This window comes from Primulina huaijiensis, chromosome 10, assembly GCF_012295235.1.
Source record: "Primulina huaijiensis isolate GDHJ02 chromosome 10, ASM1229523v2, whole genome shotgun sequence".
In the NCBI taxonomy this organism is placed as follows: Eukaryota; Viridiplantae; Streptophyta; class Magnoliopsida; order Lamiales; family Gesneriaceae; genus Primulina; species Primulina huaijiensis.
In genome coordinates, this window is record NC_133315.1 from 782,226 (window position 1) to 923,733 (window position 141,508).

The following is a 141,508-nucleotide window of genomic DNA, read 5'->3' on the forward strand; positions in this document are numbered from 1 at the left end:
GTTCTTTGATTTGGTTATATATAATTTCTATGAGGTATTCTCAGATGCAGCAAAGGAGATTGAGGCAGAGACATGTAAATCCATGTTTGGAGAATTTATGAACTTTAAAAGTTTTAATGAAATGATCGTGTGCCCTCAGCTAACACTCATGGACGACTCTTTCAAATCACTGCCTGTACCTATGCTCTCAGATTGTAAAAATACTTACTCATTGCCTTCATACATTGAAGAAATACTTCTGACGCAGTTAGATTGGCAGTCTTCATCAACATCTGATGATCTGTATCTAGACTGGGATTTTCTTGGAGAATATGATTGCAATATTGTTGAACATTCTTCTTGCTGGAAAATGTTGTGGGAAATAGATACTTACAGCATTGACTCATCTATCAATTCTAGTGACAACGGAAAGCTGATATTTAATTATATTCTCTCTGAAAATCAATCCAATGAACAAAGCGCAGAAAACCACAATGACATGCTGAATCTACCTTTTAGTGACGTCTCTATATTCCATAATTCACCTTCTTCTTCTGGTAAATTAGATTCTAATGGCTTGATGAATCCTGCAGATCAAAGAATGACAAATGGTGTTGAGAAAGTTCCATTGTTTGGGGCATCCATGTCTAATGATCTTGAATTTTTTTTGAATCCTCTCAACTTCAATATGCGAAGGGTGAGCTTGCCTGAAGACAAGTCCACTAATACCAATACTATGTGTCAAGTGCTTGCATCCAATGATGATTCATTAGCTGCTAAAGCTGCCACTTTCGTTCCGGAGCAGTGGAATGTCAAATTGCATCATGTATGGTTGTTAGATAGAGTTCTAATACACATCGATTGATAGCGTCGTCGAACAAGTTATATCTAGTTGTTACAGATATCATGTTTCTGGATATGACATGCTTTTCTGTATTTTCTGATGCCAAGCATCCAAAATGATTGATAATTTAGTTTTGAAAAAATCATTTGAACATTGCATGTATGAAATCATATGATGGAACAATTTCGAGGTTGTGGTTATTTGAATAGACCATGATATAATAGGGCTAAGGCATGAGATAACTGATAACTGTCATGTCAGGAAGTGTAGGCATTGAATTTGCTGAACTCTTTCAGTTCAGATATTAAGCTGTGTTTTTTCTTCTTCTCTTCTCCTAACTGAGTAGCAATCCAAAGCAATCGATCTTCGTTTAAAATTTTCCGTTTTACTGTGGGAAAATCCTTCAGTTACTTTTTGCTAATTGGGTATTTAATCTTTGTTTACTCTTGCTAATACACCATCATAAAGTAGATTTTCAACTTTTTCAAGAAATGCAGTTGTATTAAATGATTAATTTTTCAAGGATCACATTCCATGCTTCATAGTTTGGTCAAGCTTTGCTCATCGGTCCATGCAAAAGTTCTGAATCATTCAACTTTTACCAATGAACTTATGGTTGCCGTAGTTCCTGTATGTCTGTCTCAAGGATCATCTTGTGGCAATTGATTATAGTTTAATTGTTTCATGTCATCATAATCCACCTCTGAAAATTTTCTTTTATCTGTTTAAATGTATTCAGAAAGGAGATTTAGACTCCACATCAGCCGAAGAAGAGAGAAAAACTAAATTGGAAGAGATGTTAAATACTGTACAAGTGATGACGATGGATGAAAATCAACCTGTGAAAGCTGTATATGAAGATAAATCGTGCACTGTGATGCTAGTTCCATCCATGCAACCAGGATTGGAGTCAAAACAAAATGACTCGTGCAAGCCTTTTTGCCCTGACACTGTCATAATTGTGAATACCCGAAACTTCAATGATGAAATGGTAATTTCAAGGAGAAGCACATATCAAAAAATTCTTGAAATGGAGAAAGAAGGGGCACAAATTGTAGAACGTGACGTAAGTCTTCCAATAGATATTATTGCAAGTGCTAAAGTTTGCCTCACTTGGTACGACTGCAAAAATATTGGAAAGAAAGCTTCAGCTCCAAATGAGGCCTTTTCATGCTTGCCTCTATGTGTTGAAAGCATTGCAGCAAGTACTTTGACATCATTGAGTTTTGCTTTTGGTTGCTGCATCCTGGTAAGTCTTACTTGAAAGTTTTAAGATTTGGTCCATTACTCCTTTCTGCTTTAACTTCAAAGCAGTGATTCTTCTGTTTTATAAATGAAGAGTAATGGAATGTTGAGTCTTTGCACATCTCTTTGGTGGTGAGATACTGATTCAGAATGTGACGAAATGTACTTCCAGTCTGTAGTCTAGTTGCTATGGCGGTTCAAAAAGGTTTTTCTTGATAAAATAGGATATGAAGAAATAGATCATTGAGTTTATTGCACCATAATTACTAGGGAAAAATTTAGCAATGTATTAGCTTGCCAAGTTGGCTAATCAATGGAGTAATTTAAAAATCTGAACTCTATTATCTGGGGATTATACTTTTTAATCAAAACCTTTTTAATCTGATAGTGTGGTTTATTTTTGTGAAAAAAATTATTGTTAGATGTTGATTTTTGCCTTCCAGATCTTTGAGGGAGAAGGCAATTTCCTTGGTGGAATAATGGAATCATCAGATGAGCTCTACGCTGCCGCTGCAAGCTTAGGAATTGATGTGCAGATCTTCTGCTCATATTCTTCTGAGATGACTGAAGAAATTATATTATCCTGCATCAACAAAATATCAAAGTTGAACAGGGGCCTCTTTCCGAAAATGTCTGAATCGGAAAGTCTAGCAGAATCATTCCTCACAACATTTCCTTCCATAAATCCTCTTTCAGCTCATGCAATATTATCTTCAGATACCGTACTTGGCAAGTTTATGGGATTTTCAAACGAAAGTAAACTTTGTAGTCTTCGAAAATATCAGGTTTCTGAAGAAAGCGTCTCTTTGTTAAGTGCAGTAAGCAGATTTGGGGAGAGGGAGGATTCTAAATCTGGATTGACTGACTGCTCCTCGGTATCTTCAGTTCTTGACTCAGAAAATGTACAGTTCAAAAGTGCATCCGAGAGGAAGAAACCAAAATATTCTCCCAACCTTTATCATGCTGAAGAGCCTTCAAATTGCTCTTTTCATTTGGAATCTCTAAAGCTACTCCCAGATGAACTTAATCATCCCAAATTTTCTGTTTCTTGTAATTCTTGGATGCCTGGAACTGCTGCGATATTTGATGAACCCGGGAACTTCAATATATCTTTTGACGACAAATTAAGGAGTTACAGTGAAAGATTTGATGTGGATACAAATAAGATGCCCACTAATATGCCAAAACCTTATGATTTTCCATTGTCAAAAAGTCTTTCTACAATTGACACAGATTGTGATCCAGATTGGAGATCAGCAACAACTAGATTCAGCGTTCAAAGTATCAAGGCATTTGGGAATTCGCAGGAAAATTTAAAGGGTGAAGTCATTGATGTACAGGGTACTCCAGAATTTGGTGATGATTTACCGTTTGAAAATTTAGGTAGCTTTTCACCTTTTCTACTTGATGTGGAGAAAGATTATGCAGGAAGAAATTCTAGGAGTAAATTGTCTTTAAGTGCAAATAATATTGACGTGGTCACAAATCCCTTTCATACTGATTCTGCCTTTGATGCCTGGATTCCTAAAAAAGATGGACAAAGTATTGGGGAAGAAACAAAACCACATTTTGAAACCATTAACAGCGACAATATTTCCATGGAGTGCCAAAAAGGGCTTCTCAAAGTGAATATGATAGAAGAAACTCCCAAAAATTTCTGCACGCGACCTTCTCAAGAAAATCATACAAACAGTTATGGTGGCACACCACTATCCAATGCCCTTCACTCGACCCAACTGCAGCAGAGATCACCCTGGACTATTGAATTTCTCAACAGGATAAGGGAAAAAAGTAGACTGCGCAAACAGTCTCTTTCATATAACCCATCCTCCCCTTGCTTTGTTTCCTCAGGAAACACATCAAATAATGCTAAACGAAAGAGTCCCTCTATTTTTGAATCATACAAGTATGAAGTAGGTAGTACCTCAAAGAAAATAGGTGAACAAAAGAAACAAAAGAGAGCATCCCAACCACCCGATTCGATGAAGAATGAGAATACATCAACCTCACGCCCTCCGTTGTGGACACCACTAGATAAGAGGGCTAGACGAGTAAGCAACTGAGAGTCTTACTAGATGTTCTCGTAATTTTTGACATTGAATCTAATTTATTTTTCCCCAACTGCAGGTGCTATCTTTTGCAACAAAAGGAAGTGGCGGGCAAAGTAAGTTGGTCTGGAAGGATAATAATTCTCATACTGCAAAAAGAAGATTTTAGCCCCAAGTTTTTGTTGCATGAAGTTTGCAAAAGTTATATATGGCTTTGGACTTGTGTAAGCGAAGGTCAGGTGTCGTGTTATTTTGGCCCAGGTGGTGGTGTGCAAAGAGATTGCATTTGGCATACTAGCTACCCTTTTGCTTCCAGCTAATATCCACAACTATCTACTCAATTGGTTTGGTTTAGAATGCTTATGGATATAATAGTTTTGTTGTGTGCTGGAGATGGTGGGTGGAGGTTCATATTGAGTTTTTTATGGTAAGGGAAGCACAAGTGTGATAGACTGCAATTAAAATGTTTGTGTTATGTACATAGAAGGTGTTAAAGGAAATGTCAAATTTCAATGCTTCTCCCAAATAAGTATTTCTTAAGATGTAATGCGAGCCTGGTGAACCGACTCAATTTGAGTTTGATTGAGCCAGAGATTTCTTGAGCTCGAGTTCAAAAGTTCAAAATTAGTTTTATTTTATATATTTTATTAATAAAATTAAAATTTATATTTATATTATTATGTGTGTAATAATATTTTATTATATAGAATGTATATAGAGCCCATGAAAGCATGTAGGAGCTCATGGTTGTGATCTAAACTCATGATTTGAGCTCACGGACAAGTTTATGAATTTGGCAGATGTTTCTTACAACCGGCCAAAGCTTTAATCTGCTCGAAATGATGCTCCTCTTTTTTTCATATCGTGTTATCTTTCTTTTGTATGAAATTGGTTTCCTCTAGTTATTATATTCTAAATTTTCTGGGCGATTAGTTCAGTCATTTTTGTACTCTTGAGATTCTACATTTCACTTGAATTAGTTCTTTTTGCATTTGTCCTTTTCTGTGGTAGTATTATATGTTATAAAGAGATCCATATGCTAAAAAGTGAGGTGCAAGTGGCTAATGTTTAATGCAAAATTTCACAAAACGGAATAACTGTATTTTATCGCATCAGCCATAGAACAAAAAGTTGAACAAATAACGGAGAAAGATGCTGTTGAAAATGTACTATTAAAATACACGCCATGTCTGCTGGACAAAAATGCTCAACAGTTGGTCTGCACCATTACTCCAAGTATCTAGTTTTTCTTTCCGTTTTTCAGGTTACGAAGGGTCATGACAAGTTGTTGCCGTTCACCTTCTACCTCTGCAAATCTGAGACTTATTTCTGAATATCTCTCATGCATTTCTTTCAACCTTTCTTCCATGCTTTTGTTTTTTTCCCTCAGTGATATGACTTCACTCAACAAGCTGGAAGTATCACAACTACCACTGAAGTGGTCACTTTTCTGTTCCAGCATTGTTTGGTAAGTTGCTCTGGAAAAATAAACAGATTCACTTCCTTATTTTATCAAGTTAAATATTATGATATTAATGGCTCAAGTCGGTGCCAGATATTACCTTTTCATATGTTCTGTGTCCAATTCCCCTGTCGTTGGAAGGTTGTCTATACCCTTGCTTCTTTCTTCAACCGGTCTATCATTTATGTCCTTGGCACTCACCTGTGGTCAGTTTATTGTTGCTTATCATTACAATTTGGTAAATGATAACTTAATTTATACATATCACTCATGATGTGAGTTTATTGTTTCTTAAACTTATATAAGCTATCACTGATATGTCATCAAGCACAATGTTTTACATCATATGGGATTTAGTATATATCCAGGCTGGAGTATTTCAGTAACATAAAGAAAAAGGCCATGTTAGTTCACTTGATATTTTTTTAGAGCATAGTTGCTCCATGCACAAAGATATTTCAGGTTTGAGAGGTTTTGTTAAATGTTGGTTATTTTATGCTACGTATTCATAAATGTCCCAACCTGCTCTAAGTGATCTTTAAGGTTTCTCTGTGTGTTGCTCTCTTCTTCTTCTGCAGTATTATACACAAGATTCTTTGCCTTCACTGGAGACCTGATAGAATTTTGTAGTGCTGCTCTCTCGTCCTGTAAAGTTAACCATAGTTAGTCGAGTCACTGATAAGCAAGACTAACAAATGCACTAGACGTCTGTTCTTCATGTCTGACATAGTTTTATCATTCTGGAAATTTTGTGGGTTTCCTATAAATTGGTGATTACCTTCTCATTATATAAGTCACTCTGTAATTTAGAGACCTCTATCTTCAGGTTTTCTTTCTCCGATTCTGCCTGTAATAAATTATTCTTCACCTCATTATTCTTCTGTCTCAGCCTTTTCATTTCTAAATGCAAGTTCTCTTCTTTTGTTTTTGCCTGATCTATTTGAGACTTCAAAGAAATGTTTTCTTGTATAAGTTCTGCTTCCTTTCTCCCTGATGCTGCTTCTTCCTCCAAGTGTTCCTTTTCCTTGACCCAAATTCCTTTCTTTTGTTCTTGAAGGTCATGGAGTATTCTTTCATACTCGTCTCTTTTTATTTGATGTTCTTCATCAGCTTTCTGAAACAGGTTTTCAAGAATTTCATTCCTGCGTCTCAAATCATTAGCTTCTGCAATCGACATGTGCGCCAACTTTTCATTCTCCTCAATTTTTAACGACATATCAGCCGAAAGCCTTTTGAATTCCTCCTGAAGTCGCTCTGCTGCATTTGCGTTATTCCACCTTGTCTTCCTAAAGGCTTCCTCGGCTCTTATGGCTCTCTGTTCCTGCATTATTTTTGCATTAGTTACTGCATCCAAATCTTCTTCAAATGCTTGTGCCTGATTTTCCAGTTCCTTTTGCAGGTTCTCAACCTGAATCTCAAGCTCATTAACTGCATTCGAAGATCCAGAGTAATGAAGTTCCTGACTTTTGACTTCTTCCTCCAAGCTTGCTACCTGGAGCTTCAACTGCTTCACCATAGCCAAAGATTCAGTGTAATGATGTTGCATTTCCATTTTTTCTTTTTGGTTTTCCTGTAATGTGGAGTATATTTCCTTGCTTTCCGTCTCTAAACATTCATAATCCAGCTTAAGCCTCTGTAAGTCTATTCGAATCTCTGCTTTTTCATTCTTCTGGATTTCTAATTCGAAAATGAGGTTTTCAACATCCTGCTTCAACCTTTGTATTTCAGCATCATTTCCAAGATTGTTAACCAGGTATTCCAATGCTTTCATATCTTCATTTTGATCCATCTTTTTTTTTGGAACTGTTGTAAGGACTCCTGGTGCACTTTGAAGGGCTTTAATTTCACTTGAAAGTTGAGCTATTTTCATGTTCTTCTGCTCCAAATCTTTATTAAGGTCTCTTAAGGTAAGAACAAATTCAGAATTTGAATCTTCTGTTTCCTGCAACCGGAGCTTCATTTTTTTATTCAAGCACTTCTCATTTTCAAGCTCTTGCTTGACATTGTCTAGTGACCTTCTCATATTTGCAGTCTCCTTTTGTACATAAATCGATTCATCTTCCACATTCTTACAATTTGACGAGGACTTGAGTTGTTCACATTCTGCTTTAAGTGCATCTCTATCTTGTTTAAGGTAAACCATCTGCTCAGATAATTTTTGTCCTTTCTTGCTTTCCTTAATGATTTGTTGCCTAAGGGACTGTGCTTCCATTTCTGCAACCTCTGCCTTCCTTTCTAACATTTTCATTTGATTTTTCAAGTGCCCCAACCCGTTTGCTGTTTTATAATCATTATTATCCGATTCGGTATCTCCAAAGCTTCTATTTAGTTCACGACTTGTTGCTTCACTCGAGCCCTCACTCTATCGAACAAATGAAGTCAGTTCTAATTTATACAGCCGATAAGTATGTATCATATGTAATTCGTTTAATCAGTATTTGTTGATAATTAGAGACCTTACTTCAGAAGAATTTATGTTTATCTTCCCTCGACTATAGCAGTCATTGAATTCCGTATCTAAGCACTCGTCAGATTCATTCATTGGTGATAAATCATCTTCTATAAATCTGAAGTTCCGAGTGAAAAAAGAGCTTTATCATTTCAAGTTTTATTATATCACCCAGCATTGTTATGCAAAGAAAAGGAAGATGAATATTACTGCTGTTGGTCGACATTGTTACCTTGAATCAGGATTTCCTTGAATCCTCTGAACTGTAACCTGGTTTTCAATAGTAGCTTCAGGAAATATTTTACCAAGCACAAATTTTCAAATTTACCACCTCATAATTCTAAAAAAAAAAAAATTAAAGAAAGAAAAAAAATACTGGTGCAGGCTACTTTCTCTGCATCTTTGCCTCTAAATACGTGTCCATAAGTTGTGTGCAGGGACAGAACCAGGATTTTATCGCGCAAGAGATGAAGGGAAAGAACTAACGTGCAAAATTGCTCCAGATTTTGAAGTCTGTAGCGGCAAAGTTAACTTCAACGGTTTGTTTGCTTCCGCTAGATCAGCAAAATCAACCGAGACTTCTCCCAGAAAACCTGATTTCGACGATCCCTTAGAGGAATAAAATAAAATAAAACTGTTAATCTTATTTTTTTCTCATTTGTGAATCTTGGGAAGAAGAAAACGGAAAATGTGTCGCTTACAGTTGACACAATCAAGTAGTAAAATTTCTCTCTAATTCTTCCTGTTTTGATCTCTTTGACTAATTTCACCGCTTCATAGACAGGATTTTCCCATGTACAGGTTCCTTCAGCGATTGGAGCTTTCGGCAAGCTCACCGTTGGCTTTCCGACATCCACCGGAACCAGAGAAATCATGAGGCCTTTTGCTTTCATCTGTGGGACCTGGAACAACATTATATTACTGGTGAGAACTGCATTCCAAAATCTTGCATTTCTTGATCAACATATCAATTTTTCTTACAACCCATGAATAAAATGGTTTGGTTTTCGCACTGTCGCTTTAGTATTATCATCCCTGCGTTTTATGCTAAGAAGAGAACTCGTTTCTGATCCATATAATTTGGTTTAACATCCAATGTACCTGTGTTACTTGAAATTGCATCTTGAAGACAGCTTTGATCTTTTTCTCGCTTCGTTTGAACATCTTTTCTTGGATATTAAGGATTCAAATTCAAGGAATCCTTCAGTTCTTGCTGTGTGAGAACTAGGAGAAATTGAAGACTTTGTGTTGCCTAATTTGCTGCATCAAGTGGAAGGATATAATTTACTGTGGAAAATTTGGTTTTTGAAAGGAGGAGGAGAAGAATTAAATGAATAGAATAAAAATTGTTTTCATTGTGCATTAAATATTTCAGAAATTTAGCGAGGGTACTTGCATAGGTAGTAAATCTTGGTTTTGACGTTTGAGTTTCAATGTTTAGGATTTGTCCTGCATTGCATCTGCGTGCTACTTTGTATGATGCGAATTTCAATATTATATTTAAGAAAGTTTGGTATTAATTATCTAGTTTTTTTATTAAAAAAATTGTATCATTATTCTAGAAAATAACAAATAGATACCTTTCACTTCGAAAATTCTATATCACCCTGGTTATGAAATATCTAATTCATCATGGTTACGTAACCATTTGTATGTATATGTGCGTGTGTTTATATATATTATCGTTGGGTATATAATGTATTTTTTTTTGGCTTGACAAGATGCTAAATCCTCTTATTTCCGTACAAAGGTTTTAATCTCTACATTATATGCATTAACATCGATTACATACAATAATAATATTTTATATTAAAAGTTGTTTAATGTTTCAATCTAACTAATGAAGATATCGATACATCATTATTAGTAAGAAAATGACGTTCCCTATGTAAAAAAAAATGATGGGATCGTGAGTGAATAAGGTAAAATACAGTGAGGTTGTGTTGATCCCTTTATAAATGTTTTCCCCGTGACATTTCTGACACCAATGTATCCGTTGAGTCCATATTTATGTGTGTGTATTTATTGAATCAAATAACAATTTAGACTTCAAGTCAGCTGCTTGTAATTTACATTATCAAAGTCTTATTAAAGTTTGTGATGAGGTATTGAGTTCGAGATCAAATTGTAATATTCATCCAACTAAAAAAATGATAATTCAAAAATGACCGAAAAAAAGATGATTCGAAACTTTAGAATTTCTAGGTTTTTCTTCAATAAGTGGCGACAATCATGTTTGATCCTGATGTTACTATACTGTACACGTTTGTTCTTATAGTGAAAAGAAAATGTAAGTGATAAATTGAAAATCGAGAAATAGATTCGATGTTATAGTAACTAAAAAAATTAAGGAAACACCAAATACATAAAACCAAAAAATTTGGTTCCATTTCAAAGAGAACCCGAGAAAGCTGGGTTGGGTTTTGGGACTTTAATGTTTAATTCCTACATATTGAAAGGAAATTGAACCATGTATCTTCTTTGCGATTTGAAGTTGAAAATCAAAATGACATCTATCAATACCTAAACTCTCATATATAAAAATAAACGTGAATTATTAGATACACACTTCAAACAATATCTTAAAAAGTTCGATTGAACTCAACCCAATATGCATCATTGCTTGAAGTTTGAACCTTACACGTCGATGTACTTGCAAGGGGCTGAATTTGGACACGTTTTTAAATTTCATTTATTGTTGGAGGTTAAATGTTACTGTCCTGATTTAATCATCCACTTGTCAAGATTCCGTCTTAAATTGTTGGGTGACATGGATTTTTCTGCTTCAGTTCTTGCTATTCAATGTAGGTAGCTTAGATGTTATATATGGGGTATTGTTTATATCATTTGGATGGACAAGATTAACATATATGTGATTTTAAAAAAAATTAATGGACCTCATGTATGTATGGTTAAATTTGGGCCCTTGATTCTATCATGGGGTAGTGTCCCTATATTTAAGATGGAATCAACCTTCAATATACTCATTAATTCATTTTCTCTTAATCTTTTCGTTCAATGATATTGATTGAATTTGCCCTCTCATCTTTTTTCTGTGACTCGTATTACGCTTGTACTAGTCAATCTTGTCCTATATATGTTGAAATCAATACCTGAACATATTCACAACATGTCAATATTGTAAATAGGGTATTATATCATTCTGCCAGCATCATCCCTAATGTTCTGAATGATTATTCTAATTGCATTTGGGTCCCTATCAAAACATTAAAAAATTTCAAAGATTCCAAATACAATTTCAACTTCTTACGTCTAAATATTGAAGCCTTGTCTTGAATGTTGGAGTGTTGTTTTTTCACATTCGATGGATAGTGGAAATTTAAAATTTTCATTTTTACATTTAAAATATTCATCGAACATCGTATGATTTAAAATAGGATGTTAAGTTTATTTATCTTTGCATTATAAATTATGGCACCAACTAATAATTTATTTACATTTGTATTCTAGTACGTAGAATCTCTATGTTGTCTCGAGTGATGTACAACTATAATCACAGAATATTTTACTCGATAAATTTTAATCATTTGGAAAGTCCGATGGATGGTTGTTCAATGATCCATCTTATGATCACTCATCTGCATAAATAGATATCTCCATGCTCTTACCCATTAAACGTGGTGTTTACATTACAGATGCTAGTATCGAGCTCGAACGACATTTATATTTGTTTTAGGTGGTTGAATCGACTACAAAAAAATTTAGAATATACATTATGCGTCCAATGAATTTCATGATCCACTGGACTCGTGGACCTCATAATGCTATGGTATATTTAAAGACTTTATCTTTGCAGCTTGAATGAATATACAGATAAAATTAATGTCATAATTGGATAAAAACTTAAAATATTATTAAAATAAAGATTGATTTACATAAGAATTAATAAAGTTCAAGTTATAAATTAATTTACTTGGACATCTACTCTAATATTGAATGTACATAACCTAAACTTGAGTGTATTAGATTACATTAATTAAGCTATATTACTTTTAAAGTCAATAATAGGATATTAGCAGTGGGGAAAAACTTTTAAAAAGTTGGGATTAGTATTTCAGGTTATAAATACGGGTCTGTCAACCATTTCCTCTCTTTCATGAATCGGCATCACTAATTATCATCTACATGAATCTTTGCAATGGTTTTATATGATACATGTTTATTTCTTTTATTACGTGTCATTATTCTTTGGTGTGCAGTGTGCATTATTTAAATTTCCGAACTAACGCAATAGTATACAAATCATGTTAGTCAGGTAAACCACACTGGAAAACTCATGTGTGACAAGCTCGTCCGAAAAAATGTTTATAAGAGGAATCGAACTCATGACAGTTGATCAATAATACATGCTTATTTTGAAACTCTTTCATTGGTAGCAACAAATATGATAACTTGGTTTTTCTTGCGTGTCTTATGATCATGCTTTTGACTTGCATTCTGAATTCGGTAGCAATTATTTCTTATCCATATCCTTGCACAATATTGTAAAATCACAAAAGTGTAAGTTGAAAAAAATAAAATAAAAAATAAAAAATCACACAAATGTACCGCATCGTTCGCTAAATGTCTGCCAAAATGGATCTGGAAATTAGGGTTTCCACGTGAGTCCATGTTCTCCTCTCATTTCATTACGCTGTTGGCTGACATTTTTCATTTCCATTTGCATCTCTTTTCATTATTTCTCAATTTTTTATTTCACAAACAATTAATTAACTTCTTCATGCTATTATTTCATGCATGAATCAATATCTTACTGTTCATGTACGTCAAGATTTTGAAAAAACATTAAATTTGAAAAGAGTTTGTTAAAATGGGTCTGAAATACAAACCAAATTTGTATTTTTTTAACTTAAATTGGTTGGTTTTAGTACGAAAAACATGATTTTTAAGATCCGGTTCTGATCGATCACGCGAAGGAATGGTTTTTTATTCGCTCCTAAATTTTATGCAACCTGATTTGAATCGGCTAATGACACCCGACAAGTGGATATGATATGCCACAGGTAGGTCATATGTGTATATCATTATAAAGGAGACACAATTTGGAGAGGAGATGATTCTTGAAATTTAGGTTCTCTTCTTGTCATAAAACGACTCTCGATAACAGATAGCTCGGCTCAGAATGTGGGCCTGTAACCCAGATCATAGTTGTGCCTAGTTCTAAAGAGTTTCCTGGGCCTCAAAGTCCATTAGATGACTTCCTTTTCTGTGGACCTTTTAATTCCAAATAATTAATTTTTAAGTGGCTTTTTGTGGAAAAAAAAGAATTATTGGTTTCTAAATTGGTTGGCTAACTAGGTGATATGGAACCCCACAACCCAACGAAAAGATTAGGGACGAATTTAATTTTTTTAAAAAAAATTCAGTGTATTTTTAGATTGAAAATAATATTTTGACATAAATTTTAATTAAAAATAAGACATATTTTATTTAAATAACATGTTGGTTTTTATGAATAATGATTGAGATCGGAGAGAATTCCATTAGTGTGGCGTAAAATTATATTAACATTATAATATATGGCAAAAACTTGTGTGAGACGGTTTCACGGGTCGTATTTGTGATACGGATCTCTTATTTGGGTCATCCATGAAAAATTATTACTTTTTATGCTAAGAGTTGCTTTATATTGTGAATATGGGTAGGATTGACCCGTCTCACATATTAAGATCCGTGAGACGGTCTCACATAAGACACACTCATAATATAGTAGGGCAAGGTGAGAGACGGAGCTGAGACGATCACCCGCCCTTCTCAACTTTTTAATTTTGTTGATTAGGGATATAAAATTAATTATATTTTTTTCACTTTCCTTCCTAACGATTGTTCTTCGGATAAAAAATGTTTTAAAATTTTTTTTGTCTCTCAACCTCCATTTTCTGGCTCTGTCTAGTTATATTAAATTGCAATGAAAAATAATCGTATCGTCCTCTATTTTATCTTAAATTCAATTTTTTAAAAATTGTAATATTGTTAATAATGTCATGAAATTATAGAAAATGGATATGGTGAACTAAATACCAAGGTTCTAAAAAGCGTGAAGCGTCCCGAAGCGCGAATGTCGAGCTCCAAGCTTTTCCAGCTTAAGCGAGATTAGCACATGTTTAAGCGTGAAAAAGCGTTTTTTATCTTTAGTGTAATTGTAATTATCTCAAACCAATAAATAGATAAAATAATACATAAATATGATAAATTTAAGTCTAATGCATTAATTCTTATATTTATAAAATCATAAAAATATCAAAATTGCAATCTTTATTTGTTTTTGCAACTAGATCACATTAAAAATGTTAAATATTTATCAAATCATTATCAGACACGTTTAATCATAACTAAAATTAAAACATAAACATCTAAATTATAAACCTAATTTATTATTTTAAAATAAAAAGACATACCTTAAAAATAAAAAAATTAAAAAATAAATAGATGTGATTAATTGTGCTTAAACACGCTTAATTAAACACTTTGATTATGCTTAATTCGGTCAAACTACATATTGACCGCTTTTTCCGCAGCGGAGCATTTTTGCCGAGCTTCAAGCTTAAACGCGTTTAAGCGAGGTTTAAACGGGCTTTTTAGCTCGCTTAAACGCGCTTTTTAAAACACTGGTAAATACTTTTAATTTCGCTGACCAAAAAAGGCGAAGTGGCAGAAAAGAATTTTACCTAAAATACACTGTAACAGTTAAATTTGGCTTTCAAAAAGAGAAAAGGAAGGGAAAAGCAACACTAAAAAGTGCTATTCCACGTAAAAAGTCGCATTTGTGCGTGGACCACTTTTCATAGGAACACATTTAAAGACAAAAGGTCACACCCCCTAACGGCTCTCTACCATAGTTTGGACTCAACTCCACACATGCAAACATCAATTCTTGCAACTCAAGCTTTCAAGTCCAATTTTTCATTGAATTTTAAAAATTAAATTTAAATATTTTTAAAAAAACTAATAAATAAAAATGGGTTTTTTCTTTTCTCTTTTTTTTTATCTATTGGTTTTGTCATATTAGTCAATTTCAAATTTTTATTAAATAAAATCATTTTAAATCATCTAACTAAAGTGACTAACTTGCATTCATTTTCTTTAAGGTTATGTTTTGGATGACTAAATTTAATTTGGACAGAGGGATTTGATCATCTTATAAGTATTCTAAATACACTTACATTAATATTGAAATTGCGTGATTTGAAATTTACGTCAATTTTGTTCATGAAAAACAAGTTAATGAAATTTAAAATCTATTAATCCAAGTACAATCGAATTTGTGCTCCTTACTCAAATATAGCCAAATTACTTTGTATACTTTACAATCTCAAAAAAAAAAGGAAAGAATTAATCAAAATTCACAAAATTAATTTTGTTAATGAAAAAATAATAGAATTGGGAAACACTATAATAAACACTAGTGCACCTATAATTCATTTGATTTATATTTAAATGAGGATCAAAATATAATTATAAGAAATAGTGAGGAACTACACTGTAATTTTGATATATAAATTAAAAAATAAAAGAATATAAAAATGATGTCAATAAAAATTGAACCTATAACCTAAACTCAAAAAAACAATGACTCTATCCGCTGAACTATATATAACTTGCATTAAAATTTTAATATTTTATTAACATATATAATTATTAAAACAGACCATGACATCAAGTTAGTTACTCTACGTGTCTCAAGCTTAATAGAATAGTATAGAAATGGGATTGTGAGCCAACACACGACAAGCCAAACGTGTCCTATCTGTATCATTCAACTAACTCTCCGCTGTCTGTTCAAGTCCAAGCGACAATTACCTTCCCTCCCCTCAACCACCGCCGCAACTCAGTTTACTCTCATTTCCTGCTATATAATCTCCTTCTACCCTCGCAGCCCTTTTCTTCTTTCAGTTTTCTTCTCTAAAGATAGCTAAATTAGGCCAAAATAGCTAAGTTTTCTGAAGTTATGGCTGAGGAAGCCGAGAAAGTAGAGCCCAAGGCATGCGCAGAGCAGAAGCCGCCGCCGGTGGAGACGGTGGAAGCTACGAAAGACGTGGCTGAGGAGAAATCTGTTCTTCCGGCGCCTCCGCCTCACGCTGAAGAGAGAGCTGATGAATTCAAGGCTCTAGCTGTTGTTGAAAGTAATGTGTCTGTGTGTTTATGGGTTATGTTTGTGTGTTTTGATGGTATATTTTTGCTTTCTCAAAAAAAAAATTAAAAAAGTGGGTTCTTTCTGTTTGTGTGAAAAATTGTTTCTTGATTTCGGAATTTGTACTGCAACTTACTCAAGTTCACTGGAATTTTTTTCTGAATTTTGGTTGGGTTCAGGACTTGAAAATTTACTGTTTCTGCTCTCTGTGTGAGAAAGGTATCTAATTTTGATTATTAAATTGAAAGATATCTAATTTTGATTATTAAATTAACTGAGATCTATAATTTTTTCTTTCTTTTGCTGTCATGTATTTGTTGTTTTGAGCTGGAATGGCAGAGTGACAGGATCGAGAATTCTTATATTTCCAAGTTTTTGAAGGAAAAAATATAGGCTTGGGTGTTTATTTGAGCTTTTACTGAGAAAAATTTGCTTCTGTAAGAAATCAAGTTTTTAGGATAACGGTATACGGCCTTTCCTTGTTTCAAAATTGTGGTTTAATTTTTTTTTAAAAAAAATTCTTGAACTCATATGTAAAATTACAGTAATTTCAAATTTCACTCTTTACTGCCCATGATTAGCAGTACTTTAGTAGAAAATCTCCAAAAAAAAAATTCTTGAACTCATATGTAAAATTACAGTAATTTCAAAATTCACTCTTTACTGCCCATGATTAGCAGTACTTTAGTAGAAAATCTCCAAACTTCTGAAGTGTTTTTGTGTGTTTTCCAAAGAACCAGAAGCTGTTGAGGAGAAGAAACCTGAGAACTCTATAGACAGAGGTGATCAATACTACATTGAAGTATTTCTTTCGTTATCTCTTTATTTTGATGAAGGAGTAATTTGGTGGAAAACATTAGAAGTTTACAAGAAATACTAATTTTCTTGTATCTTCAGATGCTGTGCTGGCCAGGGTTGCAACAGAGAAGAGAATGTCTTTAATAAAAGCATGGGAAGAAAGTGAGAAATCTAAATCTGAGAACAAGTGAGTTCTCTCTGTTCTTTGCTCAATTTGTGAAGAGGATTGAGAGTAGTCGGAACCGAAGATCGAGAAATGTCTCACTGCTTTGATAACCAAAAACGAGTCTCGGTGGAAGAGTGCCGGAGACTAGACTTTGCTATTGGAACAGAAAATTGGTGTCGACAACTCCTGAACTCGCTCGTGATTTTTCCATACTGTCACTTGAATTGGATATCCTAATTGCGATGAATTATCCTAGCCAGCATCGAATTTTCTGGCTATGTATCTGAAAAATCATTGAAAATTTCGAAAAATTTTAGGCCTTTCTGTTTTCAGTCCTCTTCCCATTAACCATTCATTTTTTATGAGATAATTCTTCTATATTGTATAGTAATACTAGCCATATATTTGGGCCTTCCTTCCTTTGCTTTAAACCTGTGAAGGCATAAACCCAGCTTGAGATCTTTTCTTGTTTAATATCTTTAATGAATAACAATGGAAATGTGAAATGAGAGATGTAATTATTTGATTAGAAGGTTTTAATGATGTTTATGCTCCATTTACAGGGCTCAAAAGAAACTATCTGCCATCGGAGCCTGGGAAAACAGCAAGAAAGCGAGCCTAGAAGCCGAACTCAAAAAGATCGAGGTAACTAAACTTCTTTCCTTATTCATAATCTCTATCAGAAATTTTAGCCCTGACTCTGGCTTTCCATAGGAGCAATTAGAGAAAAAGAAAGCGGAGTACATTGAGAAAACGAAAAACAAGATTGCTCTCTTACACAAGGCTGCAGAAGAAAAGAGAGCGATTATCGAAGCCAAACGGGGAGAAGATCTTCTCAAGGCAGAGGAGACAGCGGCCAAGTACCGAGCAACTGGAACCAGTCCTAAGAAACTACTTGGTTTTTTTTAAGTATGAAAAATGTCGTCTCTGTGATATGTTACAGAAGTTGTATTTGTCTGTAAATTGTTGTTATTATTCCATATTGACGTCTGACTCTAATTCTTGCAATGTTTTGATTGTTTTGTGTGGTAAATTTGGTATAGAATTGTTTGTTTATTCATTTGTTTTGTGCAAGTTTCTGAAAATAGTGCTCCATTTGTCCAGAAAAGAAATGCAAGTTTGTACCAATGTTTATTGATTTGATTTTTCATGCTTTGAGAAGAGTAAGCTCAATATTCTATAGCAAACACAACGAAAATTATGTTTTTTTCAAGAAATAAAATTGTCTATTTGAGTATAAATATAATCAATTATAAAAACACTATACAAGAATGTCTCTACTGTCCCTAATATTAAATATGTCTTTGTCTGACTTTCAGACGTTGGAACGTTATGCTTTGTTTTTCTAACCGAGAGAATATCTCTGAGATGCACGTCAACAGATTAATCATTCCAATGTACGTTGAAAATAAGAGAAAATTAATGTAAACAATAAAACAAATAATGCCGAGTGTGTTTCTCTGTCTTATTATTCTTTGTGTTGTAGTAATTTTCTGTACATTATTTCTCGATCTTCCTCACTATGCATCATCATTTACATGTAAATATCATCACAAAACAAGCCAAATTCGCCAGTAAAAGTATTGATCAAACCACTTTCTGAGATATGATCCTCGAAACCGAATGTCAATTGTGATTGAATCATGTGATCATCAGCCGAAATGCTGTTGGATTGCATTTCAAATTGCCCTTCATTCAGAAGAAAACTATGAACCAAACCGTCGTCGAAATTCGGATTATCATATTGATCAATGTTATTCTTGAAATCCACTTCGCTGCACGAGTTCACCGGGTGATCCTGGCCATGAAACTGGTCTAAAGCTAGCCACTCGGTGAAAAGAACTTTTGGTAAATTGCTTTTTTGGACTCCCCACGAGTGATCTGTTTCTACTATCTGCCCTTCCTTGTTTTCAAACGATTCAGCGATAGAGTTTTGGGAGATTGGCTCAAAGGAAGGCAATGTTTCTAGTTTTAAAGGTTGGTTATTCGCGCATTCGTCTTTGATCCGAGCTTCGGTTTCAGCCGTTTTCGCCACCCTTTTCTTCAGATAAGAATGCCAGTGGTTCTTTATTTCGTTATCAGTTCTTCCAGGCAAATGACGAGCTATCTGTGACCACCTGAATTATATCAATAGTATTAAAAATCCACCAGGAGAACGTGTATCCATTGCTTCATATTAATGCTGTATGTATAGATATACATACACATAGATATATAATTTAATCTTCTGTACAATTGATCAAAAGGACTCGGTTTCTTACTTGTTGCCTAGTATTTGATGAAGGGCCATTATTGTCTCCTCTTCCTGCATGCTAAACATTCCTCTCTTTAGTCCCGGCCTTAAATAATTAATCCATCTTAACCTGCAGCTCTTCCCATTCCTCTGCAAACCTGCGATCATGTAAAACGATGATGTTACAGAATATTCGCCATAAGCCTCGGCCTGCTGGCTTAACCTAGTCAATTGAGCAAGGGACGGTGTCGATTAACGGCTAAAAAGTCAACCATAATGCTGATTTCTATCCTATAAATTAAGATGTTTAGATGGTTATACTGTCAACCTTCATCCTTATAACACAGTATTATGAAATCATATTCAACTTGAAACATATATTTATAATGTTGTTGACTTCTGGTAGCAAACTTACTGGTTCAAATATTATTCTATATATATATATATGTATATATATATATTTATTTACTGCCTTAAAGAATTAACAAATTCTGATGAAGTGTGTTAGGACCTTCAGCATGTTGGTTTGTACTAGTTTTATTACATCATCTTCCACAGACCAACATCAGAGCCTTACATATGATGTCATGATGAACAATAAGACGCCTCAATTCACGTTTATCTTCGCATTCTTTACATACAGCTTAAATGGAATGTCGACGAAAAACAACGAGGATCTAAAGATTCGAGGTGCACGCGAGCATGATCTTATATATATATTCATGATTATGTTTACATACAAGTATGGTAATAGCATGAAATTAATAATTTACCGGCATTTATAGGAACCGAGCTCCAACAACCATGGCCATATATCATGATGTAGTTTTTTAGCTTCTGATCTTCGTCCGGCGACCATAATCCCTTTCTGTGCTTCTTCTTTGTCTTATGATCTAATGGCTTGCAACCCATTCTTCAACAAGCTAAGTAGGATTCAAATTATGGAACTATTTCTTCTGTTTTTTTTGAGTTGTTTAGTGTAATATATTTGTACAAGGAATGGAGGTTTGTGAAGAATGAGGTTTTGTTGTGAAGTTGGGAATCTTGGTACTTGGAAATTTAAAGGAGGGAATTAGTAAGGAAAGTTGTTTTTTTTTCCTAAAAAAAAAAAAAAGACTGGGAAAATATGGCATTACCTACTTCTTTGTTTGATTAAAAATTATATTTAAAAAAAAGTATAATCCACTTTTTTAATATATTGTCGGTATACTCATTGTTGATTTTGTAATAAATGTATTTCACATTATCGAAGTCTAAACACAATCAAATTAATTGAATTAGGACATATTTTGAAATTGAAATTGAATTTTTCAGAGTGTTGTGTACCCAAGATTTTCCTATTTCATGTATCAAAATGAGGGGTGGTAATTTAGTGAAATAAAAAAAATATTTCAGCTTGTGTTCAAGTCTTGAAATTCTGTGTGTGTAGTCAAAAATTATGACGAGTAAAAAAAAAAAGTAAAAAGAAAAAAAAGAAGTTAATTAGAACACATTAGTTTAGACAGAGAATCTCATTATTGTCAAATGAGGAGGACTTTCGCTTAATTAAAAAAACTTGGTGCAAAAAGTATTTAAAGTGGCTAAAAAGCATGGACAATAAAAAAAAAAATTTAACTTTAGAGCACATTTCTTAAGATATAGTCAAAGATGTATACAAATATTTTTTTATCAAACAATCACCATAATAATTTTCACGAAACAAATCGATTTACATGACTTCTCCAATCATTGTAAAGCAATCCCCTCATCACCATCCCCGGTCGACCTTGAGAGGACCTTCATCGTTGGGACGTGTAGGGATGGGTGGTCAGGTCAGCTTGTTCGACGATAAGTAAAATATGTTTTTCTATCTATAGAATAGTTGGTCATGTCATCCATATATATTGTTATTCAATTCAGTAAGTGATCATACCTCATATATTTAATAACGAAAGCTTATAATGATTCATAAAAGGTTACAATTGACTCATATAACAATTTAGGTTAATCGTTTTCGTACAACAAATATAGATAAGAATAATTGATATAGAAACTTGTTATGTAGTCGCGTTTTCATATATTTAATAACGAAAGCTTATGATGATTCATAAAAGGTTACAATTGACTCATATAACAATTTAGGTTAATCGTTTTCGTACAAAAAATATAGATAAAAATAATTGATATAGAAACTTGTTATGTAGTCGCGTTTGTGTCAGCCAGAGCCTGAGGTGACATGACAATATTCTTCCTTAGTTTGGTCGGTTTTTAAGGTTATATATCCTGTGTGTAATTTACTTTTGTTTAACGTTTTAAGGGGAAAAAAAGCTATTCCGTTAAATGATATTTAAACAAAAAAAAAAAAACCATTTCCCTAATTCCCCACCAATATTAATTTCAAAGCCAAACCAAATAGAATTGAAGGATTTAACAAAGTGACATAATTAATTAAGATTTTGAGTTTATATCGACGAATGATTTACGTGTGATGTCTTTGAAGGGAAATATATTTTCTTTATTTAATTGATATGATTTCTTATCTTAAAAAATTTCTCTAATATATTCTTCCTTGTTGATATGATATTTAATATTTAATTATAGTTTTGCCTTTCTAGATAATTATGTTAAGATTTTATTGTGATATAATTTCTTCATTAAATTTAATTTTCTATTGATGAGATTATGTGGAATATTGGGTTTTACTTTTCTAGATATTATAAAGATTTCTAGATATGGTATTTATGATAATAATTTGTATGATATGATAGCTTATTCTTAATAGAATTCTTGTTTACCATATCTTGTAGGTTTCCTTGTGGAGATAAACTCTAGGAGAGATGAAGTCTATAATTAAGATAAACAAGGACATTGTTGTGTGTGCTTGGGAGTTTTCGTGGGAGAAGAGAAGAGAGAAAAGAGAAAAGTTATTTTTCGTGGAAGAGTTTTTTCGTGGAGGAGAGATTTTCGTATGAGCTTTTTCGATCTATTGACCGTGCGTTTTTCACTCTTCACTTGAAAGTTTTCGTTGCTGCATATTGTATGCACTTTTACACATTGAAGATTTCAGTGAAAATATTCTGCAAGGACGTTGCTGTTTCGAAGTGTGCTGTTTCGAGTGTTACCTTGAATGTTGCCAACATCTTCAGACAACATTCGTAACGAAGTTGACTGAAGATCGTGTTTCGTTAATTTTACTTTTGGGCTTACGTTTTTGCTTTCTTGTTTAAGTTTTTATTCTGGTTATTTGTTTTAGAAAGCATTTGTTTTCTCAACTTATTGAGGAAATTGATTTTAGTCTTAATCACTAGTGATAGGTTTTTGTGTAAACGATTTGGATTTCTAGTTATTAATTTTTGCCATAAGGCACCGCACAAGTATTTATACTTATGCATATTCAATCTTGTCCATCTAGTTATTTAAAGTCGATTTTTGTTATAAAATTTAATATTCCGCTGCATGTTGTCCGAGATGTTGTAACATCTGGCACAACACCTAAATCTGATAAAACACAAATTTGCGATTTTACATCCTAGTTTGATATTTTTATTACTTCTAGTATCTGTCGAACACAATAATTCCTAACAGTCTTCGTCTTTAAAGTTCGGTTTGGTCATTAGCAATAAAGTTTTCTTAGCGTGTCGAATCTTCATATATTGTCAATTTTTGACAAAATCCAATAATTAGCAATCATTTTTATTTAAAAAAATCAAGAATTTTGGTTATTTTATAATTAACCAAAAAATTAATAATTAACATGTCGATAGTGCAATTATATTTGGGCAAATTATGCTTATAACTTAATCATTTATTCATTACCCCAAGTCTTCGAAATATGGAGACACAAGTAACCTCATGGAAAACACTTTTAGTCTTTATTCAAAAAACACTAAACATGTTTATTAGGTTGGGTATGAACATTAACTTGTTTTACATGCAATCTTCTTACTATTATATTGAAATTCATAGTCGATTATGTTGTCAAATTTCATTCTCATTTCGTTATCTTTGTTTTTTTATATATATAAAGTTTTGGCCCTTTTCATATGTAACACAGACGTGGAGCTCATGTAATATCAATATGGTGCTGAACTGTGTAGTGTCACATCAATATTTCTGATGAAAATGAACTGAAATTGCCGAAAAGTGAAAGATACAAGAATAAGACTGAGAGTAGGTCTCTTGTGAGACGATCTCACGAATTTTTATCTGTGAGACGGGTCAACCCTATCGATATTCACAATAAAAAGTAATACTCTTAACATAAAAAGTAATATTTTTTCATGGATGACCCAAATAAGATACATGTCTCACAAAATACGACCCGTGAGACCGTCTCACACAAATTTTTGCCTAAAGACTGAAATTTAGAACATAAACTATCAATATCGAAAGAGATAAACATACTGAGATCTTTAAATACAATTTTCTCATATTTTATACAAGTTTGTTCGGATTTCCAACCGGCCAAGAGGCTATGTTATATATGACTTATAATCCTTTTTGGGTTTAGAGAGAACAAAACCAAATAAGCCGAATTGATTTTATTTTTAAATAGGTTAACTAATTAATATCATAATAATTTACTCAATTAATTATTCTAATTTAATATAAAACTTGAAGCGTGGATAGTAAATGATATTTTCTATGTTCTAATTAGTAATTAATATTTTTCGAGGCATTTCCTTGGACTCAGCTCCCTGCCGAAGGTCATATAAAATATATATTATAGTCGACTAAAAAAATCTTTGCACCAAAAAAATTCTGAATAATGATTAATAAATAATGATTTGGTATGTATTTAAAAGTCAAGTGGAATCTTCGTGTACTGTAGATGTCTTCAATTATTAAAATTCGGAAAGTCAATGACGCATAAAATATGTTAATTAATTATATTAAAAAAAAATTAGATTTGTTTGGTTTGATAATCGATTAAAGAAATAACATTTAAATCACTAATAGCATGCCGGGTTTTTTCTAGATGCAATAATTGTTCTTGCTGAATAAAGCGATCAAATCATCGGCGTTTAGGCTGCTGTACGTTTCAAAATATTTGAATCCCACCATTACAGCAAACGCTTGTTCCTACAATTGGTATCAGAGCTAAGCTCATGAGTTCGATTCTCATTGATTGCAAGAAGTGTAATTATTGGGAAAGAAATTATTGAGGTGCAATAATTGTCCCTGCTGGATAGATCGATCGAATCATGTCGCTTGAGTTGCTGTACGGTTTCAATGATTTGAATTGCACCATTACCATTAGCTATAGCATTTGGTAAAACGGCAATCACTCGATGCTACATTCTTTTTTCCATATAATTAATATGAAGTCAAGTTGATGTAATTTTTTTCCAAATCCTTGTGTTTAATAATAACAACCTGTGTTTGTTATACTTGTAATAGTAATGAAGTCAGATATTTGAGTTAGGTAAAGAAAATTAAGATTTAATCGCCATTAATTCAAAAATTTTAGTTTCGTTCATAACCTTAATTTCAAGAATTATTTAGCTTTAAATCATGTTTTACTTTGCAATTCATTACATTAATTTCCAATTTTTTATATCATTACACGAGTAGAACAAGTTTACTTAATTCTGTAGCTAAACTTGTCTTCTTTTTTTATGATTTAAACCTTAACCAAATCAAAAATTAACTTATTCAAACCAATCTGAAAGGATTACTGAAAAAGTCTCACGTGTCCTTTTGGAAAACAAAAATGTGTCGATTGTAAGTATTAAACGATTTACCAATGTTTAATACTATTTTATGTGCAACTTTATTAAATGTCATGGTTTATTTTATATTTTTTTTTTAACTTTTCTTCGGGGGCGGTTTAGGGTGGACTTTAGCCATTAACCTTAATTTATATATATATGGATATATTTTAAATAATCTAGCAATTTTTAGCATATAAAATACATATGTGGTTATTTTAATTTATATATTTATCCAATATAGTTTTATACTTTGTACGTATGATGTAAATGAGCCGAGTCGAGCTGAACTTTTGAATGTTGGGAGCTCGATTTTTATTTAACGAATTATTAATGACTCACGATTTTATTCAAACTTTTATAGAGTCTAAACGAGCGTAATAAATATATATTATAAATTTACATTTTCATTAAATTCATTAAAAATATATTATATATTTAAAGAAAAATATTACATTCTTATTAAAAAAAATTGAATATTCTAATAAATAAATTTAATGGATTTTTTTATATATTTCATAAGTAATGTGCAAAATCAATCAATCAAATATCGAAACTATTATTTTTCATCTAAGAGATGTTTCGTGAATTTACTAACGAACACGAGCTAATGAGCCGAATATTATATAGCTTAAGCTTTATTTGTTTATCTTAACGACCTTCATTAAACGAGCACAAATGAGCTTTTATCGAATCGATCTTCAAATAACTCATAAACGGTTTGGTTTATTTATATTATATCCTTAATAAAATAAAAAAATACAAATATTAAATAATAAAATCAAGCGAAACTATATTAAAATAAAAAAATTTTATAACTAAATTATTTGATTAAATAATGTATTATATAATTTCTGTTTTTTTACTTATTTTTCAGAGCGTTCATTAAAACAGTTTATTATTATCTATTATATTTATTTTGCATCTTGATATATTAAATTTTAAGATTTTTTTTTCAGATTGAAGTGTTATTGAATTTTAAAACTTATCTTGTTTATATTATAAAAATTATAATATAATTTTTTTAAAAAAAATGCGTTGAAGAACATTTAAATTTTCACAAAAACTTCTATGAAACAATTTCATGTGTCAATTTCATGAGACGGATTTTCGATCTAACTGGCCCATGAAAAATACTACTTTTTATGTTAAAATTGTTAATTTTTCGCTATAGATATGGTCTGGTTCGACCCGTCTCATAAGATATCTAGTCTTAAAATTTAATTTTTCAACCTCTCTATTTAGAAATCCTGGCTACACCGTTGTTTGTATTGGCTTGTTCTAATTTTTCTTTTTGTTTTTTGAGAGAGCTTGTCTAATTATTATTTTTAATAATGTAAGAAGTCATAGCCGTTACTATTCGATATGCATTGAGTAAACTTATGGAGTAATGCAGTAGCATGTAAATCACAATTATCCTAGTTTTAGTTATATTCGGTGGTTGTTTTCTCACCTTGTGACGGAGAAAAAAAAGATTTGTAAAAATATATCCGTGATTTCAAATATTATGTTTGTATACCATCTTAATTATATCAATGTTTTCAAAACCAAAGTTACGAAGTCTTCGATTTGAAATCTAATTGTAACAATCTCTCTCACAAATCAAAAAAAAAATTGTTAAAGAGAAAACTGATCATTGTAGTTCTTACTGTGTTAGTTCGTTGTGCTTTCTCTTTCCTCCAATCATAATCACTCATAGTAATTAAGACGACGGTTTTAGTCCTAACAATTCTCATTAATGAGATTAATTAAAAATTATGACATCGCATAATGCACGAGATTTGAGATTTTATTTGCTTTTTCAGGGATTATTCCATCCTACCCGGCAGGCAGGCAAGGAGTGCCTGCAGAGTTACATCCAAGGGCCAGAATTTTTTCTGGCACAATTTTTTTTTTTTTAATTTTTTTTTCCCATGAAGTGAAATCCCAACCATTCATATAAGGTGTGGGCACTGCCCCCACACCAAAGATCGAACAAACCCTTTTTCAGATGTAGTGCTGATATGACATTCACTTATGCATTCTTCTAATAAAAATATTTAAAAAATAATTACAACTATGATTCTATATATATTTTTTATTTTAATTTTTTATTTCTTCCAATTTCAGTTTTAATATAATATTATACTAGTTACTATGCACACGCGATGCGTGTGTATACAATCTTTTTTATTATTATCGATGAACTAAAGTGAAATTTGACAAATTATGGAGAGACTAAATTGATATTTGAATTGTTGAAATAAAAATAAAAGTGTGTGTTGAAATTAAAAAACAAAAAACAAAAGTGTAATATTAATATCATATAAGAGTAAAATTGGAAAAAAAGTTGATGTCCTCTTTAGCTAGTTATTATCATGTCCTCACACTTAAAGATAAGACATTTAAGCCATTTGAAATCTGAAAATATATCAATGTGTCATTTACTCATTCAATTCAAAAATTTGATGGTCCAAGAATGTAAAAGGTAACTGAAGTTATTTTAAATATTATCCAGCCAATTCAATTGAAGGTATTCGTGCCAAGTACAGACTCAACCCATTTTTAAAAAATATTATTATCTTATTAAAAATTCTTCATTTTATTTGATTTTCTATGTTTAGAAAATGAAGTTATGAGTTGTCGGTACAAACATGGAATGTCAACAACTGGAATTTATATATATTACGCAAAATATTTTCAAGAAACACTGAATCTGGATTCCAGAAAAATGCGACATTGTTTAATTAAATGTAATATTATTTATATATATTGTGGCCAATATGCTGTAAAGATAGTACAGTGTAAATTCTTCATACGTGACGAATTTAACTTGTCTTAAGTATGTCAAAGTTCCAACTTCATCAAGAATCTAATTTACCTGTAAATTTTTTTTTTTCACTTGGAATAATTCAATGTTATGTAAATTTTTAATTCTTCTTTACAAACGTAACTTAGAAGCGTTCTTCATTTTGTTTCATTCCTGTGAATGATTAGGGTGAGAAAAAATACCGAATTTTCGGTATACCACCCCTATGAATGATATGTAATTAGAATCATTATTTGAGTACATATATATAGGTTTTCTTCCCTATAACATACATAAATTATCATCTCATCCCACGAGTCAAACTATGTAAGTATGTTTTAAATTATTTCTTGGATACGGTTTTATATAACTATTATTTATGTTTTGTTTTTATAAAATTTTCTAAAATAAAAAATCGAATAATAATTTTTTAAAACAATTCATACATTAACAATCCAAATAATTATGCTTTAACACAAGGTTTTAATTTAGGTTAGATTCTTGATGCCTTCCGACAAATGCTCAAGAACACTAATATATACTACACTTAATTTATCTATACATATAGATGTATATGATTGGTTCTAACTTCTGTTTAATCTTAATTTATTAATGGCTCAAGCAAGTTCGGGTAGAGTATAAAGAACCAGAGAAAATCGTCACTTCTCCACATGGCAAGAATAATTTTTTTTTTTAAAAAAAATACTTATTTTCTTTTTAAAAAATAGTTATTTGAAATTCTCGAGTCTATCACCATTCAAGATTGACTCGAAACAAAACTTAAAAAGAAAAAAAAATCATCAAATTGCTCGCTGAAGTTTAGTATAAAAATAAATCAACATAGATTTAGAAGCCAACACTTGAAAAAAATAAAAGAATAAAACATTCATATCAAACATTACTTTTTTTATAAAAAATAAATTAAAGAAAATAAGAAACAATCTTGGGATTTGAGTAAAAATAGTGAAAAAAAATTGCCAAGAAAAACTTAAAGAAAATCCGACAAGTCACATTCCGATTTTAAAAAAATTGTTTTTCAAAGATCTTATTTTAAAATGTTTTTCTATTCAATCGTCTATTTCCCCAACTACAATGTTTCGGTGTTTCTCCATCATCAAATCTCCATAAAATAAAAAGTTTCTTCTTTATCAAAAATAAAAAAAATAAAATAAAAGATTTCTTCTACTTGTTAGTTGTTACATTCAAACATTATAATGGTACGTCTTTAAAAATATTTTAAATAACCAAAAAAAAAAAAAGGAACTAGACATGTTCTTGAAGCCTGGTAAAATAATTGTTCATTTTTCATGTGTTAAACGTATACATTGTGAGAAAATAAAAAATGAGTGAAAATTGCAACATGTTCAATTTCATGAACAAGAAACACTTGGTAAACTTGAAAACACACGGTTAAATAAGTTTGCTAAACCACATGATGCAACCAACATGATTCGATGCCCAACCTACGCCTCGAGAAAGCCAATTGGTTACCCTCTCGAGTTCAAAAACGCCAAATTAGAAAACAAGTTCATAGTTTTGTGAGGCCTCGGAGGATGCAACACAAAATGATCTACGGATGGATCATGTTGAACTGGAACCTGGATAGCTGCTGTGGGATGGTAGATATAACAGGTCCATATCTCTGACATAGATCAACAGAAGGCTTTGTCAACATTATTGCGGTTTTAGATATATGAATATATATTATGGCTACTATATTAAGATCAATCTCCAGTAAAGGCTGACAAAACGAGTATATATGAAATGAAGTAGAATAGTCATAAAGATCATAGGAATTACCAAATTAGGTTGATCTACTCGTTACCTGAACATTGTCATATAGCTCAAACAGTGGAACAGCAAGAAGTTTCAAGTTCTTAGGGACAGCAAAATATTCTCGTTCAGACAAGTGAACAAGGAAAAGCTTCTTGCACTCCTACGTCACCAAATAATAACGGTGAGTGTTATTTGAAAGTCAAATGAAAATATAACATACTACATGTGAATGCTGTGGTAGCACACGGCGTGGTACCTTAGGCTTTGTTATGTGTGGGGGGCAATAAGGGTACATAATGGTTTCGAAATTTGGTCTCCACCAGACTGCTACGCACTCACCAATCTGCTTGAAATTTAGCATCACAAAATAAGCATCTCCAAAGCAAAAATTTAAATAATTGTCTAACCAACATCAAGCTGATGAACAAGAAGCAGCAATAAACAACGTATATGCAGACACATGAGTCTTCTGTCTGAAACGATATATCAGCGGAATGGACATGGAACTCACATTTTTTCCTTCAGATGCACACATGATGTAACAACTAGACAAGTTTCGGAAATAATATTGATATTAAGTTTCATGCTTCTGACACTACTTGTTAGGATAGATAGCTCACCACTTTCCATTTTCACATTGGATTCTTGATATTTTCCACTGTATATTAATGGTTCCTTAAAACAGTACCTGCCAATCAGGCTGTAAAGAAGGTGAATTAGCTGCAAGTTTGCTCGAGAGTTTCCTTTTCAACCCTTCAATCTCTGTGAATTAGTTTAAAAAGAATCAGAAAAAAAATAAATAAGAAAACCGAAATTGAGTAACACAATGCTTAAAGTGAAGGAAAACTCTCTCTGAATTCACAGAATACAATGACCAATAACATGAAGTATAATTATCATACCGTTCTCTCCTGGTTTCAATCTGCCACCTGGCAGCTTGCAGAAAGTATTTCCAATTTGCAGAAGAAGGATATGGGGATGATTATGTTCTTGTACCTGAAAGTTCAGGCATATTTAACTCCAATTAGAAAAAGCAAGATGATTAAAATGTTAAGTCACATTTTAATAATTACAATAATAAGACCAAGATTAAAATTTAAAAAAAAATTAATAGAGTTGATATCCTTATGCTATGACAGAATCCTAGTTGCAGGTCCCAATTCTGATATTCTCAGGCCAAAAATTTTCCAATCATAAGATAATATAATTGCGATAATGCAATGAGATTCTGCAACAATTGAATCTCCAAAGAAGAGACTCCTAATAGGTTGATTTCCTGCTCGTGAATGCTATACTTCCTAGATGTAGTATGCATAAAATCCATCTGTTGAAATAACTCTCAGACAAGAAATTCACAAATAAATTTTCTGTAGACAGAAAGACCGCAATGGAATAAGCAATGCAGAGCACTTTTAGGACAATGACTTATCATGTTATGAAAATGACACCGATATGCCAATTTCAGTTGTGATCCAGAAATGATGTCGATGGTACATGAACTACAATGAGGGATATTGCTTCTGGCAGTATTTCCTTGGAATGATAAAAGAAAAATAGAAATATTAGCACCAGTGTATGAGATGACTACATTTCTTAATACCAGGTATTCACTATTATTCTTCTTTTTTTATCACAGTAGAGTATTATGTTCTTAAACATGACAAAAAAGTGTTGCAACTAAAATTTTTATGTACTCTACAATGGAATTGCACGTCACAGAAAAAGAAGGTAGAATAAAACCCAGTGAACTGCATTGAAACACGGCCAGATCAAACCAAGAATCTCATGATTGCTTCCGTTACACAAACAACAGATTGTTGGGAATTCAATCAAGAAGTAAAAACAAAATTCTAGTCTACCTGTGCCTCTGTTAATACATTCTGGAAAAGCAAATTAGATTTCCATGCATCTAGTCCTCCACTTCACGATATGAAACAGAGACCGTGATATAAAATTCAAAGAACTATCAACTATGTCAAAGATAAAGAATAACTATAAGTTTATTGGAAAATTATTAAAAATGCATGCTTAATAGCAACAACTTGTTTTACTTTCAGAGTCAGTATAATAGGGTCAAGAACTGATGTCCAACCAAATGTAACAAAACAAATTGAGCATGTTTGATTGTGATTCTCAGAGCGATAGGACATTAAGGTAATGTTACTAGATAAAGGCATTATAGTACTATGTGCGAACGTAGAATTTTAAGGTGAAAAAACACCGACAATCTTGTTTTCAAAGGAAACATGAAGGAAATGCTAGAACAAACAATTTTTATTAACATTTCTCAAGAAAACATCTAAAGACACAAACTTTTGACCAAATTCGGGTTCAATTAATCAAAACTTTCCTATCCACTTCCTCCATTCTAATCTTTGGACCAAATGGAGAGTTTGAGGAATATATTTAACTAAATAGCGAAGTTACTAGCATGGTTGTCAACTTGAACTGCTTCAAGACTCAATATCAAAAGATTTAACAAGAAAATATGTCAAAATGCATACGCAAAAACATCAGAATCATCGAACATGCCAACAATATCCCAATTGAGGACAAAATACGCGTACCATCAAAATCCCCTCGACGCTAGTCCTCATGCCTTCTTTCATGTAACTGCAAGCCAAAAAAGCAAACAAAATGCTGTAAAATTCGAAATATTCACCTCTAGCATTCAACCCCAAAACCCTAGACATCCAATAAATTTGATCTAGGGTTTTACATACACAATACAAACAAACAACTATAAACAATATTCTTTGATAAAAAAAAAGGAAGAAACAAAAAACATAAAAAGAAGAAAAGAAAAATACGAACTTGACTTTCATACGAGCAAGACGATCAGCGACTGAAGTATCTTTCTCCATTTTCGGCTCTTTAGTGCCGAAAGTGTAGCTCGACAGAGGATATGTATTCACCACATGTGATGTTACCATTTTCCTATCTATTCTTCGTTTTTCCTTCAATTGATCTTCGAAAAGATTGGTGCTGATAAAATTTCAATCCTTCTTCCGAAGAATTTGCAGGTAGGTGACCGAGCGGGAGGATTTGGAGCTCGTGGAGTGAGGGGTGGCAGCTACAATTAATCGAACCGAGCTGACTAGAAACTCGAGATCGTATCCAAACTCAAGTTTAAAAGTTCGAACCGATCAACACGTTTATTATTATTACTGGTTATTCACTGCACGCGATGTGTTTATATACAATTTTTTTTTATTATTATCGTCGATAATTTATCGATGAGCTAAAGTGAAATTTGTCAAATTATGGAGAGATTAAATTAATATTTGAATGATTGAAATAAAAAAAATATAAATATAAATATGTGTTGAAATTTAACAAAAAAACAAAAGTGTAATATTAGTATAATATAAGGGTAAAGTTGTAAGAAAAAGTTGGTGTCCTTCTTAAGTAGTTACTATCATGTCTTCAACTTTAATAAAATATATAATAAATTATCATTATTATTGTTATTATTATTATTTTAACGATTTTGATTTGCTACAATTTGATGTCTGAACGATTTGAATGAGAAGGTATTGATAAATTTGATGTTATATAAATTTAGATCTCACTTGATTGAGAGTTCTTGAAAACCCATTCGTTTATATTTTTAATTTATTTATCAACGAGTACAATAAATTTTAAATTCTCACAAAATGAAGTTATTTAAAATCATTTTCTCAAATTCTTCGATCTAAATTCAACTTTAGAAATTTTTGTGTCGATATTGTGAGATAAGTCGATCTGATTCATGTAACATAATTAGAGTGAAAACCTAATGGCACTTTGTATCCCATTTTAGATAAGATCTCTCGATTTCAAACCCCTGTGACCCTCAAATTCATTTATTTTTTAAAAAGGAAAGAAATATTGGGATTAGGAATGATATTTCTTTAAAATATATGAATCAAAACTCATATACTAGGAAAATATTGGAATCAAATTCTAATTATACACACACCAAACCGAAACGACGTCATCGCGTGACCTTTGGAGCTTCGCCGCCGATGCCCCGCGTGAAATTCTACTCACGGACAACGTTGCTTCAACTTCAATTTTCCCTGATTTTCAAAATTTATCGTGCTTTGGTTAGAATTTGAGGATCGGAAGAAGCTAGGTAAATGCAAATCAAGGTAAAGTGCAGCTGTGGAGAAGGCAATTGTCCTGAATGGGCAGTAGTTGAACTTCAGGGCATCGTTGAAGCCCAGCCCTCGTTTCAGGACCGCCTTCAGAACCTCCAAATCGGCGTTCTATGCCGCCCTTCTTCTCAGGTTTTCCTCGTTTACCATCCATGCGTTGTTTTCAAATCACTTGATTTCTCCATTTTTTATGAGAATGAAGGGTTTTCTGCGGTGATTTGAGAGAGGTGTTGTTTGTTTGTTTGTTGGAAATTTTGGGCATTTACGGTTCTTTGAAGGTTTCTCATTTGATTTCCTTTTGGGTTTTCAGAATGTTTACAGATTGATAGTCTTTTGAAGTGTTATTTTGTCATTGGTCGGTGTGCAGGAAAGTTACACATTCACGGTTGGGTACCATGAACTCACCGGAACAAAAGTGGCTTTGAAGAAACCAATATTAGTGTTGAAGAAGATCAAACATGGCAATGATGAATGTGAAGGCCAACTCCCGGTGAATTCTTCAATGGAATTAGATGTGATCGGTATCATTCGCCATAAGATTTTGTTCAAGACCAGGCCTAAAGCACTTATATCTAGTAAGGGCTGATTTATCATTTATGAAACATTTTAACCATGATCTCATTTACCCATTACTTCACTATAACATCATGCATGGTATGCGATTTATGAGGTGTTATACTAATGCTTATTTTAGAAAATGATTCATGCTAGCTGAATTGGACTCCAGTTCTTCATCTATTTATGTCGTAATTTCTTGCTGAAATTTGTGAGCGAGTTATAGTCTGAGATGGGGCGAAAGTTATTGATCAGAAGATAATGTGTTTGCTTATATTTCATCAAGTAAGGTATGAAAGTCCCAGTTGAGAATCAAATGACCTTTTCTTATATAGTTGGCATGTGAATCTAATTATTAAAATAGTAAGTAGCTGATGCAACTCAATTGTCTGTCTTTTGCTTATCTCACTTAATTAGCTTTATACGGCCATTCTTCATTCGAGTGAAAATGGTGACTTGGATTTAAATGGGCTTATCATACTTTTCTTTTTCCTCAAAATGTGCATATGATGGTCTACCTTCTAATTTAAATTTTCCATGACACTACAATAAACCTATCTTTACGATGTGCTGGACTTAGGTTGGTGTGAGGTTTGAGATAATGGGCCTCTAGCAAACCACTGGATTTTTGCTTTGCTGTGATGTGTATATATGTATATTGTTGATGAAATGAAATGTATGCTTTTAAATTGGAAAGATGCCATTAATTGCTTTTTTTTTTCTTAAAAAAAAATGTAAATAAAGGAGGATATCCAATTGATGATCTAAGATATATCAAGAAATACTCCATATATAGTATATAATATCTGATATATGAGCTCCAAATGTATGTTATGTGAAATCAATTTTGCTGCATCATACAGTGTATATATCATGCATTCATGTGGACGGTATTTATACTGGTAAACCAAGCAACGAAAAGGATTTGGCAACTAGACTTCACAGCAATCTCTACTGATCAATATCACCAGGAAACAACCACTTCTATGATGTGCTTGCAAGTTGATACTTCATTGATTAAATCAGAAGAACCATTGATCAGCTACCTCATGCTTCAGTTTTCCTTTCGGCATTCCATACATGTTGCAATAATGCATGCAATTCTGTTTACTGTTTGCCATGAGTATAGTGAGGAACCAGTAAAAAGCTATTGAAAAAACAAAAGATTTCGTTGTTGAGTCTGTTTTCCAACAGAATGTTTTCTGCATTATCAGATATTTGCATCAATTACACATCTTAATTTTTTTCAAAAAACATTTACTCTCTTTCATTGGATTTAGACTCGGCAGAGCGATTACATGTTTCCTTCTTTCTCAGGACCCCAAACATCAGCCAAAGGAAAGGTCAGCGTGATGGGTACTGGCAGTTCAGCAGCGCCAACGTAGCTGGGAGTGGGAACAAGCTGTTTAAATCCTAAGGATGATAAACGTAGTCGGAAATGGTGCCTATATACTTCCCGGTCCTGTATCCATTTCATTGTCATATGATGTAGCACATCACAAATCTCCTATAATATTTAGTGTTGTGTCTTTTGTTGGGTTAACTGTATTTCATGCATTAACGAAAATATTAGCACCTTTCTACGACATTACTACATTAGTTAAACACCGTGTGTTTGCTATTCTTCTGTTTTAGCATCAGTTATCGAAGCAGAGTGTTATGTTCTAAAACATGACCAGAATTTATTCTATAATATGGAATCACATGACTTAACATGCTTTTTATAAATAAAAAAAAAAAAAGGAAAAAAAGAGATGAATTTGGGTTAAGCTATTTTTTCCTGCAAATTAATTATCTTTTATTCAGTTTTTATTAGAAAAAAGTCAATCAATTCTATTTGTCCAAAAAAATTTAGGTTAATGCGGTTTTGCCCGATTTGGTTCGGTCAGTTGCCGAACTCACCGAATGCTCACCCCAATGTCTTGCATGGTGTTCAATTTTTCAATCATGTGATGTATCCGACATGCAACCACTGAGAACATATGGTTTCACTTGCGTATATTTAAACTCAAGCGTAAACAATTGCTGCAGCTCACAAAGATACACTTTCAAAATCCAAGGTTTCAAATTTCTTGATCTTAAGCTTAGAAACAGAGCACCATGTCCTGACGTAGCACCAAGAAATCATTATTTCTCCTTCTCAGTGACCGAATTTGAAACACCAAATCACAAATCCAGTCATTTGTTGCTTCAATAATGTTTCGGGATAAAAAGAATCTAAGAACACACCTTCCAGAATATGTTACAGAACTTGCAGTTGCATATCAAAAACTTTATTACAATCTAGTAGTCCTTGTTCCCGAAGTTATTGCACCAAATCTGGGAGGGGATAGGCCGGACTGGAAGATGTGGACGTTGCTGCAAAGAAAAACAAAGTCCTGTTAACTACACAATCAAGTTAAGGGCGAATATGTGTTGTACACCTTGGAAAAAAATGAATATGACATACGACCTTGCAGTGGGAAACATAACAAAATGACAATACAGACTAACTAAGAGATGTTCAAATTTACATCCATCAAATTCCATCTATTCTTTCATTATAATCATATTATGAATGAAAATTCAGAATTGTTGGGGTTTTGCAGTAACATGTAAGAGTTATGGAGAAACAGGATCTCACAACTCTCTATCTCCTTTCATTACTGGAATCTCGCATCCTTGTCTTCCAAGGATGGGCGAGTTCAGCTCAAGCCTTCGGTAAATCTATACATGTAAGGTTGTGAGTGAGATACAAAATGACACGGGTTTGAATCCTCTCATCTTGATGTTGGGGGGCACCTCGCTGACTAGTGCACGGCAACGTTTCCAACATCAGATGAAACTCAATTTAATTGGAGACTAAAACAAGGTAAAAGTCGCACCCCGCACTTGTCAAAACACATACTGGTACATCTACAACTTCCCAGTCACATACCCCAGTTGCAATTAGACAATTAGTAGACTTCCACAAACTTCCCTGAATTCCATCAAATACAAAATTTTATCAGGCTCTCCCTACAACCACCCTGAGATAGGATCTTAAAGACTTGAAGGCGAAGGCCGAAGGGTCAGGAAAGCACGGAAGATGAAGCTTCCTCATTGTCTTACAGTCCTAGATAAAATTTTAAAACAGGATTTCATAAAAACAAACATTTATAAAGTTTCTTTTAGTTCAGGAGTTTTCTGTTAGCACTTAGCATGCAGGTCCAAGAATGAACTCAAATACGAAAGATTACTATCAATAAATTGGGATAACTTTTCAAGCTTACACACACACACACACACACATCTCACCACAAATGCTTGATCAATGATCACAACATGGGTCACCCCATGAGAGATCAATCGGACGACAGTCAACTTTGTAGAGCTTACTCACATAGTCACATATCATATATAGTAGTTACACATTAATCCAGCCTATAACATAAATATGAGTCACATATTAATCCAATACAGTCTTCCCAAATTGCTTGTTCTACTGTATAGATATAAGCCCCATGGAAGAATCCAAACTCAAAAAAAACTAGAATATCATATGAAAAAGTAACAATCTTAAATCTCATCCCAGAATTTAATTTTTTTTAAAAAAAATGAAAACTTTATCGATGACAAGGAAGAACACAATCCAACCCTTCAAATACTCGAATATGCAATCAGTCGTAGCAATAATTATTATAATCCCATTATCAATAACCAAGAACTTCGGAATCAGAACAGTCAAATGTCAAATGAAGTAAAATAAAGCTAAAATCAAGATTCTAAATTTTAAGAAAAAATAAAAATCGAGTATAATGTAATAATGGCGAACACCACGAAATTCCCAATACTTTAGATACAAAGCAACAAAATCAAAATCAAATTTTAAAAATATGTTAACAAACAATGAATACAAAACACCCATATAAATGCCTGGTTATGCTTTTACCTCAAGTTGTGCAGATTTCATTGCGATCGGAATACAAATCAGAACGATGCCACACATTGCAAAAGCGGTGTTGCGCTTCCAGTGTTTGGGCCGGCAGTTGGCTCCGCCCGTGAAGCTCCACACTTTCGATCTGAAGTCTCCGCCTCCGTGCCCGTGGGCACCTTCCACGTGGTGATGCTCCCCGCCGCCGCCCATTTCTTTATCCGACCGAACTTTTATACTGCTGATGGAGCCTTAGGTCGAAAGATGAGAAACAAAGTTATCACCGATTTCGATGTTTGGATTTGGGGTTTTTTTTAAATATCTAAATCTAAATAATACAAAATTTATTTATTTATTTATTTTTCCGAATTGCATTTTACCCCTTTGTGTTGTCAAAGCTTAGAGCAAATAAGCCTTGTAATATGTATTGTATGTTAGCCCCTGTATTTTTAAACTAGGTGCATATCCGTCCCAATGGTGGTGCTTGTTTTCTCACGCGCGTGAATTGCTGGTATTTAGGATGGTCTGGACCTTCATCTGCTCCTTTCCTTCTCATTTTTTTGTGGTCTGCCTTTCTTTTTTTCTAAAGAGAGAGGAGCGTGAAGAGATTATCAAGTAATTTTGCGATACTAAGCTTGTCTAGGAACAAAATGAATCATACAAGAGTATGTCGGTATATACTCAGACTTTGTGTACCATTTATCTGCATAATCATCAACCCTAAGTCTGCTTTCTTCTATTGTTGTGCAAGCATGAAAACATGGATCATCCAAATAAAATAATACTGGTTTACAAATCCATAGGCAGAGACAACTTGTATTTGGTACTCAAACTCATTTGAATAAATGGCAAAGTAGTTTCTACCCATCTTTTTGTCTTTTGTTTATTTTCTCCCCTTGATATTTCTCCATTCCCGTTCTGGATTCTTTTCATCGATTTAGTTCGAATATCCTCAAGCATTGTGATGATTGGCTTATCCCTATCCTCCATTATGTAACTGTTGAAAGACTCACTCAAATTGTTAACTAACACATCAGACTTACTTTGTGTGGAGAAATAACTTCTTGCTCAATGAACATATGGAATCTTGTTTAGCCACTCAGCTGCAGTTTCATAATTTTGGTCCAATTAGGATCCAACTGGCCCATCTTCTTCATGAAAGCTTCAAATTGATTCATATTGGCTGTTGTTGCTGCTTTCCAAAAAAACTCTTTTCAACCCAAAGCTCCTAAAGTTTTGGTACATGTGTCTGAGGCAAAATCTATGTTCACTAGCAGGTACCAACTCTTTCAGTGCCTCTACAAGCCCTTTCTGCCTATCAGATATGAATATCAGAATGTCCACACCCAAACCACCAATATCATCCAACAACTCTGTCAAGAACCATGTCCAACTTTCTCTATTTTCAACAAGAACCACCGCAAGTGCTATTGGGACCATGTTCTCATTCCCATATCTTCCAATAACAAGAAGCAATTGACCACGATATACGGTTTTCAAAAAAATCCATCAAGTTCAATTATTGTTGTAATCGACATTCACGAAACTTATTTGATTTGTTGTATTGAGTGAGAATTGAAGGAAAGGAAATTGAGAACATTTCGTGGTTTTTCCTTACTAAAAGAATGAATGTTTTATAACTGTTTATACATGAATACTCATTAACAAACTAACAACCACTTAACTGCTATTCTAACCAATAATTAACTGTCTAAGTTTATCTAAGCCTTATGTTAAGCTAATACACCCCCTCAAGATGGACGATATATGTCTTTGATAGCCATCTTGGACATGAGAGCAGATAGTGAAGAGAAAGGAAGTGGTTTCGTGAACATGTCGGCGAGCTGCAAATGCGATCGTACAAGCAGAAGTTTGATTACCCCAGCACCTATCTTTTCCCGCACAAAATGGCAATCGATTTCAATGTGTTTGGTGCGTTCATGGAAGATTGGATTGTTAGGGATGTGGATGGCAGCATGGTTGTCACAAAAAATGGTTGCTGGAGAAGACAAAGTAACATGAAAATCTTTTAACAACTGCAATATCCAAACCAGTTCACTGGTGGTTCCTGCCAAAGCTCGGTATTTGGCTTCAGCTGAAGATCGAGAGGTGGTGGTCTGCTATTTAGCTTTCCAAGAGACAAGAGAATCACCAAGAAACACGCAAAATCCCGTGACAGAACGACGAGTATCGGGGCAGGATGCCCAATCAGCATCCGAAAAGGCCTTAATCTGAATTGATGAAGAAGCAGAAAAGAAGATTCCTTGGCCAGGAGATGACTTAAGGTACCTGAGTAAGTGGTGAGCTGCTGTCATAGCTCGATACCAGGAGGCAAAGTTATCTCCGGTTAGCAGCTGCGAGACGAGGACGAGTCCTGGACTGTCAGAATGATGTATGTAGTATGGACTCATGGAATCATCAGAATGTGTGATCGCTTGTGCCATTGCAGAAGAAACCCAAGCAAAAGAACGATTAAATCGATTGGATTCAGGCGGATGAATTCAATCAGATTGTCAGAGTATGCGAGCACTCCGATTTGATCGGAGATCTTCAATTAAGGGCTGAGCGGTTTGCTCTGATACCATATTGAGTGAGAATTGAAGGAAAGGAAATTGAGAACATTTCCTCGTTTTTCCTTACTGAAAGAATGAATGTTTTACAAGTGTTTATACATGAACACTCATTAACAAGCTAACAACCACTTAACTGCTATTCTAACTAATAATTAACTGTCTAAGCTTATCTAAGCATTATGTTAAGCTAATATGTTGGGTTGACAGTTGTAATCGACAAAGTATTTTTTTTTATATTCTCGAATCACAAGAATGTATAAGTAAATAGCAATTAAAATTGATTTATCGTATGAAAGTACACAAAAATTCATATGAGCATTACGAGTCAATTTTATGACATGGGTCTCCTTTTCGATCTGACTCATGAAAAAATATCATTTTTATGTCAAAAATATTATTTTTCATTTCAGGTAAAGATGATGTCCATCCATCTCATATAGTTAAATATAAATATTTGAGTCTGTCTCATATGATATTTACTCATAAAAGTTACAAAACAAAATATTTGAAAATAATAATTTTTTTTATACTTTTAAGATCTATTCTCATTTTAAAAAATATTTATATACTTCCACAAAAAAAACTCCTTCTTAAACTTGCCACTCCTCCATTACTGCTCATTTCCAGCATTAACTTGCATTATCAAACTAGCTTAACTTGCATTTTGATACAACTAATTCTCCTGCCATTGGCAATGGCGGATTCCCCTTGTTAACCAAATTGCTAATAACAATAATCTAGAAGCAGGGAACGAAAGCAATCTCGTAAAGAAAAAACATTAAACAAAAATGAACATACTATTGAAAGTATGAATATCGTGTATACAAGAACAACAAGAAAACAGTAACTCAAACAGAGGCAGTACGAAGTTCAGTTTTCTTAAAACAGATTTGTCCCCTCTAAAGATGCTTCGAGGATCAGGACGAACAATTATTTCTCATGATACAATGACAAAACCATACAGCAACTTACCATGAAGTAACTACACCAATGAATTGAAAATGTACCTTTATTTTTTCGCCAAAACTCAACGGAAGTCAAATGAAAAACTAACAATATGAAATGCAAAAGAATGTTTGAGTAGGATTTTGAGTGTGTTTGTAAAATATATTTTATATGTAATTGAGAAAATGTTCAAAATATTTATAAGCTCCAAAATGCAAGTTAAAAGTCATGCAAGATTTATTAGTAAATTAATATTGCAATTAACTCAAGAAAATAAAGAGTCAAAAGTCTTCAATTAATTTAATAATGTGTAAAGTCAAAATACAAGCTTCCACAGTAATGAGATACAACTTATTAGAAAATATGAAGAACTAAAAGACACTATCACCTTCACGAGCCACAACTTTAATTTGATTCAAATTTCCAACACCCCTTGCTCGCATTGGTGGCACGCTCCATTCTACTTGGCCATGTCTTTCACCCTAGTCCTCATATCCATAACGACACCCTACATGTTGGCCTTCAACGCCTCCAGGGCCCTCCGTGCCCACGGCGGGTTCAACATGATTGCCACTCTTCTGCAAATATCCCCCGAGCTATCCATCTCCAGGCCCGAATCCACTCTCTTCGCCATCCAAGATTCCGCCATCTCCAATCTCTCGATCCTACCGAGGGCAATGCGGCAGCTCCTCCGCTACCACGCCACCTCCTCCATTCTCCCCACGGCTGAGCTGTTCAAGAAACCGCCTGGGTTTTGCTTCCAAACCCTTCTTCAAGACAAGAACCTGGTGATCACCAAGAACGATGCGAATACAGGTTCGATTATGATCAACAATGTCCTGGTTTCTCACCCTGATTTGTTTCGTGAAGTCCCGTTCGCTGTGCACGGTGTTCTCCGGCCTTTCGACACGATTTTGTTACGTGTCAATCTTCATACATTACAACCCATGCCATAGACACGTAATGGTAGTGGCTTGCTGAAGAATAGGTCAACTGGAGTAGTGGGAATTGAGGATCAAATTATATTAGTTTTTTATAATTGGCTTAGTGGGTTAGTGGGTAGTTATTATCATTTAGAATTCCTGATGTCTATAAATAATTGTACTTGTTTTTAAAGAAGGGGATCGGTTGTTCAGAAAAATTCACTCATTTCTTCCTAAATTGTTTCTTTTCTTTTTATATCAAATTCTAGCTTATCAATTGGTATCAGAGCCAGGTTACAATACGCCTCCATCATGGAAACCCGTGGTAAAAGCAATGCAGAATTTCGCAACGACGTCAATGAAATTTTAGCCCGACATGAATCGAACTTTGACCAAGTTCACGTGACCTTGCAAAAGGTGTTAACCGAGCTTCAATCTCTTCGACTCTCGCACAGCCCAAACACGAATCATCTTGAAACCAATCCTTTTGGCAGAAACGAAACCTTACAACAACATACCTCTCACTCTAACTCCTCCAACGAAAACCATCATCAACATCTTTCCTTGTCATTCCCCAAATTCAATGGGGAAGATTCAACGGGTTGGATCTATAAAGTTGAGCAATATTTTGAGATAAAAAATATTGCACCAGATGAACAAGTCCAACTAGCTTCCTTTCATTTAGAAGGAATTGCTCTTTAATGGCATCGGTGGTTGACGAAATTCCGCGGGCCATTGACATGGAATGAATTCTCTAAAGCTGTTCTTCTTCGTTTTGGCCCAACTGATTACGAAGACCCATCGGAAGCTCTAAGTAGGCTGAAACAAACCACAACAGTAGCAGCTTACCAAGAAGTTTTCGAAAAACTTTCTCACCAAGTTGATGGTCTACCCGAGAATTTCCTCATTGGCTGTTTTATTGCAGGTCTTCGTGATGACATCCGCCTAGACGTGAAAATAAAACAACCAAAAGCTCTAACAGATGCCATTGGCATTGCTCGATTAATAGAGGAGCGAAACCAATTACAAAAGAAATCAAGCCAGCCATTCCGCCCCACTCCAACTACAGTGGCCCCAAAAGTTAATGCAAATCCTACAGCCGGTATACTAGGACCTCCACCCAACCAGCGTGTTAATTCTACTCCTCCAAATTTCCGTCGAATCACCAACCAAGAGGCACGAGAGAGAAGGGAGAAGGGGCTATGTTACTATTGTGACGAGAAGTTCATTCCAGGCCATCGATGTGAGCGACCACAATTGTTCATGATCGAAGATTCCATACATTCAAGCTCGGGAGATGATGATATCATTCCAGAACGTCCACAAGGTCTATTGGAAATTCCTGAAATTTCTTTTCATGCCATCACAGGAACTAAGCATCCTCAAACATTGCGTGTCATGGGAAAACTGAAAAACAGGGATATCACGGTGTTAATTGATGGTGGCAGCACTCACAACTTCCTGGATCAAGCCATAGTCACTAAGTATGGATTACCGGTGGTCCGTGCCAAAATGTTTCAAGTCATGGTAGCTAATGGAGAGAAGATAGAATGTTCTGGGCAGTGTCAAGCACTAACCATCATGATCCAGGGTCACTCCATCACAACAGATTATTATATTCTTCCTGTCGCTGCGTGCCAATTGGTTTTGGGTGTACAATGGCTTGAAACTCTTGGACCTATCAAAACTGATTATAGTAAGCTCACAATGACCTTCCGAGTCGACGGAGTCTCCCACACCTTCCAAGGACTGAAGCAGGCTAACATTGAGGCTTTGACAGAGAAGGAATTCAACAACATACATGGTACTGGTTTCTTATTCCAAATTAATTCTATTTCTACAAATAGCAACCAAAATCCATACCCACCTAGCCTCGGCCACTTCTTAGAGGAATTTTCTCACGTCTTTAAAACACCCACTCACTTACCTCCAAAGCATTTACACGATCACCACATTCCATTGCAACCAAACTAAGGCCCTGTGAGTGTACGACCATACCGATACCATTACTACCAAAAAAACCGAAATAGAAAGAATGGTGCAAGAGCTACTACAATCAGGGCTGATAAGAACCAGCAACAGCCCATTCTCTTCCCCTGTGTTGTTGGTGAAGAAGGTTGATGGAAGCTGGAGATTTTGTGTAGATTATTGAGCATTGAATAACATCACTGTCAAAGATAAATATCCAATACCTGTGATTGACGAGCTTCTGGATGAACTCCATGGAGCCAAAATTTTTTCCAAGTTGGATTTACGTGCTGGCTATCACCAAATTAGAGTAAAAGAGGAAGACATTCTAAAGACGGCTTTTCGAACACATGAAGGGCATTATGAGTTCGTTGTAATGCCGTTTGGCCTCACCAATGCGCCTGCCACATTCCAAAGTTTAATGAATGATCTCTTTCGTCCTTATCTTCGAAAGTTTATTTTGGTATTCTTTGATGATATTTTGGTGTACTCGAAATCCTGCGACGATCATACCTCACATTTGAGAATCGTTTTACAAATCTTATCAACTAACCGTTTGTTTGCAAAAGATTCCAAGTGTGAGTTTGGTGTTTCACAAGTTGATTACTTGGGCCACAAAATATCGGAACAAGGAGTGGCGGTGGATCCAACCAAAATACAAGCTGTCATTGAGTGGCCAACCCCAACCACAATAAAAGGTGTCCGAGGATTCTTGGGTTTAGCAGGTTACTACCGAAAGTTTATCCGCAATTTTGGAGGTATAGCAGCTCCTTTGACTAAGCTCTTAACCAAGGATGGCTTCGAATGGAATGAGACAGCACAAATGGCCTTCAACAAATTGAAAGAGTTGTTGACCTCCCCGCCTGTTTTATGCCTCCCTGATTTCTCTCAAAGATTTGTAATTGAATGTGATGCTAGTGGGATTGGAATTGGGGCAGTCCTCACTCAAAACAGCCGCCCAATCGCATATTTCAGTGAAGCTTTAAAAGGTTCAGCCTTGGTGTTGTCTACATATGAGAAAGAGATGCTGGCTATTGTCAAGGCCATCAAGAAATGGCGTCCATATCTCCTTGGGAAGCCGTTTACAGTACGCACCGATCAAAAAAGTCTCAAATATCTATTGGAGCAACGCATCACAACACCGGCACAGACCCGATGGCTTCCAAAGCTACTTGGATACGATTATGAGATTGAATACAAGAAAGGAGTTGAAAATCAAGGTGCGGACTCTTTATCACGTGTATTTGAATTTCAATTTTTGTCTATCTCACTACCCCATGCAGATTGGTGGCCAATACTCCAAAAAGAAATTGCACAAAACTCCTTCTACGAGAAACTGAGAAAAGAAAATTCTCCTTTATGCTATCGTAATATGCTCTTACGAGATGGTGTATGGTTCAAGGGAGATAAAATTTTATTGTGCCCGACATCCACATTGATTCCACAAATACTGGTTGATTGCCATTCGTCTCCAATCGGAGGGCACTTTGGGTTCCACAAAACCCTTTTTCGTATCAAGCAAAGCTTCATTTGGCCAAATATGCGTCGAACAGTGAAAGAATTCTTGCAACAATGCGATGTTTGTCAGCGTAACAAGACCGATTGCATGAAACCTGCTGGCCTACTCCAACCATTACCAGTACCTGTTCGCGCTTGGACAGATATTTCAATGGATTTTATTGAAGGGTTACCCCCATCTAATGGGTTTACCGTCATCATGGTGGTTGTGGATCGATTGACGAAATATGGTCATTTTGTAGCCATGAAACACCCATTCACAGCACTCACTGTGGCCAAGTCCTTTGTTGCAAATGTGGTTCGTCTCTATGGAGTTCCAACGTCAATTGTTAGCGATCGAGACAAAGTTTTCATTAGTTCATTTTAGCAAGCACTATTCCAGCTGCAAGGAACCAAACTTTGCATGATTTCAAGTTATCATCCCTAATCCGATGGACAAACCGAGGTAGTGAATCGAATCTTGGAGCAATATTTAAGATGTTTTGTTAGTGATCAACCACGGAAATGGGCAGAATGGATCCCATGGGCTGAGTTCAGTTACAATACGTCAGTTCATTCGTCCACCAAAATGACTCCATTTGAAGCTGTTTACGGTATTCCGCCTCCAACTCCACTAGCTTATATTCCAGGTACAGCCCGTGTTCAAGCGGTTGATGAGTTCTTGCGCGACCGTGACTCCATTTTGCGAGAATTGCGCCATAATCTTTTGATAGCCAGAGATCGAATGAAAAGTATAGCTGATCGGAATCGACGAGAGGCTTCTTTCAATATCGGAGATTATGTATATTTAAAGCTCCAACCATACCGCCAAACTTCTGTAGCCTTTCGACGTAATATGAAGCTTGCTCCACGCTTCTTTGGACCATATGAGATCATACAAAAAGTTGGTGCAGTAGCGTATAAGTTGGCTCTTCCTCCAGGTTCTCAAATTCACAATGTGTTCCATGTAATTTTGTTACGTAAACATCTGGGGCCTATCATTCCGACCTCTGCTCAACTTCCTCCTGTTGCCGATGATTCTACTATTCTTCCTCAACCAGAAGTCATCTTAAACCGACGAGTAATTCAAAAGGGAAGGTTTCAACCACGATCTGAAGTTTTAGTCAAATGGAAAGGGACACAAGTTGAAGATGCTACATGGGAAAATGCACGACGCTTTGCTAAGATGTATCCTGAATTCATCCTTGAGGACAAGGATGCTTAAGCAAAGGGGAATTGTTACATGTCAATCTTCATACATTACAACCCATGCCATAGACACGTAATGGTAGTGGCTTGCTGAAGAATAGGTCAACTGGAGTAGTTGGAATTGAGGATCAAATTATATTAGTTTTTTTATAATTGGCTTAGTGGGTTAGTGGGTAGTTATTATCATTTAGAATTCCTGATATCTATAAATAATTGTACTTGTCTTTAAAGAAGGGGATCGGTTGTTCAGAAAAAATTCACTCATTTCTTCCTAAATTGTTTCTTTTCTTTCTATATCAAATTCTAGCTTATCAATCTTCTGCTGTGTGAGATGTGTCTACTGATCAGACCAATATCGTTGCTTCAAATCCTACAGATGACATTGAATGGAACATAATTGCCAGAATACTCAGCTCTCATGGATTTGTTTCTTTCGCAATTGGATTGAACTCAATTCTTGACGGTATTCTTGAAGATTATAGTAATTTGAGCTCTGTCACTGTCTTTGCTCCCCCAAATTCGAGCTTTATTTCGTCGCCATCACCATTGTTGGACAGAATTGTGAAGCTTAACATTCTTCCTTGGAGGTTTTCTCATATGGAGTGGTTAGCTGCAGGGAATTCATCTCCGAAAACGCTGGTTCCGGGTTACGATCTCAAGATAAAAACATTTTAGGGGTTTTTGGATATTAATGGAGTGGAGATTAGTAGACCAGATTTTTTCTTATCCAAGAAATTTTTTGGTTTTGATTCAATTCAGACGAGATTTCAATATTCAGATGATGGTTTTGTAAATTTAAATGGACTATTTCTACCTTTAATTCAACACATCTTTCGTCATCTCATTTCACGAGTCAAAAAAATAATTTAGTTTTTCTGTTTCAATAATCTGTTTTTTCTTTTTTTTTTTACATCGAATATAAAATGAGTTTTTTTAACAAAATTACATCGTTTATTCACAAATGATGATCTTATTTCAGAATCACGATATACTTACTACTCATAATATGAGACACGTACAACTTAGACAATCTATTAATGATCATTTAAATCCAATATGTAGCACTCATAATTTTTTTTAGAAGATATTTCTTTAATATTTATTAGTTGAAAGCGTAGCTTGGAAATTGGTATGAGTTGACATAGATGTATAATAATGTATATTAATTCTTGTGCCAGAAATGGCCAGTTGATTCAACTGAATTATATATATATATATTCTTCTGTCACATTAATGTATTAAGATGTATAGTATGCAGTCGAATGACATAATAAATCATCATGATTCTTCTGTCACATTAATGTATTAAGATGTATAGTATGCAGTCGAATGACATAATAAATCATGCCACCTAGTAAACCAAAGAATTATGGACTTTTGATCAAGTCCAAGCCACACTTTTCAACTTATAGAAAAGTAAATATTAATTATATAGATGCAAGGAGAAGTTAGCCTGCAATTAGATGCCTTTTGGTTGACTTCCAATATATATTTAAAAAAATGAAACTAAGTAATTGGAAAAAAATTTCGCATGTTCTCTGTTACATTAACAATTGATTGCTACGTATTGAGTTTTTATTAGTCTAACAATAACAATTTTTAAAATATGCTGAATTAGAAAACAGTTGTTATAATTTGATATACGTGACAATTAATGATCAGTGGAACACAAAATAAATTCTTCCTGATTAATTAATTTTTTTAGTGGAATGCCATGATGAAGAAAACTCTATCAATGGATTGACTTATAAGGGCGAATCCCTTATTTTAAACTTGGCTAGCAATTTTTATTATGTGTCACGATTTTTATATTATTTCTATAAAAAAAATTATAAAATTTGGTACAACAATGGCTATCTCCACCCCTCATCAGTTCAAGTTCTGTTGGATTGACTTTTAGTAAAATATTGGGTGCTAGATTAAGTGATTGCAAAGCTCAAGTATAAATAGGTTCTTAACCTGATATATAGTTCCTAACTTGTGACAGGAGTTTCTTGTTTTGTTTGAAGAAGAATAGGCTGTCTTGTGCATGATAATATACATCCGATATGAAAATATCGACCCTTTTCGAGTTCTTTTTCGCACTCGTAATTCTTGTAGGGTTGGTGGATCTAGCCAACTTCAGGCACATGAAACATGGCGCCGATGAAGGAGCTGGAGTGCATACCATAAGAGCTAACTATGAATCCTTCTTCTTGAAATACCGGATCTCTGCTGCTCCATACCAAGTAGAATCGAAGGCAAACGAGCGCAAGGCGTTGCACGTTGTGTCGCGTAGGCTTGTTCCCGACGGGCCTAATCCTCTCCACAATTAAGCTAGGGACAAGAATTCAGAGTGTTATATATNTATTTAAAATGCATATATATACATTATTGGATAAATATGGTCGGCTTATATTTTATTTAAAACACCCATATATATTTTAATTCATCAAATATTTCCTTGTTGTGGTCTCTTTTTATTACATCCATGGTCTCGATAATAATGGGTGTTTGATTTTTTTAGAGTATAAGTATAATATTATTCAAACTACAAAAGATATATTGTAACTATCTGTATTATTGATAGGACTTGAGTGTGGACCTGAGACTTGTTTATCTCAGCCAAAAAAAGTAAAAAAATGCAACTAAATCAACCTAAATAAAATTAAGAAAACTACTCACAATTATCGGGACTCAAACCTGAGACCAACAAATCTCATAACATAAACTTTAATCATTGGGTCAAGGCTTCATGACCTCCAAAAGTCTAATTCATTAGACCTTTATTGTAGTTAAAGAGTTATAATGATTTTTAATATTGAAGTAACTAACTTCAAAACATTTTTTCATTGGTATATTTTTTTCAGTTTTTTTTAATGCAGTATGATAAATTTCGTATAAAAATTATAGTGTTAAGCATCTTTTAATCTCTTAAAAAGAAGCTAACCAAAAGCAACGAGAAGTTTACTTTTTAAAATTATATAAAAAAATTGGTAAAAACTTGTGTGAGACGGTCTCACGGATCGTATTTTGTGAGACAGATCTTTTATTTGGGTCATCCATGAAAAATATTACTTTTTATGCTAAGAGTATTACTTTTTATTGTGAATATCGGTAGGGTTGACCCGTCTCACAGATAAATATCTGTGAGACCGTCTCACACGAGACCTACTCAAAAAATTTACTTTCTTTTCGAAGAACATACTTTACTTTTAATTAGAAAAACTTTGGAAGCATATAGACACAAAAAAATTAATAAATTACAATTGTGTCTTATATATTTTTCATTTTATTATATTTTTAATAATCTATATTATCAAAGATAAATTTAGTCGATATTTTCGTTTTTTTCTTTTTTTGTTAATTTTAATTTTTTTATGACGTGACGTCAAAGAACCGGGTGGGTCATGGTCATATTTGGCACGTTCGTTATTTTACTCCAACTACCGGGGCACTTTCGGTAGTCCAATGAAATACCGCGAAGAACCGGTGAAATAAAAAGCCAAAACTCGGCATTGGCCTGGAGCCTCAGAACTCGGGAAAAATCCATCGCTCTTCTTTCAGGTATAACAATTGTTCTTCGTTTAATTTTCTCCATTTTCTTGATTTATTTGCTGCATATATGATCTGTCGTATTTCTCTTGCTCGTTGTAAATGTTTCGATCTCGATTTCTGTTTGAATTTCTGAAATAATAGTTGTTATTTTAAATCGTTCTCGATATGATTTAAGCCATTATTTTTTCAGTTTATTGTTTGTTGTTCTGTTGGGCGGTTTATTTTCCGTTGATAATCGAGCGCTGAATTGTAGTGGGTATTGTTTTTCTGAATTCTGTTTGAATTAGGGCTTTTGTTGTCTCTCTTCTTTTGTTGTCTATATTTTTTTAAGTTTGCCAATCAGGGAGGATTCAGCGATTTAAGAACCTGAATTTTTATGCTACGGCTGTTATATAATCGATGTATAAATTATGTTGAAGTTAAAAAACTGGGTAGCCAAATTCGAGCGAGTAACTTGGCTGCTTGTGGCTTGATTGCCATTCAATATAATGAGAATCTTGGCCCTTGAAGTGTTAAAGTTTCAGTTTTTTTAAGGATTTGTGGATCGAATGTGAAAATGGTCAAATATGACAAAACTGCTGTATGAATGTATGATATGGTTTGGTTTGGTTTGGTTTAACGCCTGAGCGTGCCATACTTGTTCGATTTAGTTTGTTTTTCTTTGTTCAGTATCTTCTTAGGCTTCACGATTTGATTAATATGTGTGTTTGTTTTCGTTGGACAGTGTAATCAACCATTTTTTTTGTTGGTGGAGACCTTGCTTCCGAGAAGCATAGGATTGCTGAGATGAAACAGTAATTCTTTTGACATGCTTTGTCTTTTACCATTTTCTTTTATGTTTTGCTAGTACTCAATGTTATTGGGCCTGATGGATACCCAAACAAATTGAACTGGGACTTTAAAACAAAGTATTGGAATCGCCACTGGCTGGACACTGTGTCATGGAGTCCATACACTTGTTTACTTGAATTACATGTCATGCAGAATGGAGGATTGAAAACTTTATTTTTGGTTTGGGTAAAATTGTTGTCTTTTTACTGTGTAAATCGTGTTAGCTTTGGCAGTTAAATTTAACAGTAAGAATTGTCTGTCTTTTTTGTTATAGACTTGTTGCAAGTATATAAATTTTTGAATTTTTTTTGGAAATTTTCCAATTTCCTTTTCTTGACAAATGCAGCCTCTTTATGCAGTAAGTGTCATGATGTGAAACGTTGTTGATATTAACCTTTAAGCCCTCATTTAATCATACTGACACTGGCGTTTTATGAAGTATCAGGGGTAGAGTGAAATGGGATGAAAATAATCTGGGTGAAATTGAGGCAAATAAGCCCGTGAGGCAGAAAATAACTGAACCAAAGACACCATATCATCCCATGATTGATGATGATGATGGTAAGTTTTCCTTTTCCCGTATGGTTTGGAGTACGTTGTTATGATTTTGACATTCATCTAAATTTTGTCATGATATAGGGTATCACCCCCCAGAAATATGTTGATGATTCCCAGATATTTTTGTGTTTTATCTGTATCATTGACCTTTATTTTGCTGTGCATGGCTGTTTAGAGGTACAAGTAGTTGGTGTAATTTCTTGCATTAGCGCGGTAAATTTTGGGTGTTATTTGATTCCGCAATATATGTTTGGCATTCCATTCGTGTATGGCTTGTGGATTTTTTATGATTGCATATTCAATATAGATACAATTTTTTCTTGTTTAGCTTGAGACAGTCTCACATATTCTATCCGTTGAGAGGCTTCATTCATACTGCCAAATAGCTGAAACTCAATCCAAATTACTACTGTATCTTGCTACTGGTTGGAAAGCTTTTTATTTTTTATTAATGAATCAAACACTGAATTAGCATGTAAGACATGTAACTGCTGTTTGTCTTCACCGACACATAAGTTGCTATGTATTTGTTTATATTTTGCTTTTACTCCCGTTTGGTGTGCCTATGTGCCTTGCCAACACTGTCTACCACGTCTGGTTTCAATATGTTAGAACCTTTTTTTTAAATTTTCGATTTCAAGGAGTTATTAATTGTCGAAATGATTTAAATGGGCTAAGACATTTCCTCACTGTTTTATTCATGGATGTAGAATCACCATCACCTATTCGAGGGAGTTCTGAGGATCATTTTGAAGAGGCAGTGCATGCAGAAGCTATTCGTTCAGCATTAAATGATGTAGCTTCCTCGAGCAAAACTAACTCACTTCTCTCAGGCTGGACATCATCTGAAGATGAGATTGATGCAATGGAACAAGATGAAGAAGGTTCTTTCCTCGTCTGTTTTCAATTAAATTTTTCATGTATATGGGTAAGACCATTTGGAAGCTGGACCCTATCCAGAAAAAAATATATCCACTTTTTGTAATTTTTGAGAATAGGTTTCATTCCTTCTCAGTACCACAAAGTTGCCCCTAGGTTTACCGCTGCATCTATTAAATCTAATTCGTGTTCTACTGCAACCTATTAGGCTCTGATTCTGAGAGACGCAAGAGCTTCAGGGAGCATAGGAAAGCTCACTACGATGAGTTCCGCAAGGTTAAAGAACTTCGACGAAAGGGATCCTTTCTCGAAGAAGGGTCCGACGAGGAACCCCATGACAATAGAAACAAGGCTGGAAATGGTGATTCGTCGCCATCAATAATCGATGGAGTCAAAGACATCGAAATTGAGGGATCCTCGCCCGCTGCTAATGGCTCTTAAGACCTGTTTACAGACAACATGATACAACTCTTTCAAGTGTCTGTCCTCACCAGGGTTTGCTGCTATACTGTGATTCTGGAACTCCTGCGTTGTGTTTTTGTAACATGTATTTATGCATTCATATTGGCCTTAAATTTGGAAACATAACTCTTCACCAGACGTGTGCTTGGAATTATGCTTTTTTTCCCCTTATAATGCGAGACTTTCATTTGGACCTACTGTTTCATAAAATGACATCTACAATTGTTTATGCTTGCGATATGGATTCTTTAAAATGCAATACGATCAAAAGTTATCAGCCCTTAAAACTCATGTTGCAATATTATAAATTGATTTTATAAGAATTTAAAAAATATATTTTAATATGCATAAGTTAGATTTTAGAACTATATATGGTTCATAATAAACATATATTATGATATCAAGTTGGAAAACTTCAGTGATCAAAGGGACAACAACGCTAGTCATTTTCTTTGGTGCTTGGACTATTCAAAATATAATTAGATAATTCATGCAAAATGATTGGATGAGAATAATATCTGCCCTCACTTTTCAGCCACATAAAAACTTATCTACCACTACATTAACAATTAATCACGTGTATTTATAATGTTACAAGAATGGTCGGGGATGAACTTTTCTCGAAAGTTCTAAATTAACTTAACTAAATATTTTGCTAAAGAATAAATAAACAAATGTAGTGAAAATTTTCTATGACAACAAACGAGAACTAGCGTGTTTGTTTATGAGAAATGGTGGATAATATTTTTAAAAATTAAATAAATAATGACAAAAACTTGTGTGAGACGATCTCACGGGTCGTATTTTGTGAGACGGATCTCTTATTTGGGTCATCCATGAAAAAGTATTACTTTTTATACTAAGAGTGTTACTTTTTATTATGAATATCGATAGAGTTGACCCGTCTCACAAATAAAGATTCGTAAGACCGTATCATAAAAAAACCTACTCATAAATAAAAGTGAGACTATCAAATTTCAGGGCTATTCTCTCAGACCACAACTTTGACTAACGTAGCCAGATTTTTTTTAAACATAAAACTGTTACCAAGGTGGTAACAGTTTTTTGATGAAAAGACTAATATCAAATAATGAGTTGTTATAAACTTGCTTGAAACCCTATCGTAGATAGGCAACATAAATTTCACCATTGTTATTTTTGAAAAGGACACATAATTAGATTTTCAAGTTGTAAAGTTGATAAATGCATATTTGACTGAGTTTAGAGATATTATTGACGATATTATCTGTAAATTCAAATTTTTTGATTGAAAACATCAATACATATCGGTGATCTTTTGAGTTCGTACTTTGTTACTTTAATTCTGACCGGATGTTTTATGTTTAATTTGAATCATATTGGAAACAAATTGAAAATTTAAATAAGATTATACATTATATTAGAAGTTGTATGAGTATCATACGTAAATTATAATTTGATATGTTGTGTCGTGTCAAAGTTTATATTTTAAAAAAATAAGAGATAAAATTAATTAAGAATTTAAGTTTCTACAAACTCCCTTATAAAAAAAATTTATGATAACATAGAGGCACGTACCTCGAAACTTCTCGTTCTTTCCCCAATCAACGTCGTCCTTCCCATCTCACCGTGGTGGTAGAACTTTCTAGGACTTACAGGCGTGCTCCGATCTTTCGCCGGCGATAGGTCTGCCTCCGAATTTTTGGTGAGTTTAATTGATTTTCTACGTGCTTCTGATCGGATTTTTTTTCTTTTTTTTTTTTTTTAATGATTTTTCTTGTTTTTTTCGTTGAATTGTGAAGAAGGTCAAGCGGAGCTGCATGGCTCGGCGGGGAGGGTGTGAATCGACGGCGAGATCGCTTCCTACGCCGTTCTTGACTAAGACGTATCATCTGGTCGATGATCACGCCGTCGATGACGTCATCTCGTGGAACGAAGACGGATCTGGTTTCGTCGTGTGGAATCAGACGGAGTTCTCGAGGGATTTGCTTCCCAAGTACTTCAAGCACAACAATTTCTCCAGTTTCGTTCGTCAGCTTAACACATACGTACGTGAGCTTGAATGGTGTGATTGGTGTGTAGAATTTTGTGCTTTTTTTGGCGATTTGTTGAGTTGTTTTTGTTGGAAATGTAGGGATTTAGGAAGTTAGTACCTGATCGGTGGGAGTTCTCCAACGATTGCTTCCGAAGAGGCGAGAAGAACCTCCTGAGCGATATACAGCGACGGAAAATCGCGACTCCGTCACCGGTCACGGCGGCGACGGCCTCGTCACCTGCGATTGCCTTGGTACCCACTTCAGCTGTAACTCCACCGGCGGTGTCTTTGTCGGACTCCGGCGATGAACAGGTTCTTTCCTCTTCTGATTCCCTCTCCCTCGTTCGCGAACTCGACGGCAACAACGCGGAGCTGATTGGCGAAAACGAGAGATTGAGAAAGCAAAACGTTCAGCTCAACAAAGAGATATGCCAGATGAAGAACATGTGCCACAATATCTGCAATTTAATGTCGAATTTTTCGAGCAACAAAAGCAGTAACAGTAGCAACGGCCGCCAAGAGCATCATCGTCGCCGATTAAGCTGGGAAGACAATCCGGTGAAACCATTGGATCTACTCCCAATGACTAGATTCTGCGCAGAAACTGACACCACCGCTGTTGCGGAGCCATCAAACGACAGAGAAACCGTGAATGACATGAAATCCGCGGCGGAGGAACTAAGCTCTAAATTCTTCGGAGTGCCAATCGGTCAGAAACGCGGGCGCGAAGGCGAAAGTGCTCCGCCCACACATGGCGTGGATTTGCGGCTCCAGCAGCCGGGGAGGGAAATTAAATCCGAGCCGTTAGATCGGGGAAACAGCAGTCCCGATCAGACGTCATCGTGTCTGAAGAGGAACAACTCGAGAAAGGTATGCCGTTGATATCTTGTTGTGCCAACGGTATGGTGGGGATTAGCATAGATGATAATAACCAGATCAATCTTTTCTTCAAACTTGTTTTTTATATTAATTTTACTCGTGTTATATTATCTTCTTGTTAGGCCTAAAATTCCAATCGCCAAACATTTGTTATTTTGTTTATTTATTTATGTAGAACCTTCTTTTGCTAGCTACGTCAATTATTGGTCCACCGTGCGAATTCATTCCTTTTTTTTTAAATTCAAATAAGAGTAGTTATTTTATAAGACGGTCTCACGAATCTTTATTTGTAAGACGGATCAATTTATCTATATTCACAATAAAAAGTAATACTTTTCATGAATGATCCAAATAAAAGACACGTCCCACAAAATACGATTCGTGAGATCGTCTCACACAAGTTTTTGCTTTCAAATAAACATCAGGAAAGAGAATACTAGCAACCCAATCTCGTAGAGTACATCGGGTATATATATCTAATCATAATTCACTTTTTTTTTTGCTCGATTGTTTTAGATTATAAATATGATTTACGATAATACGATAAGAGATCGATATCTCATCAAAAGGTGAGCGGAAGTAGTCGATCTGATTGGATGAGTTCAACCTACCCAAACCCAAAAAATCGACTTACCATAAAAAGAAGTTCGTTTGTGTAATTTTTTCCGTGAACCACGTGTGAGAATAAAAAAATATTATTATATCTTAAGTTAGTATATAACTAAACATCATGAAGGTGCGCGGTGGTAGTCGATTTGACTGGTTTAGTTCAGGGTCCAAACATTGTGTCCAACTATTCATATCTTTCTCATGCGTGAGATTTATAACTTTTTTCGTGTATCATTGAATCTTATGTTAGTATCTAATTAACCAAATTTACATGATGTGGACCTGAAGTATATCTACTATGAGTAGGTCTCTTGTGAGACGATGTCACGGATCTTTATATGTGAGACGGGTCAACTCTACCGATATTCACAATAAAAAGTAATACTCTTAGCATAAAAAGTAAAATTTTTCATGGATAATACAAATAATAGATCTGTCTCATAAAATACGACCTGTGAGACTGTCTCNTTTTTCATGGATAATCCAAATAATAGATCTGTCTCATAAAATACGACCTGTGAGACTGTCTCACACAAATTTTTGTCATTCACTAAAGCGACTTGTAAGTTCAAAAACTTTATTTTAAGTTTACTCAAGCTTGCACTACTCATAAGTTTTGATTTATTTTAATATGAAATTCGAGATTGGATGTTGTTTTTAACAAAATGGTCCTAGATCTTGACCAAGTTGTATACGAAGATATATAATTTAAAGATTAGATATTGAATACAAATATATTTATATATGATTTGTGAGGATTTGACCAAATCTATATCGTATCTAAATGGCATTTATCAATCTGGGTTGATTATATAATTTGTATAAATCGAACTAAACTTTAAAAATTTGAATTTTTTTTTACAATTTATATAATAAATAACCATATAGTTTGAATGGATCATGGCGTTCTCAACTCACATATGGTAATATCATCCCATTCAAATGGAATTAGCACACGCTACGCATTTTGCACCAAACCTTGCCCACCTACTTTTGCATGCACTATATAACAAATATTTCTTCCTCATTCAATTTAATTTAGTTTACTAAAATAACAAATAAATTAAATGATGTTCGATCAATATAACAAAATGGTGCGAATCAGTTCAGTCACCGCCGCAGCTCGCATGATCGTCGTGGTGGCCGTTGTGCTCTATCGGTTTCGGGTAGCATTCGCTGCCGACTGCACAACCGTGACATCGCTTGTCTCCGCCTGCTCGAGCTTCGTGACCTATGGTTCCCCGGACCCGATTCCGGGTTCTCCATGCTGCGTGGCCATGACCAGCCTGAATAATCTGGCGGATTCCGGCGACAACATCCGCACCGTCTGCCGGTGCGTGATGGAACTGATAAGTAATTACAGCCCTAACGCCACTGCCATAGCTACCTTGCCCGGATTCTGCGGCGTCTCTCTTGGGTTCACCATCGATCCTAACACTGATTGTGAATAGTAAGATCAATATAAAGTTTTTCTACTTAATACACCTCATTTTAATATATTCATATTTATCACTATAGTTAATCATAATTTGATAAATTTTTACAATATGATTTTAAACAATCGAATTGGTTTGATTAGTAAAAATTTCCAAACATTGAAAATAATTATATATATACATATTTTAAAAAGACTCTATACTATACTAAGCATGATATTAAAAAGAAGCACGAAGAGTGATATATATATCTATACAAGTAAAATATTATTTTATAGCTTCAAAGTGATGTTGAAGTTGATGAAGTATGTGAGCATTTGATTAATAGTTAGGAGTTCGATTTTGCCTTATCAATACCTTCTCGAATGGGCTTGTCACACTTGGCTTACCTTGTGTGGTTTAATTGGATAACGTATTTTGCAGACTATTGCGTTAGTTCGAGTATTTATTCAGTACACATCGGAAAATAACGGCCGTAGGTTCTCACCTCATAAAGAAAAGTCCGATTGATATATAATAATTTTAATAAGATTGATTTTTACAAGGGTAAGATGAAAGATGAAAACCAATAAGATAATAAGATTTGTATAATAAAATTTGGATGGATGTAGGTATTATTTCATTTAAATAGAAAATTAAATACATTTACTCTCGTTTGTATTAATGAAGTCGATTAAATGAAAACATTTGGTTTAATTAAGGGAGTAATTAATTATAATAAATACAATAATAATTATGTTTTAATAGTTTTGAGTTGGCAATAATACATATTTAGATTGACAATGTAGTTTTAATTTTCTGCAGCATTGACCAATACTCCAAACTGAAGGGAGGTTGAATACAAGGAATCAAGACTGGCAAAGCTTGGACAAACAAATCCTAATAGGATATCATAATATTTTATTAAATTATATTTTTCAAAAATTAAATTAATAATAAGCAAGTTTCTTATATATAAATACTAATATAAATAAATTATTATATTAAATACAATTCTGAAATGATTAAGCATCGAATGTGACCATAAATTAATAAGAATATTGAAGCTTCTAATTGTTGGAAGATTTTGTGATAATTATGTTTGATTTTCATGCATATCATCTTAAACAAACATGTTAAAATGACTCGAATTTGTAATTATCGATAATCGAGTTTTTAAATAAGATTTAATTTGTAAATCTAAAAAAAATTCATATGAGATCGTCTCACGTTTCAATTTTATGTGACGTGTCTTCAACCTGATCCGACTCATGAAAAAATATTATTTTTATATCAAAATGATCAGATTTAATTGCATATGTATATTAGATCGATCCGTCTCACGGATATAAATTCGTGAGACACTCGCACAAAAAATTTAATTCAAAATTGTTCAATATCATTTAAGTGGTCAAGAGAAACATTTAAATGTCAGGATTTTGTACATAATTTTTGAGGTTAGGTTTTGCATCATTGTTCATAATTTTTCCATTTTAAGAATAACTTGAAGAATATTTAAGAAGATGATAAGTTGTTTTGTTGGACGAAGAACTTTGAACGAGAGTTCAAGATAATGAATGAGACCATATTTTAATTAAGTGTGTTGTTTACATATTATTATAATACTAGGTCAAATACTATGTCAAACGAACAAAGTGAGATTGTTTGGTGCGGTTCTTACAAAAAAAACCGCACAATATACGATGTGGTTTATTATTATTATTTTAATCATAGTTATCAGAAAAAATGATGTTGAGCGATTCGGTTCGAACAATTTGTATGTTAATAAAAAAATTTGATCACCCCTACTTAATAACATAAAATAATACCAAAGGAAATGTAATTAACTTATAAATAAAATTTACTCGTGTGAAATAAAAGAATATTTATATATCACAACAAATAATGAAAAATCAGATAAATTTGATTTATTATTATTTCATTTTCTATCTAAGTATTTACTAATTAATTTCTTATAATCTTTTGTATCTTGCATAAAATTGTAAAATCATTTTTTCAATCAAAAAATATTTATAATCAATTATACATCAAAACTTATATATTTATATTATCAATAATACATGAACCTCTAAAAATAACCACATTGATCAATTTAATAGGCAGACGAAAATACACTTTTTTATATTTTAATAAATTTATTGTTTATTATGTAGGATCAAGTGTTTACCGTTTTATCAAAAGTTATAGCTGGTGGTAATGATGCAACTCAAATCTTTTAAATCTCACAACAGCTCAAGCACCACGGTTCGATCGCTCTACCCATAAGGGACAATTATTGTACCCAACAATATCCCTCCCAATAATTGCACTCCTTGCAATCAATGAGAATCGAACCCGTGACTTTGGCTCTGATACCAATTGCAGGACCGAGCGCTTACCGCTTTACCAAAAGTTATAGCTGGTGGTAATGGTGCAACTCAAATCTTTTAAACCGCACAGCAGCTCAAGCACAACGGTTCGATCGCTCTATCCAACAGAGACAATTATTGTACTCAACATATTAATTTTAACTACCACCTTTCAACTTTATTTTTTAAAATTAAAAATATAACAAATGTTAATTTATTTTTAGATGTAACATAAATTATTTATACATAAGTTAAGAGAAGCCATCAAGCTAGAACAATTAAATTAAATATTCTAAAAAGAATTTAAAAATTATTATCTATACTATATTATCAAATTTGATATCCTTCGAGTAACTACTTTAGATAACACAAAAATATTTAATTATATAATTATTCTTCTTATTCTATTAAAAACTTTCTTAAGTCATTCTATATTTTAAATGAAAAAAATCTAAATAATTTTTTTAAATAGATAATTTCTCTAAATTAAAAATAATTTCATGTTAATTATTTAATATTATTTTATCAAATTAATAATAATAATAAAAAGTGTATCTTTTATTAGTTTAAAAGAAAATCTACAGATATAACTATCAATTAGTTATGAGTTCAACCTGGAAACGACACGTGGATGCCGTTTGCTGACGAAACCTTTGGTCTCGTCGTTATCCTCAAGGATCGAACTCTTTAGCGTCACTGGCTTCAGTTCTCAGCATTTTCCGTTGAAAGATATTTCTCGGGTTGTGAGAATCAGGTTTTGGGTTCGGATCTTTTGTTATTTTAATCTCTAAGAAAATTTATTTTTTGTGTTGGCGGTTCGTGTTATATTGTTTTTTTCCTTTATTGTTAATCTCAATTCTTGTTTGGTTTTATGTTTCTTGAATTAATGGGTTTGATGCTTGAGTTTGTTTTTAACTTCCATGTTTGATTTTTGGTGCAATACATTGAACTTAAGTGGAATCATGTTTTCATTTTGCTTTTTTATGATGGTGGTGGTGGTGTGTGTGTGAGAGAGATTTTTGGTCCAAAGTGTTCACTTTTTGGTGGTTTGATTCAGACGGGTTTCTGTTGATTTGGATTATTTGAAATTTTCGGATTGGGTTGATAAGAAATAAGGCAAATGAAATGGATGACGGCGTGGATTTTATCCAGAGGCTTGAGCAGGAGATGTGTATGAAGATTCTGGGGTATTTGGAGGACCCTTCTGATCTTGTTCGCGTTTGTGCTGTTTCAAGTTCTTGGCGTCAATTTGGTGAGCATGATGTCTTCTATCTGTTTGAGAATTTCACTTAGTGGCATTTTTATGAGTATTTTTTGTTTGTTTTATGTGCCCTTGTTTCTCGGATGAATTTGTTTTGGCATAGCCTCAAAGGGTGTGGAACCATCTTGACTGCCTTGAGTTCCGTAATTTTTTTCCCATTTGTGAAGGGTGAGAGAACTTATTGAATTGGTGTTTGTGAAAAATCCTATGTTAGTATGTTGTGATACCTAAGGGTGTGTAGACAGGGGATCAACCACAAATTGGAAGGTCAGAGCGAGACTGGATGAGGTGGTAAATATGCGACTCAACGGATTTTGGGGACCAAACTTGTAGGTTTAGAGCAAATTGCTCATAGGAGTGCTGAAGATTATAGTCTCTTTAGGATTCTTCCCCGCCCATATGCGAGATCCGCCATCCGCCCCAGTCTATAAACCTAACAAAATGTTATTTTCTTCGAGTTACTTGGATTATTAATTTTATAAAGTGAGCATGGTTTGAATTAGCTATTATGGTTCTAGCTTATGGCTTTGGGCATGATATACTTACTATTCTCAATGACACGGGGTGGTATTGTGACGATGAGATGCGAGTAAGTCTGAAAAAGCATATGAAACCACACAATGCTTTCGTATGGCAAATTAGCTTAATAAATCTTGAAAAGTAAATATGGGTATGAAGATTTGCTAGGTGAGCTTATTTCGCAAAGTGTTGTTCTTGTGGCGTCAATGTCATAACTCATGGAGTGATATTATTTATTGATGCCCGCACACAACCGAAATCCCAAACAGCAAAGGCGAGTTATCCACTGTGGTCGTTTCATTGACCTTTAGGGTTTTGACATAGAGCGAGAAACAATAAAGTTGGGACTTCTGATTTGCATCCTTCCAAAATTTATCAAGTGTCTAGTCGTGTAATTTGTTAAACACTCGTCATGTTACAACCTCATTTTGCATGATGCAATTAGTTGGGATAGAAGATTTGTCTCTTTTTCATTTAATGATTTTGGTCAAGGTAAATTGATGTTTTCTTTCATTCAGATTCACTTATATTGAATTCGAACTACTATGCAGTAATCTCGAATGGGCTTTGTAAGGAGGTATGTATAAGAATGTTCCCTGAGACATCAAACTTCAATCACATTGTTGAAATTAGAAACATGTTTGAACCTATGGAAACTGAGAGAGATGATTCTGCTGAATGGGCTTGTCTTGAGAAGGAACATAGAGCATTTGCATCCTTGAGTCGATGTCTTACCTCGTCTACGAGAAAAAATTGCATATTAGATGCTATTTGTGCATCCAGCACGGATAATTACCCCGAGGAAAGCATCAAGAATACATTGGAACCGAGTGACAGGGTCAATCAAAGGGCTTCGTATTGGTCAAGCAAGGGTCAAATTGATCCCACTGTATCTGAGACCTTGATATATGAGTTGGCTGCTACCTTGTGTTTGATCACTGAAGTCCAAGTTCATCCATTCCAAGGTCGGCATAAAGCTTGCTGCGGTGGTTAGTTTTATACACTTCATGTTTATTTTCAAACTAACATCCGAAATTGTTTTCAAAACAGCATATTTTCATTTTGGCTTCCCCATATATTCATCGAAGGCCGTGAGGTTTCATGTTGGCCATCCTAAGGTTCCATTGGAATTTGAAAATGATGATAGAGATCTCTTTCTTCGTGTTCAAGATTTTTCTGACGACAAGTTTGTATGGACGCATTCTTCCCCTGAATTTCCAATGGCGCAGGTTAGTTTTATGGTGTGGTGTTCTTGTGTCTACTTTTGAGATTCATGTGGATAGATTCTTGTTTTATTAGCAACACTTCCAAATGTGAAATAATGTGCGCTGTCTTTTTTGCGATAACATGACTTGTTGTTAATGAGAGTGGTAACTATGAGCTGATAAGAATCAGTCTGTTGTGGCATGAAATCTCAGATCTTGGCTATAAAAATTATATTTGTGTCTCGTTTACACTCACTGCATTTGCTTAAATTATTGTGAGGGATGCCTAACGATCAATTATCTCATTTTATCGATTGAATAGGAGAATCAATTGCAAACATTTAAGCTCCCTGAACCTGTTTTCGCTGTTGGTGGAATCCTGAAAGTAGAGCTATTAGGCAGAGTGCAGACACAAGAATTGGATGGGCAATATTATATATGGTGAGTTATTTTTATGTTCTAGATATTGAATCTCAAAATTTTTTGTCCACGGGGGAGTAAATCACCTCGGGGCCCCTGCTGGATCCGCCTACACTTTCTCCTGCTATATTTAAGAACAACAGTCTATATCTTATATCATATATCTCTCTTTAAAAACGAGGCTGTGAAAACGACCAGTCTTGTCTTACAAGCAATCCTTGCAGCATCAATAATGTGCAAGTTGTTGGTATACCACTCTCACCTGCCTTTGATGTCGAAAAGGTCGACGAACACCAAAAATGCACATTGAAATACTATCCAGAATCTGTCGACCTTTTGTTACCTCCAAAATCTTTGGAGCCGCAATCGAGCACCAGCCCTTCTCGGTTTCACAGGTTCAGTACAAGCTTGAGGTCTTGGGAGCAAATGGTACTCGACACGTTTCGTGCAGCTGGACCTTTGATTGTGGACGATGATGATTCTGATTACGATTATATTGATTAGCAACGTCCTCTACCGAGTGACATCGACTGCTCTTTTTGAGTATCTGGATTAGTTAGATTGTTCGAAGAGTGTTCGGGTTCTCGGGTTACAGGTGTTTTAATTGTCGTCGTCGAGTTTGACTCATAGCTTGTAGAGAAATAGCTAGTCTGTTTCGGACCGGAGGAAGTATATGAGTTGATAACTTTGGCCTTCGGAAGTGTAGAATTGTACGTGTATAAATGCTGAATGCATGCATCAGTCTTTCGTGTATAGTCTTTGTGTTTATTTGGGGTAGTTCTGTCGGTATAATACCATACTATTTGATTTAATAGATGTGTCCCGTATGTATAAACATAGTAAAAAAATATCATATAGTATTATATTGCATGTATGTGACCTACTCATACAAACATTACATAAAACAAGAAAACCGATGACATCCTTAGCAGGCATAAAAATAATATCGAAGGAAATTAAATGTAATTAGGCTTATAAAATTTACTCGTGTAAAATAAAAGAATATTTGCAATAATGTTATTGTATATCACAACAAATAATGAATAATCAAATAAATTTGATTTTAGTCTTTTGATTTTCCATATATGTATTTACTATTTTTTTTCCTTAATTGCTTATAATCTTTTGATTTTTTAGTTTTAAAATCATGAAATCATTTTTTCAAACAAATATATATTTTCAAAAAAACAATTTGAAAATGTTGACGAAACTTTATGTGTGTGAATTATGACGAAAACTTGCGTGAGACGATCTCTCGGGTCGTATTTGTGAGACGCATCTCTTATTTGGGTTATTCATGAAAAAATATTATTTTTTATGCTAATAGTATTACTTTTTATTGTGAATATGGGTAGAGTTCATCCGTCTCACAAATTAAAATCTGTGAGACGGTCTCACATGAAACCACTCGTGAATTATTAGCTAACTAAGTGATGGAGTATATTTCAATTTTATTATTTATCTAATTGTTAAAGTTCAAATTGCTTACAAAAGTTCAAGTCCAGTTGAAATATGCTTCATCTCTTTATCCGTTCCTCCGTATTTCAGCTGGTAAATCAAGATGATTAGTGGAGTTGCTTCCCTTGTCATGATTCCATTCATTACAACTCGGGCCAAATCCTATTTCCCCTCGAAATTTATCAAAAATCGATTATCTTGGGCAGCAGTTTCTTGCTCGCAAAATGCCAAACCTCAACAGCAGCAGCGGCTTAATCTTTCAGTTCTTCGCTTCACACTGGGTATGTTTTTCTCCTTCTCTCTCGTTTTCCTCACCATTTAATTTCGTTTTTTCTTTAGTTTTGTATGAATTTTTCTGGGTTTTATGATTAAAGGGATACCTGGTTTGGATGAATCTTACTTGCCCAGATACATTGGATATTCATTTGGGGCGCTTCTGTTGTTGAATCATTTTTTGGGCTCGGATTCTTCATCGATCACTCCAGCTCAACTGGTTAATTATTTTCTGATATGGAAGTGATTGTGAATTTTACTATATTCTTGGAGATTTTGAGACGCGTGATTTCTTGATACTTTGTAGAGAACGGAGGCTTTAGGACTTTCATTGGCTGCGTTTTGTATATGTGTTCCATATATTGGAAGATTTCTTAAGGTAAAACTTTTAAATTTACCGACTTTTTTCCTTTTCTAATACTTCTAGAAGAAAATGTTATTTCAATCTCCGATTTGATGTGAAGAGAAGTTGTGTATAGCTTGGTTGGTGGGACGGAAGAAGGAGCTCATGTAAGACTAGTTATGTTAAATATAAAACTATCGTCAAACTATTTTTTATGAGTTCAAGTTTTTGCGATGAGTGGTTATTTGTATGGTACCAGAGTACAAGATAGCAAGTTTGAAACATGTAGATGCGACCATTTTGCGTTGAATTAAGTCGATCTTGGCTGATCATCTCTAGATTTTTGTTGCATGATGTCTGACTTGCATACAAGTGTGAGAAATTAATTTTGGGTTTATATTTACCGGTATCTTTGGTAAGCACGTAAGATGGCATGTTAAAGCATAAACTTATTGGAGGGCACCTCTCATTAGCTCGAGCTCGTCGAATCAGTGATTACTGACAATTATGTGGTTATGTGTAGGGGGCTACTCCAATTGATCAGAAGAATATCATAGAAGGTGTTGAGCAAATCTTCCTCATGTCTCCAAACATGGCAGATTCCCTTAAGGAAGATTTGGCGTGGGGAACATATGTGCTACTGCGGAATACAAATTCAATATCCGTGGTGCGTTGCCACCTTAATACCTTAATTATCGTGTAGTGGGACATAAGATGGAAGATTTAATACCTTAAACAAATGTGGATTGTGACATGGCTTTCAGCCTTATGAACTTTGTGAATGCTGTAGCTCATCTCAGTTCAAAATGAGTTGTGTGTGCGAGGCTACTGGAACGTGCCTAAAGATGTATCAAAAGAAAATGCTTTCGGTTGGTTTGAGAAACTGATGGAGAAGATTGGATTCTCCAACTTGAAGAGTCCCTTGTATTTTCAACAGGCTACAGGTATAAACATGGTGTTTTTACTTTTGCAAATGACAAAGGATGTTCTTCTACTAACATTTTTTCAACATTCATGATGTATTTACTCATGAAAATGCAGATTCTGAGCTAATGGGAATGGTCCCCGAGGGTGTTTGTTCTCTCCTTGTACAACCCATTTTGCAAAAACTGAACTTGAGCTCCGAGGAAGGGGAGAAGAACTCGGGTTTTGTTCTATTGGCTTCTAGTATTGATTATGGATATAGTGATAAAGACAAGGCCTGGATTGCTGCAATCGCCAACAAATTTAGAGGTACTTAAAAGACATTTTGTTACATATAGGCAATGGAAATACTCGTCATACCCTCTTATTTAGCATCACTTGCATATGCTTTCTTGATTCTGTATGAATAGAGTTTGTATGTAATATTTATAGTTCTATTTTCCATAACTTGTAGGATAAAATTGTGAGATGCCGTCAATCAAATACAAGTATCAGGACTCAGATGCGGATTCGAGCCCCATCAATCCTTGTTTCTTACAGGAACTTCTCCAAGTCATACACCAGACTCCATCAAGGGACAGGAAAGACGCAGTTTAAGGTAAAAAAGAAAAAAAGCATTCATGACTTTAGGTTGGACAAAAGCTCGATGAAACGAACTGAGTATCCTAGACAATGACTAATCTCTGTCCTGAATGGACCAAGAAAGGGTGCATTGCATGATGAAACATGACATTAGTTTGATAAAAATACTAAGTATCAGTTTTAAGTATTTTTTCACCGTGCAATTTTGCACCCTCGTTATTTATCTTGGCGGAACATAATCCGAGCTTATGTTCTTTCATCAAGTCCTGTCATTTTCTTCCAGTGGGCCAGTGTTACACGAGATCGAAACAGAGAGTCCGGAAAATAGAGGTGGTATGTGTTACATTAAACCCCCTTTGATCGATCGAAACACAGAGTTCCCGAAAAATAGATGAAATCGGTTCCAAAACACGGTGTTTTGGATACATCAGTGGTTCATACAAAGAGGATACCCTTATATCCTCTTTGTGTACATGAAAAAATTTAAAATTATTTGTAATTTTTTTTAAAAAAAGTTGAAATATTTATTTCTCCGAATGCATAAAATGCGCCCGGTAGATCGATCCGTTTACACTCCTTGTATCGCTCCTTGTACATTGCAGATAGTTCTTATGAGAATATAATGATTACAGGTTTGAAAATGAAAGGTTGAAACATAATATTGTAAGAGAGGAAGAATTGAGGCCAACCAGGTCAAGATAAAACATTTTCTTGAAGGGAAAGACAATTTGTTAATCTTATAAATTAGATCACGAGCCAATCGTTACGTTCCGATTATTTTCGTAACACAACAAGTATTGCTCCTTGTCACAATGATACGATATCAAAACATTTGTTCAAGATGCTCTAACGAATTTTTAATGCAAGCGATTTTGGTGGAAGAAACACTCTGTTGCTTCTACAAAGTGGAAATAAACGAACGAATTGAAGAATATGGTCTGCGAAGGATATTTGTATGTATTGGTTTCAAGAAAGCATGCAACAGCGTTACTTTTCCTGAATTTACAGAACTTTGACAACAACAAAAGCCAAGACTGATAGAGCCAATAATTTTGATGTCGTGCCTGATTGTATAGAGTAATTAATTCAAAGAAAAGGGACTATTGTCCAATTTCCATTCATTTTATTTGTCAGTATCGAGTTGAGTTGAGTTGAGTCGAGTCGGGTCGGGTCAAATCCATTATGAATTATTCGCTCTTCTATCACCTATTCAACCTTAAACAGAGAACTCGGACTTTTTACCTCTTAAATTAAACTTTTTTCATATAACATTTGATACTGAGAGTAACAATTATAAAACACAATTTCGTGTGAAGGAATTAGTATGGATTGTTTCTAAATTTTATTTCATCCAAACATACTTCTCGAGTCAAATATTTATTTCTTATGTATTTAACACACATTGAATACAGGTCAAATCAAATGTTTTTAAGTTGAATAGATCATCTAATGGGCCAAATTAATCTTTGAAATGAGTTTGAAAATTTATTTTAGATATGTTTCAACAAGTTGGTCATATTACCTAAAAATTGGTCGCCAATGAAGAATATTAGATATTTTGTGTACTTATGATTAATTCTCGTGGTTATTTGGCTATTGCGAGCAAATAGAGTAAAATCCGAGCTTGGTTTGCGCTCTTCCTTTTAACTTTAACTTAAGGTTGCGTTTCGAAGAAGCATTTACAGGAGGATTTGAAATGATTCTATATTAGGATGTAATTGAAATCCATAATAATAATTCAAAAATAACTATTTTGGATTTGAAATTTTTCGTCGAGTAAATTTATCCAAACAAACCAATTTATTTGTTATTGTAGATTTGAAATCCTTAAGTTCAAATTCATAAATTCAAATGCAACCTAAAATTATTTGAATATTGATATCGTACTTACTCATTGGGACTAGGGATATAATCGAGTCGAGCCGAGCCGAGCCGAGCTTTTGAATGTTTGAGCTAGACTCGTTTATAATCGAGCCGAGCTCGAACTTTATTTAACTAATATATTCATGGCTCACGAGCTTATTCAAGCTTTTATCGACTCTAAATGGACTTAATAAATGTGAATTATATATTTAAATTTTCATTAAATTCATTAAAAAGTAAATTATATATTTAGAGAAAAATTTAAAATTCTTATTAAAATTTGTAAATTTATTATAATAAATAAATTTAATAGATTTTTTTTATATATTTCATAAGTAATATGCAAAATCAATAAATTTAATATCAAAACTATAATTTTTTCAGCTAAGAGATGAATCATGAACTTACCAACGAACATGTTCACGAGCTAATTAGCCGAATATTGTAAAAATTGAGCTTGATTTGTTTATTTTAATGAGTCTCGTTAAACGAGTTCTTATTGAATCGAGTTTCGAATAGCTCACAAACGGTTTGGTTCATTTGCTGCCTTGTTTGCTTGGCTTCCGAACTGAAAATTGACGAGATTAGATAAAAATATGCAATGGTGTGCCAAGTTGTGCCACCAGCTTGACCAGGCATGGGTGAAAACTTGCAATTCATGAGTGTGTAGATATTTCTTCGGTAGGTAAGGGTCTCGGGTACGTCAAATTGGGCAGCTAATTAGTCCAATATTCAAAGATTTGGGAAATCATGCTGAAATTGTTTAGAGTCTGAGTAAACGAAAACATACTAACGTATACTAGTCAAGATATTTAACGACGATGACGGGTATGAAACCACTAGTTATTTGTGATATTTCTTGTCCCAAATGATAAAAATTGAAGATTTAAAATAGGTTTATAATGGGTTACAATAAACTTCTATAGCAACTTGGATTAATCATTTTCATAAAACGATGATGAATTCGATGTAACTGCTATAGGGACTCATTGTGCATTCACGCAAGTGCGGATATGAGCTCATGACATGACATTATTGGCATCAAATACTAAGTTCTAACCATTAACCAAGCTTTTGAGAATAAAAATATAGAAAAGTGGTGTCTCGGAGATTCCAACATAATCCCAAATCACTTTTTTTTTTTTTTTTTGGCAAAGATAGGACCTAAAGTTAGGCCATATCTTCTGTTATCTTATCCTATCCCATGATTGGATCACATTCACTCGTTGGCAAACGGACAAAATATTATTATTATTATTATTATTAAAATAATATTTCGAGGAAAAAATCTTTACAAGTTGTTCAAAACCCCAACAACTTTGTTGTCATTTTAAATGTGGTCATTTAATTAATAATAAGTAGGGTGTGATACTATCTCACGAATGAGATAATTAACGTTATTCATATTTATGATAATAAGTAATATTTTTTACATATAAAATAATATTTTTTGATGTGTGATCCAAATAAGATATATCTCTCACAAAATTGACTCGTGAGATCAATTTAAAAAGTTTTTGTATTTAATTAATTTATTATTATTATTGATATACTAGGGGTGGGGGATTGTAGGGTTTGTACCCATTTAATTCAAGAATGTACAGATATATTTCGTTTTCATTGCTTACGAGTATGTGTCACCAAACCTGGATTTTTATCTTGTCTCCTTGATAGGATGCATCCCATCTTTCTATATTTTGTGGTAAATAAATCAANAATCTATTCAAATCTACATATGATATAAGATTTAATTATTTTTAGGGAAAAAGATTTTTTCCCATTTAACTTGTACAATTTTGAGTTTCGATTTATTAAGTTTTCAAATTTAAGTTTTGATTTTGAGACGGTCTCACAAATTTTTTTCCTGAGATCAGTCAATCATACTCATGTTTACAACCAAAAAATAATATTTTTGGAATTAATTTTTTTTTTTTGAGTGACCTAAATAGAAGATCCGTCACAAGAAATTAACTTGTGAGATTGTCTCAAGAGAGTTTTTGTGTATACAAATTTATGTATAATATATATTTATATATATTATAAAGCAAAATGGGGTGTTACAGTTCGATGGTAAAGTGGTCTACAGAGTTCAGACAAGGACCCAAAAAATTTAATGACGTCAAATCAACTTGTTATTGGTTAGAAAGTTGCATTTGAATTTGAATTCGAATTCGAATTCGAATTCTTTGGTCCATACCAAAATGCAAATTCCAAATTTTGGAAGAGTTGTGGTAATATACCTTCGAAATATGAGATCGGTCTTTAGCTCAATGTTCTCACCCACCAACTTAAGCTGGCTCTCTCTCCGAGTTCGATTCCCCTCCTCAGCGTGCGTTGTAATAAAAAATATATATATACATTCGAAATACAAAATTTGGAGATGGATAATTTTTTTTTTATTATTTGTACATTTGTTTGTCCTTAAATTATAAAAGCGTGCATGCACAATTTCAAGATCAATGTGATTATCGATATTCAAAATCAAGCGAAAACAATAAAATATCACAAACTTAAAAAGAGTTATATTTCGACTATTCTACCTCTTTATTATATATCATATCATATACCTAACAAAAGTGGCAACTATTTCTATTCCACAACTACTTTTCCAATAATTATATTATATATAAATATTATTGGAACTTCGTTATGAAATTATTTTAAAGTTAAATGAAACATACTCTACCATACTTATATTATTAAATTATACAACAATTCAAACATTATATTTTACGCGTTATACAAAATAGATGGTCACATAAGGTATTAAAATTATTTTCACTACCTAATGTTATGGTAAATTTTTCAGTCAACTCGTTGCTCAAAATATTCTCTTTAACAATGGGACGAAATACTTTGACACACTTGATGTTCCAAATTATGTTACATTTTGTTTAAACAAATTTTGTTTGCAAAAATTATTAAAAGGAAAATGTATTAAACACCATATATGAAGAAAATAAAATAAATCACAGACAAAAAATTATATTCATCTATTTTTTTTATTTAAAAAATCATTAATATATTGTTTTAATAATTTATCGTACTTGAGATACAATTTATTATTGATTTCTTTATTTAAAAAAATATATATGAATCGAATTTTTTATCAATGATTAATTGTATTTTGTTCATATATGATATTAAGTGCGTTTAATTTTTAATAATTTGTGCAAACGAAATTTGTTTGAGCAAAATGTAGCACATTTTGAAACACCAAGTGTAGAAGACGATTTCAACTGATCAAGATTACATGAACGATACGAGTACCACCATGATAACGTGAACACTCACAGCCAAGATCAATATTTCTCCAATGACTGTATAACAACATCGATAATGCATTCATGAGGAATTCGATCGCTAGCCATATCAATCGTCGTCCGATATTGAACTAGGTAACTTTCAAACCGTAACCTGATCGGGGTGAACCCCTTCAGTAAAAGTACACATTCTTCTCACAAGAAACAATCTTTCAGTTTGATGTTGTCCACTCACTTTTTCATTTATATATATATATGAAGCTAGCCAACCTCAAAACATATATTATACACGTCGTCGTAATATTCGGAGAGTGGTCGAACCGTGATGTTTGGACCGTTGTACGATTTAAAATATTCGAGTTGTATCGTTACCAAAAGAAATCCTAATAATTGATATCAGATCCAGTGTTACATGTTTGATTCATATTGACTGCAATGAGTGTAATTTTAAGGAGAAAGATTGTTATGAGTGCAATAATTTTCTGTTATGAGAGCGATCGAACTATGACGTTTGGGCTGATATACGGTTTAAAATATTTGAGTTGTATATTTACTATCAGTTATAGCTTTGATCTAATGGTAAGCACTTGATGTGATAAATATAAATTAATAAATTTGTTGGACTCATTATATATTATTATAAAATAAAAAAATTAAATATAATATATATAGTCATTATAAATATTAATTGCAATAGTTGTACACAACGTTTTGATTATTTAAAAAACACAATAAAAGAATAATCTATTGGTATACTTTCTTCCACGCTACCACAATGGTTGTCGAACACACATAAATATGTAATTCGTATAATTAAAGTCAAACTATATATCGATCGTATCAAGATTTGTTTTTTGAATTTCCCTCGGAATATTTTAAATATAAGTCTTTGTATCATTATAATAATTTATTGGTATTTTAATTTATATTAAATATTAGCACACAAGTAAGTGTATGTGTGCAACGTTAGTCCCACAAATATTTTTTTAATAAAAAAATAGACAAATTTGTCATAAAGTTTGATATTATTTTAATAATTTTAAAAAATCAATCTTTTGTGTAAATTTAGTGCTTAATTTTTGGCATAAATAAAGTTTAAATTTCAATTTATTTTTATTTAATATTCCATTTGTGAGGATATCTAGATCTATTTTTTTTTATTGATTTTTTTACCATGATGTACTTTGGGAAATGAGCATTGTACTAACAAAACTTGCCATGAATGGTAACATAACCAAGAACCAAAAAGAGCGAATTTTACCCCACCCCACCATGAGGTGTGTTTCCTCCTCTTAAGCGTTGGGGGGTGGGGGGGGTGGGGGGGAAGAGTTGGGGGGCGTGGGGGGTGCCTCCTCTTTAGGACAAAATTCAATAATTGTATTCATTGACATTTTAACATTTAATGATAATTGTACTTTACATTAAAAAAAACAGTAATTTATCGTAAGGAGTTTAATGAACCTCCACGAGAGAATCGAATCTTGATTTCCCCAAATGATAATTTCATATTTAGAATAAATTTTAGTAAACAAATATTTAATCACATTTGTATATGTGATAATTAATTATTTATATATTGGCACGAGATTTTTTACATGAAGAATATGAGTTTTATTTTTATTTTTAAATTTAAAAAAAAAAAGAGAAATATGAGCTATTATGTGGTGTACGTACCCTTGATATCATATTCATACTTTATTATTTTTTAAAAAAAAATCTAAAAATTAAATGAAACCAATTTAAGGTAAATCAATTTTTTTTCTAACATGTTTAAATTATCAATCAAGTACTTTTCAATGTTTTTTTTTTCCAATCAACATATTTCTAGAATGTATACAAATACAGATAATTTTATATTCAACAAAATTGAATTGATAATTTAAAACAAGCAAAAATAGAATTGATTTTGATACAAATTCAATATAAGTAAGCAAGGTATTCAGAAACTTAACCGAAACGTAAAATCAAACAAAACCATATGATTTGGACCTTTTAGCCCAAATAAACATAATACAAGCTCAAAAGTTTAGGTTTTTAATATCTTTCAACATTTTGTAACCTTCATAATTATTTTAATTTGCGGCTTTTATTTATAATAATTCTAATTTACGACAAAAAAAAAATGTTAAATCAATTTTATCAAGTGTAAATTGCTACTTTTTTCAAATTATCACATGTACTAATTCACTATGAAACTTAAAACTAGTCGTTCCAACAAGAACAAACCAAACCAAACCGAAATTGGTAAAAATTCGTGTGAGACGGTTTCATTGGTCGTATTTTGTAAGACAGATATCTTATTTGGGTCATCCATGAAAAAATATTACTTTTTATGCTATGAGTATTACTTTTTATTGTGAATATCGGTAGGGTTGACCCGTCTCACAGATAAAGATTCGTGACACCGTCTCACAAGAGACCTACTCACCGAAATTCATGGTTTGGATATAAACATGGAAAGTATTGGTTTGGTATGGAATTTTGTAAAATCGATAAAAATGGATTGGTTTGAAATTTTATCTAAAATCGAACCAAACTATAGTTGAACACCTCTATAAATAAAATGTTTTTTTTTTCAAGATTACAATTAAGTCAATGAAAGTCAAAATTACCATTGTAATATGTAAAAAAAATTTACCAATATAAATATGCAAAATGCTTCTTAATGACTCAATAATATCACGAAATTATAAATTATTGGACGAATCATTTTGATTTTTTAAAAAATTAGATATAAAATAAATTATAACAAAAAATTTATGTAAAAATATTACAGACCTATACAAAGATGCCACGTGTTACGCATATATAAGACATGTGCTTTCTTGATAGAGATAAATAAATAAAGGATATTCCATAAAATAATTTTCAACAAAATCGCTTCAAAAAGGTTGGAGAAGTTGTTAGAATTCAAATTCAATGGCTGCTTTTTTTAATGGTTGAATTTTCAAGATTGTGAAAACAAATAATTATATTATTTCACGTTATCAAATACTCGAATCCCACTAAGAAAGCATGCCTAAAAGCTGAATTTACCCCTAACGAAAATGTAAATTATTAAATTATTTTAATTTTGATCTAATCGAGTTCGAAACTCAATTATAACATAATTTTTATTAAAAAAATAATTAAATAAATTAATAATCAATAATAATAAAAAAACTAAATTAACATAACCTAAAAAAATAACAAGAATTAATTTAACATAGACTATCTCCCTTGTTTTCTGCTTTGTGCGAGTCATCTTTTCCATCATCTTCTTCGTTTTCATCAAGAATTCTGTATTCTCTGGTCAATTCTTCTGCTTTTCGGGCCTCGAATTCCCAATCGGTTAGCAGCAGAACAACCATCATTGTTACCACGCATGAAATTTGGGCCGCCAAAAGCCCGAACCACAGGCCCTGGAAGTCCATTCTCAAGAAGAAAGCTAACCCCACAGCCACCGGCATTCCCACCAGATAGAAGCATCCCAAGTTGATGTTTGCGCCAACTTTTGGCCGGGCCGTTCCCCTTAGCACCCCGCAGCCCGTAGTCTGCGGGCAGTTCCCCAGCTCGCAAAGCCCGATTATCGGAAGAACCAGAGATGTCAATGCGATTATCTCTTTATCTTGCGTGAACATGGTCGCCCATATGTTTCTAACTGAAACTGCAAAAAGCAAGGAGATGAATCCCAGTAAGAACCCGCCGGAAAGCCCGACAATGGCGGCGAACTTCGCCTTCTGGGGCCTGCCGGCTCCTACCTCGTTGCCCACTCTAGTTGACACGCTGAAACTGAGTGAAGATGGGAATATGTAGATTAATGCGGTGGTTTGAATCAGAATCCCCATTGATGCAACTGTTGCCTTTGGGTTTAGCAGCAGCCCACAAATCAAGATCATTATTTCATACCACCACCATTCAAGACAAACTGAAACACAGCTTGGAATAGCTAGATTCAGGAGAAATTTCCAGCCTTTTAAACACTCCATCGATACGCCTTCCCAAGTTTTTTTATACACTCCAGATACTATTATATAGACAACTAACGATGCAACGAGGTTTATATTTGTCCAAACCCCAGCAAATGCAACTCCTTTTATACCTAACTCGAGCTTTGAAACGAGGAGATAGTTAATAGGAACATGCAAAAGAATCGAAACCGCTGCGCAGAAAGTTAGAGGCAAAGTTATGGATTGAGTTCTCAGGTAGATTCTCAGTGGATGTAATACGGCCTGAGCAAACAGATCAGGTAAAGAATAGAACAAATATTCTTGAGCTTGCGCTGCAATGGATTCATCTTGCCCACAAAAAAGAAGAATCCTTTTCATGTTTAACCACAAAGCGGATATTGGAAATGAGGCGAAAACAAGCAAAAGTACTGTTCTTTGCAAAGAAAGTCCGAGGAGTTTGTACTTTTTGGCTCCAAAAGCTTGTCCGCAAATGGGTTCCATCCCCATGGCTAAACCAGAGAGGATAGAGTAACCGGTGATGTTAGCGAATCCAACTGCCAAAGAACCTCCGGCTAAAGCTAAGTCCCCTAATCTGCCAAGAAAAAGCATTGAGATTATGGACCTGGAGTAGAGTAGCAGACCTGTAAGGATCATTGGGAGAGCTATTCTGGCTATGGATATGGATTCTTGAAGAAAGAGTGACAGATGATTGGTGGGGTTGTGTGGTTTCTGTGTGGGTTGGATTAGTGTTGGGGTTTTGGGGATCAAAGAAGTGAACATGTCGGAATCTTGATGATCTGAGGGATTATTGCATTTGATGCACATTTTTTTTGTGGGGTTTTCAGTGTTTGTATTATTTGGTGTTTGTGTGTGTGAGAGAGAGGTAGAGAGAAAGATATGTAGCGTGTGCGTGTGTGTGTTTTTGTTTGTGGAATTCTTGAAAGAATGGGTTGAAGGTGGGTATATATATACTGCAAATGGGGTCGGCCGCCGCGTGAAGCTGGCGCTTGGCTTTTATAAATGGGAGGTGTATTGTAGTGTAGAGCGCGCCGGCGGGCATGGGAAGGAACTAAGATCCTAGCGCACACGGATTTCTCAAGCATGTTTAGAATGAGGACTACATCAATAAACCGTGATTTATTCGAATTTTGTATGAGAAAAACTCCAAAAATCTTAGCCTAATTTTGGTTGTTTTGGGTTTTGGATATTACCTTTGTCTAATAAGTTTTTTTTTTGTTTTACTTTTCGTCTTTTTTGTCGGATCATTGACGCGGCGCTGAATATTACTTATATGATTCCAAATTAATGATATGTCCGATATCATGTAAACCATCCAACCAAAAACGAATGAAAAGTAGAAAAACTTAAACTTTGAACTAAAACCAAATTCATTCTTTTTACATGTGTCCAAAAGCCAAAATTGCCCATCTTATTCAACTAATTTTGCAATTTTAATTTTTGGTAGTTGGAACGAACATCATCATATATGAAGGGAGTTTACGAGTCCATGAATAGATAGTGTAATGCATAAACACGACAAATGTTACTTTAATTTAAATGGAATTAGAACAAATGTTGCTTGCGAGCAAATATGCGACACCTGTTCCATTTCCATCAAATATCAAGTCTCAATTAATATATAGGCACGCACTCGTGCTCGTGTTAACAAATTTAAAAATATTTATTCAAGATCTAATTAACATGATAGTATTAAAAAAGAACAGGTTTCTTTTGAGACGAGTCAACGCTACTCATGTTTACAATAAAAAAATAATATTTTTCACGGATGATCCAAATAGAAAATCTGTCTCACAAAATTGACACATAAGATCGTCTCAAAAGAGTTTTGTGATTAAAAAAAAATTCTTGTGGAGCTTTGGACTCGATTATAATATTTGCTTCGATATCATGTTAGAAATTACTAAATCACTAACACATGCCAACAAATTTTTGTGGGATAGGTATTTTTTAAAAGTAAATCATGCATGCCAACTATATAATGTTATGTTAAAAAAATTATAATTCGACCAAATTGATTAATATTTTTATATGTAATAAAAAAATAGATATTTATTTCTTTTTTGCATCTTATTTTAGCATAATCTTTCAATAACAAAAAAAAAATATTAAGTACTTGAAGCTTTTGATACGTTCTCAAACAAGGTAAGCAAATTTATTTTTATATCGTTAAAATGCCATTAAATGATTTAGACTAATTTCAAATTTAACCTAATTTTATACGTGTATTAATTACCCAAAAAAATTGCAAAATTAGCCCTTAGATTATTGAATCAACTAAATATATATATGCTTCTAATAATTTTTGGGTAGGTCTTATGTAATACGGTTTCACGAATCTATATTTATGAGACAAGTCGGCTCGATAAATATATGTGAGATGGTTTCATACAAATTTTCCTGATATATATATATATATATATATTTATTTATTTATTTATTTATTTATCTATTTATTTATCGTGTGCTTGTAAATTATTTTTTTGTCAAACTTTATGTATAAATAAAAAGACAATAAAAACGACAAAAACGAGATAATCGAAGGGCGAAATTTGTCATCGGTGGGCCCAACAAAATCCAACGGCCTGTTAATGGCCCAAGTTTTGCTGTCTTTCATCTCCCAATGACAGAAAATGTCAAAAGTTTTAGATTTACCAAAGATTTTAAGTCCAATTTTGTTCCGGCACGGCAAGTGTGACAAACTATGTATACTTTTGCGGTAAAAATGTATTTGCAAAAATTAACGATGAACTCGAAGTGGTGATAATTTTATATCGTGCCAAATTATTTAATGCACCAGTATGTGAGAGGATGATCGATGTGACGTTTTGCAAGATGTTCTCGCGAACATCTTGCGACGCTCGTGAAGTGCCCACCGACAGATACACATAATATCAAAACTATATATATATATATATATATATATATATATTAATGTTATTCTACTCCATTTTATAATATTTACACTTTATATAATATATATAAAAAAAATAACAAATTGAAATGCAAACAACAAAAGACAATGTAAATAACACCACTCAATGTGGGTTAATATCAGAATGGGAAACAAATCACTATACATAATTATAAGAATAGTTTGATTAATATTCCGATAAGTTTAAGAAAAAAATTTACAATATTATATTGATTTGGTCTTGTGAGCGTGTGGAAAATTTCGACTTCAAATGTGAAAGAGCAAATTTTCATCTCAACTCTGCCATTCACATTAAACTAATTTTATATATTTTTTTATTTAGTCCCAAATAAAGTTATATATGATGAGATTATTAAAGCTTGAAAACATTATGTTAATGTTAATATTTTATATTTCGCAGATGATTCCTTCTCCCGAAATAATTTAAGGCAAAAACTTGTCTGAGACGATCTCACAGGTCGTATTTTGTGATACAGATATCTTATTTGGGTCATCCATGAAAGAGTATTACTTTTTATGCTAAGAGTATTATTTTTCCCGTCTCACAGATAAAGATTCGTGAGACCGTATCACAAGAGACTTACTTATAATTTAATATGCATAATCTCTTTAAAAAAATAAATTAAAAAAGGCTTTCTAATTAATTTTTGTATAACTTTTCTTACAACTTATAATTTTTTTTTTCTCATTTTGATATTGGGCCATCAATTACGATTGAAGGACTTTGAATATTTTGGTCATTGTACTTCAACTAAGAAGACCACATTGATTTCATGGCGATAAGAAAATTTGTGGCAAACTATGTGATTGGCTGTTTTAAGTCAACTGGTCAATATCATTTATAGTCATCAATTCTTTTTTAAAGTGAGTGATTGATAATTGATTCATGCCATTAAAAATAATCAATGCAAAAATGCTTTTAATTAACTCAAATATCTGTGACAAATCCATGTTATATACATAAAAATTCATTAAAACAATATATTCTTAATCATCATTGTTGAGTTTATTAAGGAAGAATAACCTTTTTGTCTCGTAATTTATAATTTTTGTCATGTTATCAATTAATTCACAACATTAATACACTAATTTGTATTTTTTTCAATCTTAGTTCTTTTCCACCAGAATATTGACATGACTCTAGTAAATACTGACATGATACCGGAAAAACACCGATATGTCGATGAGAAATGACTAAAATTGAAAAAAAAGTTAAGTTATTAGATTAAAATCGTGAATTTACTAATAAAATGACCAAAAACGAAAAATATACCGGTTATGAAGTCGAAAAAATTAGTCTTCCAATTGATTAGTGACATGTTTCACATTTTAAAATTTTGAATTACGGTTTTACCACTCGTTGGCTTCATATATAGATGGAGAATTCATAAAATCATTATGAATTTTGCACAATAGATTTGTCAAAAATTATTTTGTATTTACTAGTCCCTTTGGAATTAGTGGTCAAAGTTGATAAGAAAATAATTGGAAAATCCTATAAATTATTTCAAACTTATCCTACAACTCGCATGTGTAACCTCAATGGTTCAGGTGTATGCTAGCCGTGAGATCACAAATCTTTATAATTTTAGATCAAACTCATTTAGTCTTTTGTGGACATATCCTAATTGTCCATATTTATTCATTAAAATCTTTTAATTATAAATAGCCGAACTCGTTTTGGTTTAACCCATTGATTCACTATTGGCACTTAGCAACGTCGTGTCACGATCCCTTAGATACAAACTGATTGTGTCTACAAGAATCTTTAGTTACAATTAGCGTGCAACACGATCTTTTCAACTCATATGTTCTGATCGGATTTTGGGACACTGGTTTGCCAAGATAATATAAATCAAATAGCTATGCTTACATTCCAAAGTGTAGTGTGTAACTAAAGAAACTATTTTCTCTAAAACACACATTCTACTATGCCCAGAGATTCCTAGGAATATTCATTTGATAAAACACATAGGACATCCACTAATATACTCGAGCGGCTGAATTCCCAACTACAATGCACAAGTTCCTAACCAATTTACAATACACCGAACTTGCCACCTAGTAACTCTCAGGTAGTCGGAAAACAAGTCATAATGCAGTACCCGTTGAATAGGATTACAATGGTGTATTGGATCATGAAAATAATGGTACACAACTATAACTATAAATTCTATACTCGACCAGTGGTAGCTACTTAGAGAATTTAGGACGAGGGTAATTCATTGTACTTATATCAAGCATCTATTCGAGTGTGTGGATGTCCCTACAACTATGTTAATGAAACATAGCAATGACATATCAAGAATACTAGTATCGAGTGAGCTTTTCAATATCTCACTTCTTGATAGCTCATCGACTAAGAATTAATTTAGAGATTACAGTCACTAAGAAATGTGTGCTATGATTACATACAATTGCGTAATCACAATCCTCATTGACTATAAGTAAACTCAATGTATTTATATTAATGCAAATGCATGGTTATAAATATAAAATAATACAAATTAATAATCGTTTATTGAATAAAAAATATTTTACAAAATATATAGTTAATAAAACCTACAGCCACATATTCACTTATTTGCCAAAATACTCATTCCCCATAATATCAATATTTTTATTAAAAAAATTAAACAAAAAAATTCAAGCAAAACTTTGGAAACAAAAAATTTCTTCAATATCTCTACAATATTATACATTAAAAAAATCAATTGATTTTACTTACAATTTTTGTTTTCTTCATTTCCTGCAAGCAATTGATATTTAGTTCCAATTTTATGAGTCATAATTGGCATTAACATTTTTCAATGAGGCGAAAGATTTAAACGAAGTTTTATTATGATGTATGGCCTGATATAATTTTAGTCTTACACTTATTTCTGCACCCAATTTAATTATTTTTTTGTCACATGTTTATTTAATGAATTTAATTAATCTTTTCTGTAGACTGCCTCTACTTAAGACAAAAATACCGACAGAAAAGAATGTAATATACATGAATGTGAATATTGGAAATTTTGAGGTATAATTAATGTGTTTAAATACTAAGTCCACCAAGTCAAAGGTTGAGTGGACCAAGTCTTGTTTCAAAGTCATCTAATGTATCGAAAAATTATAAAATTAAGACCACTAAAACCGATTTTAAAAACAAAAATAATAGTAGTTTCTTTGGGAAAAAAACGTCATAATCAATGTAGAATAGATGACCACCAGTTGCATAAATTAAGAAAATATAGATTTGAAATTTAATTAAAATATGGGACTTGATGAATTTTCATAAAACAAATCATTTTAGTTTTTGAAAAATGAAATATAAATTTAAATATTTTTATATCTTAAAATAATTATTTTTATTCATTTGTTAAGAACTTGCGTTTTTATATATGAGTTCGGGAGAATCTTTAGTTCGAACAAAAACAATTTGCTACATAATAAGTCCGAAAATAATAGTATTAGTAGTAGTGACTACTGAAATGTACAAAATTCTCATAAAATATTTTATAAAGGTCTAGAATTAATTAACTAATTAGTTGATTAAATAAATTAAATAATAATTTTAGAGGGTCTAGAATTAATTAACTAATTAGTTAATCAATAATTGATTAATTCATGATATAATAAATATGAAAATTTTATTTAATGAAAATAAAAAATCCTGGTGGGAGTAAGATTATGAATCTCAATAGGAAAATGACTCTTGATGTGATCAAGAATTAAACTCTATAAATATTTCATTGAGGGTCATATGAAATAAGAATTTTTCCATATAAAATTTTTTCCACCAAAATTTTTTTTCTCCTCCCTTCATCCATAATTTCGGCCACTTGTGTTTTTCTACAAGAAAAATTCTTGGCCAATTCCACGGCCATCATCACCACAAGATCCCTAAAACTCCGGCGATTCAGTCTCAACGCAAAGTTTGTTTAGGATCTATAGTGCTATCTAAACAAGGAATCCGGTCTCCGATCGTGGGCTTAATTTGACGATCAAAGACGCAAAGGTGATATATAAGAAGGGCCAACTCCACTAATCTTGGACTTGTTTAGTGTCCAGCGTAATATACGCAAAGGTGATAATTATAAACATCATATCGATGTTTAAATTAATGCGACGTCCAAGGAAAATTTCAAACATCAAAACTAAAAATTTAAAATTTCTTATGTGTTTTGGGTGCGAGGAAACAATACTCTAATAAGTAGAATTGTGTTACTATTCTGCTAACATCGATGGTTGAAGATATGGACATGTATCCAAACCAATAGTTTATGTGGATACATGTATAAGTTTGAAGAGTAAAAAAAATACATTTATCCATAGAAAGTTGCAAGACGAAAATGCGTATATCGTCTCATATTATCCTCATGTGTCTGATCCATCAAGTAGTCACTAGTCATCTATCTAAAAAAAGTCATATAAACTCGATCTATCCATTCATGATACCCTTAGTTTCATTTGGTAATGGACCACAACTGTAATGTCCGGTTACTCGTACAAATTATTAATGTGTTTATGTCGTTTGTTATGCGCTTACCTGATTCATTATGATTTACATGAATGATGCCGCTAGTGTTCCTTGTATTATACATATGGACCTATTGACATCAATTGAGAAATTGATATTGAGATTTAATATGATTTTTATATTGTCCATGGTGTATTGAAAATGAATATGTGGCTAAATAGTGATAGTAAGATGTGTAGATAAAGTAGTGTAATGGAAGTTGGTATTGAAGTGCAGGAAATGAGATGAAAAATATGGTAGTTCTTACGGTTTTTCATATAATTATTTGACTATGAATCACATTGATAGGAGGCTAAATTCATTACAAAGCTAAGGAGTAGGACTACGACTTTTATGTTTTGAGTTTTGTTCAAATCATTGTGGAAGACAAGCCAAAAGTGCCCCGAAGTGTGTCGTGTGTATTGTCGTTCGTGCACAGACACATTTTGGTAGAATGATCATAACGCTTTACTCAGATATTCAAATGACATGATGCTAATGGGAGATGCAAGCTAAGACATATGGATACAACTTTTATGTTGACCATTTTTTCAAATTCCGAAGGGCAAAATGAGTTTTCGTGCAGAGAAAGTGGCGCTCGAACTGTAAGATTTGAGTGCCCAAGCACCACTGAAGTGTTCTTTTATTCTCAGGTAGAATTGTCCGCGCCCGAGCGATAAAATGTTACCGCTCGAGAGCCTTTGGACAAAAGTGTGAGTTAGAAACATGATTTTTGTGATTGAAATAGATAAAGATCGATTGTTTCAGCCATTTTCACCATTTCACCATCAAAAATCAAGGTAAGAACAAGGGAGAAAACAAGGCTAGGGTTTGTCAAGTTCTTCCTTCAATTGATCCTCCATCTCTTCTTCTTTATCAAATTGAAGCTAGAATTGAATTCTCTACCACAAGAGCATCCTAGGGTTGTAAATATCCACCTATTGAATGTTGGTTTTCAACCATATGCTTAAGTATTTAGATAGTGATTGAATCATTTTACAGCGTAGGACCAAGGAACTATATTCCACCAGTGTTCTAACGCTCGGAAAGTAAGTTGACATGTTCTTGAAGTAATAAATGAGTAATATTATGAGTTTCAAATGTTTCCTATTGATTATTGTTATATGTACTTTGTTAGTACGCTTATTGATGAAAACATAGCACTATATACCATTATTATGTATTAAATATGAAAGATCATGAATGTTCAAGATATATGCTATATCATGAATGTGAAAATGATACGAAATGAATGCAACATGTTATGATATGATATATGAGCTCGTTGACATCATGGGTGGTTTTAAGTCCACCAACCCTATTGGCCAATATATGTTTATGTATCGTGGGGTTGTCACATGGCACCGAGACAGTCATCACAACAGTAGCTATATAATAAAACAAGCACAGTAGTAAAGGTCAACTAATGGGGCTCAAGTACAAAAAAGAACATATTTACATGTTATGGATGGAATTTATGATATGAAATGATTTAATAATTCATTGTTGATCACGACTTTGATACGTATGTTCTTTCTACACATATTGATATGTATAAGTGCCAACTTATTGAGTTCTATAAACTCACGTAGCTCTTGTATTACATGATCAGGTAATGAAGGTGAATAGGATGCCGGTTCACCAATGGATGTTTGTAAAGTGTCTTACATCGACAAGAACCTGGACATGCTATTGTCATGGCTTCCGCATATATGTATTATAGTTGATCTTACGCTAGAGTTTGAAATAAGTTTAATGTTGTCTATGTCTATACGTATAACGGTGAAAGTGTGTGTTCGTATATAGAATATTGGAATGAGAAAAATTTTGGACGAAATATCTGTCTTGTGATCATGTTGATGTAAATCTGTTAATGTTTATATAAATAAGTTTTAGAATATATGTTATACTAATTTAACTATTGCTTGGATTATTGGATCGTCCAAAATATACGGACATCATGTCAAAATTTTTATAAACCATCAAATTAGTGTCCATAAGTTGGATTGTTCCATGATATAAGTATATCTATCAAAATCTATTTTAATTATGAGCGTAATTCAAGCATAGAAGAAGAGTGTTACAACAACCTTCTCCCTTCCCATTGCCTCTCCTTTAGGGCAAACTTTTCATAAGTATCTGAATGTACTAATTAAAAGCTTTTCAGTAGTTGATGCAATAACATGAATGGAATCAGTGCTTTTGAACCATTCAATAAAAACTTCATAGCAACAAATTCGCATCCGCCTATTCCGACGAGGTTTTCCCCAGCCCTCGAGCAGATGAGAATTCTCATGAGCAAGTTTAATNACAAATAAACATGGACCATATAAAATGTTTGTGCTTATAAATAATTGATAAGTGAATTTAACATACTTAGCGGTGAAGCAAAAAAAATTAAGATGAATGAATTAATTTATATTTTATTAATTATCCTGATTTATTTGTTAGGGTTTGTTGTCCGATTATTAGAATAAAACAATAGGCATAAATTCTGACAAACCAACTAGAATAAATTAATTAAGAATCATATCAAAGTACGATGGATCTAACAATTTTGATATTGAGATGACTTAAAAGTTTTAATAATGAGGTTTTTGGATGGATTTTTGTGGATGGAAATAGTTCGATCATATTAATTATTTTCTCAAATTATCAGCAACGTCATGTATATTGTCTATCGTTAATTACTTTATTTCTCTAAATTTTTGTCGTAAAACATGATTCTGTTGCTGTATATGAGTACATAAATACATGTATATCATCGTCAAATACAAAAAAAAAGTATTCTTTATATCAAGAGCATTCCAAAGATTAGTTCGAATATTAATAAATCGAAACGTGTCGTTCAAGATGTAGATGATCGATAGTGTTTTGCACCACATGAAACTTAAATAAGATACGCATGTGTACAACTTTCGATGGTGGTGCTTATGAAAAATCAAGTACTGTATCATTTTCTCACAAAACATCACTTTCTTATCCTGAAGATGAATGTTCATTTCTAAACAAAAGCAAAGAAAAATTTAATGTTTGGGAAAATAATTTTTTGCTATACTAACTTTGCTTATTTTGAGTTTGTGTGACTGTCTCGCAGGTCTATATACATTATACATGTCAATCAGACCCATATTTATCATAAATAGTGATATTTTGGTGTAAAAAAAGTGTTTCCATGAGTTTGGTTGGGTTGGAGATCTAAGATGTTTAACAAAATTGACATTTAAAACGTTCTTACAAGAGTTTTTTTTTATTTCTTACAAGAGTTTTTTTTATTTGAGTTCTAGTCTGTTAAATTTCAAATTTTGATCGTGAGGGACTAACCTTGATTTTTTTTGTCTTTTGATCCAATTTCTTGGAAGTTCTGACGTGGAACAAGAAAATATTGATGTGACACAATACAATGCTAATGTGATACTAAAAAATGCTGATGCAACATCAGAAATTTCTGAATTGTCTGATGTCTCATCAACAATTGGATCAAAATAGCCAAAAACTAAAATTTAACGTACCAAACCCAAAATTTGAAAACTTAATTGATCAAACCCAAAATTGAATAAGTCAGTGAAAAAAAATCATTTTCCCTAATATTTAAGAGATCTATATATGAAAATCCTGGATACTATTGTTCCAAAAAAGTCTTTTATACTAGCCAATTGTCCCCTAACTTGTAAACCTTTTAGGTAAATTATATGTTTTTTAAAGGGTTAAGTTATAGGTTTTAAATGTGAAGAGCTAGTGTTCGAATACGCAAAAAATGGAAAAACAATTGTCATGTAAATTGGCTTATATATATAAATTCTTAATCTTCTAATTATATGAAGAGTACAACATCATGTGATCCCATTAGTTCCACTCTGTCGTGCAATACTCATTTATCAACATATATTCTATTCTCAGTTCCAAGGCTATCTACTCGAATTATTAAAAAAAATGACTGAATAATCTACTCCAAAATTCGTCACACGAATTATTAGTAGGATCAAAAAGTTTATATTTTTATCGGGCAAATTGTTTTTTTTTATTCTCTATATTTCGCTCTTCATAATTTTGGTCATTTATTTTATAAAACCGTAAGATAGTTTGACAACAGAAGAAAACAATCTCAATTTACAATGGGCCTCTTTATACAATACTGGAAATTGTTTTCAAGTTAGTAAATTTGGTTTCTTGTACCATAAATGGGTATCAAGCCCAACAATACATATGAAATTCTAACCACAATTATAAGTCAATTTGTCTCTTTTACATTGTAAATTTAACACATAAATGTACCAATTGTCATCCATTGCAACAATTGAGATTTAGTTACATACCATCAAGGGTTGTTTGCTCCACTCCAAATTGGTCAGAAGCAAGTAAAGATGCAAGAAATTCTTGATCTTCGCGCTGTGTAATAATAAAACAAAAAAGGGTTATAAAACCTAGTTCCATACGCACGCGTGCACATACACACGAGTCTATTACAAGTGAAAAGATAAATAAAAAGTTAATTTTTTCTATACGAAAAAAACAAATAAACAATGTATACCTCACTCGGAGAGAAAAGGGTTGCACTGAATTGTGAAGGAGCATAGTTCATTGTATCGTTGGCACCATTTTGCTGTTAGATGTATGTCCATCAATAAAAATTGGTAGAAATAAAAAAGAATATAATGTACCTATATATATATATATAGACTCACAAAAAGATAAAATGAAAATATACTATTTCTTCATAATTATGCACCAAGAAGAGAAAATTAAGCTTCAAAATGTACCTGTAACATAGACTGTTCGGAGGAGATGGTATGATGATCAAATGCAACAAAATCAGGACCAAATACAGATTCTTGAGTTCCCCCTCCGTTTTCCATTTCACCAATCAAGCTACCTAAATTAGAAGGACTGATTAACATTTGGTAATCTGCAATAACATCGGACAACTGTTTTCCACCATTCGCATCAGGCTCGAAACATGAAGAATCCCCTATAGACTCCAGCAATCGATCCAGGGCCGTATCATCGTTCGGAAAATCTTGATCAGCAGCATTGAGTATATTTCCCTGGAATTCAAATCCAGGCAGAGTTTGCATTCCGCTGCAAGGTTTCGTCCCCTGGTTTGTCTTACTCAGGCCTGACTCAGTAAGTTGCTTCAAATTCGACATTCTTAACCCAACGTAATTCGTCTGATACGCGACACAGTTGGATGGCTTATAATTTGTAGAAACAGCATCATTTGTTAAAACATTGGTCTCTTGACGGGGTGAATCTTCATAAGTAAGGCTTGGAATATTGAACCCGGCTGAAGATAAAAGTGATGTCTGGAAACGAGTGGGCAGGCTCCCTGGGAGATCTTCCAGGCCTGATGCTGCAGAAAGATTACTACTTTGAGCAAAACTGACGCGTGACAGCTCGGTGTCCTGAATCAGGAGGCTTGAATTTGTGAGGTTTGGTCTCAGAAAACCTCCTGACTGGGAAAGTATTCGGGACCGTTCAATTCCAGGTGTGACGCTGCTGCTGGAAGAAGCTGCCTGATTTTGGAAGAATATGGCATTTTTCGCGCCTGGAAATCGTCCTGGATTTTGATGCTGGTTGTTCATGAAATTGTTGAGCATTAGAATTGAAGGGTTTGTTCGTGATGATGTTAAAATCGATCGAAAGCTTCTGCTGAAGCCATTATCCGTTCCATAATGAATTTTATAGTCTGAACCAGAAACCCGTCTCAGGAAGATCCTGTATTTCTGCATTCATACGCTGTAAATGAGGAAACAAGAAAAAATCTATAATAAAAAGAATAAATGAAATCAGAAGTTTTAAGAGAATATTTTTCCTTAGAATCGATTGTTTATAAAAAAAATAAAAATTGAAGAAAATATAATTGTATCAGAAGATTCATCCATAATATTTTCATAACAAAAAAAAAATAAAATATAATATTTAGTAACTTTTTCTCATAGTATATTGTTCTTGATTAACTCGTTAAATAAAGTATTCTTCATGTTCTAAAAACTTTTTATAGATAATAAAATTTATTATACAAGAGGATCTTTATTCTTATGTAGAATGCTATATAAATATATTTGATTATAAACTTGTGTATGAACAAATAAAAAACATATCTGTTTAAAATTGAAATTAATACTCCATATCATAAATTTTGTTCAAGCTAAATTAATTTAAAAAAAATTCGTGTTGATAAATTCATTTCAGTTAAATATAAAATTTGTTAAATAAATATAAACACTAATATGATTAATATTGTTCGATATAAATACATATTTACCTAAAATTAATCAATTATTTTTGTCATTTTGTATAAATTAATAAATGTTAATATGTTGATCTTTTTTAAATTTGGTTAAACAAAGGCTAGAACGGATTTTTAATAAAATGATGATCTTTGATTGTGAATTTGAAAAGTTTACTTTAAAGATTTGTGATAGTTACTAAAAAAGGCGTATATGATATTAAACTATCTACTTTATGGGGAAAATATCTTCATTTTTTTTTTGTATTAAATAAAAATATATGAACTTAAAATAAATAGACTATGGTTTTTTCCCTTTCATATATAGTTATTCAAAGGGGGGAAAGAAATTATGCATTAACTATTTATGAAATCATAAATATATGATATAATATAATATAATGTGATACTGTAATTAATTCTCTTGAGAAATAAAATATATCGAACCTGCAAATGACTTGCTATATTTTCTCTAGTTAATCCAGGCACATTCATTACCTCCAAGATTTTCTTTGGAACAGCCCCTGTAGAATACGCAAAAATAGAAAATAAACATATATATCAGAAAAAAATAAATAAGCACGCACACTAATAACATACATACATATAAATATATGCATATATACACACATGTACTTCTTTTATGTATGTATATTCATGTCTGCACACTTATAATCACATGCATGTTTGTGAATTTCCATATATGATATATGTGTATGTGTGTATATACATACATACATATAGATATAGATATAGATATTTACTTACTATCAAATCCAATGCTTCTGATAGCGTCCAAGAACCGGTTGTGTAATGCATTAGTCCAAACAACTTTAGGCTTCTTTTGTGAAGACTCAGAAATTTCTCCTCTTTTTCCATCAGCAGGCCCTTCTTTTCTTGGAGAATTTCTTGGATCTTTCTTAATATTCCCATCTTCATCAAGTGTCGATGACTCGGAAATATCGTTGATTTCATTGACAGATGTTTTTTCCTCAATAAGAACTTGATTTTTCTTGTTATTATAATACATTGATGCAAATTGCCATAAATCCCTTAAGTCATCTGCAGATACCGGCTTTAAGATGAAGAACGCAGCACCATTTCGCAATCCTTTTAGTGCAACAGCTTCTTCATTATCTGCTGACATTACTGTAAAAGTGACACAATATATTAAATATATCAGATTTAGGACATGACATAGATAAAAAAAAAAAATTATCAAAAAAATTTAATAGTTTGAATGTTCGAAAATTTTCATGTAGCTCATAAAAAGTACTAGAAATCATCTCAAAATCAAACATATAAAAGAAAATCAGATCGAATAAATGGCTCAAAGAACATGTTAAGGAATTAGGGTTCTCATAACCAGTTGTGCGATGTATCAACGTAATTAATTACAAAATCTATGTCTGTGTGATTATCTTCAACCGATTCCACGGATTCGCTACGTAGCATATACAATTAACTCACAAACTACAGGCAAATTGAATTCTTGAGCAATGACTTTTTGTAACTCGAATCCATTCATATCTGGCATATGAACATCTGATACCACCAAGTCGAAGGCACCCCCTTTGATTCGAAGTGCGCATAAAGCATCGCTCGGGTGTTTGACCGTGACAACTGAAATTGAATATGTAATCAGTTAGAATGTTATGTATAAACTGATACTTCGCAAAACAGAACGAAAAATCTTGATTTTGAGATATAAGAAGAACTCAAGAAGACATGCCTTATGAAACTAAGACAAGTTTGTTTGTCTATGTGTGACATAATCTAGTGTAGATCACTGAATTCTTGTGGAATTTTTTCTGTGGCCTGAGTTAATTTTGAACAATTTTGATGAATTTGGAAATAAAACTTGAAATATTTTCCGTATTTAACAACCATTTTTTCATGTTGTTTTCTCTTATTCTTCATGGAAATATATGAATAAACAATGATTGATTAGGCCATTTCAATTACACGTCCACATTTCTTGAAGATTAAATATAGGTCTTCAATGAACTCCTTTGTAACCCTAAAATAAAGAAACGTTTCCAAATCCACTGAAAAATATTTTAAGTAAATCCCATTAAAAAGGATATATACACATATATCCAAAACAAGAAAATCGAATAAAAATTTGTGTTTCATGAACTTCACACACACAGACACACGTTTATCCAACAATAATTTACCTTCATATTTGAATTTCTTGAGTATAGCAGCAACAATGGAGAGACATGTCGTATCATCATCAACAACCAAAATGCTTAGCGTATCGAACGATTTTTCCCACCTGGAAAAGGTGTTGCTTATGGTAATAGTTTCACCCTCCATGTTAATCTCTTTCTTTTTGACAACAGCAGTTGACAAAAATACAAAGGATGATGATATATATATATAGATATATAGAGGTTTTGTGCACTTAGTCAACTGTGGAGATATAAAAAAGGTGACACCAGAATAAAGCTTTCCAAAATCTAGAAGAAAATGTAGGTGTGTTTCTTGTTTTTATTTGAAACCCCTTTTTCATTTTCTTGGTTTTCCCACTTTCATTTGTAACAAAAAAATAAATTGGGTTTTTAATTTTTTTGGTGGCTCTTTAATTGTATGATGTTATATTTAGTGAACAAAATCTGAGGCTAATATTAGCATTTAAAGAAACATACCATATAATAAGATGTTCATTTTAATTAAGCTTCTTTTCTCGGAAGATTTTATAAAATAAAATTGATTCTAATATCAGATATTTAAAGTAATTTTGTATTTATAAATATATAAATTAATTAAATGTCTATTAATGTGTTATTTGAAATATATATCATGGTCTTTCAAAATAATTTATTGGCGCCACTAATTGTCTTTAGATCTAGTTGAACAACATTGGTTTTTGGTGAAATGGAATTTTTTTCAAATTTTATAAATAGTTTTGTAGAGTAATTTTGCACGTTTCGCTTGGTTTTTATTCTACTGTCACACCATCCTTGACTTTAATAAAGCTTTAAAATCCTATAAATTATTTTATATGTTTGTGGGTCAATTCATGACTCCCCTCAACTCCCAATTAATGCTATTTTTATCCCTATATCAAAATCTTAAAATATCGACAAAAATGGACAAAAGGTTGTTGTTGACCCTTTAAAATATGATTAGGTGTTCTATGCAACGATCTCACGGATATCTATTTGTGAGACGAGTCGATCCAAGTCCACACTTACAGTGAAAATTAATGTTTTTTCACAACAAAACTACCAAAAAATGTTACATGAAAAACAATAATTTGGACATAAAACGTAATACTTTTCATATGTCAAATACACTCAAACTACTATTTATTGGTTAATCATTTTACTAGAATGTTATAATATCAAAATCCAAAAAAATGAAATAAATCAATTATCACTAGTCAATCTTAGGGTGATTTTTTTTTTTTTTTTTATCGACAGATGCTCTTATTACACTCGTAATCTCCTTCTATCCAAACGCGCAATTATGTGAAACGATCCACAAAGTATAACGTTCAAATCAGTTAACTACGAATTGGTAAAACTAAAGATAGGCCCAATATTATAGGACCTGAATTCTGGCCTAACCATTTTACAGGTCCATTCTGCTCAAAATTCAATTATTTTTTAATCCCGTCAACAATAATTTTGAACTTAAAATAAATGCTTCATGAGTAATGACTTAAAATTGCGATATACTAAAAAGATGCTATTATGGAAGGATATATAAAACATTAATTTTATATGAATTAATCTCAAAATTTTAAGGAAAATTTGGATTTTCGGTCTTATACATTTACCTCTTTGCGATTTTGATCTTCTTTGACGTCAAATTTCAGCATTAGTCCGCTATATTTTATTTTATTGTAATTTTATTTTTCCGACGTGATAACTAGTGTAGATATGGTGTCGGTGTGTACAGTGTCACATTAGGATTCCAGATATAAAAAAATATTTAAATTTTAAAAAAAATGAAAGATACAATATCATGACTGAAATTTGACAACATATGATATCAAAATCGCAAATATGTAAAATATACAAGACTAAGTAGAAGTTTTTAAAAATTTTAATTACTAGCCACCATTTGTATTCCTTCAAATTAAAATTTAAATGATATGTACAATTGAATGGGGATTTTGAATTTTTTTTAATTATTTAAAAATTTATGCCAGTTCTCTTTAATTTATATATGTGAGTCAGACTAAGATCCTTGGTGGCTTTTATAGGATTACTGAATTGGTGCCAACGTTCTAAAAATCTTGGTACTTAAGTATAGAGGTCTTGAGTTAGAGTGTTAGAGAGGCGAAAGTAACTTATTTTCTAGGGATGTTGATATTCTATGAAAGACGGCACATGACAAAGCCCTGAGGAGAGAGAAGACTTAAGAGGAAATCCGTTTACGGAAGAAAACCCCCACCCACAATCAGTACATCTACGGCAGAAAAATCAATAGAAATTACAAGACTCAATACCCATTCAACATAGAAAAAGCCAGCCCCGTTTATGATTTATTCGGGTCGGGTTTCGACCCATTACAATCCTATTATAATAAAACATTTATTATTATTATTTGACAATATTTAGAACTTGTTTAATCCTCCACCCAAATTGAATACATGCTACTGTTAGAACTTTGATTTGAAATTGATAATGATTAAATTCAAATAGATTATTAGAGGAAAGATACTTAAAACGCAATTGGATGGAAACTAATTATTATAAATTGTGATGCAAAAATAATAATCAAACACATGCCTTAATTCCGACAGCTAATTCTTAGGTAGCTTCAAATATTGTCACCACAAACCTTAAAAAAAAAAAAAAAAAAAAAAAAAAAAAAAAAAAAAAAAAAAAAAAAAAAAAAGAAAAAAAAGTAGTGATTTACTTTGCGCCCACGAGTTTTCCGCGTTTCGGCTGCGTTTTATTTTCCCTTATAAACCATTTATCCCATAACTTTTCTTTCAAACATATTATCCAAATTAATCTTATGTTAAAATAAATTAGTTTGACCTTTTTTATAATTATTATTTCTCTTTTAATTTTAATTGAATGCATGGCAAATCGAGGCAGGAGAGAAAGTCCAAATCAAATAAATCCTTTTATAGACCATGACAACAACTACTACTACAACTACAATGCTCCTCTCTCTTACACTTATGACCAAGAAAACTCGTCACCAGCTCCTCAGCCGCCGCATCACAGTTCCGCCGCCGCCGTTCCCTCCCCGACATCCGGTCGCCACCCGAATTATCGTGGGATTCGTTGCCGAGGTGGGAAATGGGTGTCCGAGATTCGGGAGCCACGTAAAACAACTCGCATATGGCTGGGGACTTACCCCACCCCGGAGATGGCTGCCGCGGCGTATGATGTGGCGGCGCTGGCGTTGAAGGGGCCGGATGCAAGGATCAATTTCCCCGGCCTGGTTGGTTCTTACCCGGTGCCGGTTTCTCAGTCGGCCGGGGACATAAGGGCGGCGGCCGCTATGGCTGCCTCCGCTGCATCCGGGGCTGGAGGAGCCGCGGGTGGGAGTACTGGAGCCTCGGTAATGCCGGGAAACGAAGGTTCGTCGAGCTTGCAGAGAAACTATGTGGATGAGGAAGAGTTGTTCGATATGCCTCAGTTGCTGGTGGACATGGCGGGGGGGATGCTTCTCAGCCCGCCGCGGGCGGCGGAGGACTATGAATGGCCGAATGACATGAGTTCGAGAAACGACAGTCTTTGGAGCTACCCTTGACAAAACATGGATCAAGAAAATTAAAGAACCTGAGCCAAATTAAAATAACCTAACAATATCAAATATATAAAATCTATCCAGAATCTAGATATATATGATGTATAATATATGTATCGTGTGTCTATGGAATTGGATTGCCATTAAAATGGACAACTCCGCCATCTTTGTGTGCGCTTTTGTTTCGGTTCTCTGTGTTTTTTTCAGCATAAAATGAGCTGAATTATGAGTTTTCCCCGCTTATGGCGGGAGCTTGCTTGTTTGCTTTTGCTCAGGTTCTAATTATCAAAATGAAAGCAAGTTCCTATTGCTACGTACTGGCTTCACACTGACTGCTTCTGACTGAACAAATTAAATAATAATTTAATCTTGAGTCAATTTCATCCCTTATTTTTTTAACCGATCGCTTTTAATCAATCTCTCTCGTCATAGTTTTCGAGATTTAATCGTAATAAATTTCATAAATTTATCAAAATAAATTATGCACTCAACCCATACATTAATTAACTCATCCTCCGAGACCATGAGCTGTTCTAATCTTCGTATAAAATTTAACACCTATAATGTGGTGTTTTGGTGTTGGGAGTAGTCATCTTTAAATGAAGTAGGGCCGGTCCGGGCCTTCTTTTCTAGTCTATGAATTTTCGTCTAATCTTGATGTAACGTCGCATAACTCTATAATTTCGATATATTTTTTGGTTTCACGTCGACACTCGATCCCAATAGCCTTTGACCTTCGTGGCGATGGAGAAGTCCAAGGTTCCCTTTTGTTGAACCATTGGTATGAATCAAATATAGAGTTTTTCATGATTAAACCTATCTTTTTATTAGTTAAATAAATTGATGTCACGTGTTTTTAGTTAAATTAATATGTAGACATCTAGTTTCTATTTCTATTGCCAATTTGGGTAAGTTGTTTATTATTTAATTTTAATCTATTTAATATTGATTAAAATGGACAATAAACATATTTAATATTAATCTCGTGGGTCTTCATTGATACATTTATTAAAATATATCGAGAATACTATTTTGGATGTAGCATAACTCAAGCACATAGATTAAAAGAAACAAATTTTGAGTGGATATAATTATTTATTTGAAATATTTAAAAAAATGAATTATCAATTTTATTTTGTAAATCTGGTCCTGAGAGATTAAGTTTCAATGAAAAGAGAGTGCATAGACACACATAAAGAATGCTTCCAACAGCAGCATAGTAATTATTGTCTTTCTCGTGTGTAGTCGATTTCATCATCGTTCTAGTAAAATCACAATTAAAATAAATTTTTTTTATCAGCTGGTTTAATATTGGATTTCCTTCTATTAAATATTCAAATTTTGAGTTTAATATGTTAATTTTTTATTTTTAAAATTTTGATCAAATTTATGTTATAACATCAGAAAATTTGAGAATTTTTTTATATCACGTCGGTATTATATGTTTCCATGACAACATTTTTTGGTGTTTTTTCAGCACTCCGACGAAATAGAATAAAAGTCAAAAAAATTCAAATTTTGTACACAAAGAATATTTTCATGAGATTTAGTGATAACAATATCAAAAATATAATTTTGACATAAAACATATCATCTTAGTAATTTAGCCTTCTCGAGTTAAGATTCAATTCTTTTTTTCAAGAAAACTTTTACATTTATATTATCAACATCTAAGATAAATTTATTTGCAAGTAAAAATAATAGTTATTTTTCAAAAGCTCTTTTTACTGTATAAAATTCATTTTCGTTGATATAGCATCGTATGACTTATGCATCTTAGAATAATTCACTACAATACATGCATGTATGGTTGTTCTTTATTTAATGTGGGATTTGTAAGAGCTGCTGCTACCAATTATCTATGACATTTATAAATCATTTCATCTTGAGAAATAAGCATTTTTGGAAAAAATTTGCAATTCTCTTTTAGTTGGCTAAATCCTTTAATGTGTTCTTCTGTCCATATGAATCTTACATATTTTTTTAATAATGGACTAAACAATTTTCGTGTTTTATTAGGTTCTTAATGAATATTTCAGCAAAGTTAATAACTTCTGAGAAACTTTGAAATTGTTTTTTTTCTTTAGTTCTTCTGAAAAAATCTTCACTTTTTCCTTTATATTTTTTTGTATAATTTTTCATGATTCATTGATTTCTACTCCAAATAATTCAATATTCCTTGTAGTGATGATTGTTTTATTTTTAGATAGGAATAGCCCTTTCTGTTTAAAAACTTTAAGAAATATTTCTAAATATTAACATGTTCGTCAATATTTTTTCATGCTACTAAAATATCATTATTATAAACAATAATAAAATCTAGATATTATTTAAAAATATTATCCATATTTCTTTGGAGTATCTGATGTGCAATTTCCAATCTCATTGGTAATACTTCTCAAATATAATGTCTTCATGGTGTGGAGAAAGCTATGAATTTCTTCCTTTCCTCCTACATTTGAATTTGAGCAAAACTGAACTTGCAATCAAATTTAGATGATATTTTTGTGTTACGTATACAACTTATTAAATGTTCTTTACTAGCTATAAAACCCTCGTCAAACTCCACAATTTTATTGATTTTTTGATAATTAATAACTAGCTTGGGTTTGTTTCTTTTGATCTCACAATGATTTTTTACCAGAAAGCTTGGACCGTTATATGATGATATTTTTGCTTTGATTAAAATAAGGTCCAAATATTTATTGATAATAATATGCAAATTTTTTTGATCAATTATGTTCATCGTGAAATGTTTACATATTACGAACTCATATTCCTTGTCTTCCTTGATTTTAAGGTTGGCTTGGAGTTGGTTTCTTTCCCATTTTGTCAAGGGATTTTCATTGTAATTTTCTTTAGTTCTTTTCTTAAACATCTTCTAGGGATATTTTCTATTTCAAACTCTATATTTTTTGATGTTAACCTATTTTAAGGACATTCATTTCTTTCGGTTGAAGGTTTTTTTTTTCTGTTTGGAGCATTGTATCTCCAAATCTTATGGAATATTTCATTTTTGGGAGTTAGAGATTTCCTTCATCATCACGCTTGCTGTGAAACTAGATTAGAATTTTTTTGTAAAATACCTATCTTTATCTCTGGTTTATGACTTTGAGATCACATGATGTTCTGAACATTAATCGTCTAATTTCATTTTCTTGAGTATATGATTTAAACATTTGCAAGAAATTATTTCCTAGGAAAATTTTTGCTCATATATACTTGAAATATATTGATAGTGTAGCAGTTTTCCATCACATATGATTAAAATTCTGCTCATCTTATTCCTTTAAATAAGATTAAGATTCGTTTGGAAAAATCTAGTCCACCAATCTAAGGTACCTTTAAATAAGATTAAGATTCGTTTGGAAAAATCTAGTCCACCAATCTAAGGTAATTATTTTTCCAATTATTTTTGAAAAACTCCTCTTTTTGTTGTACATATTATAGCCTCTAAATCAATATAAATAGCAAAATATTATATTTTATATTGTTCATAAAACATTCATACTAGTACATATATTGATAATGGACTCGTATTCATCGAATTTTCCACATTTTTTCTCTTGTCATGAATTTCATTTAGTTTTTAAGTCATTTTTAAGGCTTCTGTTCCTCGAGAAACTTTAATACAAGAACCAATTGATCCGATTTTTTCTTAGAATTTCTTTGATATGAACTTCCAATTCACCGATGTTTATCATTCTTTGGTAAATTTCTATAATAGATTGTTCCAAATAGTATATGACATTATAAGATAATTTATTTCTTTGTCTTGTAATATCGATATTATTTTTTGACTTTCTCTCCATGTTTCTGGATATCTAAGATTTTATATTATTGAAAAAAAATTTGTTACATGTTGATTTCTTGTATATGTATTTTTTTCTCACCTGTGACTTGTCATCTTATCTCCCTAAAAAGATAATCTATTTGACTTTGATTTCTATATAGAATCAGTTTGTCTTCTATCTGGCTATTTGTTTCCTATATTAAATGAACCTCGATTTTTTATGGATAAATTTCTTGAGAAAATTTTCCGAACACTCCGAAATTTCTATAAACTCACTTGTCATAAAAAAAATTCTGAATGATGTGTATTATATAGAGCTTATGAACTTTGATAAGTAATAGAGTATGATTTATTATCTTATTTCATTATCATTTTTTCCTTGAAATTTTGGTGCAATGTAAAAGCCTTGCTGAAGTTTTGATCTATCATATTATAGACAATTTTTAGATAAATTACTCATACAATTTTTTCTACATAGAGATTTCCTGAGATTGTTCTCAATATAGAATTTTGAATATTACCCATTCTTTTATCATATATAAAAATATCAATATGTGAATCTATCCCTTCTTTAAAATCTTATTTTATCATGATCTGGAATGCTCCGATATGAATCCATGACATAGTTCGTGCTACTTCTGGCTTGAGTTTATGTAATTAATATTTTATTTTTTTAAAAAAAATTAACTGCATCTCCATCTGATTTCCTATTATTTCCATGAGAATTATCATTTCTCTTCTGGAAACTTATAGATTAGATGATGCCTTCTGTTTCTTAGGCCAAGATTTCCTAAGAACTTTTCTATATGTCGTGCAGAGAATATTTGATATCTATGTAAGTCTGGGTTTTCTCTCATGATCTATTGTACCATGTTATTAGATATGGCTGTCTGGCTAAAGAAACCGGACAAATCTTCGTGTGTTTCATATTAAAACAATTCGTCTTTGCTCATATTCTGATTCTGTTATATCATATTCTTCTTAACCCAAGACTTATTCTTCTTCATATATATTTTTGTTTGAGAGAATGTCCTCAAACTGGTATATTTGAACTAGGTCTTGGTAATAAACCGCTTATTCGATATCTGAAGTTGATTCAATGCGTCTTATTCTCTTTTTATCATTTTATAGACTGTTGGTCGAAATATGATATATCGATCCACATGTCTAGTAATTATAATATTTAAAACTTTCAGTAGCTCTAGTGTGAGTTCTTCTGAAATTTTCTTTGTTGGTGTTCATCCTGTACTTCGAGATTAGTTCGATGCTTGAGATGACATCTTACTCTTTGATAGTCCACTTTTTTGTCTAAATTTACAAGATCTAGCATTTTGTCCACACCATAATGTTCTTAAGTTCTCCGTTTAGAACCAACATGAAGTTTGAAAATAATTTCAGTAATAAGATATGAAATTTGATTCTTTCGAGATTCGAGTTTGATGAATTTAAAGAGTGATCTTATTGCAGATTTGAGACGACAAGACAATCCTCGACCGCTAACGATAGTATGTAAATCTGGGTTTTCAATTAAACGGTTTCTTTTTGGATTTTTCGAAGAGCTCTAACGATGATATGTAAATCTGCCAGTGTATGTTGTCGTTTCGATAACTCAACATACATGGAAATTAGATAATTTTCTAGTCACTATTATTTCATGTAATTACTTTAAGCCAATTATTAATATAGGTATTTAAATATGGATTATATGAAAAAAAATATTTATAAAAATAAATATTGTGTAGGTCTGTTACCAACTAGTAATAATGTAGTGTAAAATTACAAGTTAAAAGTAAAATAAAAAGGCAGCTGGAAGCAATAACTTAACTGCTCACATATAATAATGTTTCATTTCAAATACTAAATTCAACTTAGAACCATCATTGTGGGCTACAAAACTAAAATTTTTATTAAATTTTTATTCTTTGACAAATACCAACTTTAGACCTAACAAAAAGGATATGTTTTTATATATGTATATACATATACATATACATATATAATTGTATGTTTTGTACCCCACAATGATGGTTATATATCTATATGTATATATATTTCGTCAATCTTACTAAATTTTGTGTTCACTGAGCTCATACTTATTTATTGGATATGCAGTTTTGATATGCTATATCACAATCAATAAAATTACAGTACAATTGATAGATGGGATAGCAAAATCATATATATATAAACTCTTGTGAGACAGTCTCACAGATTAATTTCTTGGGTCGAATATCTTATTTGGATCATCAATGAAAAGTATTAATTTTTATGCTAAGAGTATTACTTTTTATTTTGAATATNGATTATACGGCCCCTCACGATTAAATAATTTCTACAAAAATCTTTCCCGAAGGGCCATTCTCATTAATTCATCAGGGGAGCCGACATGAACTTTGAAAACAATTACATTAATTAAAAAGATAAAATTTATTTTATTGAGGTTTAATTTATTTCTTCTGGGTTTCTCGAAACTGATTCTCGATTTTATCTGAAAATATGATTTTCAAAAAAAATTACACAAAATGTGTCGAGTTTAACATGTATTGATAGAAATTTTATTAAAATTTCTTAATTTATTTATGTTAGGGTCCAATAATTGGCCATGTTGATAGAGTAGTCTAAATGTTGTGTTTGAGCTGTCGTATGATTTAAAATTTTGAGTTATATCGTTACCACGAATTATAGATTTTGACAAAAATTAATACCTAAAATCAACATTTCATAACAAAGAGAGACTATTACAGCCAACTTGTCCTTTTGATTCCCCTTGCATTATGACTTAGCATTATGCAAAATATGATAAATAAAATTGATATCCAATGACTAGATTTATCAAGGTTAAGCCTAATCTAGATTCTGGACCATAGGTTCATCTCGGTCCAGATACGTTCTCATAAATATCAGGTTTGAACGTCCAATTCAGATATTTACTATATTGACTTTCAGCAGCACCCTTAGCTGCTCTCTCACTATATTCTTAATCTTTGACTTGAGCGTCGGAAGGACTACGTCAAGACACCCTCTCGGCCCCCCTTCTAACAATCTCTTTCATGATTTCAGGCTTAGAGTAAATTCGAGGTCTGCATTCATACTGCTATCACCTGCTAGAATCGAACTTTAAATTTTCAGTGATTATAAAAAATCTTAAATATTTTTAATATATTTCCATAGAGAACACTAAAAATGTACCACTAATTTTTNAAAACAATAATTTCACTTAAAAATGTAAATGGCCAAGATGATTCCTCGTCGCCTTCAAATCTCAAGTTGTCAATATTCATACATTGGATGTGAGACTAACAGCATCTTGTGGACTTTCTTTTAAAGAAATAGCATTAATTATACATAAATCCCAAAATTTTATTGGAGTCATAAAAATATCTAGATAATTTCGATCTTATCTATCACTTTAGAAAAATAATAATTTTGATATAAAAAATAATGTTTTCATGTGTTAGGTCGAATCGAGTAAAAAATCTATCAATACGATTTCATATGAGTTTTTGTTAACAATTAAACATACGTAAAGTATATGTTCATATAATTTTTACATTGAACGTGAATATATATTAGATTAATGATATATTCTCAGGTAATTTTTAGAGTTTCCTGTATTTTTAATTATGGTCTGATTACCGAAACTCTAAAAATTGTATTTTATTTTTTATATTGTCAAAGTAATTAATACATAAATGTAATCTACTTGGGCATGGAGGATGAATTTTAGGAAAAAGTATATACATTATATTTATGATTTTAGTGAAAGCCCAACCAATCAAATCTGTTCTTCACATTACAAATCCGTAGACGCAAAAATAATATTAAAAAAATATTTATCTAGAAAAATTTACTTTTAAAAAATAATATAAATAATTCATCAGATAAGTAAGTAAGTAAGCACACGTGTTGAACACTGACAGCAGCATTAAATACTTGTACCCTGCCCCTACAGAACCTCATTAAATTCTAATTTGGGATGTGGTACAACTCGTGAGCCCCACAGCCCGGCGCCTTTTAACAAAGCTTTTTTTTTTTCCCCTAATGACACTTCTCTCATTATAAATTAATTTGATCATATTTATTACACCATTGAAGTTTTTTTTTAAAAAAAAATTGTATTTATTGTTTATTTTTTTACCATTTTGATATGTTATGTTCTCGAAATTCAATAAATGTTACTTCTATAATTTTTATTCTTTAGAATTTAATTTTTTGATAGAAGAACACAAATGAATTAGATCACATACATAAAATGTGATATAAAAAAATACACAAAAAACGCATGAAAAAATATCTCACATTTCGATTTTGTGAGACAAATATTCTATTTGAGTCACTTATGAAAAAAAATTATTTTTTATTGTTAATATGAGTAATATTGACTCGTCTCAAGAATAAACAATTTTCATAGTTGCAGTTTAAATCAAGAAGTGGAATAATAAGAAATGGATGAAGTTGCATTATAACTTTCTCAGCGTTCCGCTCTTCTTATAGAAACTGAAGAGAAACTTTAATTAAATTGATAGAAAATCCTTAAACACAAACATTCTTGTTCCACAGTTAAAGTTCAATCTACTCATAAACCAAGAGAAACCCGCATCGCCGAGCATTCCAAGGAAACGATCTCATGGACACGAGCAAAAAAAATATTCAAAAAACTTCTAAATAAATGGACAAAGATAAGTGTCGAAAATGAGTTGATACCATTAATTTATAGAGCTCGGAACTGTTATTTGGTCTTCTTGGTGAGAACCAAGGTTCGGAACTCACTGTCATCCCTAACAAAACTCCACCACAAATAAGTAAGGGGTATCATGGTTGCATGCCAGATAGCATGAGCATCAACAAGTCCTGAGTACGGTGGGAAGTCGTACATCTCTAACATCACGGCTAGCGCACCTCCAAACACGACACCCCAAATCTTCCAACGTGAGGGGTGATTAGTAGTTCCGGCCCAGATAGCCCACACAACGAGCTGAAGTACAGCCATTGCCACACAAACTATCATGTTCAATCCTGCAAAGGAAGTGTAACTATTATTTATATTAAATCACAACTTGGAATCAAGAGCAAATCCAGAGGATTAGTGGAATGAGTTAGTGTATTTATCATCTTTTGCATCCATTGAGAAAATGGCGACCCACACACACAAACATATGTATGTATGCGTGTCATCATCTTCTTGATGACTTCCAGTTAAGGATAGACCCATTGTTGCCTTGAAAAGTAGTATCAACAATGCATGATATGTAGTGGTGGGCATACCGTAGTCAAACTGATAGAAGTTTAGATATAAGATATGGGTCGCCACAAAAGCAAAAACAGGAGCCGCAACCATGACTCTGGCAGCCTCGACTCTCACGCTGAAAGCTCTTATTATGGCTAGAAAAAGAGAGTATCCAAGTAATGCCACCGCAGATGAGTAGTCAAGCTTCTCTGTCAAATCTACATCTCTGCATATGGTTTGATGTTATTTAAACATGAATTTGCAAATTAGCAAGTATCAAAAACAAGACAGCAATTGAATTGCAACGTCCCCTAAATCACTTAATAAACACATGCCTGAACTACACTGCGTGAAGTTCTCAAAACAAATCCCAAAAAATGTCTCTTAACACTTGGAAAATGTTTAACGACATTCACCATGTTTAACAGCATTCACCGAGCGGTATTTGTTTTATTTTTTAATTCATAATTTCAAGCAGGAGAGAAAAAATTATTCGTAACTTTTTGCAGTTGTTTATGAAAGTTTCACCAACATCATTGTGGTGGTAAAACTATAACTCGTCCTCGCATATATGTGATATATTTTTTACATGACCAAAAACTATAATTTAGTCCAATTCATTATTTTCCCAACAAATTTTACAGTTCATTATAAAATTCATTCTCTCTTGCAAATTTAATACATAAAGTTAATCGGGCACATGAACTTAATTAGATTTCTAACTTCTTAACAAAAGTTTGAATCAACATTCATATGTACGACTAATCTACACTGGTTCAAATGTAATAATGTTATAGGAAATAATTCGTGCCTCGCCAAATTTATCATGCATTCAGAAATATAAATCCCTCTAAAATTAAAACTCGTCCTTAGTTCACATGATCACAAGAAACCAAAGGAGGAAAAGATGCCGCTCACCTAGCGTGGAAAACCGCACTCCAAAACCAGGCATTCATCGCGATAATGGCGTAAATATGCCACAAGCCTGTATATTCATAGTAAGTGGTCTTGTTTGGCCTGAATGCTAGTTTGTAATTTACAAGGATAAAAAAGGACACCCATCCATGGAACTGCACAGCAAGATTAAGAGCAGAGAGAGCCATAGAAACTGGTTCCTGATCATATATAGATAACAGATCAGCTAGAAATAGAGGGTAACGGGAACTTAAAAAAGGGTATAAATTTACCTGAATTCCATAAATACGCCGAAATGGCCATTTCCCATGGTACTTAGAAGGCTGATATCCAAGTTTCTGTCTCTCTTCTTCTCTAGAGAGCATGCAGTGGTAACGGCAGTCACCAAGGCAGTCCCATTGTTTCCACTGTACATAAAGTGGCTCCTGCAGATACCATGGGCCATCACTACTGTTTCCATCCGAGGAAAAATTACAGTGTTGAAAGCATTTCTCCCCCGCGCATCCGGTCTTCTCACATTTCTCAACACATTCCCTGGAAGTTCAATTCAGTTTAAAGAATTAAAAGGCATGGCTTCAAGAAGCTATGAAATGAACAACGGTTGTCAATATGCCAACAGACACAGCATGCACAAGCTCTTGAGATTCCTAATTCCGAATGCAAAGTATAGAATGTTTTAGGTTCTAAACTATTTAATTAGTATTATAAACTTACGTGTATTAAATCATTTGTACTTGATCCAAAAAGCTCAAGAGTGAAATCCAAAAGTGACCAATAGAAATGCAAGAACTGGCCTCATGTGAAATGTGAACTGAATAAAATACCCATGCAGCAGTTTTAATATGATTAAATATTCTCTTTGTATTCATTGATATCTTGAGCCAAACAACACAACCATAAAGCACAAGTTGAACACAAAGAGTTCTTTTTGAAACTTCTTCGGGAGTCTATTATAGCCTGTCATAATTTATTCAGATAAAAAATCACTGAATCCATGTGAATTCACTCCTTAGTCTCATTTTGCTTTTCACATTAGCTCGCTACTCTAACATTTAAGCTGCACCTAGAACACGTAAGGCACACCTAGGTGCATGGTTTGTGCCTTGAGCAGAGGTGAGTGCTTTAAAGGAAATAAATTACTATTGTTAATAACCAATAAACATATTCATAGTTATTCAGGAATTCTTGACTGAATTTGTTGTTCAATAAAAGAGGCAATGAAAATACGACATCCTTCACTCTCATATGTGGTTCCCAACAAAGAGCAGAAAAAGGGTAGATGCATCAATGACGCATGACCTGAAGTTTTAGGATGGGGAAATTAATAAGGAATAAAAGATTGTTAAAAGATCAAGCAGAAAATGGCAGACAAGGCTATGTTAATGACTTATCACAAATTCATCAAAGAAGATTTGAATGGGTCGCCAGGAAGTGAAATGCCCGATCTAAATTTCCAGCCAACTTACCACCCGAAACAATTAAGCAAGTGGCAATCTATTCAAAAAGGTACATTTTATATAAGCACTTTTTTGTCGAGCACGATTTGTGGTCAGTCAATAACCCGAAAATCCAACTAAAAGTTTAACCTGGCGTTGTAATGTAGGACACTGCTTTGTGGAACAAGTCTTTATTACTTGACAAGCTAATTCAAATTCTCTGCAGCTCCATCTACCCACAGTTACTATAATTGCAAGATGAACCAAGACATACAGGTATTCTAGAGCCTAGTCACAAGGCAATGAACCAAGACATACAGGTATTCTAGAGCCTAGTCACAAGGCAAGATACACACGTTATTTAAGTAAAGCGTCTTGAGATGCTAAAATAGTTAAATGTGTTAAAGAGACTTTCATCGCATATAATTGAAAATGTTCGTTACAAATATTAAATGACAATAAAATAAATATTCATCACCATACAAGAAAATGAATTCCTATCTTTTTCAACTCTTTTGGATTTGTTATACAGATATATCAGACTTCATTAAAAAATGCCATGAATTCTAAAACCGCACCAAGAACACCTTTGCAGGAAACAGCCACACCAACTAGTATAATTAGATTTCTACTTCCCAGAACTCCAAATTTATCACTTTAATGAGACAGCCGCAATTTCACCAGCAATCTGCTCAAGCTGACCCAGAAAATAGTCCCACTTTCCAAAGCTCCAGTAACTCTCATACTTACAAACTATATAACTTAATTCACTGATTCTACTCCAAACTCAATAGTCCAAACATCCAAATACTACAAATAAACTCCTAACACCAACCAAGAATATAAACACAATTGAATCACGAACGAAAATCAAGATTTAAGACACACAAAAAGAAGCTCATCGACACAATCTTTGTACAGCTTACTGGTAAATCGGATCAGCATCACCGGGGCTCGCGCTGATCGATCTTGTCAAGCACGAGAGGAGAACCAAGAAAAGAGCAAAGCAACGTCGTTCCATCAGATTCGTGCCCACCCTTAGCGCCATGAACCGGAACAAAAGATGTCAAAGTCAATTCGCTAATGGGCTTTCGAAAGATGAGATTTTTCTACAGTAAAGAACAAAGATTTGATGTTGAATGATGAACGCCCCAATAGGGTCGGGAAAATACAGCATCAAGATTGGATCTTTCGACAACTCTGATATTTTTGGTTTTGTTTCTTGGATTTTTTTGGTTTATTTGAGTGCCAAAGGACGTGAGGGCAACGAAGGAAAGAGATGTACGGTGCAGGAGATTGAAGGACAGCTACTACTGGATCCTCTACAGTTCCTTTTAATGCAGTACATTACAATTGACCTTTTGGGCGTTTTTTATTTGATGATTGGACGATAAAGATTGATTAATCTCAATAGACCCGTGTACATTGCTCTCAGGATATGATAGATGATCAAAATTTATTCATGTATATATAAGATTCATTTTTTTTTTAAATTGTATGTGTGTCAAGATCTTATCTTTTGAAATGAAGTGAGAGTAGTGTCCACATAGGTAGGATCTTAGCCCAAACTCGTCGGAAAAAAGGTCACATAGTTTAGCTACTCCGAATTTAATGAGACGATTTCATATATTTTAATATTTAATAAAATTTTTAAATTAATTAATGTTTTAAAAATTTCATAAATAATAATGGTGTCAAATGATATATTCTATTTGATTTTACAAAATTATGAAAATTATTAAAAAAATAAATTTAACGATTTTTTTTCGTGTAATTGTTTCAATAAAATATATATAAAAAATATTGAAATTAACTTATATATTTAATGAATAAGAATAGATTGGTAAAGGAATCAAAAAAATAATACTAAATAATAAATATATACATGGAATATATATTTGTGTCATTTAAATAATTATTTTGAATCACTCAGCCAAATAAAATACATTCTTTCAACTCAAATAATTTTATCATAACACAAACAAATTTATATAACATATACTACTATCAATTTTGTGACTAAGATTTGGTAGCAATCATTTATGATTACTTGAAATGGAAGAAATAAGTTTCAATTAAATTATTATATGATTAAACTTAACTAATTTGCATTTAAACTTATGTTTTTTTTTTTTTAAAGCTGGACACACATCCGTTATTTTTTGTGTGTTTTGTGTAAACCCACGAACTAACAAGTAACATCCAAACTACGCCGACCAAGAAGGTAGAGGTAGGAAAATTCGAACATTAAACCTCTTGGTAAGTGTAATTATATATAAATATTTCTATAGTTGGTAATTATTGTATGTCATTATATATTTAAGTTTCTCGAATAAATTTGTCTTCAGTGAAATAATTTGTAGTCTTCTCTTTTAATGTAAGTTATTACTTTAATCAAACGTATAAATATATTAATATATTTTTGTTTAATATTATTTCAAAATCAATGAGAAATATAGTTATTATTTTAAAATAAGTTAATTAATGTTATTGAAAATTGAAATATTATTAAATATAGAACTAATTCACTTTTAAATTTTTTTTAGCATGAAATTTTTACATAAAACACATCTATGCTTTGTAATCTCAAATATAAATTGAAAATTATTCATGTCGGTTGATTCACTTTCAACATTGCATACGCCTACTTTGATGCAAGCACAAACTCGTAAATTATGACCCAATGGCATGATTTTATTGTATTTTTGAGAAATAAAATTCACATTTCCTAAAAAGATTCCTCATAAAGTCTGAAATATTTTGACAAAAACTTGTGTGAGACGGTCTCACGGGTCGTATTTTGTGAAACAGATATCTTATTTGGGTCATCCATGAAAAAATATTATTTTTTATGCTAAGAGTATTATTTTTTATTGTGAATATCGGTATGGTTGACCCATCTCATAGATAAAAATTCGTGAGACCGTCTCACAAGAGACCTAATCATGAAGTTTTTAGCTTTCTCCATTTTCTTGCTTTTATGGATATGTTGGGTTTCAAGGAGGGAAAAGCAGTTGCGAGTGTGCAGTTTTTAGGTGACAGTAAAGAGATTTCTGTTCAACTTGGAGATTATACAATTCATGGTGCTTCTTTAATGTACTTTTCCACACTATGGAGTGCACAAAATTAAGACATTTCAGACCAAAAATCACTAAGAGGAGCTTCTTAGTATTAAAATAAAATATTCATGTGGCTTATATATTGCAAACACACAGTGGCAAGTGGCAACCCATCACAATCCATTTCAACTACCAACCCACAAATTTAAGTTCCCAGATGTAAAAGAAACTGAGGAATGACACTTTATTTAATAAATTCGATAATTTAGTTCGAACCAAACAAATCAAGTTTGAAGACGATTGTCAGTCTGAATGGCGTTAAAACAAAAGTAGTTGATTTCAAACTCAAACTCAAATATAAAGAAATCGAGTGACATTTGTTTTGTTTATGTCAATATCATCATCTCCCAAAAAATCTGAATTTCGTTTACTTTATGATTACATAGATTTTGCTGAACTTGATATGCACATTGTCCACCAAGATATGTATGAGTTTTGATAGTAGCTTTAGTGTTCTTAGGTGGAATTAATAATGGGGAGGACCATGCAAGTGGGAGATCATTTACTTGAGCCAACTACAACCATTTGCGTGGTTTAATGACTAAGCTGTAAATCCATGTAAATCAGGAAGAAATGGAAGATGCATAGTAATGGCAATAAAAGAACCAACTCCATTCTTCAAGGAAGAGTTTTTGATACACCTTGTAGAAAATTACAGTGAACTAGCCAGATGAACTAGTCTGTACATGCGGCAGTTACTTGGTAATAAGAATTTTCTTTAACCACGAAAACCTTTCATCAGCAAAGGAAACATTACTCACACTATCTTGGCTCGACTACCCCTAGTTTAGCTTCCCGAAACCTAGTTGGTTTGATCTTTTAACAAACAAGTGAGGATCTAAGTGAGTGGGCTGTCGGGAGATGAGTGCACGATGCCCATCGAATTACTGACTCTGTCACCATGATATCGAGCTGCTCGAATTCACCAAGGCTAATCGTGTGGTTCCTTCTGCTGTGAAGGCCTAACGTTCGAGCCCCATCAGATGCACTCTTTCTAACCTCAACTGCTTTCAAGTCCATGTCTCCATCTGCAAGGAGTAGTAAGAAGAGATTGGGGGTCAAGGAAAACTACTCTAATTTGCTAATGTATCGCATTGACTAGTATAAATACAAGATTCTGTTTCCTCAACTGGACTATGGCACATTACACCGATACCCTCTTAACATTTAGTTTAACCATATTAGATCCACATTAAGATTTGAAGCCTGAGGGTATAATTGTAGGGAGACTAAATAATTACCTCGAGGAATTAAATGAAGTACTGATGAATTTTCCGCGGTATTCAAATCATCATCCTCCTGTTTAACCGCAAAGCTCGGTTTGAAAAAAGCAAAGCTTGGCAGTGTGATGACAGGCATAGAAAATTCCATGGTATTTGTTCCAGCACTACTACGGAAAGAAAACCCACAAGTTTCCGACAAAGGCGTAGGCGGGTCTACCATGAAAGAAGAAAACGACGACTTGCACGTGAATGTTGGTGACATAATTTCACAATTGTTGGGCGATCCAATTCCAAAACTAATATCCTGACTTCTTTTCATGACATGTGGGGAAATACGGCTATTCTCAGAATCCAGTCCACATTGTTGCTCACCACTTTTACTTAGATCTCTGAAAAGTGGCATTGTGTTCTTCACCCAAGAATGGTCTGTAAAAAATCGTCGTACAAAGAACTGAGTTCACAAATGGTTATAAGTTTGAGTACAATATTGATCCTTTCAACAATCATATTACAATAATTAATTCAGATCTCACGTTTCCATAAACTCGCTTCTCCAAATATCTAAATATAATCTTTAGTATTCTACAAAAGGATGAATATTACATAAAAGGATAAAAATATCTGAGATAGTAAAACCACGAGGGAAGAGTAACAATAACCTACCTAGAACCTGCTGTGGAGTAAACCGATTCGACGTATCCCTACAAAGCATTCCTGTTATCAATTGCTTTGCTGAATCAGAAATGAAATCCCATGGATTCGACTGAAATCTCAAGTCAGCAGCCCGAACAGCATCAAAGATCCGGGACTTTGTTTTCCCCCAAAACGGTGGTATCCCACTCAGAAGAATGTATAAAATCACACCAGCACTCCATACATCAGCAGCCTGATCATATCCTCCGGCAAGAACCTCTGGGGCTATATAGAATGGACTACCAACCGTACCATGTAACTTCTGTCCTGTTTTCAAAAAAGAAAAATAAAAATATCAGGAAATATTTCTCAACAAAATAATCGGCAAGAATTAACAGGGAAGCCAAGTAAGTCGGCACTCTACCTGGTTTGATGTAGGTTGCAAGCCCAAAATCAGCCAGTTTTATCGGTGAGGAAGAGGATTTTGTTGCTAAGAGGATGTTCTCCGGCTTCAAATCTCGATGAACAACGCCCTTGTCATGACAATACATCAACACTTGCATTAAGTGTCGGAAAAGCACCCTGGCTTCTGACTCGGAAAACCTGCCGTGCTTCTCCAACTTGTGAAAAAGCTCACCTCCAGCACAAAGCTCCATCACAAGATGTACGTAATCTTCTTCCTCGTAAACTGCTTTAAGGTCAACCACGTTAGGGTGCCCCGATAAAGTGCTCATAATTTCGATCTCGAGTTTGATACTTCGTACATCTTCTTGAGTGACCAACCGATCTTTTGAAATAGACTTGCAAGCTAGAACCTCACCACTAAACTTATCGATACATTCCCGTATGATGCCAAATTGTCCCCAGCCCAAATGTTCTCCGAGATTATACTGATCGCTCAAATTCGCAGTCGTGTGGGCATCTAAAATAGTTTCCCTCAAGCACGCAACTCGATAGCAATTACATGAACTAAACAGTGATTCAGTTTTGCTCTTGGCAACAGCCATACAAAAGTTCAACCTCAAAACGATCACACAACACCTATCAGGATCTCAGCTTTTAATATCTGAAACCTCTAATTATCACCTAAACTGCATCAGTTTTCTATGCCCCAACCAGAAATTTGATATAGTCACAAGAGGTTTGATAGATTCATCGTATCAAGCTTGAAAAAGCAACAGGAAAAATCCAAATCCAAAGAGTCTTAATTTCCTCCCAAATTACCTGGATCTGAAAAGTTCATAAAGAGCACGACCATATAACCACCGAAAAAAAAGTGAGCAATTTCACCGAACAGAGGGTAAAAGAACAAGGAAGACTAAAGCGAAGCCTTAATTTATTAAGATAGCAAAGATAAAAACTCAAACTGAACTACTCAATTAACCAAACTCTTGGAGCATTCAGAACATTGTAGGACACGACACCAACTAAATCAAGTACAGAAAACCCCAAACGTGAAACATCCCAAAATTCCCATTATGAGACAAAGGCCCAAATGGACCGACAAAAAAGAAATTTGAAAAACAAAAAAAAATTCCCCCACCCACAAACCTTCACATGAGAAAAGATGAAAATCCAGAAAAGCCCACAAAAATTTGAACTCAAAGAAGCATTCCCAGATCCACAATTTGTCCAAGAACACGCCAAGAACCAAACTTTTTCAGAATTACACGACGGGAAAATAGAGAAACACAGACTGCAACCAAGAAATCTAACCTTGAGAGAAGGAAAAACAAATAGTCAAAAGTCAGCAAAAGAGGAAGATGCACAATAGTGGGAGCTGTGATTCCCTTCTTCCTTCCCAACTAAGAAAGAAGAGAGAGACCTGTGGGGCGATTTGCTCTGGCCTCCTCAGTTTTTACCAAGATTGTTATGTTTGGGGTTCGAGCAATCATGTTTTTGTTGGCCACCATTTCATTCTCCTTATATATTTTTGGAAGAAAGTATAATTAAAAGTTTTCTTTTCCTTGATTTGTCTTGTATATGTGGGACATTGTGTGTGCTAATTCAAAATGATGTCTTTGAAAATTAGATCACCAATACAACTCGAAGTGACGCGTTTTTTAAATGGTATTCTATCAACCCCACGAGCACACAACCTTCATGCCACCTAAGTTAGAATATGTATATTGTTTTACGATGTTACCATTTTCTCCTGAGATGAATTAATACTTAAAATGAGAAATAATTCTTTTACCATCAAGAAATAATATTTTTTTATGAATCAGATCAGATTTGATGATACGTCTCACAAATTGACCAGAGAGATCGTCTTACGTGAGTTTTTTTATTTGATCAATTCCTACTTCGTGAGCCATAATAAGAAGATTTCATACAAAGAAAGCATTCGCAGTAAGCCTAGTGACTTCCGATAATCAGTGTGGGATTGCTTACCCTTTCTGTCGAATAATTTAATTGTCTTCTTTTTATGAGAGTAAATCTACTTGTATATTTGTACGTAAGTCTTTCGTTTCAAAGATATAATCTTATTCTTTTATTTCTTGTTGTATAATATTGATAAGTGATTTGTAATTAAAATTCAATGTTTGGTTTACACTCAGATTCTTGCAATTACACTAGTTTAAGACTAATCCATAGTTGAGTAAGGGCCAAACTTATAATGGAATGATTTCTTTCAACGCCTCTTATTTTCCACTATTTTATTTCCATCAACAAAATTAACCCTTTTTTGAGTTCATCCAAAATTGAGTCGGATCAAACATTGTACGATGATATCTCTTCATGCGTATGTTGTTCGCAATTTTGTTTCCATCAATAAGATTTCAAAATTCATATAAATTGTTAAAAAGAATCGAGCTCCTTATTATTCAATTACTAACTGTAATCATAATGCATTTTAAATGATTTATATGTGCTAATATCATTTATATTAGCGGTCGATGCATACGCGTTGCATAAGTATAAAATGGTACATAAATTTTATGAAATTTATATGCACGATAAATATTTATTTTAATTATATTAATTTAAAAAAATCATTGAGACATAATTGAAACTGGTAATGAAATGTAAAAAGTAAGGAGATATTTATAGGAAAAACAATTTGAAAAATGAAGGTTCTTACATGTATCTAAATAATTTATCTGAATATTTGAAATTAATTTAAAGAGAAATATGAATAGTAATAAACTGTTAGAGAAATGTAAGGACATTAAGTTGTATTTTTTAGATTATGAAAAGAACTTATTAAGAAGTCAGAAATTCAATATTTTTATGCTTTTGTCTTTAAGTCTGTCACGTAGAACTTGCTCAGTTTGGTTTATCTGATCAGCATGATTTGCAGACTACTGTGTTGACATTTTGGGTTTATCCAGAGTACATAAATAATAACGGTTGCAGATTCCAAATTTTTTTTTTTAAAAAAAACTCTATTAAAAAATTCAAATAGAGCTAAGAACGTGCAATAAGGAGTTTGGACTATGCTATGTGAAATATTTTAGATACATCCTATATAGACTTGCACTCGAATATACATGTCAATGGCATAAACAAAACTCTCAACTGACTTGAACGAGATCTTCCACAATTTGATGGACTGAACTTAGTTGATCAGTCTTTATCTCAATTATAAAATAAAGTTTTTGGCCCGAGAGCACATCACATGGCATCTTCACTAGACTTGGAGCTATTTAAAACAAACTTTAATACTCAAATTTTTGAAATACTCAGAGTGTTTAACATGCAATCAAGCCAGCTATCGGAGCTCAAATATGCTTTTCAAAGATCTAATGCTAAGCCCAAAGAATAGTCTAAGCCCTCTTCTTCCTTGTCTTAACAAAAGAAACCACTTGATGGAAGTTCCGGTAGTGGTGGTCATTACAGCAGCTCAAATGGTGGACACAAACTTTGCTACTTTTCACATCAACCTTTCAGAAAATAATAAAATAAACAGGAGATAAATTTTTATTCATCATTTTCACTTGTCTTTAGTTATCTATGCATCTTATTAATAAAAGTTTTGTTTATTCATATTATGTTCAATTTTTATCAATTAAGTCAGCAGCTTACATTTTACATCACAAAAAATAGAGAAATTGTTAAGATAAAATTTAAATATAAGTTTTGATGATCATAAACTAAATTGATACCGACTCAAGCTAAATTGCTAAATTACATGAACAAATGAACTAAACTAACAAAACAATCTTTGAAAGAACATCACTTGTGCTAATCAACTTCTCTGACATAAGAATAGACGGACAAAAATTTTATACACAAATCAAGCTGTCCAACTTAAGCATCTTACATAACAATAGACGGACAAAAACTTTATACACAAATCAAGTTGTCCAACTTAAGCTTCTTACAACAGCTCGAGTGGAATCAACTTGTTCCCGTTCATTTCGTTAGCAGAACAGATCAGTTGTTAGATTGATCTGGCGACACTCTGAAGACAACATAAAGTTATCTCCAAGTCTACTCTAAGAGTTGTCAGCAAAGACATAATAAAGATCGGTTGGTTACTTTTTTTCAGTTATTGTACAAGCAATTTGAATTAATCATTGTTATATTTGGAAACACGACAAGGACACGTGACACTTTTTATTTGATTGTCGGCTATCCAGTACATCTGTGAGTACCTTATATATTTATTAACATTGAGGATCAACACCTATAAAAGGGGAAGCATCAAGAAATGCAGAGATTGATGTTACATTGATCTTCATCAAGCATCCCAATATCGCACAAGATCTTTTACAAGATTCGTTCTCAATCTGTTTTTGAATATGCACAAAGTTCTATCAGATCGATTAAGAATTATTTTGTGCATCTTGTATTCTAACTTATATTTGTTTACACGAGTTGTATTGTATTGTGAGAATCACTATAACTGTTAGAAGCTTGTTTTGAACAGATCCAGTTAAGAAAAGAGTGTGCTAGGAGTTCCGATTAGGCAAGAGATAATTCTTAAGTTGGAGTGAGCTTGTATAAAATGTTGTAAGAATCAAAATCTTCTAATGAATCCGTCTAGAAACAAAAGAAGCAGAGACATAGTAGCTTAGTTTTTGAACTTCCAAAAACAAATTCTCGCATCTTCTACTTACATTCTTTACTTTTGTCATATCTGTTATCATCCTGATGTTGAGCTTTTAACTTGAACTAATATATTCACTTGTATATATCATATTCACTTAGTAACTTGAGTTTTTCCACACTTAGATATTTTAGTAACGTAAATTACTCAGTCTTGTTGGAATATTGACTTGAATTATTATTGCAGCTTGGTTTTTGCATTATTTGTCATATTTATTCTATTTTATTAAAGTTGAGGACATGATAGTAACCACCTAAGAATGACATGAATTTTTTCTTTCAACTTTACCCTTATATGATACTAATATTACACTTTTACTTTTTGTTTTTTTTTTTATTTCAACACACACTTTTATTTTTATTTCAACAATTCAAATATCAATTTAGTCCCTCCATAATTTGTCAAATTTCACTTTAATTCATCAATCATGATAAAAAAAACTGTACACACATGCATCGCGTGTGCAGAGTAACTAGTTTTTATGACATATCATCCATCAACTCTAAACTGTTCATTTGTATCCTAACATTTTTTTATCACCAATCTCGTTTTAGGAAAGAATCGCATTTAAGCATTATTAATCACGGTTATACAATGTTAGCATCACTAATTGATAAAATCTCTAAATTATGTTCTCTTTTCTTCTTATTCAACAATTTTTTTTTTCTTTTTTTAAAAAAAGTCGCCGTAAGAGTATTTGATGATACTTCATATGATTAACTTATGTTTGACTTTTTTTTGTTATTTTGACCAAAACAAAGTGTTTTAGACAACCTTCAAGCTCAAACAAATTTAAGTGAGACTTAATTAAATTTTTTAGAACACGACATAACGTAAAAAAAATTATAGTATATGAANAGTGTTTATATTATTTATATCATTTTATTTAATTTCGGTTATGGTTTTGAGTTTTGTCTTACTTTTCTATATTTAATTATCACTGCTTTCTATAATATCAAATAAAATATATTTTTTTATATAGTATTACGTTTTTCGATTTTTAAAAAGTTGTCATAAATTTTAGTATATTGATGATCCGTAAATTATTATTATTGTTGTTGTTGTTGTTATTGTTACGTATGTTAATTAGAATTTCAATATAAATATTTTTCAACCTTATCTGAAAATAATTAAAAAATTTAATCAAATTTAATCATATAAAAATGGAAAAAAAATGAATTTTTAAAAAATATTTATTAATTGTTTAAAATTTTGATAGAAAAATAACATATTTGACTTTTTAGATACACCTTTTAATTTTTTATCAGTAATAGTTCAACTCAATCAAGAAAAAATAAATCAATTCAACATTAAAATATTGTTATCATCATTTAAATGTTACCTCAAATCATATAAATATTTTTTAATAATAGTTTTAATAAAATTTCAAATACTAATATTTAACCCTTGATTATAATACTAGTAAAATAGTTGTTATATTATCAATAAGAATATGCCCACTAGTTTTGCTTTAAAAACAAGAATATGCAACTATAAAATACATAAAAAAAAAAAATTTCTCATTTATGGATATTAATAAATTTATTTAATTAATATAAAATATATTAATAAAATTTAAAATTTAATAAATTTATTATATTAATAAAATTTAAAATTACTTTGAATCCAGATAAATATGATTTGTATACGCTAAATCTCTTAAATTCTCTTCTTCCCCTTTTGCAATCCCCAATATTAGGGTATTAGGGTTCGTAATTCAACCATCTCAACTATTCAGAAAAAAAAAAAAAATTCAACCATCTCAAAGCCATAGCTTCCATATTTCTGATTCCCCATAAAATATTCAGTTTCCCATATCAAGACAATTTTCGTAAATCCAATTGCACGCGATCTCGTAAAAAAGCCCTTATTTATTTCAATTAACCTGATAGATTTTTCTAATTTTCACTCTGTATCGAGCTTCTACCGTGTGATTAATCATGGATGTGGATGGAGGAAGACGAGTTTTCAATAGACTCGGACCATCGTCTTCGAGCGATGGTGGGATCAATAATAAGCAGCAAAAGGTCTGTTTTTTTTGGAGACAAGGGAAGTGCACGAAATTCCCGTGCCCTTATTTACACAGCGAGTTACCGGCCGCGTCGAATGGGAAGAGGACGGCGCATCAGGGGTTTGGTACGGATGATAAATATCGAGCCGGTGGAGGATTGAGGAGAAGTGGAAACAATAATTATTTTAATAATTACAGTAACGCGTGGGGTAGAGAGCAATCGCGGCAGCCTGCTACTGAAGACAGGACGACGGTGAAAAAGATTGATAAATTGTGTAATAATTGGAAGGCGCAAGGGAGCTGTAGATATGGGGATACTTGTAAGTACTTGCATCAGTGGTCTACGGGAGATTGCTTTTCGCTTTTGACGCCACTTGAAGGCCATCGGGAGGTTATCTTTACTACGTTGCTCATGATTAAAGTATCGTGATTTGTTGTGAATTGGAGTTTGAATTCATTGTGGGATTTTTCTTTAGATCCCGGAGTTCTTTAGTTTGTCTATTTTTGGATGTGTTGCCAAACTCAACCTTGATTTTATCTTGATTAAATTAAAAATGAAAAATACCCGAGTTAATATGATTGATATTGCCGTTTTTCCTTAGAAAAAATTGTGTTCGGTTGATGGTTTTGCGTGTAATGGATGGATTGTTTTATTGCATTTCGTTGACTTAAATTCTTAGTTACAAGTTATTGAGTCAGCATTACTTGTTGCAATATGTCATAAATGTTGCCTTACCTTTATCTTTAAACATACATTTTTCAATCAGGTTGTTACTGGGATTGCTTTGCCCTCGGGGTCAGATAAGCTGTACACTGGGAGTCAAGATGAGACTGTTAGAGTTTGGGACTGCCAGTCGGGTCAGGTTGTTCACATTTTAATTTTTTGTCCTTAACAGTTGATCGCATATGTTACTTGTGTTTGGAGACCGTAGGCTGCAGCTTGCAGATGGTTAAATTTCACAATTTAAAACCAAAAATAAAATAGAATCAACTTGACACATGTTAATATGCTCGAGATCCTCTGAGCTAAGTAAAATTGGGAGGTATTGTACATAGATGGTGACTTAACGCACAAGATACAGATGAAGGGATAGAAACTGTAGGATTGGGTGGGCTCATATAAACTCTTATAGCTCTTGGATCAACTTACATTGCATAGTTCAGATATTTTCCTACTTACTTTGGTCTTTTGATTACTGGATTCTCAATAACATTGAACAGCTGTACTTAACCAATGTGTGGTTCTTTTTCCTTTCTTTATTATCCTACAGCTGGCAGGCGTAGTGAATTTAGGTGGTGCTGTTGGATGTATGCTAAGTGAAGGGCCTTGGGTATTTGTTGGTTTAACTAATCTTGTCAAGGTAAGATTAAAAACTAAATGCAGCAACTGCAATTAACCTTGTTTTGGCTCACTGTTATATTACTTTGCTTATTACTCTCTTGCTTGTCTACATTGAGGCCTGTTTCCACTTGCTTCATTAATGTCCTATTATTTTAGTCCCTGGCTTTTTGTGTGCGGTGCTAGGCATGGAATACTCAAACTTCTGCAGAGCTCAGTTTAAATGGACCAGTTGGCCAAGTCTATTCCCTTGTCGTTGGCTATGAGTTTCTCTTTGCTGGTACACAGGTATTTTAGCCTATTTTTGGGATAACAATATCTATTGCTTTAATTGTCCGCTATGAATACGCATGCTATGTTGCTTTTGATGTGTTAATGAATTGTCTGCAGCTTTTTTGTTATCCATGCCCAAATATTGTCTCCTGATTTGAATTGTTAGAGGGATGAGCTATGACAACACGCATGAACTGAAAGTGATTTATTGCTCCTTACAGTCATAGATGGGGATCCTCTTCCGTACACCACTAGACCCAATTAATCTGATTGTGCTTATCTACTGCAGGATGGGGCAATATTGGCATGGAAATTCAATGTAGCTGCCAACTGCTTTGAACCAGCAGCATTTCTCAAGGACCACACTCGTGCAGTTGTGTCGCTAGTTGTTGGAGGTAACAGAATGTACTCTGGTTCCATGGACCAATCTATCAAAGTGAGTTAACCTCCCGAGACACGTTCATTAAGTTTATTTGCTACAAAATTTCCTGATAAATTTTGTCCTTAAAATCTTGCTGTACTGTGTCTGTGTGTGTCGGTCTTATTTTATGAGTGTTATATCTTATATGCTTTATGTTCAGGTATGGAGCCTGGAAACTTTACAGTGCCTACAGACTTTAACAGGGCATTCAGATGTTGTGATGTCCGTTTTATGCTGGGATCAATTTCTTTTGTCAGCTTCATTGGACAAAACTGTCAAGGTTTGTATTCTTCCAAAAATTTGATGCTCCTCCCATCTGTATCATCTGACTTAGAAATATATCTGTAATTGATAATTGACTTGTCTTTTTGTTGATTTCCCTACTTTGCCTAGGTTTGGGCTGCAACAGAGACTGGGAATTTGGATGTAACATACACCCATACAGAGGAATATGTATGTTTTTATTTGTTGTTTACACTTCTTTTCTTCTTCTTCTGAATGGAATCATTATGTGAGGACAACTGCGACCTCATCTTTATGTTAACCTATTACTTTACTATATTATTAAGGAAGAGCACCACATAATAATCATCTTGGTCTCTTGGTGTGTTTTTATGTATTCTTCCTATAGCCACCTTTAATATTTTTATTTTTATTCCAACTTTTCAAAACACTTCATTTAATTAAAACATACCCATATTAGTTTTTAATGTTTAAAATACGTCATGATGATATTACTGAGGAACGTCTTCCAACTCGGGCCTATATGACCGATCAATAGAAACAGGATGTATTGAACTCATAATTCAATAGATACTTTTTATGAATGTCAACTAAGTATCGTAAGTAAATTGTTCCAGGTTGTTCAATCATTTGATAACCAGAGTCATTCTTTGATAAATGATCACTATGAGTCAGATTCAATAGAATTTGATCAATCCTTTTTTCTACCGTTAAGGCGGAGAACTGAACCAAGAATTCTCTTTCTTCATCATCAATCGAATCACTAATAAAAAACATGTAATGATTATATATTTATATCATATTATTATGAAAAAACATAAAATAAAACTCAAAACGAAAAATTAGATAAAGAAAAATTATTTTATATCAAATTTAAAATATATGCATCCATCGCCTGCCAAAATGCTAGCATGTATCATAAGTTGGTCAGAAGAAAGCTATAAATTGTCTTATCTTGTAATTTTTGGAATTATTATTCATCAGTTAATCTTGTTAACAACGCTTGAAAAATACCTGGTTTTTTAACTGCAGTAGTTTTCTGCAGGGTTTACTCACACACTGTGGGATGCATGATTCAGAAGGCAAGCCAGTGTTGATGTGCTCTTGCAATGATAATTCCATCCGAGTTTATGATTTACCATCGTGAGTCCCATATGCTGATACCTGTCTCTTGTTACATGATGATCCAGGCTTTGATTTCGTGTGATCACCCTGAATTCTAGTTGACCCCAACTCTACTCTAAGAACTGAGGCTTGGATAAACAATAATGAATATTATCCTGGTTGTTTTTCTGTACTAGATTTTCCGAGAGAGGGAAGATCTATTCCCAGAAAGAGGTTCGCTCCATTCAAATTGGTCCTGGTGGTTTATTTTTCGTCGGAGATGGATCCGGCCTGGTGCGAGTATGGAAGTGGTCTACTGAACCAGCTGCAGCATCATGATATGCAAATGATTAACCATACATCGAGTCTCTTTAATGTTGTCTCGGTGTCTTAATTTTTCCGCTGTACAAGTTGAAGAAAACAAACGCCAGATGAGAGGATTGCTGTTTCCATTTTCCATTTTTATCCATTTTTTTGGTCCTTATTGGTAGTTTGATTAGAGGACGGTTGAGTAATCTGGATGTTGCCTTAATGTAAGGTGAATATAGAAGATGTGATTGGTCTTATTCAGGCTTATGAATTTGAGCCATTGTAATTGTTAGTCATGAATAATTGATGCTTTCCTCGTCTTAATTTGTCTTCCTTATCATAATACCAATGTTGGATGATACTAGGTGAAAAGAAAACTAGGACAACATTAAATTCCGCATGATCTGCGGAAGCATGGGCAAAGGCATGGTTGACAAGAGTAGGTCTTTTGTGAGACGGTCTCACGAATCTTTATCTGTGAGATGGGTTAATCTTACCGATATTCACAATAAAAAGTAATACTCTTAGTATAAAAAGTAATACTTTTTCATGGATGACTCAAATAAGAAATCTGTCTCATAAAATACAACATGTGAGACCGTCTCACATAAGTTTTTGTCGATTGACAATAACCATTTTTCTCGATTTTTAAATAAACTTTATATCTAAATATAAATTTTATCTCGAAAAAAGTATTCTAGGTAAAAAAAAATGATTGTCATTCTTTAAGCAAAAACTTGTGTGAGACGGTCTCACGGGTCGTATTTTGTGAGACATATATCTTATTTGGGTCATCTATCAAAAAATATTTCTTTTTATGCTAAGGTACTGTTTGGTTCAAATACTTGTAAGTACTAATATAAATAGTCCTATCATATCACTTGTTTTGTACAAGTATTATTTATCTCGATCAATCAAAATATTAATTATTTATTTCACATCAATCAAATTCGTAATAATTTGTCTCATATCAATCAAATCAATAATATAAAATTACGATATTACCCTTAATAAATAATATTATCAATATTCTATTAATATTTTCAAGAATGACAAAATGATAATATCATATTATCTCAAATTTAATCAATCAAATCAATTAAATCAAACACTATATTAATTATCATTTTCTATTTATTTTATTATTACAAAATATTGCTTATCTCCATACTATATATTTCATACCATGAACCAAACGATACCTAAGAGTATTATTTTTTATTGTGAATATCGGTAGAGTTGACTCGTGTCACAGATAAAAATTCATGATATCATCTCACAAGAGACCTACTCTATTATTTAAACTGCCCACTGGCAATTGGCAAAACCTAGCCATTTATGTGTGTAAAAATGAAAAATCACATGGATATTTTCGACAGTACTTTATTTATATGACATATGGAAAAGTAACTTCTTAACTTAATATTACTCATCATATAACCTCCACTTAATTCTCATGACTTAAATGTTATATAACAGTATTTACATTTTTTTTATGGTACAAGGATGATATTGTTCCAAATTTTCGTAATTTATATATATTCAATGAAATAAAACGTGAGGCACATAATTTTCGCAGTATCACACAAAATGAACTATTTATTTAAAAAAAAAAAATTCATATTTAAACTCCTATAAATTAATTGTGTGTTTAAAATAATACAGTGATAGAGAAAATCATCAAATATGTTAGCAGGACTAATTTTTATAGTTTAAATAATATAAAACTAAGTATTCCAAAAGATTCTAAAAATAAAGTGAAAAACATAGTCAAAAATAATTTGTGCAACATAAAATATAGATTATTCGCACGTGCTATATGCTAGTACGACGAAATTAAAAGGGGAGAAAGTTTAGTTTTTTTGTTCTCTTATTGCACCATTTTTACACAACTTTCTACAGATTAAACATGACCTTGATAGCATTACCCCCACGTGCACTCGTTTCGAAGGCGTCTTCAACCTCCTTCTGAGAAAATCCGAACCTGTGGGTGATCAATGGCTTCACGTCTATCTTTCCGCTCCTCAGAAACTCTATGCACATGGGCCATGTGTTCTTGTACCGAAATATTCCCACCACGTCGATCTCCCTGTAAATTTTAAACTTGACTACATCAATTATCCTATGCGCCTCAACAAGAAAGATAAAATGAAAAGAAATGATAGATAGATGCATTATTTTGAGGATAAAAGGGATCTGTTATTAGATACCTTACAGCAGCGGGGGCGAGGGGGATAGTCATCTCAGAGTGCCCCATTCCCACAAGGCAAACTTTGCCACCTGATGAAGTGGCACCTAATGCAGTCGACATGGTTTTGGTGAATCCTGCACAGTCAAGAGTAATGTCGATTTCTGCTCCCATTGCTTTCTTGATTTGTTCAACTTCTGCTGATACAGCCTGTTTAAAATTAGCTGTCACATGTTATCACGATAGAATGTATGAATAGGGTCACACGTCTGCTAATGTACCAAAATCTAGATGTAACAAATGTATACTCAAATCTTTTAAATCATAAAACTTATCGAGCATTCATGTTTCTACCATTGTCACACAAAAACAACACAAGTGGGAAGAGGTAATTGCCACTGAACATTATGCAACTGACATTTTTCAAGAATAACCTGAATAAACGAAATTCATTTGCAAAACAGCGAGAGATACTAACATTCATGTTAGTTGAAACTTTGACAGTTTCATCAGCTCCAAGCTCCTTCGCAACAGATAGTCGATGATCATCGACATCTACAATGACAATTCTTGGAGATCCAAAAGCACGTGCCGTAAGCAATGCTACGAGTCCTATTGGTCCTGCACCCATCACCAGCACTTTGGTCTTGGGACCAACATTGGCACGACGGCATGCGTGAACCCCAACACTCAACGGCTCACACATTGCTCCCTCCTCCAGACTCACATTATCAGGGAGTTTAAAACATAAGTCTGCAGGATGCACAATCTGCAGTTGTGTCAAAACACAAAGATTAATATCATCACTCCACCGTTTCAGAGCGAATTCGAACAAAAAGATAGCAGAAAGCTTAATTCAATGTTTTATTTGCAACAGATTATTTGATACTATATATAGGACAAATCCCTTGTCACAGTAACAAGGGCTGCAGATTGCAATAACGGTGCAATGCAAAAAAAATTTAAATCATAATGGTCTAATACATAAACAGTCACCAAAAGAAAAAAAGAACATGGACAATTATTACTCCCGGATACTGTATATTAAATTGGAAAGAATAAAATGGAAGCAACTTTATACAAAACCATAACTTTCAACACACCTGATTTGCAAGGGAGCCATGAACAGGGGGAGTAGCGAAAAACTTCATCTCGGGGCATAGATTATACCGGCCTTCCTTACAAAGATTACACCGCCAACAACTGATCCCTGGTTCGACCGCCACACGGTCACCGGCAACTAAATGCTTCACCTCAGTCCCAACTTCCTCAATAATACCAGCACACTCATGCCCAATTACCATTGGCTCTTTCACAACAAAATCTGCTAATTTCATCTCCTACAATATGAGAAAGCAATGACCTTTAAGATTGTTCAAACAATTTAATGAATTCATAAATAAAATCTGATTCCCCGTCAATCCGAGCATCACAAAGACGAGATATCCACACATCAAAAAGCCAAAAGACTATGTTCAAGTCACATACACAGGCAGACCCCAAGAATAACATATCTAGGTGAAATTCAATATAATATATATTACATGTGTGTAGTGACCGAAAAATTATATTTTTCCAGAATAGGGAAAGGGTTTCACCTTGAGATAATGAACATCACTTCCGCAGATACCCACAGCTTTCATTCTAATTCTAACATCATGAGGACCTACGAACAAACAAGAACAGACAGATTGAAACACGTAATCAAATAGTATATGCATACATACTCACGGGAATTCCCCAATCATAAAACTGAAATTTCAAACAGAACAAACAGAAAAAAAAGATCAGTGAATACTAAAATACCAAGAGGTGGAAGCTTAAAAGGTAGAATCTTGAGATTGTTAACACCAAGAAGCCATGCTGCCATGTTCTCTTCTTCACCATTTTCACGAGACATCCCACCTTTGCCCATTTCTGATATCTGCCTCTGTTCGGATGAATGAAGATACAACAAAATTTAGTGCAATATTTATTGAATTTATCTTTAAATAATAAAAGAAAGATGGATTCTTTACCCGGTCGTCACTCACTGCCAGCTTTCATGTCGTTTGTGCGCTGTTCGTTTTCAGCATTTATATATTATAAATATGACGATAACAATGGTAGAAGATATCTATAATTTTGAGTCACACATTACTCATGTAAAACCAAACATCTGCCTTTCATTAAATCAAACATTTTCATCTCAATTTGTGCATCCGGATACGCCACGTGTTTGTATAATTTATTTAATTTATATTAAATAAAAAACGGTGATACTTAAATGAGCAAGTCTATTGTGAGATGTTCTCACGAATATTTATCTGTGAGACGGATCAATCCTACCGATATTCACAATAAAAAGTAATACTTTTAACATAAAAAGTAATATTTTTTCATGGATGACCCAAATAAGAGATCTGTCTCACAAAATACGACCCGTGAGACCGTCTTACACAAGTTTTTGCTTACTTAAACAAAAGTGATATCATAATATAAAAATCAATGAGAAATTAAATTATAATTTAAAAATAATAAAAAAGAATGACATAACATCATATAATGACAAATATTTGTCTCTATTACAAATATTTTTGATAAATAGTAATAGATGATGAGGAAACAACCCCATTCATGTAATAATAATAATAATAATAATAATAATAATAATAATTTCACTTTTGAAGGCACCAAATTCAAGTGTGTTACTCTCTTATGAAAATATATTGATATATTTATTATCCTTTTATTTTAAATAAATTATTGGCATCAGGATTGTACAAGTTACTGAAAAGAGTAACAGATGCACTCTATTGACTTCGTGAAATTTGAATGATGTTCAAAAGAATTGTTTTCAGAGTATCCTATTGGTAAACCGAAAGAAAAACATCAAAATAAATTGTCCTCGCCAGCAAATTATAGATGGAGATTACATCTTCCGAGTACAAAAAAAAGATTTAACACATACGTCATTATCATAAATCCAGGGACACAGACATAGAAAGAACTTCCACAAGAGTAATCCTGTACTTGCTAGCTTATTTTTGTTACGCCCCATCATGAAGGCAAAGTGTGCAGAATCCAAAGAACTCCAGTGCCCACACGTATTCAGTGTTAGATTCAAGTACACCATATTGAGATATAAACATGAAAATAAAAAAAATTAAACACCGAAATTTAAGTATAAAACTTCTAAAAATTATTTGGGTAAAAACAAATGAAAAGAATTATAATATAATATTTTATGATGTACAATCATTGAAAAACACTCTCTTAATATAAGATAACAAAATACCTCACAAATGTTATAGAATAACAGATGAGAGAAGAACTCGATAATGAGATGATAAGAAACGAGAGAGCTCTATTTAATGTGAAATGCATTTCACAAGTTTCACATTAATTGAAACGCAGTTCCTTCATCAGCTTTTCCCCCAACCACTCAATAATTGCCGACAAGCGGTCGTGCAACATCTCAAGACTCTAGACTCTGTATAAATGCATGCGCAGCTAATGAAAAGACACTTAATTTTGCATGTTCATCTCCCTGCCTTCAACAGCACTTGCTCCTCATCATGCTGTTTTGCTTTGGGGAGGTCACCCAATTCGAGCTAGCAGAATGAGTTATTCCTGAACCCCATGATTGGAGGCGATATGGGCCTCTTCCTAGTGCTGTATACAGCATGGTGGCACTCATTCATGATCTTGACTTTCTTGCTGTCGACTAGACAAACCTGAAGTCTAAGCTGTTAGTTTGGTTCATATTGTCCATCACCTGACTGAACTGCATTTCTGTTTATCCAGATAACTTTTCGAGAGCATGCCAATTCATTGGTCTTTCAATTGAAGAATATAAGAACCAAGAAAACAATCACTCCAGCATCTTCATAAACTTGCATTCTGAAGCTGCATGTGGAAACTTTTTTCCTATTTGATATCTGAACGACCATAGAATTTTCTTTGATTATGAAAGTTTACAAAACGTCCAATTTTCAAACAAGTTGCACCTGCTCCAGGTTCCTACAACCCATATCATGTCATGGACAGATGAAATCCAATAAGAACAGCAACAGCATAGAAGATAAACTTCAAAAGTTACCTATAATGTTTCAGAAAGAATCAAAATTAAGCATCATGTTGCTTTGCTTTCTTTTGGAAGCACTGGAGTCCGACAAGAGAATCTTGAATAAAGACCACAAGTGGTAAGAAATCAATGAAGCTTGCCAGAGAAATCACAATCAAGCACAAAAATCACAAGATTGGTTATTTTAACTCATAAGACCTCCAGCCAAAGTCAGTTGATTTTGTTCAGTTATGAGGTAACAGACTTGATGAAGCTCCAAACTGAATCCAGGGATGTTATCTTCTTAAAATTCACGAGAGAGCATGAATCAAGTCCTGTCCTCTCCGTGAAGAAATGAAATTCCCAATCTGTTTGACAGAGAACGGCACTGTACTTTCTATCATTAGTATGGAATAATACCATCTCTATAGTTGTCAAAATAGACTAAGCCCGACCCGCCACATAAAATAGGTGGGTTGAGTTGACATTGTCCCGCAATGCCAAATCTAACACAAAATTGGCTAGACCCGCCCCGTTTTGACATGTATACCCATATCTCTGCATTGCATATCAATTTGATTAGAGCACACAGTTCGTACCATTACTAGGATCCAATTCTAAAAGTTTGCCAAACGCAATCTTAGCTATAGCAAAATTTTCATGTAATTTGCTAGCATAGAAGAGTATCCTCCATATGACAATATCTGGAACAATAGGCATATGCTTTATAAATTCATATGCCCGAGGAACGTTACCAGCACGACAAAAAAGATCTACCACACATCCATAGTGCCGAATTTCTGGAACTAATCCATAATCTTCTCGCATACTACAGAAGCATTCAAATCCTTTCTCCACCAAACCGGCATGAATGCAAGCTTGCAATACACCAATAAAGGTTCCATGAATGGGCCTTATGCCATCACCTAACATTTGCTGGAAAAAGTCAAGAGATTTGTCAGAATCTCCACTCATTGCTAGGCCACAGATGACTGAAGTCCATGAAATGGAATCCTTTTCTTTCATTTTGTGAAATACGGTCAATGCCTTGTCGATAGATTTACACTTACAATACATATCTATTAAAGCATTCTCGACAAAAGTATCTAAATTTGTACCACTTTTGCAAATAAAATCGTGCACTGCACTACCCACATCTACTCTTCTTAAATGACCACAGGCAGAGAGCACACTAGTTACCGCAATTTTATCAGGCTTGATATTGGCCGCCATCATTCCATGGAAATGCCATATAGCATCATCGAATTGGTTAGCCTGAGCATATGCCGTGATCATAGAAGTCCAAGAAATGGCATCCTTTTCTGGCATCTCATCAAAAAGTTTTTTCGCTGCAACTAAATCTCCAGATTTGGCAGCCCCTATAATCATGGCATTCCAAGAAACATCATTCCTCTCCGTCATCCTATCAAAGAAACCTCGAGCCACTGCAATCGAGCCACGCCTCCCATACACGTCAATCAATGTATTGCACAAAAACACACTGATTTTAACACAATTATCCTCAATATACTCCACCATAGAATCCACAAGTTTCCACTCGCCTAAATAACTACAAGCTAATACAACTTTCACCATAGTGACCTCATCACCCTTGACATTTCCCCTTTTCATAGCGTCAAAAAGGTCTAAAACCTCCTTATAATCACCACATCGACTATACCCGCAAATCAATGAGTTCCAAGAGACCAAGTCCTTTACACTCATTTCATCGAACACTTCTCTTGAAATTCTCAAATCCCCACAACAACCATACATATGAATCAAAGCGTTACACACATAAAGATATGACCCGAACCCAAGTTTCAAAACATGAACATGAATTCTTTTTCCATATAAAACATCAGAAAGTCTACCACACGCTTTACACGCGAATATAAAAGTGAGATTATCCCCAAGCACTCCCGACCCGCGCATTTCATCGAACATATCAAGGGCACTTTCAGGACTTTCGCTTTGAAAAAACCCACGAATCATGTGATTCCAAATGGGCAATGTGGGCCGCTCAACATCGATAAAAGCAAAACGAGCTTTGTCCATAGATGCTTCGGTGAGAGCATAATGTCTGATGATTTTCGACATGGCGTTCGAGTCTCCGGACTGGTGGGTTCTGAAGCAGTGGGCATGGCGCTCCTTGATGGATTGGTCACCGCACACTAATGGAGCAGATTTGAGGATTCTTGAGAAGTGGCGAGAAATGGATCCGCCGAGTTTCATAAGTGAAGGGGAAACAGTTCGAACATCTACGGCTACCTTCCTTATGGCTCCAAGGAAAAAAAGTTCGATGAAAAAAATTAATTGAGCTGCACATTTTGAATATTTATACTTTATTTTATATCTACTTATATGAAAATCTGAATAAGTTGTAATGGGTCAATTTTGGTACGATTGCAGATCAAGTAGAATACACGTGCCTTACCTTGCTTTCTCCAACACAGCAAGAGTTTGTGCTGTCAAAAAAGGGCGCTTGTGCTGGAGTTACAACATTCAGTTTTCTCTTTTTCTTCGACTCCATCTGCATGTCATCCTTCTCTCTCAATCGTTCTGCACTTGCTCTTCCACACCGACACTGCCTCCGGAAGCAGCTCACGATGTCAGCATACACGCACGCACCAAACTCGTTTGAATTACCAGTGTTTGGCCGCGAGAACATATGTTGTGATGGGCCAGTTTTGGTACGGTTGCAGGTCAAGTAAAATACACATGCTCTACATTGCTTTCTCCAACGCTGTAAGAGTTTGTGATGTCAAAAAGGACACTTGTACAGAACCATTCGGTTTTCTCCTTTTCTTCATTTCTTCGACTCCATATGCATGTCATCTTTCTCTCTCAATCGTTCCACGCTTGCTCTTCCACACCGACGCTGCCTCCAGAAACAGCTCACGACGTCAGCATACACGCACGCACCAAACTCGCTGTGAATTTCTTTTACTTATATGATACTGAACTTTGCTTTCTTCTTACTGCGAGCTCCAAACAACTTATATTCGTATACTTTAATTTCTTTTATTAACCCTTCATTGTAGTAATCTATTCGGCTGTCTTACGATTAAATTTACTCTCATGTTTAAATATCTTAAAAAATTGAGATTACCGAATTCATAAATATGTCGATTAATTCTTAAATTAAAACCTTATATATGTTGATATCCTTTTCTTATTAACATGCTTTTAAAATTCTTTTATTAAACTAAGGTTTTAAGTTCTCTTACAGATTGTTTAAGGGATCATATTACAATTAATACTTAAGTAAAAGTTACCAAATTCATAAATCCACCAACATCAATAATGTTATCAAGTGTAAAATCCTTTTGAGCGTTACCATGAATTAAATATAGATACTCTATTTTCAAATCTAGAATACCATATTTATGGAGTAGATATCTGATTAGATTTTAAGATGAACATATATTTTATGTCCAATTTAAGACAGATTGTTAAACTTCTTCCATTTTAACCCCTACTCAATCTTTTTCCTAGTTATTTTCACTTTTATAAGTTTCTTCTACTTTCGTGTTTTGTATTTTTTAAGCACAATTCCAACCTAAAATAATAATCGTAAAACTAAAAATATAAAATAAAATAAAAAATCATTGTAAACAAAAGACATATGACTTTAACCAAGAAATAAGAATATTCAAATCATTTTCTCTTTGGTTCGTTAAATCAGTTTTTAAATAGGAGCAATAAATCTTTTATACATTACAATATTCACATACAACTCTAACAAGATTAAACTGTCAAAATTTACAAATTATTAAATTTATAAATTTCTACATATAACATATCGTCTTATACCCAAACATATCACACATAAATAAACCCATTTACCTTGTTTTTTTAATAGATTACAATACTCACTTCATTTTTCTCATATTTAACATAGACATTAGTTATTTCCCAATTTTTGTTTCTTTAACATTTATACCTGTCAAAATTAATTTTGATTAATACCTTAAAACTTGAAGTATTTATTGTTAGGTATATCAATTAATTATGAAAAAATCAATAATTGTTTTTTAGTTCATATTTAATTATTTAATACACATTAACAAAAATTAAATTATTAAAAAAGACCTACACAAATATGAACACATATTAAGTTCCTCTTGAAAAAGATATAAATGATCATATATTGGACTAACCTGAGTAAAATACCTCAAGAATTGAGATATCCTTACATAGTAAAAAGAATGATTATATATGCAAATAACATCAGTACATTACCGTATTATAATCAGGTGTGTAAATAGACCGAGACGGCTCACGAGCTTCTCAAACCAACTCAAAATTTTTTTGATTCGTATTATTAATTGTCGAATTCAAGCTAAACTCAAGCATGCTTGCATTTTTTAAAAATCGAATTCAACCACAAATTATATTGTTCGATAGTTCGCAAACCCCTCATGAGTTTTAATATTTTATTAAGATAATATAAATATTAAATAAATTTAATTCAAGTGTTTATTTTCGAAAAACTTTTCAAACATGTTTGAATACTTCGAGCAGATACTGAACTTGATCCTTAATTCGAACCGAATTCGAGAAAAAAATATTATAATTTTCGAATTTTGAATCAAATTCGAGTCTTAAAATTTTGATGACATTATGCTAGATTCAGTTCGTTCGAACTCTTAATTACACTGCAATGTTATACTAACAACATTAATTGTATAAGAGATTACTGAAAATATAAATTTTTTTCAAAACTTTTTACCTTGAAACATTAAAAATCACCCAACTCTACTATGATCCTTCTTGTTAGCTCTTATCATACAAAATCTAAATTTTCGATCCATTGATAGCTCCAAAATGAAAATTTTGTATTTCTAATTCATTCGGGACAACTATCTAATTGTAAAACGGGGAAATCTCTTGTCTTATTAACATTTGATATTCGGCTAAATTCGATTCGTATAGTTCACGATTATAATCAAGGCGACAATGTTCCTTAGGATGGTCAACAAATTTGTTCAAAATTTCTTTTTTTATTTAATTTTTTCGATTTTGTTTAAATTCTATTGATGGAGTTGAAAATGAGATTATTTAATTTCGTTCCATATAATTATATTTTGGTCTAACATTAATTTTTTTTAATGGTAACGCTTGTAATTTTATTCAGAATGCAATAAATCGTCTGTTACAAGATTCAACAACCAAAAAAGAAAAACCCCATTTTCCCAAACAAAAGGAGCAGGGGAAGAAAGCGAAAAAAAGGCAAGTGAATGCGCCACCCGATTTGCCGATCTGCCAACCTGTCTATGATCGGTATTGTAATGTCCGGTTACTCGTACAAATGATAATAATGTGTTTATGTCATTTATTATGTAGTTATTAACTCATTAGATTTCACGTTATGATTGAGGTATCAATATTGAGATTGAATATGATTTTTAGATTGTCAATAGTGTATTGAGAATGAATATGTGCCTAAATAGTGATAGTTATAAGTGTAGGTAAAAGTAGTGTAATGAAAGTTGGTAGGAAATGAGATGCAATTATGACAGTTTTTACGGGTTTTAGCGTAATGATTTGAATATTGATCCAAATTGTGTGATGCCATAACCATAAGGAAACTAAGATATAATGATACAACTTTCATGTTTTGGGTTTTGTCCAAATTATTGTGAAAAACAAGCCAAAAGTGCCCCGAAATGTGTCATGTATATCGTCATTCCTTCACTGACACATGTTAGGAGAATAAGCATAACTTTTTACTCAGACCTCCAAATTTTATTAAACTAATTTGAGATTCAATCCAAGACATAGAGCTACAACTTTCATGTTTACCACTTTTTTAAATTATGAAGGGAAGAGACTTTTCTGGAGCGATCTTTGATGAAGCAGTACGCAGAGGCAGAACATGTGGCGCCCGAGCGGTAAGATTTTACCGCCCGACCGCCGGTGCATTACAAGTGCAGTATTTTTACATAAAGTTCCGCGCCCGAGCGATAGAAAATGACCGCCCGAGCGCCGCCTTGCATAGGAAAAGATAAGTTTCGACTTCCTTGAGCTTCTTTACCATTCCCCACTTCATTTGCAGCAAGGAACTCGAGAAAAATCAAGAATTCTTCCTCTCAAAAGCTCATTTCTTCCTCTTCTTCATCATTTTGAGGTTAGAAGTTAGTTCTCCATTACAAGACCATCCTAGGGGTGCAAGTTTTCATCTCCTTTGATTTATATACATGTAGAGGACAATAAAGACATGACTTTCACATAGTATAGACATAATGACGAAGTTATTGATGTATTTGACAATATAGGAATGAGAAACGTCGTCTCAAACCAGTGTTCTTCCGCTTGGATTGTAAGTTGGCATGTTTTTGAAGTAATACATGAGTAATATTATGATTTCAAACACTTCCCATTGATTATTGCAATATGTACATTGTTAGTATGTTTATTGATGGAAACATAGCACCATATTCCATTGTTATGTATTAAATATGAAAGAAACTCATGAATATTAAAGAGGAGTGCTATGTCATGAACATGAAAGGAAAAAGACTGATTTTTACATGATATAGAGCTTGTTGACATCATGGGTTGTTTTAAGTCCACCAAACCTATTGGCCAATATATGTTCATGGGCCGTGGGGTTGCCAAAGGTGTTCCCTGACGTCCAACACAGTAGTAGCTATATAATAAAGCAAGCACGGTAGTACATGTCAACTAATGAAGCTCAAGTACAAAAATGAACATGAATATATACTATGATACGACATGGTTTAAAGATTCATTGTTGATCACGACTTGATATGTATGTTCCTTCTACGCATATTGATACATACAAGTGCCAATTTATTGAGTTTTGTAAACTCACGTAGCTCATGTATTTTCAGGATCAGGTAGTGAAGATGCATAGGATGCCGGTTCGCCAATGGATGCTTGTGACGTGCCTCCCCTTGACAAGAACCTGGACGTCTTATTGTATAGCTTACGCATATGTATTATAGTGAACTAAATGTCAGGGTTTGAAACAAATTTTACAATGTTTATGTCTGTGTATAATGATACATAGTATGTTTGTTTATAAGAATACGATTATATGTACGTATTGTTGTTGATTGAGTTGTTGGTTTAGGCAAAATATAGGGACATCATGTCAAAATTTTTATAAATCGTCAAATTGATGTCCCTTGTTTGAAATCACTTCATAATATAGGTATATCATTCAAACCCTATTTTGATTACAAGTATAAGTATCATTAGTCATGTCAAGTATAGAGTAAGGATGTGACAAGTATCAGTGCGGCTGTCCAACTAGTTTCGAATATCCAACGCTAGTGCACCACAATATGTCGAGTAAATTGCATTATACAATCCACGGGTCACATTTAACTACTTCCAAGACCCTAGAGACCTGCAAAGGTGTGTTCATGGCATGGAGATGGTAAGACGAGTCGTCGAGTCGAGTTCTTTCTCTACGTTCCGGTACCCCTTCGCTTCGTTCCAATCCCTAATCATTTTCATGTTGTAGGTACCGATAAATTTGAGGCCGTGAAAACACATTGCGTCGACATATTCGATGGAACAGTTTTGTGTGGACACTGTGATGACTATATGGCATTATCAAGGAGGGTGCCAAGTTAATCGAGTCGTCGATCGAGACTACCGAGTTCTTGGTATAGATGCACACGAATGTGTGATCGACGGATCGACGTTTTATAATTCTCCGGGCACGAATCCTCAGGCTACTGTTATGATGCTTGGAAGGTGAGAAATTAAAATGAATGACTTCAAATTGACTTATTAATATTATTTTTGTTCTTGAAAATTGGAAAAAATTTTAATAACTCAAAATTTTTTTTCATTGAAGGTAGATTTTAAACGAGATATGAAACTATATTATTTTTTTGGGATTTTTAGAACAAAAAACTTTATTTTTGAGTCAAGGTCGAGATGATACAATGAGTCTCGAACAAAAGTTTGAGATATCAGTACATTCAGATGTGTTATAAGTAATTGGCATAAGAATCGAACGCATTTAGTGGGTTATAAGTTATCCGCATAACTGATATTAGTATCGAACTACAAGTTTTATGCACTTTTTTATCAAATAATATTATTCGATAACGGTCGAAATATAACATTTTAAATGTTTAAATGCATAGCTACTATTAAAATGTTTTGGTAGGGGATGTTACACATACATGTTATATGCTTGTGTAAATATATCAAGAATTAATGTATTCTTCCAAAAGTGAAGGGAATTCCATCTCCAAAAAGGACACATTTCTGCCAATAAAATTCATGCAGGACAGAAAGTGGAATCTAGTATCATTTAAAGAGGCTTTATAATGCTTAAAGGTAAAAAAATTAAATTTTTAAAAAAAATGAAAAAAAATAGTAAAATGTGAGAGCAACTTTTAAGTATATTTCACTCCATTTTCCACTAGTAAAGTGTTGTTTATACAGCGACACTAAAAATTTACAACAAAAAATGAGAACTCCAAGAAATTGGTTTGTGGAAGCGAATTATTTATAGGGTTTTCTCTATAATTCAATATTTTGTTGTTAAATTCAAGAACATGAGAAATCGAAGAAAACCCTAATTGCATGTTTTTGTTATCAAATTTGATTTTCATGTCTTGTTGAAATTAGAAATGATTTTTAAAAGTGAAATTCCAATCGGAGATAGCATTTACCCTTTTATGAAAAGTCTGAAAAACATTAAATACTTTTCATTTTTTAAAACAATATATTTCATCTCTATGTGATAAAAACTCAGACAAATAAGAGATTTTATAATGTCTGATTATCTCTAGCCATATGTTGTATGCTACTAGGTATAATGAAACTTGTAATTAAGTAATAGCAAAAACTTATGTGAAACGGTCTCACGGGTCGTATTTTTTGAGACACATACATGAAAAAATATTACTTTTTATGCTAAAAGTATTACTTTTTATTGTGAATATCGGTATGATTGACCCGTCTCGCAGATAAAGATTCATAAGACCGTCTCACAAGAGACCTACTCTTAAGTAATATAATAGTGACTAATTCATAGGCAATTAATAAATTATTATTTCTTTAAAATAATTGCTAGTTTAACTTTAATATTTGGATGCGATATTGAATAAGTTAAAGGTGAACAAAAAAATAATTTTAAAAAAAAATTAAAGCAGACATTTCTTTTATTTTTGTTATTTTGACGTGTTTCACTTGTATATAGAGATCGATCTTGAAAAGGCCTATGTTGAAATTGTCCCAAACTAATACTCATTCAAATTTTTAGTATAAGATATTTAAAAAATAAAAATATATATTATAAAATTTTGTTTTTATACAAACAAAACGTCGTGCTTACTCTCGATCTCTATTACCATGCTGCGACGTTTTATTTATTTAAAATTTCGAAAATTTTCTTGTAATTTACGCGAATTTCCTGTTCAATCAAATTAATCCTTAGATTTTAAAATTTGTGAAAATAATCTTGAAACTTTTAAATTAAATAATTAATTAAAATAATAAAAACTTGAACTTGTAACGAATTATGTACGTAAGCAAAACAATAGGGTTTAATCATGTAACGAATAAAAAATGTTTGAAGAGAAATTTCAATAATAATTCAATAATACGTGTAATCTTTCACGAAAATACAGTCAATTTCCCATATCATACGCAAATTAAATAATAAAGATAGTCAATTTTTAATCAGAAGACATAATAAATAATCCCAACTATCAATATTAATAATGGTGCCAGTAATGACATCCAAGTCTTATTATAAAATAGAAGATTATTTTGTTTTTAGTAAATATAGTGGAGTAGGTCTCTTGTGAGATGGTGTCACGAATCTTTATCTGTAAGACGGGTCAATCCTACTGATATTCACAATAAAAAGTAATACTTTTAGCATAAAAAATAATATTTTTTCTTGGATGACCCAAATAAAAGATCCGAATCACAAAATACGACCCGTGGGACCGTCTCACACAAATTTTTGTCAATATAATGATCTACATTTGTGGACGTCTGTCTAATGTAAAATATTTTAGTTATTATCAATTGTAATCTTTAATTCTACAAATAAATTTTAAAACCGATAAATGTTTTATCCTACGTATTTTCAATCCAAAATATCTCTATAAAAATATACTCCTATTTTCAAAAACATCATGTCAATTTACTATTATTATAAAATATAATATTTAGGACATAAATATTAATAATTATCAAATCCATGTTTGGACTGATATTTATAAATTTCAAAAACAACTCCAAAGCCTTTACTTTTGTCCAGCCTTTAGCTTTGATGATGCCGGCCATTAAATCCCCTCTACTTTTCCTAAGACAAAAACTCATTAAAAAAAAAAAAAAAAAGCCTTTCCCCGATTAGATCAAAAAATAAATTTTGTATTTTACGATTATTTTCTTATCCACGAATCAAACGATGGAATTATATTTATATAATTTTTTAAAATTTATTTTGAAAAATATACTATGTACCATTGATATTTGTAGTGGATAAGTGCAAGCCAAGATAGTAAGTCATGCAATGGGAATACTTGATTATACAAATTCAAGAGAAGAAGTCAATGCTTGTGCTATTGAATATAATCATTTGAATGTCCCTTTCCAAATCAAAGTGTTTAATATTGAAAAACCATGCGTATTTCACACTTCTCTTCAAAAGCAAGCATCGAAACTATGTTAAAACAATGAACCAATGGCCAAAATACATTAAGAAACAGAGAAAAAATGAATCTACCTAGATTGAAGGAGGCAACTCAAGTATGCATTCAAGGTTGCTGTCCAAATCCCACCTTCAATACAGCGGAACCGGAACCGGAACCGGAACGAGAACGCTCTACGAAGAGTCGAAGCACGACTTCTTCATTATGTCGTCAAAATTTTGCAGTTGTGACGAAGGCTTCCTTCTTCCCGAATACATATTTTACAAACCATGAATCCATTCCTTCTATGCAAGAATCGTACACGCAGTTCGTTGAAGCCTATCCAAAGTATGATGAAACTGCTAGAATCGACAAGATTCGAGCCCAAGAGTATAGCGAACTGGATGTTTCTAACCATGTGTGTCTGGACTATACTGGTGTTGGTCTCTTTTCACAGTCTCAGGTTAAGTCGGATGAAACCAAACCTTCAGCATCTTCACAAACTCCAGTGTCTGATTTTCCTCTTTTCTGTTTGACTTTCAAGTCAGTGAACCTCAAGTCACAGCTGATTCATGGCGGGGAAGGATCCGAGCTTGAATCTGCAATCAAGAAAAGAATAATGGATTTTCTTAAAATTTCTCAAAATGATTATTATATGGTATTCACAGCTAATAGGACGTCTGCTTTCAAACTTGTGGCGGAATCTTACCCTTTTCAATCTAGTCGAAAACTACTCACAGTATATGATCATGAGAGCGAGGCACTTGAAGGGATGATCAACGTATCAGAGAAGAGAGGGGCTAGTGTTATTGCAGCGGAGTTCAAATGGCCGAGGATGAGGATTCGCTCGGTTAAACTTCAAAACATGATTGTCAGAAAGAAGACGAAAAAGACAAATAGTGGGCTATTCGTGTTCCCTCTACAATCAAGAACGACAGGAGTTTGCTATTCTTATCAATGGATGACTATGGCACAGGAACATGGATGGCATGTCTTATTTGACGCCTGCTCGTTGGGGCCGAAAGAAATGGATAGCTTCGGGCTGTCACTTTTTCAACCGGATTTCCTCGTTTGCTCATTCTACAAAATTTTCGGGGAAAACCCAACTGGATTTGGATGCCTATTTGTCAAGAAAAGTACAGCACAAATCTTGGAAGATTCAACTGGTGCTGGAATAGTATCTATCATACCATCAAAGA

General features: G+C 33.1%; 19 protein-coding genes and 2 long non-coding RNA genes across 24 annotated transcripts in view; 12 read left to right on the forward strand and 9 right to left on the reverse strand.

Annotated features, from left to right (window-relative positions):
• LOC140985773 (protein SHORTAGE IN CHIASMATA 1) overlaps window positions 1-4,831 on the forward strand; it is a 6,954-nt gene extending 2,123 nt beyond the window's left edge. The window contains exons 4-7 of the mRNA XM_073453686.1: window positions 1-805; window positions 1,563-2,072; window positions 2,512-4,119; window positions 4,196-4,831. The exon at window positions 1-805 is cut by the window's left edge and continues 509 nt beyond it. Coding sequence (XP_073309787.1) covers window positions 1-805; window positions 1,563-2,072; window positions 2,512-4,119; window positions 4,196-4,285 — 3,013 coding nt within the window. The 3' untranslated portion in view covers window positions 4,286-4,831. The remainder of the gene's footprint in view (window positions 806-1,562; window positions 2,073-2,511; window positions 4,120-4,195) is intronic.
• Window positions 4,832-5,153: 322 nt separating this feature from the next.
• Window positions 5,154-9,457, reverse strand: LOC140986496 (uncharacterized). Its single transcript, XM_073454768.1, has 9 exons — window positions 9,129-9,457; window positions 8,729-8,929; window positions 8,514-8,636; window positions 8,260-8,297; window positions 8,040-8,145; window positions 6,357-7,940; window positions 6,101-6,223; window positions 5,679-5,779; window positions 5,154-5,594 (listed from the first exon to the last, which is right to left on the reverse strand). The coding sequence occupies exons 1-9, from the start codon at window positions 9,189-9,191 to the stop codon at window positions 5,357-5,359; spliced, it is 2,577 nt and encodes an 858-aa protein (XP_073310869.1). The 5' UTR covers window positions 9,192-9,457; the 3' UTR covers window positions 5,154-5,356.
• A 6,314-nt stretch (window positions 9,458-15,771) lies between these two features.
• On the forward strand, window positions 15,772-18,271 carry LOC140985631 (remorin-like). The gene is made up of 5 exons (XM_073453500.1): window positions 15,772-16,171; window positions 16,914-16,961; window positions 17,077-17,164; window positions 17,707-17,788; window positions 17,858-18,271. Exons 1-5 carry the CDS (start codon window positions 15,997-15,999, stop codon window positions 18,050-18,052), a joined length of 588 nt encoding a protein of 195 aa, XP_073309601.1. The 5' UTR covers window positions 15,772-15,996; the 3' UTR covers window positions 18,053-18,271.
• A 406-nt stretch (window positions 18,272-18,677) lies between these two features.
• LOC140985699 (transcription factor LAF1-like) lies at window positions 18,678-20,327 on the reverse strand. Its single transcript, XM_073453582.1, has 3 exons — window positions 20,150-20,327; window positions 19,405-19,534; window positions 18,678-19,260 (listed from the first exon to the last, which is right to left on the reverse strand). Exons 1-3 carry the CDS (start codon window positions 20,286-20,288, stop codon window positions 18,678-18,680), a joined length of 852 nt encoding a protein of 283 aa, XP_073309683.1. The 5' UTR covers window positions 20,289-20,327.
• An 8,797-nt stretch (window positions 20,328-29,124) lies between these two features.
• Window positions 29,125-32,738, reverse strand: LOC140985515 (pre-mRNA cleavage factor Im 25 kDa subunit 2). Its single transcript, XM_073453343.1, has 7 exons — window positions 32,445-32,738; window positions 32,198-32,243; window positions 30,533-30,626; window positions 30,319-30,392; window positions 29,887-29,973; window positions 29,680-29,790; window positions 29,125-29,496 (listed from the first exon to the last, which is right to left on the reverse strand). The coding sequence occupies exons 1-7, from the start codon at window positions 32,561-32,563 to the stop codon at window positions 29,425-29,427; spliced, it is 603 nt and encodes a 200-aa protein (XP_073309444.1). The 5' UTR covers window positions 32,564-32,738; the 3' UTR covers window positions 29,125-29,424.
• An 835-nt stretch (window positions 32,739-33,573) lies between these two features.
• LOC140986818 (uncharacterized) lies at window positions 33,574-37,886 on the forward strand. The gene is made up of 3 exons (XM_073455185.1): window positions 33,574-33,901; window positions 34,137-34,344; window positions 35,642-37,886. The coding sequence occupies exons 1-3, from the start codon at window positions 33,752-33,754 to the stop codon at window positions 35,707-35,709; spliced, it is 426 nt and encodes a 141-aa protein (XP_073311286.1). The 5' UTR covers window positions 33,574-33,751; the 3' UTR covers window positions 35,710-37,886.
• On the reverse strand, window positions 35,052-38,526 carry LOC140986819 (uncharacterized). Its single transcript, XR_012176981.1, has 3 exons — window positions 38,235-38,526; window positions 35,623-36,682; window positions 35,052-35,526 (listed from the first exon to the last, which is right to left on the reverse strand). It is a non-coding gene; the product is annotated as an uncharacterized lncRNA (long non-coding RNA).
• Window positions 38,527-50,803: 12,277 nt separating this feature from the next.
• LOC140987009 (protein phosphatase inhibitor 2) lies at window positions 50,804-53,791 on the forward strand. Of its 2 annotated transcripts, none has more exons than XM_073455433.1 (5): window positions 50,804-50,877; window positions 51,593-51,662; window positions 52,145-52,260; window positions 52,968-53,141; window positions 53,345-53,791. In XM_073455433.1, exons 2-5 carry the CDS (start codon window positions 51,655-51,657, stop codon window positions 53,575-53,577), a joined length of 531 nt encoding a protein of 176 aa, XP_073311534.1. In that variant the 5' UTR covers window positions 50,804-50,877; window positions 51,593-51,654; the 3' UTR covers window positions 53,578-53,791. The 2 variants fall into 2 exon arrangements, with proteins under 2 accessions (XP_073311534.1, XP_073311533.1); XM_073455432.1 differs by having other exon boundaries at window positions 50,838-50,877; window positions 52,139-52,260.
• Window positions 53,792-55,079: 1,288 nt separating this feature from the next.
• On the forward strand, window positions 55,080-56,691 carry LOC140985623 (heat stress transcription factor B-2a-like). Its single transcript, XM_073453491.1, has 3 exons — window positions 55,080-55,282; window positions 55,380-55,625; window positions 55,712-56,691. The coding sequence occupies exons 2-3, from the start codon at window positions 55,398-55,400 to the stop codon at window positions 56,492-56,494; spliced, it is 1,011 nt and encodes a 336-aa protein (XP_073309592.1). The 5' UTR covers window positions 55,080-55,282; window positions 55,380-55,397; the 3' UTR covers window positions 56,495-56,691.
• Window positions 56,692-58,164: 1,473 nt separating this feature from the next.
• On the forward strand, window positions 58,165-59,611 carry LOC140985670 (putative non-specific lipid-transfer protein 14). Its single transcript, XM_073453547.1, has 2 exons — window positions 58,165-58,550; window positions 59,341-59,611. Exons 1-2 carry the CDS (start codon window positions 58,168-58,170, stop codon window positions 59,372-59,374), a joined length of 417 nt encoding a protein of 138 aa, XP_073309648.1. The 5' UTR covers window positions 58,165-58,167; the 3' UTR covers window positions 59,375-59,611.
• A 1,890-nt stretch (window positions 59,612-61,501) lies between these two features.
• LOC140986863 (F-box protein At4g00755-like) lies at window positions 61,502-65,152 on the forward strand. 3 transcript variants are annotated; one of them, XM_073455238.1, is made up of 6 exons: window positions 61,502-61,638; window positions 61,942-62,136; window positions 63,216-63,629; window positions 63,715-63,893; window positions 64,192-64,310; window positions 64,514-65,152. In XM_073455238.1, the coding sequence occupies exons 2-6, from the start codon at window positions 62,010-62,012 to the stop codon at window positions 64,791-64,793; spliced, it is 1,119 nt and encodes a 372-aa protein (XP_073311339.1). In that variant the 5' UTR covers window positions 61,502-61,638; window positions 61,942-62,009; the 3' UTR covers window positions 64,794-65,152. The 3 variants fall into 3 exon arrangements, with proteins under 3 accessions (XP_073311339.1, XP_073311340.1, XP_073311341.1); XM_073455239.1 differs by having other exon boundaries at window positions 61,580-61,645; XM_073455240.1 differs by lacking the exon at window positions 61,502-61,638 and adding an exon at window positions 61,679-61,774.
• A 662-nt stretch (window positions 65,153-65,814) lies between these two features.
• LOC140986394 (protein COFACTOR ASSEMBLY OF COMPLEX C SUBUNIT B CCB2, chloroplastic-like) lies at window positions 65,815-67,865 on the forward strand. Its single transcript, XM_073454620.1, has 7 exons — window positions 65,815-66,028; window positions 66,122-66,240; window positions 66,328-66,399; window positions 66,887-67,030; window positions 67,154-67,307; window positions 67,405-67,596; window positions 67,742-67,865. The coding sequence occupies exons 1-7, from the start codon at window positions 65,851-65,853 to the stop codon at window positions 67,744-67,746; spliced, it is 864 nt and encodes a 287-aa protein (XP_073310721.1). The 5' UTR covers window positions 65,815-65,850; the 3' UTR covers window positions 67,747-67,865.
• Window positions 67,866-76,086: 8,221 nt separating this feature from the next.
• LOC140985662 (protein DETOXIFICATION 49-like) lies at window positions 76,087-77,874 on the reverse strand. The gene has a single exon (XM_073453535.1). It carries the CDS (start codon window positions 77,747-77,749, stop codon window positions 76,196-76,198), a length of 1,554 nt encoding a protein of 517 aa, XP_073309636.1. The 5' UTR covers window positions 77,750-77,874; the 3' UTR covers window positions 76,087-76,195.
• A 17,708-nt stretch (window positions 77,875-95,582) lies between these two features.
• Window positions 95,583-96,647, forward strand: LOC140986761 (ethylene-responsive transcription factor ERF027-like). The gene has a single exon (XM_073455111.1). It carries the CDS (start codon window positions 95,657-95,659, stop codon window positions 96,335-96,337), a length of 681 nt encoding a protein of 226 aa, XP_073311212.1. The 5' UTR covers window positions 95,583-95,656; the 3' UTR covers window positions 96,338-96,647.
• A 7,978-nt stretch (window positions 96,648-104,625) lies between these two features.
• On the reverse strand, window positions 104,626-109,020 carry LOC140986653 (uncharacterized). The gene is made up of 5 exons (XM_073454960.1): window positions 108,632-109,020; window positions 106,542-106,803; window positions 106,273-106,469; window positions 105,393-105,580; window positions 104,626-105,143 (listed from the first exon to the last, which is right to left on the reverse strand). Exons 1-5 carry the CDS (start codon window positions 108,751-108,753, stop codon window positions 104,857-104,859), a joined length of 1,056 nt encoding a protein of 351 aa, XP_073311061.1. The 5' UTR covers window positions 108,754-109,020; the 3' UTR covers window positions 104,626-104,856.
• On the forward strand, window positions 106,810-108,711 carry LOC140986654 (uncharacterized). Its single transcript, XR_012176956.1, has 2 exons — window positions 106,810-107,981; window positions 108,026-108,711. It is a non-coding gene; the product is annotated as an uncharacterized lncRNA (long non-coding RNA).
• Window positions 109,021-111,354: 2,334 nt separating the features above from the next.
• LOC140986453 (calcium-dependent protein kinase 26-like) lies at window positions 111,355-113,687 on the reverse strand. The gene is made up of 4 exons (XM_073454709.1): window positions 113,105-113,687; window positions 112,711-113,007; window positions 112,066-112,473; window positions 111,355-111,852 (listed from the first exon to the last, which is right to left on the reverse strand). Exons 1-4 carry the CDS (start codon window positions 113,685-113,687, stop codon window positions 111,644-111,646), a joined length of 1,497 nt encoding a protein of 498 aa, XP_073310810.1. The 3' UTR covers window positions 111,355-111,643.
• A 5,776-nt stretch (window positions 113,688-119,463) lies between these two features.
• LOC140986825 (zinc finger CCCH domain-containing protein 48-like) lies at window positions 119,464-123,760 on the forward strand. The gene is made up of 9 exons (XM_073455190.1): window positions 119,464-120,138; window positions 120,515-120,610; window positions 121,019-121,108; window positions 121,273-121,374; window positions 121,649-121,795; window positions 121,941-122,060; window positions 122,174-122,233; window positions 123,069-123,166; window positions 123,325-123,760. The coding sequence occupies exons 1-9, from the start codon at window positions 119,677-119,679 to the stop codon at window positions 123,464-123,466; spliced, it is 1,317 nt and encodes a 438-aa protein (XP_073311291.1). The 5' UTR covers window positions 119,464-119,676; the 3' UTR covers window positions 123,467-123,760.
• Window positions 123,761-125,186: 1,426 nt separating this feature from the next.
• Window positions 125,187-127,740, reverse strand: LOC140986987 (sorbitol dehydrogenase). The gene is made up of 7 exons (XM_073455409.1): window positions 127,643-127,740; window positions 127,431-127,554; window positions 127,223-127,290; window positions 126,728-126,964; window positions 126,103-126,393; window positions 125,647-125,834; window positions 125,187-125,525 (listed from the first exon to the last, which is right to left on the reverse strand). Exons 2-7 carry the CDS (start codon window positions 127,537-127,539, stop codon window positions 125,333-125,335), a joined length of 1,086 nt encoding a protein of 361 aa, XP_073311510.1. The 5' UTR covers window positions 127,540-127,554; window positions 127,643-127,740; the 3' UTR covers window positions 125,187-125,332.
• Window positions 127,741-130,124: 2,384 nt separating this feature from the next.
• Window positions 130,125-131,986, reverse strand: LOC140986956 (pentatricopeptide repeat-containing protein At2g22410, mitochondrial-like). Its single transcript, XM_073455377.1, has one exon. It carries the CDS (start codon window positions 131,902-131,904, stop codon window positions 130,249-130,251), a length of 1,656 nt encoding a protein of 551 aa, XP_073311478.1. The 5' UTR covers window positions 131,905-131,986; the 3' UTR covers window positions 130,125-130,248.
• An 8,264-nt stretch (window positions 131,987-140,250) lies between these two features.
• LOC140986237 (molybdenum cofactor sulfurase) overlaps window positions 140,251-141,508 on the forward strand; it is a 2,031-nt gene continuing 773 nt past the window's right edge. The window contains exon 1 of the mRNA XM_073454344.1: window positions 140,251-141,508. This exon is cut by the window's right edge and continues 773 nt beyond it. Within this exon, the coding sequence (XP_073310445.1) occupies window positions 140,395-141,508 (1,114 nt within the window). The 5' untranslated portion in view covers window positions 140,251-140,394.

Excerpts from the sequence above, each read along its gene's own strand:
- LOC140986496 (XM_073454768.1), bottom strand. The coding sequence starts at position 9,191 with ATGTTCAAACGAAGCGAGAAAAAGATCAAAGCTGTCTTCAAGATGCAA. Across the intron at positions 8,298-8,513 it reads AATCTGGAGCAATTTTGCAC|GTTACAGTTCAGAGGATTCA; the intron begins GTTAGTTCTTTC and ends ATTGAAAACCAG. Across the intron at positions 6,224-6,356 it reads GTGACTTATATAATGAGAAG|GACGAGAGAGCAGCACTACA; the intron begins GTAATCACCAAT and ends TTAACTTTACAG.
- LOC140985631 (XM_073453500.1), top strand. The coding sequence starts at position 15,997 with ATGGCTGAGGAAGCCGAGAAAGTAGAGCCCAAGGCATGCGCAGAGCAG. Across the intron at positions 16,172-16,913 it reads GGCTCTAGCTGTTGTTGAAA|AACCAGAAGCTGTTGAGGAG; the intron begins GTAATGTGTCTG and ends TGTTTTCCAAAG. Across the intron at positions 17,165-17,706 it reads AAATCTAAATCTGAGAACAA|GGCTCAAAAGAAACTATCTG; the intron begins GTGAGTTCTCTC and ends CTCCATTTACAG.
- LOC140985699 (XM_073453582.1), bottom strand. The coding sequence starts at position 20,288 with ATGGGTTGCAAGCCATTAGATCATAAGACAAAGAAGAAGCACAGAAAG. Across the intron at positions 19,535-20,149 it reads CTCGGTTCCTATAAATGCCG|GTTTGCAGAGGAATGGGAAG; the intron begins GTAAATTATTAA and ends ACATGATCGCAG. Across the intron at positions 19,261-19,404 it reads CATCAAATACTAGGCAACAA|GTGGTCACAGATAGCTCGTC; the intron begins GTAAGAAACCGA and ends GATATAATTCAG.
- LOC140985515 (XM_073453343.1), bottom strand. The coding sequence starts at position 32,563 with ATGGTAACATCACATGTGGTGAATACATATCCTCTGTCGAGCTACACT. Across the intron at positions 32,244-32,444 it reads CTTGCTCGTATGAAAGTCAA|TTACATGAAAGAAGGCATGA; the intron begins GTTCGTATTTTT and ends TTTGGCTTGCAG. Across the intron at positions 30,627-32,197 it reads GCGTCGAGGGGATTTTGATG|GTACAAGAACATAATCATCC; the intron begins GTACGCGTATTT and ends CTGAACTTTCAG.
- LOC140986818 (XM_073455185.1), top strand. The coding sequence starts at position 33,752 with ATGCAAATCAAGGTAAAGTGCAGCTGTGGAGAAGGCAATTGTCCTGAA. Across the intron at positions 33,902-34,136 it reads TATGCCGCCCTTCTTCTCAG|GAAAGTTACACATTCACGGT; the intron begins GTTTTCCTCGTT and ends GTCGGTGTGCAG. Across the intron at positions 34,345-35,641 it reads GCCTAAAGCACTTATATCTA|GACCCCAAACATCAGCCAAA; the intron begins GTAAGGGCTGAT and ends CTTCTTTCTCAG.
- LOC140987009 (XM_073455432.1), top strand. Across the intron at positions 52,261-52,967 it reads CATGATTGATGATGATGATG|AATCACCATCACCTATTCGA; the intron begins GTAAGTTTTCCT and ends TCATGGATGTAG. Across the intron at positions 53,142-53,344 it reads AATGGAACAAGATGAAGAAG|GCTCTGATTCTGAGAGACGC; the intron begins GTTCTTTCCTCG and ends GCAACCTATTAG.
- LOC140985623 (XM_073453491.1), top strand. The coding sequence starts at position 55,398 with ATGGCTCGGCGGGGAGGGTGTGAATCGACGGCGAGATCGCTTCCTACG. Across the intron at positions 55,626-55,711 it reads TTCGTCAGCTTAACACATAC|GGATTTAGGAAGTTAGTACC; the intron begins GTACGTGAGCTT and ends TTGGAAATGTAG.
- LOC140985670 (XM_073453547.1), top strand. The coding sequence starts at position 58,168 with ATGATGTTCGATCAATATAACAAAATGGTGCGAATCAGTTCAGTCACC. Across the intron at positions 58,551-59,340 it reads CCTAACACTGATTGTGAATA|CATTGACCAATACTCCAAAC; the intron begins GTAAGATCAATA and ends AATTTTCTGCAG.
- LOC140986863 (XM_073455238.1), top strand. The coding sequence starts at position 62,010 with ATGGATGACGGCGTGGATTTTATCCAGAGGCTTGAGCAGGAGATGTGT. Across the intron at positions 62,137-63,215 it reads AAGTTCTTGGCGTCAATTTG|TAATCTCGAATGGGCTTTGT; the intron begins GTGAGCATGATG and ends ACTACTATGCAG. Across the intron at positions 63,894-64,191 it reads CTGAATTTCCAATGGCGCAG|GAGAATCAATTGCAAACATT; the intron begins GTTAGTTTTATG and ends TCGATTGAATAG.
- LOC140986394 (XM_073454620.1), top strand. The coding sequence starts at position 65,851 with ATGATTAGTGGAGTTGCTTCCCTTGTCATGATTCCATTCATTACAACT. Across the intron at positions 66,029-66,121 it reads AGTTCTTCGCTTCACACTGG|GGATACCTGGTTTGGATGAA; the intron begins GTATGTTTTTCT and ends TTATGATTAAAG. Across the intron at positions 66,241-66,327 it reads CGATCACTCCAGCTCAACTG|AGAACGGAGGCTTTAGGACT; the intron begins GTTAATTATTTT and ends GATACTTTGTAG.
- LOC140985662 (XM_073453535.1), bottom strand. The coding sequence starts at position 77,749 with ATGTGCATCAAATGCAATAATCCCTCAGATCATCAAGATTCCGACATG.
- LOC140986761 (XM_073455111.1), top strand. The coding sequence starts at position 95,657 with ATGGCAAATCGAGGCAGGAGAGAAAGTCCAAATCAAATAAATCCTTTT.
- LOC140986653 (XM_073454960.1), bottom strand. The coding sequence starts at position 108,753 with ATGGCGCTAAGGGTGGGCACGAATCTGATGGAACGACGTTGCTTTGCT. Across the intron at positions 106,804-108,631 it reads GATGCTGATCCGATTTACCA|GGAATGTGTTGAGAAATGTG; the intron begins GTAAGCTGTACA and ends TTGAACTTCCAG. Across the intron at positions 105,144-105,392 it reads CTTCTATCAGTTTGACTACG|GATTGAACATGATAGTTTGT; the intron begins GTATGCCCACCA and ends CTTCCTTTGCAG.
- LOC140986453 (XM_073454709.1), bottom strand. The coding sequence starts at position 113,687 with ATGGCTGTTGCCAAGAGCAAAACTGAATCACTGTTTAGTTCATGTAAT. Across the intron at positions 113,008-113,104 it reads TGCAACCTACATCAAACCAG|GACAGAAGTTACATGGTACG; the intron begins GTAGAGTGCCGA and ends TTTTGAAAACAG. Across the intron at positions 112,474-112,710 it reads TACTCCACAGCAGGTTCTAG|ACCATTCTTGGGTGAAGAAC; the intron begins GTAGGTTATTGT and ends GATTTTTTACAG.
- LOC140986825 (XM_073455190.1), top strand. The coding sequence starts at position 119,677 with ATGGATGTGGATGGAGGAAGACGAGTTTTCAATAGACTCGGACCATCG. Across the intron at positions 120,611-121,018 it reads GGGACTGCCAGTCGGGTCAG|CTGGCAGGCGTAGTGAATTT; the intron begins GTTGTTCACATT and ends ATTATCCTACAG. Across the intron at positions 121,796-121,940 it reads CCATGGACCAATCTATCAAA|GTATGGAGCCTGGAAACTTT; the intron begins GTGAGTTAACCT and ends CTTTATGTTCAG.
- LOC140986987 (XM_073455409.1), bottom strand. The coding sequence starts at position 127,539 with ATGGGCAAAGGTGGGATGTCTCGTGAAAATGGTGAAGAAGAGAACATG. Across the intron at positions 127,291-127,430 it reads TTTTAAGCTTCCACCTCTTG|GTCCTCATGATGTTAGAATT; the intron begins GTATTTTAGTAT and ends GTTTGTTCGTAG. Across the intron at positions 126,965-127,222 it reads GTGATGTTCATTATCTCAAG|GAGATGAAATTAGCAGATTT; the intron begins GTGAAACCCTTT and ends CTCATATTGTAG.
- LOC140986956 (XM_073455377.1), bottom strand. The coding sequence starts at position 131,904 with ATGAAACTCGGCGGATCCATTTCTCGCCACTTCTCAAGAATCCTCAAA.